General features: G+C 36.5%; 3 pseudogenes; all 3 read right to left on the bottom strand.

Moving 5' to 3' along the window:
* Nucleotides 1-43,241: 43,241 nt before the first annotated feature.
* Nucleotides 43,242-46,460, bottom strand: LOC149189571 (uracil phosphoribosyltransferase pseudogene; annotated as a pseudogene).
* Nucleotides 46,461-46,615: 155 nt separating this feature from the next.
* On the bottom strand, nucleotides 46,616-47,654 carry LOC149189570 (aspartyl protease family protein 1 pseudogene; annotated as a pseudogene).
* Nucleotides 47,655-47,745: 91 nt separating this feature from the next.
* LOC149189569 (uracil phosphoribosyltransferase pseudogene) lies at nucleotides 47,746-134,982 on the bottom strand (annotated as a pseudogene).
* Between the last annotated feature and the right edge of the window lie 9,197 nt (nucleotides 134,983-144,179).

Raw genomic sequence — 144,179 nt, 5'->3', positions numbered from 1 at the left:
GCGTAGTCGCATACATATGCGGGTTTCTGTGGACACAGACATGTATATGTTGGTTTAAAGAAAAGCAGTGGGCAAGACTTAGAAAAAAAGGCGGTTTGCTATGGTTCTATCAATTATCTACTCTGTTTGATTATGGTTTCAATCTATTGATATCATGTGGAAATATATTGGTCCTCATAAAGTTGTTGATAACTTGATGTATATGTGATTGATGATAATGCCTTGATAACTCTTCTGGTATATGAAATGATCAGATCTGGCAGTGAACATCTGAAACAGGTTCAGGGGGAGCATATGCTTATAATAATGCATTGTTGGCATTATCCTAGAAGATCTCGGTACAAATTCACATAGTTGTTTTTTATTCAGGTGAAATAGGTTTAGGGGGAGAACATGGTTGCTGGTCTGGATGCTGATTGACAGATGCTATTGGTGATAGTTGTTGATGACTATCATGGTCTTTTTTAAGATATTTGATCTCTGTTATATATGTCATGTATATCATTTAATGTAAAGGTCATGAAAAGACCTAATTGTAACCCCACTATGCATGGGACGGATGATGTAATGATTCTTGTATAAATAATTGGTATATCCCCACTTAGATGGGTGGATGAGTCAAATTTGGTATATCCCCATTTTGAGATGGATGTATGTATGAGTCTTTGGGGATAGGAAGGTCATTGGTGATGTATGTATAGAGTCATGTTATCTTTTTGCAGACCTTGCTTGTGCTCATGGGGAGCATGGACTCAATCATAGAAGCTCAATCGGCACACTTCAGCATATCAGAGCTTTTCAGCATGTACTCAGGGGGAGCATGACCCTTTTCCCTTGATGACAAAGGGGGAGAGTGACTTGGTGTTGCCATCAAGTCCAAAGGGGGAGCTTGTTGACATTGTGACACATGTGTTGTTCTTGATGGCAACTCACTTAGATGACAGACCACAGTACAGTAGGTTAACAACATAGAGTTACAGATCAGACTTCACAGAATGAAGAAAGAGATGTAGACACAAGTTCACCATTGGCCAAGACACGTATACACATGGATTAACTGTATACAAGTTGTGTATATGTACACATGCACTTTCACAAAAGGAAAAGCGCATATACCTTGGAAAACTAAGTTTTTGGTTCGAAGTATTTGGTCCATGGTATTTGATCCATGGTATTGGCCCAAGTTATCGGGTCCGAGGTATTGACCCTAGTTATTTGGTGCAAGGTATTGGTCCTAAGTGGTTTTGGTCCATGGTATTGAGAAAGGCATACAAACTATAAAAGGAGGAGAAGATCATTAGGCCAAGGTGTGCAAGTATCGAATATCTGATGAAGTGTGAGATCTAATATGCAGGTTATTGGCTTATGGTGTTTTGCTTGATCGGAACCAAGGATGAACCTTAACATCTGATGAAGGATAAGATCTAATGATGTATTAGGATCTTAAGTATTGAAGTGAATTATCTTTATGTGGTTTGATCATGTATCTAAATAACTGGCGCATGTTGTAGTCTGTAAATATGCTGATCTGGGTATGACTAAAGTTTGGAATAGTTGTAATGTTTAAATCATCATTTACAAATCTGTACGCAGGTTCACTTTAGAAAAGAAGCATATACATGCAGGTTCTGCATATCAAAGTAGCGTATACATCATAAATTTGATTTGCAGATCTATACGCTGGTTTGCTTTGAGGAAAGCGTGTATGCATGCAGGTTCAACACATGCAAGTAGCGTATACCTTATAAAATATATTTTATTTTCTTATGTTTGCTGTTACAGTGTTCTGGGTTCTGGCTTGGGTTCTGGTTACTATATTCTGGTGAAAACATTCTGAATGATTAGATTGATGGGTTGTCAAAGTGATTGATTGATTCGGTTATGGTTGGTTCAAAAGGAGATTAGTTGATGTAGATATATTTAATGATTGAATGATGTTGTTGATGGATCCAGTCTGAAAACTTATGAAACGTGGTCCTTGGTAGAAAAGAGAAGGTTATAGCCTTCTATATGCCAACACCTATGTACTAGTAAACATATCAGCTAGTACAAGAGCTAGGGGATTGTAGCTCCCTTCCAGTAGAAGCTGGAGAACAAGAGAAGGTTGTAGCCTTCTACAGGTAGAAGCTTGCGTATTGGTACAAAAATTGTAAACAGAATTTTCTTATTATTAAAAGAAGACAGAGACGACAATAGCAGCTGGTTTTTACCCACATTGGGTTTCTACCTTATATCTCGGTGTTCTTGTGTGTTGCTTATGTGTGATGCTTTATTCTACTTTTACTACACTATATAATGAATTCCTGATATACTGATTAAAGTTCAATACATGATAATTTGGGTAAATCTAAAGATCTCTGCGTAATATATGCAGGTTGCATTAAGTACAGTTGCGTATACATGCTAGTTCACTAAGCTGAAGTAGCATATACAAATCAGTTTTTGAAAATTAAATTATTGATCTGATAATACTGATTCACCACCCCTCTCAATATTATTTCCAACAATAACATATTTCCAACATCATCATCTCTAGTACACCTGCAATCTACATATTTTCTCCTGTGTGGAAGAGATAATCATCTATCCATGAAAATCGAGCACTTCATTGAATAATATGTTTCTTTTCTCGAGGCGAGAGGTGTGATGGTAGTTTTCCCGTTGAAAGGTAATTTTAAATATCAGTGTACCAAGGTGGCTTGACTGATACAACGGGAAAATTTTCATTTGGAAATCGGCCTTCTACAAGGGAAGGATTACGTGACAGTGGAATTCTAGACAAAAAGTCTGCAACAAGATTCTCCTTCCCAGGCCAATCTTTTATAATGATACTAAATTCCTACAACAATAATAAATAATGGGTTACTCTGCTATTTGTAACGAGTTTATTAGCTAAGTACTTCATAGAAAAATGATCAATATATAAAAAATATAGGGTAGCCTGTAATATAATGACGGAATTTATTAATAGCATAAATGACCATTATAAATTCTTTCCCCATCACATTATACTTTAGTTTTGCAGGTGTCAAAATTTTTCTAATATAACATATAGCATAAGTCTTCATATCCTCCTCCCATCCCAACACTTCTCATATAGTTGTATCAAATTCATTAGAGGATATTTGGAATGGAAATTTCCAATTTGGACCCCTCAATATTGTTGTTGTCAACAACAATTATTTCAACTCTACAAAAGTAATATCACATTTATCAGTCCAATCAAACTCTACATGTCTTGTTAATGCATATAAAGGTGTTGCAATTCTCAAAAAGTGAGATATAAAATGATGTTATAAATTGGCATAACCAAGAAAGTTGTGTACCTCTTTTGGTGTCCAAGGAATACGAATTTTAAGAATTAACTCAATTTTTGTTGGATCTACCTGAATACCTACAACAATTATATAATGTTGCATTACTATGCCTTCGGTCATCATCATATGCAATTTTTCATTACTTAAGCATAATCTGGTGGTTATACATCTAATAAGAACCTTTTTTAGATTAGTTAATGATTCATCAAATTCATCACCATAAGGCATATAATCATCCATATGAGGTTCAAGCCTTTCATTAATTAGATCAAAAAATATACTCAAAATTGAAAGGTTGTGGGTGAATTGCAAAGACCAAATTGGAGGACTATGTACGCAAATGTTCCCCAAGGACAAGTAAATGTAGTTGTGTCTTGATCTTCTAGAGCAATTTGAATCTGATTGTATCCACTAAATCCATCCATGAAGGAAAAATATGTCTTCCTAGCAAGGGTATCAAGGACTTGATCTATAAATAGAAGAGGAAAATAGTCTTTCTATGAAGTCTTATTTAATTCCCTATAATCTACACAAATTCTCCCTTTTCCATTATTTTTAGGAACTGCAACCAATGGTGAAACCCACTTGTTGTCCGATATATGATATATAAAGTTGACATCAAGCAATTTCTGGAGTTCTTGTTCGAATACATCCCTAAGGTGCGGGTTCAACCTTCTTTGGGGTTTATTAATAGGGAAGGCATATTTCTCAAGATAAATATGATGTGTGCATAATGTTGGATCAACGATGTTCATATCTATATAGTCCCGAGCAAAACTTGTTTTTGTTTGAAGAGGACTTGAATTAATCATTTACATTGAAAATCAGTAAGGCTAGAATTAATGTTTAATGTTTTTTGGACTTAATTTGAACAAGAATATTGTTATGGACCATCATTGTAGGGATGGAATCACTCATGGATCCATCCATAGGATCACCTTGGGCCTTGTTATCCAATACATCCCCCAACATTTGACAAGTTGGATGTTCAATAATAGATGGTTGACTAATGAAGCTATTAATATTATCATCTTTATTTTGTCATTTAAAACTAAGGGCTTTATCAGTAGTGAGTACAGGATGAAAATTATCTTTCTCATAATCGGGAGAAAAACATATTGAATTACCAACCTCCTTACTAGGTTTAGTCGGTGGGTAAAGAGTGAGACTTTTAGTGGCAGTTCCCTTGGTTATTGTCGTATTTCAAGTTTGAAATCCAATATATGCATCGACTATTACAAGCCATGGTATGCCTAATATAAGAGGATGTTCATCCAATTCATCTTTAGAATTAAGAACTTAAAAACCGTCTAGTTACTCGCAGGAGTCTACAGAAACAATAATGTCTTCAAGGGCTCCCTCTAGTTTAATTATGGATCCGTCATCTAGTTTTAACATAACCGGGGTTGGTTTTAATGTATCCAATCCAAAAAGGATGAAAGATTTAAGTTTTATGATATTGATGGTAGGTCCTAGATCTACCAGAGTGTTTGGAAAACTAACACCATGTGTTGGGTGTGGAGCTTGATTATCTTCTTTATTCAGAGGTATCACGCATTAGACCCTAGTTCGTAATGTGGCGGAAACGTCGCCCATAATATTTGCGCTGCAATGGGGGTCCAGGGGGGGAAGTGATGTTTAGGATCCCCCCCCCCCTAGCGGGGGATCGGGGCAGTGCCCCCGAAGCTAAAAATAGATGTAAAATTGCCTTGTAAAATGTTGTAATTTTGTAGTCAATCTGGGCCATTCATTAGGCAGAGATCTGACGGTAGAAGTTATGTTTAATTTATGGTTTTTTACCCTAGAAGGAAACCCCTCACTATATATGACGGAACTATTTTGTGTCTATGTAGATCTATATTCTAAGTGAGAAAGAGAGAGGAGATTGTGTGAGAGCGAAGAGGGAATTACAGTAGATCTTCTGTAGGCTGTATCTCTTCAGTTTGCTGGATAATATAAAAGGAAGGATTGGACTTTTCCTGTGGATGTAGCCCAAATTGGGTGAACCACGTATATTTGTGTCTCTCTTGTTTTATGTGTTTTCTATGTTTATATTTCTGCAATATATTTTATGTGTTCCATTGCTCTGTAATATATAATTTTCTAACACCATGCACCTGAGATGTAACTACAGGATCTCGCGTATCATTATATTTTACATAAATCTATTTTCCTAGGATTAGATCGGATAATTATACCTACACATGAACAATAGGATGATCCTTAGGTTTTCTCCCAGGTCTTTTAATGCATAGATCTATGATGCTCTTTGCGTAAATAGGTACATCCTTAATGGCTTAAAGAAGGGGGGTTTTAATAAAAAGGTTATGTAATTCTTCTATCAAACCAAATTTAGGATATATTGGTTTCTTCTTTATGATAAATCTTTCCGGAAAAAAAGAGTGATAGCTGTAACATTTATTATTCTTTGATCTTTGATGGGTTCATCAAGTGGTTTTGATCCACTGTAAGTTGCAGCGATTGAAGATTTTTCAAATTGGATCCAATCTTTATTATGTTTTGTACTTTCTAATTGTTCAAGGTTTGTTGGAGAATTTTTTGTGACAATTGTTTGTCCTGACCTTAATTGAATCTCATTACATTCCAAGGAAGGGGGACAACAATTAGAAGTATCAACAATTTCTAGAAGTTATAAAGGTCTATTATTCAGATTTGGATTTGGTTGTGTGGGAAATTGTGGTCGTAATGGTGGTGGAGTGTTTGAAGGTAGCTAGAGTGGTGGTTGTGGCAATGGTTGTGACCAAGGCAATGCTCTTAATGAGTAGTTAATAGGTCCAGATGAACATTGCCAATTCTAGGGCCACACTAGCCCTTGAGGAGATTGATTCACCCATTGAGGAGGATATGGAGTATTTTGTGGGTTTCACCAAAATGACTAAGGATTTCGTTGATTTTTCCATCAAGGTCCAAGAAATGGTTGATTTGGCCAGGATGGTGAAGGATACTATTGAGTTTTACAAGATGTGTCAGGATATTGTTGGCTTTGCCATGGTGGCCCAAAATATTGATGTTAATTGTATTGACTAGAAAAAAATATACAAGGTTCTTGAGTCATACTTGTGGGGTGAGACTATCATTGCCACTGTTGAGCTACCAGATATGTTGGTTCAGGTTCCTCTTCAGCTTCCTTACATACAACTTTTAACCTTAGTAGAGATGGGAAATGGTTGGTCGAATATTGTTTTGGGAAAATAGCACAATCTTCTATTGCATCCAATAGACATTCTTTATGGTTATGCTTTCATCGAAAATGAGAACAAAAAATTTCCAATGCCTATTTTGTTTCATCCTGCTTTGTTTTCTCCTACAAGACATCCAATTGTGTAGTCAGTGTGCTTAATATATCGATTTTAAAGTCTTCTAACAAAATACCAATTTCTGCACGATTAATTCTTCCTCCTACATCGTGGTTGGCTTTGCTTAGAGGATCAGGTACACCATGTTGTTGAAAAGTGTGCAAAAAGAAATGTAAAAATAGAAATTGCTAAAAATAGTGGTTTGGCCAATGAGCATTTTGGCCACCTTGGGTGAGAGGTGAAATTGCTAAAAATAACATCTTCTAAAAAGATCATTTCTGGGTCCCTTCCTATTTATAGTAGTCCCTAGTCTATCTATAGGAAGTAAATTCGAATTTGGTCTTACCAGCAGTTTGGAATATTAATTAATTAATTCTCCATGAGTTAATTAGTTAAGGAAAAGAAAACTTGAAGTCTTTGTGAGAACATGTAATTATTTCTCCACTAATTGGGGAACGTGTCCTTGATTTGCTCCACTGATTGAGGAATTAAGGATGAGTTCTATATTGAGAGGATCAATTGACTTAGTTTAACTTAGTCAAGTTCAGTTAGATTAATTTAACAAGTTGTTAAATTAATGAGATATAGTTTTTTGATGCTTGCATGCATGTGACAACTATTTTTTCAGATAACTAAGTATTTTCTCATGGATAATTGATGCATGGCAGTTTAGATAGAGACCCAGTTAAGATCAGATGGTGGGACAATGTTTTGTCAGTTGCTAGGATATTTCTAATAAGTATTCCTTGCATGCAGGAGGAACTTGAGTCCTCAAGTATTGCGTAGTTGGACCTGAGGTTGACAGCAGGTATGATCAGGTCAATTTACATGTGTTTTGTAATTGGACCCCAATCAAAACTGCGCAAGGAAATCAGAGCTTGGACCTGAGGTGCAGCCTTTATTTATAGGGCTAGGTAGTCCATGAACTTTATCATCAAAGTACAGAGAGATCAGGATAGCTTTTGAGCTAATTCTTTTTGTATGTTGTTGAGGATTTCCACTTGATTGATAATATAGAGATGGGGTTTTAGGCTGGTGCTTTTCTCGGATAAATTCTTCTGTGTTATGTGTGATTGATTCCTTCTTATCAGTTATATGTGTTCATGCTTGATGTTGCTCATGGTTGATTAAGCTTCCACAAAGTTTATGGTAGATGTAGACCTAGTATTATGCTTTAGTACATTGCATATATCAGTTTGATCTGTAGGTGAAATTTCTACATGATATCAGTGAGCTAGCTGATTTGTAGAGAAAATTCTACACATGTCTACCTCCTTTGCTTCCATGGGAACACCTGATACATAATTTTATAATATCATAGTATCCTTGAGAAATATCACCCTACTACATTAGATTAAGTGTTTCGAACCACTCATCATTCATTCCTATAATTAAGGTAGTTTTTAATAGGTCTTTTGGAAGATCAATATAAGGCGATCTTTGCAAATTATACTGAAACCCTTCTACATATTCTTCTAGAGTTTCATCTTCTTTATAAGTCATTTTGAATATGTATTCTTTTAGATCTCTAGATTGGCAATAACCTTGATCCTTAGTAAGTAAGACTTGTTTCATTCCATCCCATGAGTTAATTGTACCGCCTCCAAATCCCATAAACCATCGTAGAGTTCCCTTCAAAGCAGAAGGAAACAACTTTAATTTTTGAGGATTAGTGGTGTAATCGTATCCCCAAAAAAAAGCATCAAATTCAAACAAAAACACATCTAGATCTTCTGAGGCTAACCCATGAAAATTAGGAAGACCTTAAAGGGGAATAACTTTCATGGGTGCATTTGCTTGAGGATCAACAATAGGAAATTCTATTGTTAAATTTTGTGTGTTTGATACTTTCCCTTCCATTTGATTAAATATATGCCAATAACCCTCAAAAATCCTAAAATCAAATGGTACTAACTAAAGAAGGACAACGTGGGGGTGAGACTATAAACCCTGTCTAGGTCTTACAACACTACTTGAATAAAAAATTTCAATTCCTTTCTTCACAACAGGTGGCATAGGAGGTTCCTGCTTAGAAGGTTGAAGTTTTAAGTCACTCATTTCACCTCTTCCTTATTTTAAACTACAAGATTGGCTCTCACTCATTCTAATACAATCGATATGTTTGTTTGTCAGTACTTGGAAGCTCTTCTTAGATCCCATAGTTTTGTCATGAATTTTTTCTTCAACCGCAGTGGAAGATTCTACTACAGGAAGGTATTAATGGTAGAGCCCTTCTCAGATACCATTCAAGGGCCTACTGAGGCTTGAGATTCTTCTCTTCGGATGATTTGTCTGTAAAGGTTGCTCATCCAAGACTGACTTGACCCTGATTTTTAGTACTTTTTGAGGCATATTTTTGATCTATTTCTATCTAATTCTTACCTCTAGTTATATTCACATTGATGCATACTAAATGACCTGAATTTTTTAGTTGAGGGCATACACCGCCACAAGATTCTTTTTAACAAGGTGCATGCATAGGTTCTTACCTCCTGTCTTTAATATCCAACCCTGGGGAATTAGGTATGCAACTGTAACCATACATTTAGTACAATAACACTCTCTTTTGACAACCTCCCAGACTACAAGTATCAACATTAATACCATCCCAGGGACTCGTATTTTTATCTCTCAATAATTAGAAAAATCTATGCAAGAGACTACCATGAACTACTACTGGTCTTATAATTCTTTATCCACTAATCCAATGATGCAATTCAACACCTAAATTAAAGAATATGCTTATCAAATTAATTCTGCACTTACAAGAACTATAATCAAATCTTACGGGAATATAGGATTTGATTTGAAAATAAATTGCATTAATTCAATCTGAAAGTAAAACTACTCTAATAATTAAAGATCTAAACCCGTGTGTATCGAAATCAGTTATATTCTCAGAAATGACAATTGGAAATAACAATAGTAACTAAGGAAAAAACTTAAAATAAATATCATTCTCATTGGAAATAACAAGCATAATCAAACTCTTTTTAACAGTGTAACATAATCAAAGCTTAATAATAATACCATTTTCTTTACTTAAGATAAAATAGTAAGAAAATCTATGAAACTAATAATATAAAGAAGACAATGCCTCATCTAGGAAGCGGGCCCGAAAACCTAGGCACTAGATTGTCTAAGAAAAAACTCAGATCAAAAAAACAATTGGTAAACTGAAATAAACATAAATGAAAGCCTTCACATTAAAATTTCTGAATAAATACAATTCAAGCTCAATTGTTGTTTTTTTCTCAAAATTACAATACTTCTCTCTCTTCGTTTCTTCTTAGTTGTGCAAGGTTGATTTTTCTCACTTTTTATAATACAAAAAATAATAATTACAACATAAACTATCTGGAATAAGAATTTTTATGAGAATCAAAGATTCTCAAATTGATTTTCTCTAATTAAAATCATCCAATATCTTCTAGTGAAGAAGCCAAGAATCTTATCTTCAACTAACTTATTAATTTAAAATCACCCTTGCTTGAATCTATAATCTACACCTCTTCAAATACCATCAGCTTCCATCAAACTTTGATATGATTTTGTAATCCATGTTTATAACAAATCCTCCAACAAACACATTAACAACTCATTTTATAGATAAAATAGCTTTATTTAAAATGAGATTATGAAAACAATCTTAATCCATTTAAATCTTGAACTTTTCTAAGTGATGCAACATACATATAAAGAAAAAGCCAAGAAATTAACATCAAATCTCAAGATTATATTGAAAATGCATTACAATTGCAAGGCTCAATAGTGGTCATGAGGGGTTCGGGGGAGCATCGACGAAATATTTTTTGGTAATTTTTTGCATATGTTTTTTGTGGTTTTTGGCATGCAATTTTGCTAAAAGAAATTTTATGGTGCATGATGGTTTCCACATGATATTGTAGTTTCGGTTAAGGAACTATGGTTGTATTCTAATCTAGGGTGAATGGATTGGTGGTTCATGGATGCCTAGGATATATAGTGTATTTTATAATATTATAAAGAATAATAGATAGAAAAAATATTAGGTTTAGGTTTCCATGATCAAATATCTATGTTAATGTGTATGTTTTCTAATTCATCTTTCCCTTTTAATTAAGAATATGTTCACAACAATTAACTGTACAATATTGAAACCTACACTTCGGAATTTATGTTGACACAATGAGTCAAAGGTTTCTATCATAAATGTAGAAAGAGTTTGAATGTCCATGCTACGAGAATTTCCATTCTTCCACTACAGGGAAAAAGGTCATTAGTGAGGTTCATGCTTGTGACGAACCTTTAAGATCCATCACCAATGTCGCATATGGTGATGATCTTTAAAAAAGCGTTGTTGTAAGTGTATATAGTGATGGTCCTTTATGGTTTGTCACCAAATCCATTTTCAATGAAACTTTTGGTGAGGGTCGTTAAAGGCCCGTCACTAATTCTCTCTTTGGTGACACTTTTAGTGAGGGTCGTTAAAGGCCCATCACTAATTCTCTCTTTAGTGACACTTCTAGTGACGATCTTTTATTGACTGTCACCAATGATATTTTTGGTTACTTTTGGTGATGGTCAATAATGTTTGTCATCATTTATCATTCCAATGAGTTTTTTATGACACTTCATGCCTGTGACAGACCTTTCTGGTCCATCACCAATGTTGCATATGGTGATGGACTTTAAAAAATTGTTGTTGTAAGTGTATATAGTGATGGTCCTTTAAGGTTTTTCACCAAAGCCATTTTCAATGACACTTTTGGTGAGGGTTGTTAATTTCCCATCACTAATTCTCTCTTTGGTGACAGTTTTGGTGAGGGTCGTTAAAGGCCCATCACTAATTCTCTCTTTGGTGACACTTCGAGTGACGATCTTTTATTGACCCTTACCAATGCTCTTTTTGGTTACTTTTGGTGACGGTCAAAAATGTTCGTCATCATTGATCATTCCAATGAGTTTTTAATGATGCTATGTACCTGTTACTATATTTTCTGTCAAAATATAATGATTTAAGACCATTGTTGTGGAGTCTTTTTCATTATGTGTCCAAGGTCATAATGGTTATAATAGCCAGTCAATTTATTAAGAAGTAATTAATGTGTATCATTTCCCTCAAGTCATAAGAATATAGTCTTCCTATGATTCAACACATGATTCATCTCTATTAGGTTTATTATCTAGCAAATTTCCTTTAAATAAAGTTCCACTAGTGTGTGTAGGAACTATATTATTTAATACATAATCAAGCTCTATCAATTCTATTAATGAGAGAGACCTAACACTCCTCAACACTCATGGCACACCTTAACATGCTTTGGAACAATACACTAACATTCCTTGGCACCTTTCATGTATTGGAACATCTTTGTACCTAGAACATCTTGCCATGAGTAGGACGCCAAAGCACATGTTGGCATGCCATGGCATAGCATAGCACTCCCTTATCATGTGTTGGCATTCCCTGTAGTCCCTAGCATGCCTTGGAACTCCTTGGCATAATATTGCATTGACAAAAATTAGCACTTGGCACTTGGCATGTACTGGAACATATTATTAGTGTGCCTAGCATGCCCCTTTTGAAAAAGATAAATTCCCGACTTATTAACCCTCTTATGTGTTCATTTCCTTTCATTTTAGCTTGGTTTTTCATTTTCTTGCCTTGAAACCCCTTGATGCATATTGGCATACTCTGGCACCCTGCACATCCTAGCATGTCTTAGCACCTGGAATGCCTTGGCGCTATTTGGCATATATTACCACACCGTAGAACTACCTAGCACACTCTAGCACTTCTTGACATTCCCTGATATTCCCTGGCATGCCTTACCCATTCTTAGCATACCTCGTCACTCCCTCCTTGGCATGACAACTAGCACTGATTGACACTCCCCAACACACCCTCATATTCATTCACTTCCATGCATTTTGACCAGGCTAGTACTCCCTTGTGTTGTCCTAGTACTCCCTAACACCCCTTATCATGCATAGGCACTCTCTAGCACACCTTAGCACTCATAAGTGAAGAATGAAATTTGTAACCAATGTTACCAGACTTGGAATAGAAAATAAATAGTCGAGGAAAAAGAGCTGAGTTTTAATCAGATTGGGGAAAAATTGGGAAAAAAATGGGAAAAATCGGGAAAAAATCAGTGAATTCAATAAATAAAAATATACACATATATTGAATTAAAAAAAAAAAACATTTTTCATTGATATTCAATAAAGCCATGTCCAAACAATTCATAATATCAACAGATGTCCAAAATATCATGAATGAATAAGCTTGTCATATATGTTATGAGTCCAAACATGATCTAAAGTACTTAGTCCTGACTCCTAACCGGTGACTACATAGAAGTAGAAGCAACTGCTTCTAAAAGTTTACAAACAACTGCATACTAAATAGAAAAAATCAGTAACTAAGAGTCTAAAACTCTTAAGAGTGAGAACTAGAAGTGATTCCTCCCACTCCTCCGCTTGCTTGACTCTGAAATTTCTTCAAGTCATGTAGGCTTAAAAGAGGAGCCTCCTCTAATTGGACCTAATCTGCTGCATTTGTAGTATTCAAATCTATCTCTTCAAGTATATTGGTGAATGATCCAAACCTATGATTATAATGAGACATTGAAATGTGAATTTAAGTTTGACTTTGAACTTTAAAGTTTAAACTTTAAATTCCAAATCAGATTATGAAACCTTTGAATTCAAGCTCTCACCTAGTATTTTCTTGTTGTCAAGTTGTAGATTGTAATGGAAAAATACAAGGTCATTTAAGCACTTTTGTGTCAATCGGTCGCGCTTCTTAGAATGTATTTTCTCAAACATGCTCCAGTTGCACTCACAGTATGAAGCACTAGATGCTTGGTTTAATATTCGAATGGAAAATCTCTTCAAATCTGGCATATCACTACAAAATTTTTGCCACCAAAGACCTATAAAGTGGCAAGGGTTCGTGAGTAGACATACTAAATACTAAATAGTAAAAGCTTAAAAATACAACAATATTTAATAAAACATTTAAAATACAAAATAAAGTTTAAAAAAATTTAATGAACTGATAAAGCCTTCAAGCCTCAAAGGGTACCAAGCAACACCTTAGACCTTTCTCGTATAACACTAGTATAGGAAAATAATTTAGGTGGTGCTCTATAATCCTATAGTTTGGAAAATAATGACTTTGAAATTATAGATTATGGAAGCACCTTTCCATGCATGTCATAAGTCCTCTGTGAACCTCCCCATCCTCACTAAATTTGCTATTATCACAAAAATACTATGGGTTTAAGAAGTACCTAATAGCATGTAAGGGGGAATGCAATTTCCTATCCCAATGTGAATCAATAATGTCCCAAAGAGGCATATACTTTGCCTTCTCATCCCCATATTTTATTTTTTATGGCCTTGTTACGGGGGAAAAGTGTCTATATAGAACTTCTCTATCCCACTAAGGTGTGACAGCTGCCTTAGAAACAAACAAAGTAAAGCTACTTTTGTTTTTCCTTTATGAATTATAAATAGAGAGGAACAAGAAGACCAACCTCTATCTTGCGCTAATCTCCTAATTTGATTCCTCTCCTCTTTGATAGTCTTTCGCTACTTGCTCCCTTGCACGCCCAACTTCACAAAGTACCTGTAAGGTCACAGTAGCATAGCACTATACAAAGACATGGATCTATAATCATAAACAATCTAGGATCAGATGTAAATTGACCATACAAATGAAACAAATATCAGTGACACAAGAGTATGGAGGAAAACTAGAATAACTTTTATTGATAAACAAGAAAGAGCCAAGAGGAGTTACAACCAGTTGTTCTAACCCAGCATCAACCTCTCAACAAAGAAGCCCCTCTTCACCTCATACAAAGCTTAGATCACCCAACAATCTGATGTTTGTCTCAAGAAACCAACAACAATTCCTTACAATATGCAAAATTCCAGCCTCTGGATCTCTGGGATGAGGGATCCATATATAGATATCTGCAATGGAGATGAGTCAAATTATGATTTGATTAGTGTCTTCCCTCTGATAGTTCTTGCTTCCACTTGGAGATTGATGATCTCTTACTCATCCTTGGTCGAATTCAGAGAGGCAAGTGTCACAGGAGAAGTTTCTGGAAGCTTCCATTGCCTCTCCACCTCGCGGAATGACACTGCCATTTGTCATTTCTCGCCCATCGCACCCCATAGAAGGGATTTTTGAAATGCAACGCACCCACACAGTGTATTTAGGTGAGATGCAACACACCTGGCCAGTGGAGCAGCTGAAATGATCCTGTTTTGACCAATTCTGAGCAGTTTTTCATGGAGAACTTTTGGGAGAAGCTGTAATTTGTTGACCTTGTTCCTTTAGGGGTTAGAATAACACTTTTAGGGACTTAGGAGCCCTTGGTTTATGGAAATTTCATGCTTGGGGTTGTAGTGCCCAAAAATGTCTATAACAGTTGCCCCCTAAATCATGAGGTCGTTAATCTTTTGATGTCGGGTGAAATGCTTTATTATGAGGATCCGAAGTTCTTTCAATGCTGGGAGGAGACCTGTAATAAGATATAATACAATACATTATCTTCATAATGTTTTCATGATCTAGCTGAGGCGGGCATTCCCATGCTCAGCTTTATAAATTCATTTTCATGTACATAGGACAGACAATCGTCTGAGTGAAGACTGATGATTCCGATGGAGCCATCATCCCTTTGATTGGATGATTATCTATGCAGCCATGATGTACATTTGATGTTTTTATTTTCCTGAATGTATATCGTAGCCCAGATGGATGAAACTAGATCCGAGGTCTTCAATCTCGTTCGATCTTCACTCGAAGTACAAGCCTATCCATGTGAGAAATGTTCTAAAGTCAAACATGGAAAAACATCGCTTGATTACCAGCCAATGATGTAAGCAGTTAACAAGCGTGAGAGGAATCACCGATAATGATAATGACCCTCAAGGTACTGCAGTACAATTCACGTGGTGTGAATAAAGGACTTCGCATCGAACACCACGCAAAATCTTTCGGTCGAAGGTCACTGATGTAAACTTGTCGCCGGAAGTGAGAAACTTGCCATTGAGGCATGCAAGCTTCAAAGTACTGAATGGGGTGTTCCTAGATCAACTTCTTGGATAATGAGCTGATGTTGACAAGAAGTGATCCGTCATAGGAGGGCCTTAATGAATCCCACATCAATGACACGGAACGGAGCAAATGATTTTAATGGAGGTGAAAACGATCTGGTGATATAAGGTTCAGGGTGGCGGTCATGAAAAAATGGAGTATAAATGTATTGTAGTGGGTGAGAGACAGGTGAATTCTCTGAATGAATTCTCTTGAACATATCGACGACACTGATGTGATGGATTGGTAGCATTAACCCCAAATGTGGATGGTATGATGGGACCATGGTGATGTGACCGGTGAATGAAAAAACCCAACCCGACTTGGACGCGGAGTGGAAGTGTCATGTTCAAGAGCGACTTGCTACCAACAAAGTTTCTTCAAGTTTTCTTCCCAATGTTCCCCAGTCATTGCTGACCAGTACCTCTTTATTTTTATCAAGCTTGAGGAGGATAACATATGCTTGTTCTATAATTTTCCCTTCGGGAAAACCCATCGCTATGTTTTAACGAGCCTAGCGACAGTGAAACTCGTTCTCGTCTATAGACAAGTTTGTCGCTATTAAAATTTTAACGAGTTTAACGACAAAGATAACTCGATCCTTTTCAATTTTAGAGAGTCTAAAAAGGAACGTAAAGGAAACTCCAAAATTCCTTTTTCGTCATCTAATCCCTTAAGTCTAAAAAAGTATAAAACAATACAGAAGGGATGAATTTTCGATAGTTTTAACGAGCCGAACAAAACAAGCGCTCGATCTTTTTGTGTAATAATCCCTCAGGTCCAAAAAGATTAAAATTTAGAGGAGGGATAGCACTTCCGGTCCCTTTAACGAGCTGGAGAGGCCAATGGCTCGGCAACCTTTTCATATTTTACGAGTGAGTTGAAAAGAGCTTAAAGGAGACTTGTCTTTTGAGGAACGAGTGATAAAATGGGTAGCAACTGATTCAAGGTAAGGTTTGGAATTTTCCAATCACGGCAGTGTTACAAGGATGGCTAGTGAGATCACTCTTCGCAGATGTTCCTCAAAATGGGTAAACAATCAAATGGAGGTGAATGATCAGCCAATGCAAAAGTGGAGGTGACGGTGCAAACACGACCAAGGCTTTAAAGGCTGAAGTATTACATTCACGATGGTTATTTACTGGAAATTGGTTCATTTTTTAATGAGCTTAAACTCTAGGGGAACATGTGCTCTATTCTATCAAGACTTTAGTCAAACTCATGTGTTCATGCAGATGTTGGTCCTGTTCGGCCAGTAGTACGCCTGAGAGTGCCAGTTGCCGCCCCAACAGGAGAGGCTTTTGGAAGGGCTATCCTTCGTGACCTCGATGTGGCCGAGACTCTCACAGTGTTACAGGAGCAGGTTGAGGGCCTCACTCTTGGTATTCCAGATGTGAGGACTGACGAGCTGCCCTTGAGGTTGCAAGGGCATACTACTGGTGTGCCAAGATGATGGACTCGTCTCTTACGCATGATCTCACAGGCTGTGACTTGCTATCATGAGCATCATTAGACTAGGGTGCCCCCTAGCATTTTGAGTTTTTGGTCACTTGACAGATTTTGTCTTGGCTACAGAACATTATGTGTAAACCATAAACAGTTATATATATTTTTGATTTTCGGAGTTTTATTTTGGTTAAGTTACATGATCCAAATGCAAACATTGATGGTATGCTTCTTTTTATAAATGTTGCAAATGTCTATTTAACACATAATTTGCCAATGAGTCAGTTAATGTGTTTAAGTTTCTGGAAATATGTTGATATTGAATAAAATCAAATTGTCTTTCTAAAATCTTAACCCTTAGGAACATGCGATAAATAGTTGGATTTCGGACAGAATAGATACCAGTGAGTTGTAGTATGACGAGTTGTGAGTCTAGCCTGACAATCAGTCGGCGTATACCATGTGTGATGGCATCAGAGAGAAGTTCTATCAACGCACTATATTCAGCGATGTTATTTATTGATCGACCAATACATACCCCTCTGAAACTTACTAAATCGCCGCTTGGATCAAAAATGTCCTAGGCCGCGGAAGATAGGTTCCGCGAACTACGACTTGCTCCGTCGGCATATCCAACACATGACTCCAATAGGTTTGACATCTGCAATAAATGTAAAAAGTGGATTACTTGACCAAAATAAACACTTTAGCGAAAACAAAAACATAACAAAAGCATACAGGTTACCATTACGCATAGTAACGCTTGAGGTACAACCCATTACGAGGTTGCGCCAGTGGAATTCCATCATAATCCATTAACTCGTAGGCTCCTTTTGCTAACACTCGTTTAACAATAGGGGTCCATCCATAAAGACTTAAATTTACCTGCTCCCAATTTATCGGATTCTTGGTCATAAAGCAAGACCAAGTCACCTTCTGAGAAGACACGGGGTTTGACATTTTTGTCGAACTGCGCTTTGACTTGTTTCTTATGGGCTTCGTTAGCCAAAGCGGCATCACGATGGGTTTCATCCAATTGGATTAGTTCCAAGAAACGAGCTTCTTCTTCTGAAGTTCCGGGGAGGAGATCAATTGCGAGTTTGAGAGACGAGATTTCGCACTGGATTGGTAAGACTGCTTGCAGGCCATATACCAGTTGGAAAGGTGTAAACCTGGTTGCATTCCTTACCGATGTTCGGTAAGCCCACAAAGATGAGTACAGGATTAGGTGCCATATTCTTTTGTGAACTCCAATCATCCTTTGCAGCATGCGTTTCAGGACCTTGTTGATTGATTCAACTTGTCCGTTGGCTTGCGGGTAATATGGAGTAGAGCTGTCGTGAGACAACCCTAGTTTGGCAGCTAATTCAACCATCATGTGATTGTGAAAATGTGATCCATGATCTGTGACTATAGCTTGTGGTATGCTGAATCTGGCGACTACATGATTGAAAAAGAATAGGGCAGCTGTTTCACCAGTATTATCTAATGCAGGCATCGCCTCGGCCCATTTGGTAAAATAGTCAACTGCGACTATGATATACCCATGCCCCCTGGTCAAGGTGGGGTTACATGTCATGAAATCGATGCCCCATTTGGCGAATGGCCCGACAACAACTATTGGCTGCAGAGGTGCGGGTGGTCTTCTGGTTTTGCTATCGAAAATTTGACAAGCATGGCAACTTCTGACTGCGGTTATGCAATCTTTGAACATTGTTGGCCAGAAGTATCCTGCTCGTAAGATTTTTTGTGCTGTAGCATAACCGGATTGATGCCCCCCACACGCACCTGAATGGCAATCATTCAGGACTTTTTCGGCCTCCTCATGGGTGAGGCACCTTCTCAGAACTGTATCGATACCGCGACGGTAAAGTGTATCACCGACGATCATGTAGTCTTTTGCTTGGTATCGAATATGTTTTTGTTCGGAGCGAGAGGTATTTGGCCTATATTTTTGGGTTTGGAGATAAATTATTATATCCCCATACCACTGATTGCTTGAAGATATCAGAAACAAATTTTCGTCCACGATCGTTTCTTCGGATGTTTCATCGTTGGACGACGATGGGAGATCGCATAATAATTCTGCAAAAACCAGAGCTTTCTTTGACTTGGATTTTACAAATTCCAGATCAAACTCTTGTAGGATTGCTATCCATTTTGAATATTTTCCCCCCAGCAACTGTCGCGACAATATATAAGTCATGGGGTTGCAATCTGACAGAATGGTAGTTTTTCGAAAGAAGACATAGTGTCGAAACCTCTGTATCGCTTGAACAGCTGCGAGCGCTAGCTTTTCAACATAAGAATATTTTCTTTCTGTATAATTTAAGTTTTTACTTAAATAATATATAGGATGTTCGATTCCATCGTCTTCTTGAACTAAAACCATTGTGATGGTCGTATCCGTTGCAGCTAGATACAGGTTAAAGTCTTTTTGATAATCGGGGGCATACATTAATGATGCTTTCATTAGGGAATCTTTTAAAGCATCAAAGGAAGCTTGCGCAACCTGATCCCAGACAAAGGGTACTTCCTTTTTCAAAAGAAGCGTATATCCTTTAGCAAGTTTGGCGTAATTTGGAATGAACCTCCTTAGAAATTTTGCTTTCCCTTGGAGTTTCTGAATCTGAAGCAAATCTGAAGGTGGAGGCAAATTTATGATTGCCTAAACCTTACATGGGTCGAGACGAATCCCGTCCTTTGAGACTACAAAGCTAAGTAAACGACCAGAACTGACGCAAAATACACATTTGTGTGGATTGAGTCGTATCTTGTAGTGTCGGCAACGTAGAAATATCGCTCTTAAATGCTGCGGGTGATCAGTCCGCTTTCGCGAATGAGCCGGAAGGTCGTCGAGGTATGGTTGAATGATGTTTTTGATGTCATGGAAGGCATAATTCATTGCCCTCTGAAACGTTGCCCCTGCATTCTTTAAACCAAAGGGTAATTTTCGATATGCGAATGTGCCCCATGGACAAATAAATGCAGTCTTCGACTGGTCCTGTGGGCGGATATTTATTTGATTATACCCGAAGAATCCATCCATGAATGAAAAGATTTCGCATCCGGCGCATTCATCAATTATCTGGTCGATGAAGGGTGTAGGGTAGTTGTCTTTTGGACAAGCTTGATTTACATCCCTATAATCAACACACACTCTAATTGTTCCTTGTTTTTTCATAATAGGGACAATATTCGATACCCAATCGGTTAGAGGAACCGGGTAAATGAAACCAGCATGGAGAAGTTTCTCAACTTCTGCCTTAATGGCAGCGGCTTTCTTGGGGTGCACTTGCCGTAGCCGTTGTCGTACTGGTTTGACATCTGGATACATCTTAATTTCGTGTTCAACGATACTCGAGTCAATGCCTAGCATTTCACTATATGACCAAGCAAAGACATCTCTGAATTCGCGAAAAAGAGCGTTATATATTTCCAGTTCTGAAGGAGAACAACATTTGCCAACATAAATATTCTCTACAACATCTATTTTGGTCGAGATATTTATGGCGATAGTCTCTTCAATGTTGGACAAGTTTCACTCGGAATCCACCGTGTTTACAGTATTTGATAGAAAATCAAAAAACTGAAGGATGATAAAGGTCATCCGGGGTATCTTATCCACAATCCAGAAGAAGGGAATGATGGTGGGAATCATTCCATGGTGCTCCTTCAATTACCATCGGTTGAACAATTCCTTCGTCGGTGATATGCACTCGCGACCAAGGATCTGAAGGGGTACCATATTCCTCAGACCTGTCTATCCAAACGCTTGATGAGCGTTGATTTGGGTTTGCCTCCCATGCTAAGAACATTGATTGCTATAATATTTCCATTGGGCTTGGAGGCAAAACCATTACATGATCCATGTCGATATCGTTTTCTGAGATCTTTTTAGAAGATATCATATTGCAGGTTCCTACCGACGCTACTTCCGCCAGATTGATTGGAGGTGGAAGGGTGAAAGTTCCCATTAATATAGGATCTTTTAGTAGGCCTCCGATATTTTTAAGGGAATGGGGGCTTCCATGGATCATAGGAATGCTTCTCGTAACTTGAGAACCATTGGGGAGGAAGTTTTGTTGATCGACGATTGTAATCCCTCCTTGGAAGGGAAATGCAATCTTCCTAAAATAGGTCAACACAACAGCAGCCATAGCATATATCCATGGTCTTCCTAGTAGGATGTTGTAATCGAGATTTCCATCGATTACTTCAACATCTATTTCTATTGTTTTCCCTCCTAGTTCAACCTTCAAGTTACTTAAAATACCATATGGGGTATATGTCCTTCCGTCGAATGCTTTTAATGTCATCGAAGATCGCGACAAGGTTGGAGATCCTAAAGTTTTCCAGCAACTCATTGACATAATGCATGTAGATGCCCCCTCCTCAATAATTGTTCAATGAATAGTTTTGTTGAGGGCTTTCACTTGAACAAGGAAAGCTAGTTGAGCTGGTAATTGAGGATCGTATCCTTTATGATCGAAGGATACAAGATTGGAATCCTTTGGGTCTATCCCACCAATGGCTGATAATAAAGCCTGCTTTTGGGATGGGAAATTTTGTAGTACTTCAAGAGTCGACATAGCAGATGGTGATTGGGCCAAATCTTCCACTATATTATAATGTTGTGCTGCTCTAGCGCAAGGATTAAACGTCGACTTGTGTACTACTCCCTTTGGCAGTTTTATTGTCAATTCAAGAATGATGGGTGGCACAACTTCTGTCGAAGTTGTTGTCGAACTACTAGGTTGACCTTTATCCTTGTTGTTCAACAGCTGTGGATTCTCATAATCTTTGTTCCTTGTCGATCTCAAAGCATCATTTTGCTGTTTTGAAACCGACAACATTAGCACTTGAGACGGGGAAGCATTTCCACTTTCAACTAGATTTGTTCCTGGATTTGGAAACGGATCAGTTAACACTGCAGAGGTTTTTGAATTCTTGAAGAATGTTTTAAGCTCAGCTCTGTGTGGACAATCTGCGGTTCGATGATCCTCATCGCATATCATGCACGGAAATTTTAGTTTCCTATTTCCAGGAGGGTTTGCAGAAGATTTTTTAGGTGATGATTCTTCCTTTTTCTTCTTCTTCCCTTTGCCTTTCTTCTTGCCCCCTGGTTGATTGGTTTCTTTGCCTTTATCTATCGATATGACATTTACTTTCGGGGCAAGAAGTTCATCTTTTGCATTTTGACCTGAAATCTTACAGGCCTTTTTGGATGTATCCTTTGTCGATTTCGTGTCTGTTGTGCCAATCACGCCATCGCCGGCATGAGAGTCATTGTTTGATTTAGGAGGAGGAGGAACTGAGAATTCCGGTCTAGGGGCGTCAGGTATTTTATCGTAGAGTGTGCCAGACTGAGTGTAAATCAAGTCCAAATATTGTGCACGAGCGATAACTTGCTCTTTTGTTACGACTCCCCCTTTTGCCACATCTTCTGTGATGGAACGTAGTAATGACTTGATAAGCCATTCAGCTAAGAGCTGATCGGGATTTTACCATTCTACGACGATGTCGCCACTTATGTATATGATCAGATATGTGAGTGGCCGTTGTCTGTTTGAAGTTGGTAAGGAGTTCTGTTCCCGTTTCATACCTTATTGGTAATTGAAAATGGGTTAAAAAGGTTGTGGCTAAGGTACTGAAGTTTTCGAATGAAGCTCTAGGCAATTCGATGTACCATTTTGCTGCCAGACCAGTTAACGTCCTCTGAAAAAGGCGAAGCCTAATCGAATCATCATTTAGGGTGTTTGATGAACACCACAGATGAAAGGTCATCACATGAATCAACGGATCTTCACCCGTATTTCCATTAAATTTAGGAATATCTGATGGAAGTTTATGCGGAATCGCTGGCCACCAAGGGGCGTAAGCGATTGGATCGTTTGTTAACCAATTTAAATTAGGTAACTCTAAAGTTGCCACGAAGGGTAACTGTTGATTCAGGTTAGGTGAAGCATACCCAGGATAAGATGGGATTGCCTGAGCAATTGGTCTTTGCATACCGGCATAATGCATTTGATGCTGGTAACTTTGGTAAGGTTGGTGGGCATGACCATTGTAAAATGGTTGATTTTGACCGTTTTGAATATACGGTTGTCCACTATTTGCAAATATTTGTTGCTCAGAACCTTGGTATACTTGTTGGAATTGCGGTTGTTGGTATTTTACTAGCCATGGTTGTGAAGCCATGTGTTGTTGCCCGATACTAACAGTTTGACCAAGATGAGGGGTAATTGTACCCGTCTGAACCTGTGTCATTCCACCAGTCGGTGGTTGTGGTTGAGTTGCACGGTCAAGGGGTTGTTTCATTACAACCTGAGAAACCTGAGGTTGGCATACAACAGGCAGCGCTTGAACTTGCGACACCGTCACAATAGCTGGCGTAGTTGGTATATTTGACATAGGTAAGCATTGTTGCATCGAATATACAACTCTTGGTTGTTGAGGTAGTATCAGTACCCAACCGCTTGAGGTAATTCCAGTATAACCCGAATGTTGTTGTGAACTCCCGTACAGATATCCTCTTGGAGGGGATAATGAAAGGGTATACTGCCCCCCATACGGTGGTAATCCAGAACTCAAGGGAATGGTTTGTCCTTGAGGGCCGGACTGCCCAAATTGACCTCCAAATGGATCAATTTGTTGAGACTCAACATAAGAGTTTCCGGATATTATTCCGGATGAACAAACAAGAACATACCATACTGTCGAAATGGCCCCTGAGTGGGCTCCTTCTAGTGGTTGAGAGCTAGTTGGGACAAATGGTATACCGGTGAACATTGTTGGAGTGATAGCAGGGAGTTCTGTCGTCGCTGTGTCAGACGACACAGTCCTAGATGTTGACGGTTGTTCAGACATTTCTAGTCTATCCAAAATATTACCTAGCGATTCTACAGGAGCTTTCGTTGGCGGTAGACTAACTTCTGATGAAGAAGGATACAGAGTGATCCCGACTCCAAATTGCGATGGAGTACTAATTGAATGATCTTCCACAATCTCTTCTATGGCAATCAGACCAGGTGGAAGGGGTAGACCGTCGGGTCCGTAGAATATTTCTGGTGTCGAAGAAGGTATGGAATCGCCAACGACAGATGTTTGAGGAGCAAGACTCTCCGAACCGGTTGTAAATGGAACTGGTTCGGTAACACAAGTGCTTACCCTCAAACTAGGATCAGTACTATTGTCCTTCTCTGGCTGCTGAACTTCTTCTGTAGAGGCAGGGATTCCAGAAATGTTTGGAGTAACCGGAGTCTCTGATGTTGTTGGAACACTTGTTCTAACTTTAACAGGAGATTTGGAACCGGTTAAACGAGTTCCCTTTGTCCGTACTAGCTTCGATTTCGGATACAAAGACGGTTGACTCGTAAGCCTCCACGAACGATGGGTTTCAATTGACTTTCTTCCACGATTGTGGATTACTCGATCAACTAAAAATAAAGGGGAAGTATGTTTCCGAATTAAATGAATTTTAGACGCTTTGACACAACTTGTTTTTCAATTTTTAAGAGTCGAGAAAAAACAAAAGATGACTCTAGTCTCCTTCGATTTTTAATGAGCCTGAAGAGACAAGTGCTCAGATGGACCTTTTATGTTAAAGAATCTGAAAAAGAACGAAAGGGACTGCTCTGGAAATCCAGGTAGAGGGATTACCAAACCAATCGCAAAACTGCATAATACTTTTTACGGTACGACAGTCAATCTTCCCGAATGCTGTGTTCAGTGCATTGCGATCGATAGGGCGACAGACACGACTTCCTATGGATAAAGGATTAAGCCTATTGGGGTCTCCCAAAATATACTCAACGGTACATGGGAGCACAAGTCCGTACTGGCACTTATCGTCTCAAAGTGGAGGAATCACCCAACCATCAGTGAGAACAATAGTTACCAGGCTTTACGACACCGGAATACGTCTCTAGCCTAGACTTCTAAATGTTGTGCGTTAAGTTCCAAAGCGTTGTTAGATTCATTGAATTTATTTTATAGTTGATCTTGTTTATGAAGTTTGCCTTTCAGGTTCACTGCGAGATGTAGATGTAATTCCTAAAATGCAATCTAAGATGATAAACAATCTTTTTATCTTCTTTGTGCAATGAAAATCCTAGCTACTAAGGAAAGAAAGACAGAATCTTTTCACAAAGAGCACACTCTAAATGCACTTTCCTAAATCAAACCAATCAGACTGTCTATATGCAAATGCACATGCATGTATTTGTTTTCGACTTTCTTAGTATATGAATGATAAGAAGAAAGTTGATGCACAAATCTGAATTTCTTTTCAAGCGACAAATATCAACAAGTTTCCTTTCGAAATAAAAAAATGGAGACGATCACAACACTTTACGATTTTGAAATGAATACTCGTTTTCGACACTGAAAAATTACAAATTCAGACCAAAAACAATAGTAACAGGATAATCGACCATCAACAGCAATCAAACTCTTTCCTATGATTGAAATCGACACTTGCGACAGTTTCAAATCAAAGGACGACAGTACGATTATGCTACTTTTGCAAAGGAGAACTGAAAATGACTCAACAAACACACAAAAACATTTACAGTTCTTTTGTACAAAGGAGGCGGAATAACAGCAAGGAAAAGGGGTTTCAAACAAACATATACTGATCACTGGCAGCAAAATTCAGGAATAGAACTGGAAAGAATGAATCACAGAAACCAACACTGCACAAAGCCTAGTCTGATCAGCACACCTGCAACATGGAGAATTTGAAATGCAGCGCACCTTCTCCACTCGGGAAGTGCGCTGAAGTTCAGATTCTCTGAACAGTACCTGCACTGGGCCAGAAACGAGACTCTGTTCAGGTTCCGGGTCACAGTTTGTAGTTCAGCTCATGGGTTTTGGCCGAGCAAAAGGTAATCAGTAACTCAACAATCAGGGGTAGATCTAAGGAGGATCTAAGAGCTATCACAAGGGCAATCAGAGAGTTTGTGAATCAGTTGTTTAAATCATAAACAGATCCAGTAGATGGACTGAAGTAGCAGTTATCTACTTTGCATTTGCTATGGCAAATGCAGTTCGAATGCTACCTGTAAGTTTATGAAATAGACAACAAGGAATGATAAACAAACAAACTAATTTGTCCCCAGTGGAGTCGCCATTTTGTTACAGGGAAAAGTGTCTATATAGAACTTCTCTATCCCACTAAGGTGTGACAGCTGCCTTAGAAACAAACAAAGTAAAGCTACTTTTGTTTTTCCTTTATGAATTATAAATAGAGAGGAACAAGAAGACCAACCTCTATCTTGCGCTAATCTCCTAATTTGATTCCTCTCTTCTTTGATAGTCTTTCGCTACTTGCTCCCTTGCACACCCAACTTCACAAAGTACCTGTAAGATCACAGTAGCATAGCACTATACAAAGACATGGATCTATAATCATAAACAATCTAGGATCAGATGTAAATTGACCATACAAATGCAACAAATATCAGTGACACAAGAGTATGGAGGAAAACTAGAATAACTTTTATTGATAAACAAGAAAGAGCCAAGAGGAGTTACAACCAGTTGTTCTGACCCAGCATCAACCTCTCAGCAAAGAAGCCCCTCTTCACCTCATACAAAGCTTAGATCACCCAACAATCTGATGTTTGTCTCAAGAAACCAACAACAATTCCTTACAATATGCAAAATTCCAGCCTCTGGATCTCTGGGATGAGGGATCCATATATAGATATCTGTAATGGAGATGAGTCAGCTTATGATTTGATTAGTGTCTTCCCTCTGATAGTTCTTGCTTCCACTTGGAGATTGATGATCTCTTACTCATCCTTGGTCGAATTCAGAGAGGCAAGTGTCACAGGAGAAGTTTCTGGAAGCTTCCATTGCCTCTCCACCTCGCGGAATGACACCGCCATTTGTCATTTCTCGCCCATCGCACCCCATAGAAGGGATTTTTGAAATGCAACGCACCCACACAGTGTATTTAGGTGAGATGCAATGCACCTGGCCAGTGGAGCAGCTGAAATGATCCTGTTTTGACCAATTCTGAGCAGTTTTTCATGGAGAACTTCTGGGAGAAGCTGTAATTTGTTGACCTTGTTCCTTTAGGGGTTAGAACAACACTCTTAGGGACTTAGGAGCCCTTGGTTTATGGACATTTCATGCTTGGGGTTGTAGTGCCCAAAAATGTCTATAACAGGCCTCCTTTGTGAGATCCATCGCCTCATAAATGTAACCCATAGTGAGTTTGTCACCATCAACCATCCTGAAAGTTCAAGCTTTCAAATTTAAATTAATATGAAACATTGAAAATAAAAGAAGCTTGAAATGAAATTTAAAACATGAAAAAGTTAAAATACTTGAAGTACCTGAGAACTCTAACAAGGGATTCCATCGCAGCAATAATCTCTTCGACATATTTCCAGAAACCATCATTAAACACAAGTGCAACAACTTCAATGCCTTCAAGGGTATTGGAATGTTTAGATGCCATCCACTCAAGTCCCAAGGACATCCTCTTCAGATTTATCTTTTGCTCAACCGCAAATTGCAAAGATATGAAATTTGTTGCAAATCTAGTCACTGCAGGTCGAACAATTTCTTTACCTTCAGTGTATTTTCTCATGGTGTTTAGGACAATAATGTGGCCATAAATGTATTTGGTTATGGATTTTTCCTTCTCTACAACCTCATGTATCCAATGAAGCTTACTAATGTCCTCAAGCATTAAATCTATACACTGGGCAACATAATAGGTCCAAAAAATAGTGGGGTGCCTAATCTCAAAAAGTCTAGTAGCAGCCATATAATTAGCTGCATTGTCGGTGACAATTTGTAAAACATGTTCTTCTCCCACTTCTTGAACGAATTCCTCCATCATTTCACAAATAACTTGTGTAGTCTTAACCTTGTCTGAGGCATCCACTGATTTGAGAAACACTGTACCTATTGGACAAGATACAAGGATATTTATTAAAGTTCTATTCCTCTGATCTATCCATCCATCACTCATGATCGTGCACCCTGTTTCTACCCATGATGAGTGAAACTCAGATAGCACAAGCATGTCATCTTCAACATTTTCTAATAGCAAATTTGTCTTAATTCTCTCTAATGAAGGAGGTTTGAACCCTGGACCTGCAACAACAACTACATCAATCATAGCTTGCCAATAAGGATTTATGGCACAGTGGAAAGGTATGTCATAATAGTACCAAAATTTAGCAATGGCCTTCTTTTCCTGACTATGGATATATTTTTTCCAACCAGTGGTATCCAAGGTATGTTGGGAATCAGGTTTTGTGCGGGGAGAAAAAAAGGTGTTTATGTTTCCACCTCCAATGTTGAATGTAGGACGATTCATTTGGCCTTGAGTTTGACTTGGACTTGGAGGCATGTGTGGGAAACTTGAGAACTACATTAAGGATTCAACAGAGGGAGATGACAATGGGTTAGTGGAAGAAAAATTTTCAACTCCAGGAATTCCTAATTATTTTTTTTGCTTTTCTTTCTTTGCATTATGCTGACTCAACATATCAATGGCCAAGGTTGCTTGGTGTTTGACATTTTCATCAATGTTTTTGCAAAGACCTATATCATGGCCGGGTATTTGTGCAAGGTGGTACTTGAATCTATAAATTCCTCCACTACATTTCACTTTTCAAAATTTACAAAGGAAATTAGGGTCTCCAAGAATCTTGTCACAATAAGCCCAAGCAAAGTCCTTCTCCCTCGGCATTGTTGTTGTTTTGGACTTGTGTTTAAATTGCGGCCTCTATTTAGATTTGGATTTGTGCCTTCTATTTAATTTGGCTCCTGCAAAATGCCATAAAAAATTAAAATTAAAAATGCCATATATAACTTCGCAAAAAAGAGGGTTGGTTTTAAAGGATATGGGGTTTTGTTAAGGATTAGAGAGGAGTTTGTCCAGCAATGCAAGCACATTTCGACCTAATATATCATTATGACCTTGAAACACAATTAGGTATATATGAGAAAATGCTACCTAAATGAAATATTATCAACATATATTGCATTGTAATCTTGAATTTGCAAGTTCGTTTAGCATAAGACAACTAAACCAATACATCAATAATAGATTCTGGAAGAACAAAAATACCCAAAGTTGTGAATGCATGGTTAAAGACTTTGAAGTCAACAAGACACTAACCAAGGAAGGAATGCTTGATGACTTGGTCGATGGTTGGTATGAAACTATTTCTTAGTGCATTTTAAAAATCTATTTAAGCCCCATTTATACAGTTGAAAAGGCATAACCAAAGGAATACACCGAACATTCAATTGATGAACAGTGAAACTTGAAACTTGCCATTTAAAATCACATTGAAACTTCAATATAGTAATATACCTATTATTTAAGCCAAGTGCCAATGTACCTCGATTTTTGAATAGTGAAGCAGATAAGCCTAAAGGTAACACAGGATGAAGGTGATGTGTGATTGCCCGAGGGTCGATATGGAGTATGGATAGAGCACACATTGGCAACTGCTCGATATGGAGTCTGGACTTAGGCTCACCTTGGCGGTTCCCTGATATTGAGTCTGGACTGTGTAATAGTGAGCAGTGATTGATTGCTGAAGGTCTCGACGTATGAGTTTTTGCCCTGAGAAGTGAGAAATAAATTTTGGAATGACAGACATTTAGTTTTTAGCAATGCTGCATACCTAAACTTGAAAAACTCGTGCTCATCAAGTCAAGGCTGAAAATCGAATAAATTGAAATCAATTGCAGGAATATGCTTTAATTGGAAAGTCTCAAGTCAAACTTACATTGACCATGAGTTAAACTTAGTCAACGTGAGTTTGACTCGCAAATATTTAGATCGGATCATTTGGAGAGTGAGCAGATTCTGACTTGTGATTAATCATGATTGATCGGCAAGTCCTCATCACTGCTTGTAACTAAAATCTGAACTGGAAATAGGAGATCTTACAATTGAAACTAATTGTGAATTTTCTAAATAGAAATTGACCCATAAGCATTGTTTCTATTTACAGCTGGGTGTGTCAACGGAAGAGATTCATTTTAAATCAGGTTCACGGAGAAAATATTTTATGGAAGATGTTTCTTTTATGTCGAGGAAGACATAGTAATATTTTTTATTAAATTTGAATAACAATAGTATCTACTATGTATCTCCCATATCTCATTATGTTTATCTCCTATAACTCATACAGAAAGTGAGGTAATAGTGGACATGTAGCATCAAGGTCCACTCCTTTTAATCCAAATTTCTGCATGCAAACCTTTGTGTCACTTGCGCTGCAAAGCCTTTGCTATAGAGTGTGGAGTTAACACCTACCTCTGCATAACAAAAGCTACACATACCTTTCGACTTGGTTTTTTCACCTTTTGTCCATTCTTTGTTTGGAGTCTGGGACAACAAGATCCACATACGTTTTTTCCATACCTCTATGTGAGTGTAACTTTGCACATTTTCTTTTCTTCAACGAATATCAAAAGCATTTGTGAGCTTCTTTCAAGGCATGAACACATTCTTCAATCATGGAAATTAGCAAAGTTTCTAAAGCAAAAAATAACCATGGAGTTATCCTTTTCCATTTCAAATATGTTAGGATTCTATTGAGAGTTTTTTAGAGATAATTATTAACTAACCCTCTACATTTCCCTTTTCCTTAATATAAATTGCATCTCTTATTACATTTCTAATCAAGAGATTTACATCAAATACTAGATCAAAGGGCAAAGGAATTTTCATAAATGCTTCCTTGTCCAGTAGAAGAATTAATGGTCAACATGTTAGCTTCGCTCCAATTTCTTGGGAATTAGTAATTGTTTTGATAAATGAATACTCTTGTTTGAATCTAGAACTATGTTTAAGCTTTGAAAATGGATTTTCCTCCAAATTGGTCTTGGAAAGGTCCTTATTAAAGGCTTCTGTATATCTCCTCCACTAGAATGAATGGCTTGTATGTTGAAAAATATAGCAGAACTCCCTTCGGAAAAGACTAATCATCCCATTGTCACCAAGAGGTCCTCATTTTCCCTAAATTGGACCCAAAACAACATTGAGTACTTAATTATGATCCATCCTGAGAAATTTTGATTGACACTGCAACTCAAGAGCTATTAAATTTAAAGTGCACGAATATGATTCATCATTCTTTCATTGAATAAGTATATTGTTTTTGAATTTTTTATTTGTGATTGTAGTATGTGGTACTGACCTTGTTTCACCTGAAAGGGTTTTTATTCTTGGACTATGACAATGCTAGTAAGATTTAGACCTTTTGTAGTATTTGTATCCCATGATCATTTTTGCAAGATGTATGTCCTATGTGGAAAGAAATAAGGATTTAGTTATTACCTCCTAAACTAAAGCATTGTTTCTTTTATTAGGTGCCATGTAACGTCCTCTAAAAATTGAGGACGAATGGGACGTAATATCCTATCCATCCTCGTAGACTATAGTCCTCCATAAAGAGTAAAAAACCCCAAAATACCCATTGTTGGGCAATTTTTGGGGAAACTAGGCTTAAAAAACCCAAACTTGGGGTTTGGGGTAAGGTCTACTCAATCACTTAAGAATATGAAACCCCTTTGGAAAATATATAAATAAAGAAGGGCTGAATTCATTTTGGATCACCAAGTGTGGATTAATTCATTTGTTCTTGAGCATTAGGTCTAATAGTTTTTGACCCCCTCTATCTCTTGTCAATTTCGGTTGTGAAATATTCCACCCTAGTTGACATTCCCTTATTATCTTGTTGTTTGAGTACAAGGGTCATTGGCTGGTCTGCGAATTTTGTTGGATATTGGTCTCTTATCTTTTTCTGGGCACAAGATTTTTGTTAAAGGTGAATGAATTTTGAAGATAGTGCATGATAGCTTAGTTCTGTTTAGCATACAACTCTCTTAAAGGAAGCAACAAAGTTTTTGAGTCCTTAATACCTTGTTCTGGGAAAAGCACTTACCTTAGGCAGTGGATTCGTTTCTGGCACCTGAAGGAGTGAAACTCTATGCCTTATTTACTTTTTGCATGCATAGTTAAAAGGAGCACTTCCCTAGTTATTAATTCTCAGCCTTAGCTAAGGAAGCATGTTTGCATATATCATATCATATTCACTAGCGATAGACTTTAATTGTCTTGTCTATCCATGCAAGGAAGGTGCATTAGGATTAGGAGTTAAAAAAGTTGAGACATTGTTGTACATGTTTCCAGATTCATTGTACCTTCCAGACTAAAGGAAAAGTGAATAGTAGTGTTTGAAATTTTTAGTTATTTCTTGTTTCAAAGAGTAATAAATAGTGATGTGATTTGAGTTTCAAATTTGTGTACTTGATGCTACTTTCTTCAGTGGCATGTGCTTCCCTGTTCAGAACAAGGGGTTTTTCTGCAATATCTAGCCTCCAAAGCTTCTTCAATGCAAACTAAATATAAGATCATGCCCTTGTACTCCAAATCATCTAAGGCATCACCCTAGAGAAGTTCCAAAGTAGACCAATGAGCTTTGACAGGCCAACTCCAACCCCATGTCACTATACAAGTGTTGACATCACTACTACAAAAATTATTCAGAAGTGTTGCATCCTACACCAATTCCTAAGATGGATGCTCAAAGAGGTTCTAGAACGAGGCTCAACATTCGTTACCACATTTAAGACTTTTCAAAGGGATCAGTTCCTTTAAACCATACCAATTTTTACACTTTCACAATTTGGCCATGTTCTTATCAATTTATATTTTGTATTGAAAATTCAGTCCTATTTTACATGTTTATTAAATTTAGGAACAATTATAGGTCAGCTCCAACAAAATGTCAACAAATTTGTGGGTTAGGTTGGAATTTCTCCAAATACTATCACACATGAATATATAATCACACATTTTCCTTTTTAGATCTTGATTGGTTGAACAAAAAGGTTCGTTTCCTATGTAATTTTGTCCCATAACTCCACATCAACACTCATAGATAACAATATTCTTAATTCTTCATCTATGTGCATAGTGAGGTGCCTTTTGGTTGCTATTTTTGATGGAGCAACCTCTAAAAGTACACCTTTTACCACAAAGATGTTGTTGTTGGATAGAAATCTCCAGAGGAGTCTTACACTAGACATATAAATGGCTATTGTATATCACAATAATAAGCATTAACATATGAAGATGTGAAGACCCTAAACTATGTGCATTCAATCCATTACATTTTATTTCATGGAAGATTTTGTTTTGCATAGTAGATGTGTTGTGGCACTTGAGTGTGTTCGCATAAAAAATTCTAAGGCTAAACCTGGATTCTCATGTGTCATGGAAATTCAACATATGCCTTGTTCACCTAAGAACTACTTGTAACGCATCTTAGCATACTCATGTACAATATCACTCATCCCACTTAACAAGTTACCAAGACAAGGCTCATCAATCTACTATGTGGCATGTGTTAACATCCCATACATTCCTTGGCATGTTTTGACACTCCCTAGTACACTGTGGCACTCCTTGACATGCCTTGGTAGTTTAGCATACCTTGGCATTGCCTAGCATATAACCTTGTCACTCTTTCCTTAACACACCTAGAACTCATTGAAACTCCCTCTCACACACTCTTATTCGTTAATTTCCATGCATTTTGAACTAGTGCTTCCTTATGTTTCCTTGACACCCCCTAACACTCCCTAGCTCACCCTAGCACCTGACACATCTTGGCCTATCACCTTAATACTCTAGCATTCCTTGGCACTGCATAGTATACCTTGTCACTCTCTCCTTAGCACACCTAGACATCGCTGACACTCTTGGTCACAAACTCTTATTCATTCATTTCCATGCATTTTTAGGTAGTTCTCCCTTGTGTTTCCCTGGAAATCCTTATCACTCTTTGACACATGTTGTTACACCTAGCACCTATGACATCTTGGCATGTCACCCTAGCCTCTAGCATGCCCTAACACTACCTAGCATACCTTGTCAATTTGTCCTTAGCACACCTAGAACTCACTGAAACTTGTAATCACAAACTCTTATTTTTTCATTTCCATTCATTTTGACATAGTTCTCCCTTGTGTTTCCCTGGTACTCCCAGCTAACACTTTTGTACATGCGTTGGCACATCTTGGCCGCACGTTGCCCTAGAACTCTAGCATTCCTTAGCATTGCCAAGCATGTCTTGTAACTCCTCCTTAACACACTTGGAACTCACTAACACTCCATGCCACACACTCTTATTCCTTCATTCCAAGCATTATGACCTAGTTCTCCCTTGTGTTTCCCTAACACTCCCTAACACTCTTTGGCACACATTGGCACACCATGGAACTTGTCACATCTTAGAAGGATTTCCTAGCACTCTATCGTCTATTGGCACTGCTTATCATATGTTGTCACTCCCTCCTTAGCACACATATAACTTGTTAACACTCCCTATCACACATGCACATTCATTCAGTAACATGTAATTGAAACAAGCCCTCCCTTGTGTTTCCTTGGCAATCCCTAGCATGTGTTGGCGCCACATCCTAGAACCTAGCACACATTGGCATGCCTTAGCACTTGGCATGTCTTGACATGCCTAGCATTCCTTGGAACTTTATAACATGTGTTAGCACTTCCTGAAATTCCCTCCAGACCTTGGCACTCCCTAGTTTTCATGCCCTCATAGATAACCTTACTTTTTTGTGACTTGGGAACCCAACCAAGCCATTGAAAACATAGTGTTGTGCCTAGACCAAAGTCTCCCTTTGTCTCAAAATTATTTTTCCATCCTCTTTTCACAATCGTAGGCTTTCCTCCTACAAGTCCTAATATGAAATTCTCCTAACACACTTCATCCATGAGAGACCTAGAATTCACTAACACTCCCTTGCATAATCTCTTATTCATTCATTCCATGCACTTTGACCTAGTTCTCCCTTATGATTCCCTGACACTCCCAAACACTCCTTGACATGAATTGACACTATCTGGCATATGTCAGCATGCCTTTTCATTCCTTGGCATGCCATGGCACTCCTTAATTATCATTCCCTCATAACTACCCTTATTTTATTTTAGACTTAGGAACCTAACCAAGTCCTGCCTTGACTACAACAACTTTACCAAGTTACATTTACTACAACTAGACTATGCCTTGTTCCCCTAATGGACTACAAATCATCTTAGGCTTCTCATGTCCAATATTAACTCATCCCACTTAACAAGTTACTGAGTCAAGGCTCACATCAAACAGTGCCCATAAAACAACTAAGAAACATGGTTTACATCTTCACATGCCATAACATCTGGCACGTATAACAATCCATTGGCACTACATGGCACACATTATCATTCTCTGCATTCCTTGGAATGATTTTCCACTCCCTAACAGACCCTACCACTCCCTAACATGCCCTAACACTTTAGCATGCCTTGGCATTACCTAGCATTTACGCTTGTCACTCCCTCATTAACACAATTGGAACTTGCTGACACTCCCTATCACACACTCTTATCTATTCATTTCCATGCAATTTGAACTAGTTCTCCCTTGTGTTCTCATGGCACTCCCTGACACACATTTCCACACCCTAGGACTTGGCACATCTTGGCATGTTTCCCTGGCACTCTAGCATTCCTTGGAACTACCTAGCATACCTTGTCACTTCCTCCTTAGCACACCTAGAATTCACTGACAATCCCTGTCACACACTCTTATTCATTCATTTCCATGCATATGAAACTAGTGCTCCCTTGTTTCTCCCCGACACTCGATAACTCTCCCTAGCATGCATTGGCACACCTTAGCACCTAGCACATCTTATGATGTTTCCCTAGCCTCTAGAATTCCTTAGCACTACCTATCATACCTTGTCACTCCCTCCTTAGCACACCCTAAAATCACTGACACTTCCTATCACAAACTCTTAATCATTCATTTGCATGCATTATTTTCACCTAGTGCTCCCTTGTGTTCCCTAATGCCCCCTAACACTTCCTAGCACTATTTGGCACACCTTGGCACCTAGCACACATTGGCTGCATGTCGCTCTAGCATGCCAGAATGACTTAGCGCTACTTAACATACCATGTCACTGCCCTCTTACCACACCTCAAACTCATTGACACTCCCTGTCACACACTCTTATTCATTCATTTCCATGCATTTTGACCTAGTGCTCCCTTTTGTTTCCCTAGCACTCACTAACACTCACGACACATTGGCACACCTAACTGCAATGAGTTTCACTAACAGTCAATCCAAAAACCTTTCCAGAGTCTAGCTAGTTACTTTTTCTTCACTAAGATATTAGGATAAAGTTTATTGTATAGTGTTTAGTGTGAAAATATTACTAGGTGTTTTTATCGCATAGAGCAATTATGATCTTCCCCATGTACACAATGGTAACTGAGAAGTGTTTCCCATAATCATGCAAGTGGAACTTCAACATTACATCAGGGTAACCACAAAATATTTATCATCTTTACACAATGCAAGGTGATAGGAAAATATTTACATTATATACGTGAATGTACTAAGATCAGGACCATTAGCATCATATGTACATATTTACCACAAGCCAAGGTTCATTACAACCCGTTAAAAATAGCCATAAGCCCTTCCTCTTTTGCAACTCCTTGACCACAAGGGTTTAATTGAAAAACACATAGTTCCTTTAAAGATTTGTAGGTTGAGGCAACCACTTCAAGCCCTTGAACTTAAAGATAATCAAATATTTGCAATTTTTTACAATAATAATTCCATTATTCACACTCCTCATCTTAGAGTTGGGTAGAGAGGGATAATACTTGATTGATGCCAACCTTGTAAATGAAAAACTTTCCTACTCATTGGTTGGACACTCCACCACTATTTGACACTACTAACACACACCAAAAGTCCAAGATACCCATAATATGTGCCCTACACCCAAGGGCTTATATTACACCTCCATAAAATGTACCTTCAACTTTAGATGTCCCAAAACAGTAATATCCTAACCCTAGCCTATTTGTTAGATTTTTGTAACTTTCTCCTTAACTAACATTTGTTTTTAACTATTTAATCCACTTACCATATACTCTCTCTTGTTTGCACCCACCTAGTATACAAGAACACTTATGTTTTTAATACAACCAAGTCAAGAGGGCATGTTTCTTTCTTACACTTAAATGTTTTCAATACAACCAAGTTAAGAGCACATGTTTCCTTTTCAAATTCCAAAAGTATAACATGTATATCTCTATAAACTAACAACAAAATCATTGCATAAAAAAGGTAAGCTTAAAATTAAATTAAAATTAGATTATTATTATTATGATAAATACACCAAATATGGAAAAATTGTTTTCAAACACAACCATTAAAGAAGTGTTATTTTATCAAATACAACTACAAACGTATTAAGCCAGCCTAGATCCATCTTAACCCGGATCTATCAAGTTCCGAGAGGGATCCAAACTCTCAATGTGAAAACCTCTTTTTTGGCGCTTGATAGACCCAGGTTAAGATGGATCTAGGTTGGTTATATAATACTATATAATATATATATTTGTATCTATGTGTCTCTTTCTTATTCCCTCTCTCTATCTCACCCCCCAAACATACACACTCTCTCATCTCTTTCTCCCTCCCTCTTCCTCTCCACCTCTCTCTCTTCCCTCTATCTCTCCTCTCTCCATTGCTCCCTTTTCATTCCCTCTCTCTCTCTCTACCTTTATCCCTCTATGTCTCTCTTCTTCCTTCCCTCTTTCTCCCCCTCTAACTTCATCTCCCTCTCCTCTCTCCTAGTACTCTCTCTCCCTTTCTCTCTCACCTCCCTCTATCCCCCCATCACTCTCTCTCTCTCTCTCCCCCTTCCATCTTTGTGACTCCCTCTCTCTTTCTTTCCCTTCTCTCCCTATCTTTATCCCCGCCTATTCTCTCTCTCCCCTCCTCTATTCTCTCCCTCCCTCTATCCATCTATCCCTTGTCACTCCCTCTCTCTCTCCACCTCTATCTCCCTATGCCTTAGTTATTTCCTCCCTCTCTCTCCACCTCTATCTCCCTATGCCTTAGTTCTTTCCTCCCTCTCTCTCCCCCTCCAACTCCATATCTCTCTCCCCCACTCTCTTCTTCTCTCTCTCCCCTCTCTCTCTTCCTACCTCCTCTCTCTCTCTCTCTCTCTCTCTCTCTCTCTCTCTCTCTCTCCACCCTCCATCTTTGTAACTATCTCCCTCCCCTCTATTCCCTTCACTTTGCTTGCTATCATCACTTGGATCCTTAGTTAAGATAGCTCTATGTTGGTTCTTACTAATATTTGTATTATATAAATTTCACATCTTTAAATACAAAATTATTCTCATTTTTTATTTTATTAAAACCTTATTTTAATTTATATGGGAATAATTTTAGTACTCCGATAGAGGGTTTATATATATCTCAAAACTAATTACCACCCTTTTCCTATTAGCTAAAAATAAAAAATGTTATAAAATTAAATTAAATTAAAATATTTTTATTGTGAAATAAGTTATGTTTTTTTGGCATGTGGTATTGATAAGGCATGATATTGGCCCATGGTATTGTAGCAAAGCCTATTTACAAGTTAATAATATCCATGGTAAAGTGGGGGTGAATATCGATGGTTAAGAATCTTGTCATATTGTTATAAAATATTTAGATTGTGTAATAAGATATGATTTTTTGGCATGTGGTATTAATAAGCCATGGTATTAGCCCATTCTATTGTAACAAAGCCTATTCACAAGTTAATAATATCAATGACAAAGTGGGGGTGAATATCCATAATTAAGAATCCTGTCATATTCTTATAACATATTTTGATTTTGAAATAAGTTATTTTTTTTGGGAATGTGATATTGATAAGCCATGGTATTGTAACAAAGTCTATTTCCAAGTTAATAATATCTCTGGTAAAGTGAGAATGAATATCCATGGTTAATAATATTTTCATATTGTTATAAAATATTTTGATTGTGAAATAAGTTATGTTTTTAGAGCATGTGGTATTGATAGGCCATAGTATTGGCACATGGTATTATAACAAAACCATTTTTTTACAAGTTAATAATATCCACTATAAAGTGGGGGGTGAATATCCATGGTTAAGAATCTTGTCATATTGTTATAAAATATTTTGGTTGTGAAATAAGTTATGGTTTTTGGGCTTGAGGTATTGATAAGCCATTGTATTGGCTCATGGTATTGTAAATAAATCTATCCACAAGTTAATAACAAAATCAAAATATAACAATTTGAATTTTATTATTTTTATTATTAATTGAGCCAACATTTAGATTTTTGCACTCATCCCCATACTTTTGACTTTTATTATTATTATTACTATTATTCTTTAATTAAGCTCATATTTAGAATTGTTTACATACTTACATTACACCTACACATCTACTCTGTACTCTATAAATATTGTATTTATTGTTTTTTAGGGAGGGAAATTTTAACATTTTTGAGAAAATTCAGCCTTAATTTTGATGTAACAAAGCCCTCCTAATTCCAACCTTACTTTCTAAAACAAGTAGTATATTTTCAATTTTCATAGGGCGGAGGGAAAACTAGTAGATATTTTCACTTTTCACAGGGAGGGAGGGAAAACTAGTAACATATTTTCACTTTTCACAGGGAGGAAAAACGAGATTGAAGAGAGTTGTGAATTAAGGTTTCACCACTAGCATATTGATATCAAGCCCCACCATTAGATCTTCAATCCATTAATGACGCCCAAGTATGTTTCATTTCTAACCTCCCTGCATTTACACCCCACTTTTAGTCTTCTTCCACACAGGGAGGAGTACACACACCTCAGATCTCTGGTTCAAAATTCACTATTTTCACTTTTCACAAGGCGAGAGGGAAAACGAGATTGAAGAGAGTTGTGAATTAAGTTTTTACCAATAGCAAACTAATATTGAACCCCACCATTGGATCTTCAATCCATTAATGGCACCCAGGTATGTTTCATTTCTAACCTGGCTGCATTTCTACCCCACTTTTAGTCTTCTTCCACACAAGGAGGACTGGTTCAAAATTCACTATTTTTTACATCCTATCCTTTAAGTTTAAGAGTAGCATATTTTCACTTTTCACAGGGCGAGGGAAGAAGAGTGTTGTGAATTAAGGTTTTACTAGTAGCAGATATCGAACCTCACCATTGGATCTTCAATCCATTAATGGCCCCAGGTATGTTTCATTTCTAACCTCGCTACATTTCCACCCCACTTTTAGTATTCTTCCACACAGGGAGGAGTACACACACCTCAGATCCCCCACCATTAGATCTTCAATCTATTAATGGTGCCTAGGTATGCTTCATTTCTAACTTAGCTACATTTACACCCCACTTTTAATCTTCTTCCACACAGGGAGGAGTACACACACCTTAGATCTCTGGTTCAAAATTCACTATTTTTTTCATCCTTGCTTTTAAGTTTACTAGTAGCATACTTTCACTTTTCATAGGGCAGAAGGGAAAACGAGATGGAAGAGAGTTGTGAGTTAAGGTTTTACCTCTTCAATCTGTTAGCGCTTGAAATTTCACCTCAGGCTGAGAAAGGTAAACCTCAAGGCAACATCAAACCACTTAGCCTCGTAGCTAGCCCTATGGGGCAGGAGAGGGCTCTCTCTGGTTTATCTCGGTCAAAATCTTCAATGGGCGAGATAACCAATAGGGTAACACTGATTTTAGGCTAGTAAACTGATAAAAAGGGGTTTTTAATAAAATAACGGGGTTTTTCTGGGCTGCATGGGCAAAGTAACATCTTGAGCAGAGAAATGTAATCAAGAACACAAATTATCCCCTGAGGCAAGGTAGGCAAGAAATTTAACATCAAATTGAGATTAAATGGAATGGCAAGACTGGTGAGGAGCTGACAAGGGCATAGAAGATGAATCCTTGTCAAACAGAAGAAAACATTAAATATTGAACAAACTTAAAGGCAGAGCATACAAATGATGAATTCTACCTTAACACTTCATTTGTTCATGAAGTGAAATGAAACATAACAGTTTACATATGAAACAGAAGAAAAACTTATGCTAACTTTCATACCACAGGAATCTCAGAAGTCAGAGCTGTGTAATTTCATTAAAAATCTCTGTCAAGAACTGTACAATGAAGCTCTGTTACACACACCTCTCAGCACTCAGAATTCTCTCTCCCACTAACTTTTACAAATGATTTTTTAATACATTAAATAATCTTTTCTAGGGGAAAACAAATCGACCCCAAAACAGGGGCGTTGTTTCACCTGAAGCTACAAAAATAGAAAAGAATCTCTAAAGATAGAAAAGCCTTCCATTATTCCAGTTTCAATGACCCATGAAAACTAATCCCGGAGCGTATACTAACTAAAGACAGAAATAGGCAATCGGCCTTTGAATGCCACTTTGCAACTGCAGTCAAAAAATAGATCATCGGTCCCTGTTTCTCTGCTATGACAGGTGTCTTTGTTTTGCTTTAGGCGTATTTTGACTTGGCATTCTCATTGATAAGAGAAAACATCACGAAAATCAGGCACTAAACAGAGCAGCCACTATTTAATTAGAGGCTATCAGGTAACGCCCATGTCGAGGGTCAATTGCGCACATCACGTTCCTGGCGTTCCATTCGCTGTGCAAGTCGATTCGCAAAACCAATGCATAAAGCTTTCCTCAAGTTTTTACTAATGCCCCCATTTTCTCGTGAATTTTCTTTTGGCCGCACATCTAGAGATTCATTTGTTATTTTATGCATTATGGCCGAGAGTTGCTGCCTCACATCTTTGGAAAACATCATAGATCTCACCTGTTTGTCGAGGAGAATACATTTTCACATGATAACATTGCTGCGACCGTCAAAGTTTGAGATAAGCAGCCCATCTCATTTGCTGCTATCAGAGCCCTTGCAAGTGAAGGTTCCAATGGAAGCTCTGCCATTTGCCTTCCAATTTTAGTTATCAATCCACCCTCATCAATCGCATCAATTAGGTACAGTTGCTTTAAAGCATCCTCCAAGGACTCACATGGAAAGTCGCATGATCCTTACATGATGGCTGGTCAAGAAAATCAAAGTTAAGAACATCTACATCTGTAAGGTCCAATGACTTTAAATGAAGCACGGCAGTAGCAAGCGATGAACGTTGAATTTCAGGAATCGTTGCCTCAAGCAATTCATGCTCATACACAGATAATGGATAGAGCCTATAACATTTTCCAGGACGTGTCCTTCCAGCTCTGCCTGCTCGTTGATTAGCCAACTGTGTAAATGAGGTGCCAGTGTCAAAAAGGGCCTGAAAGTCTATTTTGACATTGGAATTTCCCACGTAAAAGTAATGTATTATAAAAAGGAGTTTTGCTTTGGTCTGAACTCCCTTTATCTCCAAAGGCAAACCTTCCAACAATTGAATCGCGTGGGAAACACATAGAGAAAGAATTTGATACAAGGCCTGAATTGTACAAAATGCTCGGGACAGAGATATTATCAATGCCAAGCCCAAGTAGACCATCAGGAGCCGCACCTTCTAGAAATGTGCCTGTTTGTACACTTCCACACCCAAACATGATAGGTGCCTTCACCGTTCCTTCTTGTGACCCATCTCCAAGATTCAGATAAAGAATATCCTCCACTAAAGTTCCTACAGTGGATGTATTTGCAGAAAGATATTGAACGATGTATGGGCATTGATCACTAGTTTTGGAGCATTCATTTTTTAATTGACAGAGAGTATTACTACAAGCAACTGACTTGCTTGTCTGCGAGGCTGATGGACTGTAAGTCTCAAAAATGATACCATTTAATCCATAGCTAGCTGCAGAAACAGGAGCGCACACTTGGCAATCACAAGGCACCCAGAACACATCACTGCCCGTGTCAAGTGCTACAAGTAATGTTACGTTGGGAGCACCCACTTGAACCATGGTGTAGAATAAATATCCCAACTGTGAAAGCTTCAATGTTTCATTCCCTTCCAGTTTAGGATTGTTTGCATAGACAAGGCCACCAAATAACTGTAAACCGAGGGAGCAATAGAGACACATTACGCAAAAGATGATGGCAAGATATGGTGTTAAACTGGGAATAAGGTTTTGTCCTTCACGCCAATAAGCATCAAAACCAAATGAAAGTATCTTAAGTGCCATAACTGCGGTCTCCTGCGTCCCCAAGACCTGGAACAATAAAACCGTTTTCACCCAGACCAAGATCAATAGTTCCAGTATAGACATGAAGCCCAGGAAATTTATCACTTAATTTTTTAAGTGCAGGGGAAGCAGCCACAGCCGAAACCACCCGTATATCTTTGGGATCAATTCCCCTGTCCTTCAGTAGATTAATTTTGGCAACAATTGTCCCACCAGTTGCAAGCATTGGATCAGCTACAAGCACACGAGAACCCTCTGGAAATCTTTCTGGCAGTTTTTTCAAATATAAGGTTGTTTGAAGTGTATTCTCATCTCTATAATAGCCAAAATGATATGTTTTTGTTGCAGGCAAAATAGATGCAGCATGCTCCACCAATACAAGACCAGCTCTCAAAACTGGCACTATCATCACGGGCTCTCTTGGATCAATAAACTCAACATATGCAACTCCTAGTGGTGTTTGGATCTCACCGCTAACAATGGGCAACCAATCCCCTTGATGCCTCATAGATAAGAAGCCTCCCCAGTTCTGCCATCGCGCTTTCTTATTTATCTTATGCAACAAGGCCGCAGGCATATGCTTGTCAAGAGATTAAAGTATGCTTTTCATTCCAGCGATTCCTTGGCTAAGTAACCAGATCTGAGCAACCAAATGTATGGAGAGTTGTATAACCAAATGACAACTGAAGACAGCTTCTAGACCAGATCAGACAAATGGACATGATTGCTGATGATGTTTTGTTTTCTTTTGTTTGTGCTTTTGCAGAGATAGGAGCTGAGGAAACTGCTGCCATTTGAAGAGCGGGAGAATAAATTACATATTCTAAAACAACACATTTAATGATTTCTTCTTCAAAACAGGGTTTTGAAGAAGAATCAATCTCACACCGACATAAGACGGAGTCTAACATCGGCTCCACTTGGGATGGCAGCTGCCGCCTCGTGGAGGTTCCAAGAACCGCAGAACTTTGGGAGAGCAGACAGTGCTTCCACCCATTGGGCAATGGAGTCATCATCGACACAACTGAAACTGAACTCAAACTGATTTGATCTCAAGACTGAAATGACTGAAAAACGACTTAACAATCTTCAAGCAAACTAAAACAAGATGCTGCCCTTATGGCTGCTTATTTATTTACAAAATCTACTCTAATCTGTTGTACAAACAATAGATCAGGTAATACTGAAATGCCAGATTAGCCATTCAAGTAAACCTGAGAATGATGCCGCTCGAGCATGCTTCCGCCAGGACACAAATGTAATTGTTGGTAGCCCTTCGTGCAAGTAATGACCCTGGTCATGGAAAAGACAGCCTGATCTATCAATCAAACTGAAAAACACGTCCATATATGCCGCAATAGGATCACGGAAGCCAGACTCTGTTGGCTGCCCCAACTCTGCAACACATACTTCTAGCTGCACACTGTCAATGTAAACATCTGTAGGCGATTCTATGATATCTTGTTTCGAATGAGGAAGGATTTCCAAGAACTTTTTAGGGTCTTGGAAATCATATGACTGAATTTTCTCATCTAATTCTTGAATCTCCTTTTTGATTCTTTCAACAATTAACTCACAAAATTTAGTTTTGAAGACCTTTGAAGATTTCAAGCATTGAAGCAAGGCACTGAAAACATCTTCATCAAATTCAGTATCTGCTAACTCCTTTCTTATTTTTTCTACAGCTTCACACAGGGTAAGGTTTGCCACATACCCTACCATTGCATGAATGGATCAGTGAGCGTTGGAATGTCTGGGTCGAATTGGAGTCGCCAGGTGAATGGTTCAGCCTGCATAAGTGTCTGACTGTTGTCCACCATCAGCATCAGATCTGCACCTCGATTGCATGTACTGGGACAAGACAATCAACAAGTCGAATGTTCTCCCCAGTATGGTCGCCAATATGTTAGTTCTTGAAATTTCACCTCAGGCTGAGAAAGGTAAACCTCAAGGCAACATCAAACCACTTAGCCTCGTAGCTAGCCCTACGGGGCAGGAGAGGGCTCTCTCCGGTTTATCTTGGTCAAAATCTTCAATGGGCGAGATAACCAATAGGGTAACACTGATTTTAGGCTAGTAAACTGATAAAAAGGGGTTTTTAATAAAATAACGGGGTTTTTCTGGGCTGCATGGGCAAAGTAACAGCTTGAGCAGAGAAACGTAATCAAGAACACAGATTATCCCCTGAGGCAAGGTAGGCAAGAAATTTAACATCAAATTGAGATTAAATGGAATGGCAAGGCTGGTGAGGAGCTGACAAGGGCATAGAAGATGAATCCTTGTCAAACAGAAGAAAACATTAAATATTGAACAAACTTAAAGGCAGAGCATACAAATGATGAATTCTACCTTAACACTTCATTTGTTCATGAAGTGAAATGAAACATAACAGTTTACATATGAAACAGAAGAAAAACTTATGCTAACTTTCATACCACAGGAATCTCAGAAGTTAGAGCTGTGTAATTTCATTAAAAATCTCTGTCAAGAACTGTACAATGAAGCTCTGTTACACACACCTCTCAGCACTCAGAATTCTCTCTCCCACTAACTTTTACAAATGATTTTTTAATACATTAAATAATCTTTTCTAGGGGAAAACAAATCGACCCCAAAACAGGGGCGTTGTTTCACCTGAAGCTACAAAAATAGAAAAGAATCTCTAAAGATAGAAAAGCCTTCCATTATTCCAGTTTCAATGACCCATGAAAACTAATCCTGGAGCGTAGACTAACTAAAGACAGAAATAGGCAATCGACCTTTGAATGCCACTTTGCAACTGCAGTCAAAAAATAGATCATCGGTCCCTATTTCTCTGCTATGACAGGTGTCTTTGTTTTGTTTTAGGCGTATTTTGACTTGGCATTCTCATTGATAAGAGAAAACATCACGAAAATCAGGCACTAAACAGAGCAGCCACTATTTAATTAGAGGCTATCAGGTAACGCCCATGTTGAGGGTCAATTGCGCACATCACATTCCTGGCGTTCCATTCGCTGTGCAAGTCGATTCGCAAAACCAATGCATAAAGATTTCCTCAAGTTTTTACTAATGCCCCCATTTTCTCGTGAATTTTCTTTTGGCCGCACATCTAGATATTCATTTGTTATTTTATGCATTATGGCCGAGAGTTGCTGCCTCACATCTTTGGAAAACATCATAGATCTCACCTGTTTGTCGAGGAGAATACATTTTCACATGATAACATTGCTGCGACCGTCAAAGTTTAAGATAAGTAGCCCATCTCATTTGCTGCTATCAGAGCCCTTGCAAGTGAAGGTTCCAATGGAAGCTCTGCCATTTGCCTTCCAATTTTAGTTATCAATCCACCCTCATCAATCGCATCAATTAGGTACAGTTGCTTTAAAGCATCCTCCAAGGACTCACATGGAAAGTCGCATGATCCTTACGTGATGGCTGGTCAAGAAAATCAAAGTTAAGAACATCTACATCTGTAAGGTCCAATGACTTTAAATGAAGCACGACAGTAGCAAGCGATGAACGTTGAATTTCAGGAATCGTTGCCTCAAGCAATTCATGCTCATACACAGATAATGGATAGAGCCTATAACATTTTCTAGGACGTGTCCTTCCAGCTCTGCCTGCTCGTTGATTAGCCAACTGTGTAAATGAGGTGCCAGTGTCAAAAAGGGCCTGAAAGTCTATTTTGACATTGGCATTTCCCACGTAAAAGTAATGTATTATAAAAAGGAGTTTTGCTTTGGTCTGAACTCCCTTTATCTCCAAAGGCAAACCTTCCAACAATTGAATCGCGTGGGAAACACATAGAGAAAGAATTTGATACAAGGCCTGAATTGTACAAAATGCTTGGGACAGAGATATTATCAATGCCAAGCCCAAGTAGACCATCAGGAGCCGCACCTTCTAGAAATGTGCCTGTTTGTACACTTCCACACCCAAACGTGATAGGTGCCTTCACCGTTCCTTCTTGTGACCCATCTCCAAGAGTCAGATAAAGAATATCCTCCACTAAAGTTCCTACAGTGGATGTATTTGCAGAAAGATATTGAACGCTGTATGGGCATTGATCACTAGTTTTGGAGCATTCATTTTTTAATTGACAGAGAGTATTACTACAAGCAACTGACTTGCTTGTCTGCGAGGCTGATGGATTGTAAGTCTCAAAAATGATACCATTTAATCCATAGCTAGCTGCAGAAACAGGAGTGCACGCTTGGCAATCACAAGGCACCCAGAACACATCACTGCCCGTGTCAAGTGCTACAAGTAATGTTACGTTGGGAGCGCCCACTTGAACCACGGTGTAGAATAAATATCCCAACTGCGAAAGCTTCAATGTTTCGTTCCCTTCCAGTTTAGGATTGTTTGCATAGACAAGGCCACCAAATAACTGTAAACCGAGGGAGCAATAGAGACACATTACGCAAAAGATGATGGCAAGATATGGTGTTAAACTGGGAATAAGGTTTTGTCCTTCACGCCAATAAGCATCAAAACCAAATGAAAGTATCTTAAGTGCCATAACTACGGTCTCCTGCGTCCCCAAGACCTGGAACAATAAAACCGTTTTCACCCATACCAAGATCAATAGTTCCAGTATAGACATGAAGCCCAGGAAATTTATCACTTAATTTTTTAAGTGCAGGGGAAGTAGCCATAGCCGAAACCACCCGTATATCTTTGGGATCAATTCCCCTGTCCTTCAGTAGATTAATTGTGGCAACAATTGTCCCACCAGTTGCAAGCATTGGATCAGCTACAAGCACACGAGAACCCTCTGGAAATCTTTCTGGCAGTTTGTTCAAATATAAGGTTGTTTGAAGTGTATTCTCATCTCTATAATAGCCAACATGATATGTTTTTGTTGCAGGCAAAATAGATGCAGCATGCTCCACCAATACAAGACCAGCTCTGAAAACTAGCACTATCATCACGGGCTCTCTTGGATCAATGAACTCAACAAATGCAACTCCTAGTGGTGTTTGGATCTCACCGCTAACAATGGGCAACCAATCCCCTTGATGCCTCATAGATAAGAAGCCTCCCCAGTTCTGCCATCGCGCTTTCTTATTTATCTTATGCAACAAGGCCGCAGGCATATGCTTGTCAAGAGATTAAAGTATGCTTTTCATTCTAGCGATTCCTTGGCTAAGTAACCAGATCTGAGCAACCAAATGTATGGAGAGCTGTATAACCAAATGACAACTGAAGACAGCTTCTAGACCAGATCAGATAAATGGACATGATTGCTGATGATGTTTTGTTTTCTTTTGTTTGTGCTTTTGCAGAGATAGGAGCTGAGGAAACTTCTGCCATTTGAAGAGCGGGAGAATAAATTACATATTCTAAAACAACACATTTAATGATTTCTTCTTCAAAACAGGGTTTTGAAGAAGAATCAATCTCACACCGACATAAGACGGAGTCTAACACAATCCATTAATGGTGCCCAGGTATGTTTCATTTCTAACCTCGCTACATTTCCACCCCACTTTTAGTATTCTTCCACACAAGGAGGAAAAATTCAAAATTCACTAGTTTTTTCATCCTTTCTTTTAAGTTTAAGAGTAGCATATTTTCACTTTTCACAGGGCAAGAGGGAAAACAAGGGAACATAGGTAAATGCATATGTATTTTTCCTTATTTTATGGTTTGTCTCTATAGAGTTGATTTTATTGGGTGTACACTGTATGCATCTCAAAATTTCCCTTTAGGAAATCCTATTTTTATTATTTCCAAGAAAAACTCTCTGGGGAATCCCAATGGATGTTTCCCCACATTCATGGATGGCATCCCTGGTAAACCCATTGGCATTGACTAGTGCACCTTACCCTATGGATTTCAAACAGGGCACCTGCCAGAAAAAAACTAGCCAAATACCCAGTAACATTAATGAAATTAGGTTGGGCTAACCCCTTGGGCTCAATAAATCATAATCAACTACACTATTTTCCATATTAACATATTGATCCTATTTAACATTTTGTTAGAGTAACCATAACAATCCAAGCCTATTCCTATTTTTATTTTGGTTTTTAATTCCTTCTTTGGTGTGGTGACAACTTTATATGACTATATAGATGCTTATTTTTGTCGAGTAAATGTTGAAAAGTAGATGCTCTCTTACATTCTACCTTGTTTGTTATGTATTGATGGAGTTCAGTTTCATTATTTGTGACCAAAGAACTGTGTCAGGCATCTATACAAGGATTCTTTTATCACTATTTATAAACTGAACATTTTCCTTAAACAAGCAAAGTAGATCCTTAATGCTACATGTTTGTATCTCAGAGAACTTTCAATCCTAGTAAATGAGGTGAAATTTAAGTGTTTCTAGAATCCAAATCTCATGTTTTGTGAATTCACTCATATATGGTCCTGGAAAAGCAAAGTGAAATTTAATTATTTCTAAATCTTAAGTTCTGTGAATTCACACATATTTGGTGCTAGAATCTTTTGAGCAAACCAGAAGAATTTCTTTTAGTTGCATTCAAATTTTCCAAAAATAATACTAAATTTATCCCTGACTAAAATTCTCCCTAAAATGGCTTTGGAATTGAAAATTGTGTAAATATTTGTAGGGAAACAACCCAAAATACTTTTTCCAGATTAGAGTTTTATAACACTAGGTACTAAAACAGTCTTCTATTTTCTGCTTCAAATGTCTAATAGATTCTTCCCAGAAACTGATAAGAAAATTAGGTAGATGCATTGGACAGACTAAATAATTTTTAATGAATAATCACTTAACATAAATAATATATTAGGTTGCATAAATACATAACTTAGAAGCATGGAATGAAGAAGAAATCTCAACGAGATTGACATATTCTTAATTGAGTTGAATGAGGCCAGGAATAACTTTGATTAGAGGGTGTTGAAAATGGCATAATTTTGTTCTAGTTGGATAGATTTAGAACTAAAAATCAGCAGTTTTCTTGCTTGCATAACTTGGGAATATTTTTTTATCTCAAGTCTCAACCTTATTTAATAGTATTATTTATGCCTTGCAATGTTGAGATACGCTGTGATATGACTTGCTAGTAACCTAAACAATTTGGATGAAAATTTAGTTGTGAATTTTACTTGCAAAATATATAAGTGAAAATATAGATTAATTGTCCCTTGTGTAGAATTTCCTTGAAATTCTACTACTACTTGAATGAATAAATCTAAAACTAATTGTTGCATGAAGACAAAAAATATCTCTACCAATTTGTAGTGAAATAGAATAGAAATAAAACACAGTCACACTATAGCAAAAACAACAAAATTTTCTAGGGAACCCAATGAGGAAAACCCTCTGCTAGCTGTAGAAATTTAAAATACTATCCATATTAGACTTTCAAACACCTTCTTCAAGACTAGGTTCATCGATGGTTATTGCTTTCCATATTCATTTTCATAAGCATTAGGGTTGTTATCTGTCAAATTAGAGTAGCTAGAAAGTGTCTCTTTGATTTCAGAAAGGAGATCAGGATCAACTTCATCCAAGAACCCCCTAGAAGGCTCATGAGCAATAAGAAGAAAGGTCATTTTTTATTTTATTTAATCACATGCATCCATCATAATCATTGATTTGTCTTCATTTATTTCACTGTGATTTTAAATGTTAGATGCAAAAGGAAATTTAGTATGATATAATCCTTAGGTAACCAACCTCAGACATATTGTTGGTTAATTTATGTTGTTTGAGGTTTATTGAGTTTGAGTTTAACCATGAAACTACTAGAAGCATACTAGAATGGGTGAGTTGATTATATTGATAACAATGTTATGGTTTGATCTAGTCCTTGAAAGGAACTTATAGTTGATGGTCAAAATTTCACATTCCTTTCATTTTTTTATCTTCACATATAACAAATATCTTTATGTTATAGCCTCTAGCTAGATATATATAGTAACTGCAACTCAAAAGTTGGATGCCACCATTTTGGAGCTTGAGCTTACTCAACTTACCTTTGTTTGAGTTTAAAATGTCATTAGATCTCATTATATCATCTATTACAGAGCATGAATCCAATTTACCTTTGTTTCAGTTAAAAATGTATTTAGATCTTGCTATATCATCTTTTGTAGAGAATGAATCCAATTTCTCATAGTCCATTTGCTTGAGGTATAACAAAGCTACTTTAATTCATTAAACTTACTTTTCATATTCTATTTGCTGATTGTGATTTTGTAGGCCACATCTGCATTGGAAAAGGGGATTATTTAATGAAGTGTGGAAGGAGAGGAAGCTTCAGTTATGTCCTTTCAAACTTTCTAAGGTATGTAATAAAATTTAAAAAAAAAATCTCCATAGAATTTTGTGCTATAACTTTTTCTTTTGACAATGGATTATTTATGTGATCTCCCCTCTCTTACACACAACTAAAGTCTAGACATACATGGTTTTTTGGGATATGTGGACAATGGATAGATTTACGCTAACCATTTATCTAGAAATTTACATTGTAGAAGATCAAGCATTTACAGTTGAATATTTCCTTGCCACTAAATTAGATTTGAAGAGTCAGACTCCTATTTTTTAGGCATATACCTCACTTTTAAATCAATTTGTTGCTGACCCTATATAGAAATTCCATGGGAGGGAAAAGAGTGATCACTACCATTGCTTAATCTTTCTGCAAACCAAGTAAAGATTCCAAATGTGTATAAATTAGTGGCTCCTTGGAGAATCCCAAGAGTGGCGCTATTGTAGCAACAAGAAATTCGTTTATTTTGAGTTCTTCATTAGTGCATTGATAATATATTGTTCAAGGATAATTTTAGGGGCGAATGTTCGCCCTTTGGCGAAATTAAGGGGTTTTAAATTATTTTGTATCATAGTACATTTTTACAAATCACCTCAAATAGCCCACCTTATTTTAAGGGAGAGGGTAAAAAAGGTAAATTTAGCCCTTGAAATTAGGACTTACAACCTTCCATTCGCCCATTTTTAAGAATAGGTTTTATTTAAGTGAATCCATTCGCCCATTTTCAAGAATAGGTTTTATTTAAGTGAATCCTAAGGGCCAAATACCATATTTCTAAAAGAGGTATGGTAAATTAATAAAAATATAAATAAATGAGAGGTATGGTAAATAAATAAAACATTTTTTATATTTACTCCATAAGTCACCTTATATACATGTAAGGGTGTAAACAAATAAAAATATAAGTAAAGTGGAGGTATGGTAAATAAATAAAACGTCTTTTTATACTTACTCAAAAGGTATGGTAAATAAATAAAAATATAAATAAACTAGACGTATCGTAAATAAATAAAACCTCTTTTTATATTTAGTCCATAACCCTCGTTCTATTTATGAAGGCTCAAGAAAGAGGTTTTATTTAAGTGAATCCTATGGGCCAAATACCATATTTGTAAAAGAGGTATGGTAAATTAATAAAAATATAAATAAACGAGAGGTATGGTAAACAAATAAAACATTTTTTTATATTTACTCCATAAGTCACCTTATATTTATGAACACTCAAAAAATGGGTTATATTTAGGTGAAACCTATGGCCAAAATACTATGGGACAAATACCATGGACTAGATTGTTATTAATACCATGCAAAAAACCATTATTAACCCTAATATTAGAATTAATAAAAATAAAAATGGCACATGGTATTGACCCATGGTATTCACCAAAATGGCACATGGTATTGACCCATGGTATTCACCTGGAATGTAGCCTATTTAAATGGGGGAATTAAACCAGCATGTAGCCTATGCTAAGATTCACTAGGACTTTACAAAGTTTTATTATTTAGTGAAAGACTCGCCAAGATCTTACAAGATTTTATAATTGAGTAAAATATTCGCCATGCCTCGTGAGAGATTCGCCAAAAAATTATATATACATATTATATTATTGATAAAATCACCTTTCATTTTTCCTATATACCATGGAGATTCGCCCATTTATTATATTTATAAATTTAGGGGGGGTTCTTAAAATTTTCCCTGATATTGTTATTCCATACAATACCTCAACAGTGTATGATCAAATTACAGTTAAGCCTGTCATAATATTTTGACTTACCCTCTTTTAGAGGGAAACTAGAGTGCGTGTCAAGCTTCCACATCACAATTGTATCATGCAAAGTTTAACTAGGACAAGTTTTGTGGATCTAAGCAGCAGGATACCTGTTGATATTCAAGAGGCAACAAAACTACAAAGTGGGAAAGAGGTTTCACAGTTAACCTGGATTTCACATCATGGTTGGAGTCGGTTTTTTGGCAAGATGCTAGATACCCCAACTTCCTTTTTATGACTGAGTGCAAGATTAAATCCTTCGACATATTCCTCACTCATTTGTCATCAAGTGATGGGTTTTCTTAGAAGTGTTGCACACCTATAAACTTTACTAGAGTTGTTCTTGAGTCTTCGGAGGTGGTTAGCTTTTCAAAGCACACACGTACAAGAAGAGGAGAAATAATATGCTTGGCTAATTTGAAGTTATCTACCTGTGAATAGGGTGTTCCCATTCATAAACCTGACGACTCGCTCTACCTATTTCTAGTGAACAACTTTGGGGCTTGCCATGAATCGTGAGACAATTCCAACCCCATAACTATAAATTTTTTATTTAAATCTATACCCAATAGATTAGAATATTCTGTATTTATTTGCATCCTTTCTCTGTGACATAAATATGCAACATGCTACCTTGAATTTTCTATACTAATGCTCCTAAAAAATAATAAAGTATGCCCAAATCTATCATTTCAAATGATCTATGTAGCTCACCTTTTGTTTTTTCAATTATCGAAGTTGTTACCTATATTGATGAGAACTTCTACAACCGATACCACAGTGACAATATATGTTATAGTTTTATCCATGTTTCTTTGAAGGTGTTTCTCCTTCAGTAGATTAGCAATACACTGTAGTTTCCATTTAGGGGAGAAGGGTACCCAGTAGCAACCTTGGCCTGTGTGCAGATGGGTTGAATGCACATTAGACTCTATATGTTGTTTTGAAGGTGTTTCGCCTTCAACAATACTTCATCTTAGTAGATACTTTCAGTCTACACCTTTAGTAGATGCATGCAGCCTTGGGATACATGTTATAGATTATAGTTTTCCTATGAGGTTGTAGTATCGATGAGAGAAGTCCATCAATTTTAGGCATATTTAGTATGCTTTTATAGTTTGACTTAGATGCTCACTTTTCTTAATTTAGGTGTTTTTCTTAGTTCTATTTTATGCATAGATTTATCTTTAAGAAAAGTGCATAGTAGAGAAGGGTTCTATATTTTGAGCAGGGGACACACTTCTAGGTAGGAGGTACTCTATTCTAGGAAGCTTTTTCTATGTAGGTTAGGTGCTTTATCCGAGAATTCCAAGAGGCACTATTATAGCAATAAGAAATTTGTTTATTTTGAGTTCTTCATTAGTGAATTGATAGTATATTTCTTATTCCATACAATACCTCAATATTGTATACAACCATATTTAGTATGCTTTTATAGTTTGACATAGATGCTCACTTTTCTTAATTTAGGTGTTTTTCTTAGTTCTGTTTTATGCACAGATTTATCTTTAAGAAAAGTGCACAGTAGAGAAGGGTTCTATATTTTGAGCAGGGGACACACTTCTAGGTAGGAGGTACTCTATTCTAGGAAGCTTTTGCCATGCAAGTTAGGTTCTTTATCTGAGAATCCCAAGAGCCGCTATTGTAGCAATAAGAAATTTGTTTATTTTGAGTTCTTCATTAGTGCATTGATAGTATATTGTTTGTTCCATGCAATACCTCAATATTGTATGATCAAATTACAGTTAAGATTGTCATAATATTTTGACTTACCCTCTTTTAGAGGGAAACTAGAGTCTGTGTCAAGCTTTCACGTCACAATTGTATCATGTAGAGTTTACCTAGCACATGTTTTGTGGATCTAAGCAGCCAGATACCTATTGGAATTCAAGAGGGAAAAATACTATAAAGTGGGAAAGAGGTTTCGTAGTTAACCTGCCTTTCACGTTATGGTTGGAGTCGATTTGCTGGCAAGATGTTGGATACCCCAACTTCCTTTTTATGACTGAGTGCAAGATTGAATCCTTCAACATATTCCTCGCTCAATTGTCATTAAGCGATGGGTTTTCTCAAAAGTGCTTCACATATATATACTTTACCAAAGTTGCTATTGAGTCTTTGGATGTGGTTATGTTTTCAAAGCACACACTTACAAGAAGACGAGAAATAATATGCCCAACTAATTTTAGGTTATCTTCCTACGAATAGGGTGTTTCCTTCCATAAACCTGATGACTTGCTCTACTTCTTTCTAGTGAACAAATTTGGGACTTTTCATGAATTGTGAGACAATTTAAACCGCATAACTATCAGTTTCTTATTTAAAGTTATACCCACTAGATTAGAATCTGCACAAGGAGAATTTCATTCCCGTTTCAAAAATAACCTGCAATCAACTTATACCATGCTATTTAATATTTTATGTATTTCTTCGCATCCTTTGCCTATGACATAAAGACGCAACAAGTTACCTTGAATTTTCTATGCTAACACTCCTAAACAATAATAAAGTATGCCCAAATCTGTCATTTCAAATGATCTATTCATCTCACCTTTTGGTTTTTCAATTATCGAAGTTGTTACCTATATTGATGAGATCATCGAAAACTAAGGCCATAGTGACAATATCTATTAGAGTTTTATCCGTGTTGCACTAAAGGTGTTTTTCCTTCAACAACACTACAATAAATTGTAGTTTCCATTCAGCAGAGGTGTACCCAGTAGCAGCATTGGTCTGTGTGCAAATGGGTTGAATTCACAATAGACTTTATCTATTGTTTTGAAGGTGTTTCTCCTTCAATAGTACTTCATCTCAGCGGATCCTTTCAATCTACACCTTCAACAAATTCATAAAACCTTGGGGTACATGCTATAGATTCCAGTTTTTCTGAGGGTATAGAAACGATGAAAGAATCACATCGATTTTAGGCATCTTATTGTTGTTGTATGAAAGCATGCTTGTCTAGTGTTTCCCAAACTTATACAGAGCCATATTTATTATACTTTTATGGTTTGACTTAGATGCTCACTTTTCTTAAATTAAATGTTTTTCTTAGTACTATTTTATGCACAGATTTATCTCTAAGAAAAGTGCACAGTGGAGATATTTTGAGCAGGGGACACTCTTCTAGGTAGAAGGTACTCTATTCTAGGGAGATTTTTTCATGCATGTTAGGTGATTTATCCTTGACAGAGTTCCAAGTCCTTGCCTCCTTTATAAAGTCCCTGCTAGAAAAGACAACGGTGGATAGAGTTCCAAGTTCCTAAATTTTCCAAAAATCCACCTGACCCTAGCTATCTAGCATAAAATCCTTTACATTCTAGTCATCTCTTGGCTGTGATTTGATAGAGAGAGCCCTCTCTAGTTTGGTAGAGCTCGCTACTAAACTAAAAGCTTGGTCTGTGGTTACCTCCATTGATCTCTTCATTAGCCTGGAACATTATGGAGGATAACAGAGGGAATGAAAATTAGGGAGTGCCAAGGTGTTCTAGTGAATGTAAGGTTCCTAAGTCATGGAAAAATGCAATGCTAGTTGTGAGGTCATGACTGCCAAGTTGTGTTAGGGAATGCTAGGGCATGCTAAGATGTGCCAGATAGTACGAAGACATGTCAAACAAGCTAAGATGTGCCAAGTGCTAAGGTATGCCAAGATGTAAAAGGGTTCCAAGTCCCTGCCTCCTCTTCTTCCATATGATATCCACTTATGGCATTTCCTTTGCAATATTTGGTGCATTTGATAGTTATAGGTCATTTATAGGTTATAAATGTCTTCATATTTTCACTTCTAATTGAGTATTCAACTAAACATATTGATTCTCTTATACATAACTATTTTTCCCTCCACCTAATTTTCATAACTTCAATAACCATTAGGTAGGGACCTACATCTTCGATGTTTCTTTGCTTGTTTAGTAAAATATTGTTGAGACTTTAATTTATTGAAAGTTGTAGAATTTAGAATTTTTGAAGTTTCAATGTCTAATTTTAAAAAATATAATTCTTTAAAGGGTGCTAGCTTAATGGAAGAGAACTTGCTTTACAAGCAAGAGGTTGGTGGTTTGATTCCATCGTGCCCTAACATCCATATGGAATGGCGATGACCAATTTTTGGTGACAGAGGCTCTTTTTACCATCACCAATGAGCTTTGGTGACATTTTTAGACCCTCACCAAAAATATGAAATGGTGATGGTCATTGTCCTTCATTATATTCATTATTCGTGATGGACATTGAATGTCACCACAACACCTATACTTCTATCAATGTGGCTTTTCGTGACAGTCAATGAATGTCACCATATATATGCACCAATAGTGATGACCATTAAATATCCATCACAATAAATCATTATTGTTCATATGAAATGGTGTCAATCGCTATCCGTCATTATAATCAATATTTGTGATGGAACTTGAATGTAACCATAACACCTATACTTTTGGCAACGCCACCTTTGGTGACGTTTAGTTTTTGGGGACCGACGCTATCGTCCATCACAATTTCTCATATGCAATGGTGATGGTCACTATCCATCATTATAAACCATTATTGGTGACGAACTTTGAATGTCACTACAACACCTATACTTTTGGCGATGCCACTTTTGGTGACAAAATTTGTATGTCACTATAGCACCTATACTTTTGGCGATGCCACCTTTGGTGACGAATTCTCTTTTGACCGTCACCAATGAGCTTATGGTGACATTTTTCACCCCTCACCAATGTCCTTTTTTCTTGTAGTGTTCATAATATTGCATTTTGTTCAATTATGTAAAGATATATCCATATCTTTAACCAAATATGAAATAAGGATATGTTGGAGAAGTTTGGAATGGAAAATTGTACATCTATTAGCACTACCATGGTCACAAGGTGAAAATTAAGAAAAGATGATAACTCTCCAAATGTAAGTAAGACTTTGTGTATTTCTATGATTGATAAATTATTATGATTGATAACATCAAGACCTAGTATCATGTAAGTTATAGGATTGATTGCAAGGTTTCAATCATCACCAAAGGAGACAAATGTGCAAGCAAGGAAAATATTTTTTAAATATTTGAAGGGGATTATAGGCTTTTGATCATTGTACTCAAGAATAAAATATTTCATCTTAATAGCATATGTAGATATTGATTCACTAGGAAGTGTTAATGGGAAGAGAAACACTAATAATAGAGCATTCTTTTTGGAAATTTGTCTAGTATCGTGGTTGAGCAAGAAATAAAATTCAATCTCTCCATCCACACTGAAGTAGAATATATTGCAGAAATAACATGTTGCATTCAACTTCCCTAGATGAAGTAGATTCTAAAGGACATCAATGTCAATTATGATCAACCTATATTAATTATCTATGATAATACTAGTCTAATCAATATCTCAAAGAACATTGCTATGAATTCAACAAAAAAATATATTCCTGTCAAATCTCATTCCCTTAGAAAAAAATTCATTGATTGTAATGTTAATTTGGAATACATCGCTACTAGAAAGGATATTTCAAATATCATTACCAAACACCTTCCTAAATATACATTTGAATATCTAAGACAGAAGTTGGGAGTGATAATGTTCTTTTAAAGAACAATATAAGAAAAAATGAGAGACTGTAGTAATCGATATCACATCAAGGAGATGGAAGTTTTGAGAGTGAAGTGTAGGAGAATAATGATTAGAAACAATTGAAACTAATTTAACTACATGGGAAACAAAATAGGGACTTACTCATTATCAATTGATATTACTAGAAAATATGCAGAGAAAAGGATTTGGATCTACAAAGTCATAATTTATAACCTTAGGGGGAGTAGATTGAAAATGGGGGAGAATTGTAGTTGAGAAGATGCATCAATTTAGGGGGAGAAATTGTTTTTCATTTATTTCAAAGGGGGATAAATTGCATTAAAAAAAATGTAGATAGGGGGGGTTTCAAACAAGAAGTTGTAGACAGAAGGAGTTTACAATTAGTGGGAGATGCTATACACTTTTCTAAATTCATCTAAGAGTGTCCATCAATATGAAAGGGGGGTATTTTTTAATAATGTTCTCAGTGACATCAAATTTAGGGGAGGCCCAAAGTTTTGATATAAGTAAAGAGTGTGATCAAAGGCTACAACAAAAGGAATATTAAAGAAACCTTAAAATTTTGAAGAAACCTCAATTTTGAATAAACCTTGAAATTTTGATGAAACCTAAAAAAAAATTATAACATGAAAGGTCCACAAAACCCAAAGTTTTCGAATCTCTTTTGTTAGTTAAGGGAACATGAAATTCACAAGTAGTGAATGACCCATCTACTAGACCCTTGACATATCAATACTTTTATGAAGGCGAAGCTTCACAAATTCACTAATAGCTTGGTAAGGAGAGGCTCATGGTCACAGGGTTCTTAAGGTTTAACATCTAAGTGATAAGTATCCTAGGAATATCACCATATTAGCATTATACTAAAAAGTGTTAGCTTGAAGATTTTTTGATATCCTAGTATAGAGAAGCTCCTTTTCACAACCCCCAATCATAAGAAGATCAGATGTAGATCCTCAAGGTTAACCAAGCTTAGCATACTACTAGATTGGTGTTATTTCAAGATATTTAAGATGGAATATTTTAAATTATTCCCAACTCATGTAGCTCTTATTCATAACCACTAATAACAAGGGTGTTAATGTGTAGCTTCTTAGGGATACATGCCCTTGACATTTCAACATATTTTCATTATATCAAAAAAGTGAAGGCATGGGGATTTTCTTGATATTTCAATATAGATTCTCTTGGTAATGGAAGAGACTATCTCCAACTCTAAGGCCTTATAGCCATCAAGATATCAATAGCAAGAGTTTTTTATGGTCCACATTGTCGAAATCAATTGATATTCCAGTATCCTAATGCCTAGAATTCATCATCTAATAGGAAATTTGACAAAAAATGATGAATATATTTCCCATCATCGGTACTCCAAAGTTAGGTGTTTTTCAAGGATTTCCCATGTTAATTTTTTTTTCGATTTCTAATATTTCGGTATACAAGGTAAAATTTTGAGGTTCAACATTCTCCTCCTTGTTTTAGCACTTAGTCATAGAGGTATGTGATTATAAAACCTAGTGTTACACAACATTTTGTCACTGTCCCTCTACTCACCATTCCTTGATCCTGGAGGACCTCTATAGTGAACCCTACATGCTTTGCCTTCATGAAGAAACCCCCATTATGTCCTTCTTCATGAGCAGATCATTCCCTTTTGCACCATTTCCCCTAAAACTTTTGTTTTTCCCAATTTACTAGATCGGCGCTAATGACCTTTGCCTTCCTCGTGTTAATGTGCAGAGATTAGCACTATTCCTCGCTCCAATCAGTATGACTGAGCTGTTTTCCAGTAACGATGATCCTATTATGGAAAGTTTTTTAAATTAGAGATGAAGCTTCCATCTCTAGAAGCTCCATAACAGAAGTCTAGTAAATGTTTTGGCCAGATGGGGTCGAGGATGACAATTTGGACTCCTTTCCCCTATAATGATGGAACTATCTCAAGGAATAAGTCCTTCTCCCATGAGAAGAGGATTCATCTCCCATCCATATTTCCTATATAAATATCCCTTCTTCCCAAGCACAGACTAGTGTGAGTGTGAAAATCAGAGTTCGAGTTTTGGCTGAGTGTGAATATACTATTCTAGATAAGAAAGGTATTACTAGTTGTAGTTGTCACACGGAATGAGTCGATCTTGCGAAAAAGATTGACCTCCCTAGTATCTAATGATATCTAGTGACAAGCAAGCCAATCAAAAACTATCTTTCTCTAAATATGCAATTTATAAACAAAGGCAAACAAGTGTTTTAGGCCTACCTTGGGTCCAATGCAAGTTTGTGGAAGCCTCGCTCCTCTGATCCAAATGAGCTCCCTTGTTGCGAATCTGCAAACACAAATAAGCAAACAAATTAAATAGCACCTGAAAAGCCAATGTAATAAAGTATACTTAACATGATGATCAAGGAATTCATGAAACAAATGACATAAGACAATTTGTTGAGAAAAATGAATCTGATTGTATTAATTCAAATCAGAGAAGAACTTTACAACCTGTGCCTTGATGCTGTACAAGCTCCTCCCAGGGTCCAACAAGAAGTCTCCTCTACTTTGACAAGTTTCACTCTCTTCCCAATGAAGCCAAAAGGTATGTGATCTCTCCTCTCAAGCTTAACTAGGAAGTCTCAATTCCACCAGCATTTACCCTAAAAAATGTTCTGCTTCTAACTTCTCTAGCAACCAGCCTAATGCCTTAATTTATAGTGCAATGGAGGGAAGTTACTAGGCCCTCCTTCAAAGGGATAAAGCCCTCCTTCAAAGGGATAGCTCCTCTCATCAAGGGATTAGCTCCTTCTCTTTTGGGATGCATGAACCACCTAAGAGCGAACCATCCACGTCAAAATTCCTTCTGGAATCATATAGAATTAACCCAAAGTGTGTTTTTTAGAATAAACTTGCACCTTTTTTACTTTCACAGGAGTCCATACCCACTCCTTTAGAGACAGAGTGGGCAGGCCCGCAGGTAATATGAACAGGGGGTGCGGGTCCACAGGAAACAGTGAGAGAAAGTGCGGAACCAGAACTTTATTGATTTTCAAACGTCTTTCTCTCATTTTCAAAGCTTGACATGAAGAGCTAAGGTCTGAGACTTGCTTAGGAGGATAGTATAAGTGATGATAGACCCATACTGACTACAAATAGTCATGGTGACAATATTTTGTGTAACAGATTGCCCCCTAAAGTACAAAGTCTATAGTAGATGAGGATTTCATTTATTATCTAGGAAGAGTGAAGTACTTTATCATTTCGAGGATCATCTTGTGGAGAGCCCGGTTGGAACCTGTAAAAACATTCAATGCAAAATATATATATGAGATCATATCATCGCTAAGGTAGGCATTCCCATACTCAGATCAAAACTGACTAGAAAACTAATTACTCCTCTGATATAGGAATGATCTTGTAATACATCACAAGTATAGACACATGTAGACATAGTATGGACGCAGCCATCTGTTTATGAATAGTCCACAGTATAATGAATATAAAATTCCTTGCAGCCTGGATGGCGGAAACTAGATCCAGGGTCTTCATTTCTACTTCCTGAAATAGTATGATTCTATCCATGCGAATGAATGTGTTGAAGTCGAACATGGTAGAAACCACTTGATTACCAGTTAATGATGTAAACTATTAACAAGTGTGAGAGAAACCACCAGTAATGTCAATGGCTCTCAAAGTACTCAGTACAATCCATGAGATGTGAATAGATGTGTTGATGTCGAACATGTCACGAAATCCTTTGATCGAAGGTCAATGATGCAACCTATCGTCGAAGGTGAGAAACCTGCCATTGAGGCATGCAGATCCCAAGGTACTGACGATTTCTAGATCATCTTTCTAGATAATGAGCTGAAGTCAATAGAAAGCGATCCGTCGTAGGCAAGCCCACAACACAAAATCATAGATCAAGTTTGAAGAAATTTAGTTGCAAGGACGGACTCAGGGATGGTCAAGATGGATGACAGATATTTTGCAGATGAATGGCTTATTTGCACTGACCTCTTGAACACATAACGACATAGCAGATGGTTTGGTGACAATTGACCCAAAGTTAATACCCAGAAACCGGCTGAAGACTTTCAATGTGGTTTGATCAACTGTTAGGCAAAGTATTTCCCAACCCAGGTGAATAAAAGTGTCGTGTTCAAGAGTGGTTACAAAGTATGACAAATAGGCTCATTTTTCTCTCTTTTCCCCCCACCATTTCTGGCAAGTACCTCTTTATTTTTGACAAGCTTGAGGAGGATAATATTTGCTTGATTATAAGCTCATCCTTCGGATGAGTATAACTTAGTTTAAATTCGAACCCTAAGAAGGAGTGGTTTGTTCCTGTTTGTAATTGAATAGGTCCTTTACTGTTAAATTTTAATGAGTCCAGTATTATAATAGGAGAAACTCGGTGTTTTTCAATTTTAGAGAGTCTGAAAAAACTTAAGAAGACTCCATGGTTGACCTTTTTCGTAAATTTGTGTCTCCCAAGCTCGAAAAAGTATAAAATAATACTTGAGAGAACCGCTTGATCTTTACGACCCAGGAGTACTTTTCGTAATTAGTGCCTCTGATCCGAAAAAGTAAAAAAGTGATCAATGACATGTCATTTTATAACCAATATCAAATTTGAAATGACAAAAATCCGACAATCTTTTCATGTTTTTACAGTCAGAAAAAGAGCTGTAAGTGGACCGTCTTTTTAGTTCCGTTTTAACGAGTTTAAAAAGAAAAACTCGGCGATCTTTTCATGTTTTAGGAGTCAGAAAAGAGCTTAAAGGTGACTCTAATGTTTTTTTCGTCGAAAATGACCGATTTCGCCTGAAAAATCCATTATCCTGAACAAAAACTCAAATATTACTCATACCTGTTTAAAATGGATAAAAACGCTGCAAAACTTACCTTTCTAAAGTGAAACATAAACAAATTAACAATTCATTTATTAAAAAAACTTATAAAAAGGGCTTTCGTCAATTCATTTTTACCGTTTGAGTTTTGGGTGAGAAAATAGAGCTTTTGGTCAGAAACTTCCCGTGAAGATTGCGGAAAATCCGTCTGTTGGAGTCGAGCGCCGTCTCCTCCAGGTAATCTACATCATCCTACTCTTTTAATTTCATCCATTTCAAATTGATTTTTAGGGTTTCATTTCATTTTTTGGGAGCTTTTAGGTCAAAAAACCTGCGCGTAGAGGTCCGCAGGTATAACACAGGGGACCCGCAGACCCCGACTTTTTCGCACAAGGAAAAATGTCGGGGGTCCACACCTGCCCTTAAGGCAATGTGCGGACCCACGCACTGTCTCTAATAGAGAAGGTGCATACCCCACGCAAAGGTTTTCTAAACCTAACAAACTCAAATTTCACCCAAAAAAATTGCTTTTAGATATTCTAACTTGCCTTTTTGCTGAATGTAGGGTAAACATCATGCTTGATTGGCGAGAACGGAAGCATGAGGATGTAGATCTCGCAATGATAAATCATCAACCTTCGATCGATGCATTGAAGGCATGCGGCTTATACAAATTTTGGGCCATACCTGGCATGAGGGCCCAGGTGGACTTCTTACAGTGGTTGGTAGACAGGTGGAGCATACAGGACCAGTGTTTCTTCATTGGTGTCCACCAGCTCGAAATGGAGCCGGCAGACATATACTTTTTGACTGGTTTGCCTAAGAGAGGTGAACACTTGACTCTATTCGGGACTAGTCCAGGTGGCCAATCTGTCGATAGCCTTCGGCTAGAGTTCTGCAACAACCAGACTAGAGACAAAGGGATAGACATCAAAACCATATCCCTTCCTGAACTCATGGTAATCGCGTTTACTGTTACCAGGCTCTGTGGGAGCACCGCACTACATGTAGCCACTGGATCCCAGATGCGGATGGCAGTTGACTGCTTTCGAGGCACCATCTTCAACTGATGCGATGTTGTGTTGGCTAATGTAAAAGGCCAACTGACTAGAGCCAAGAACGGACAACTGAAGACCTTTGGATATGGTGCTTTAGTCGTGAGCTTTGGTTTGGAGAGGGTCCCAACGTTGGTCCCACAGCACCTCACTATTGGAGCTGGACTTCCTCGAGAGCCCAAACTAATGCAATGGGTTGTAGTTATGGCCCGTCATCCTGATGAGGGGATGGAGGTCGTTCGATTCAAACCTGAGTATTTCCATTGGTTGGAAAACTAGGTTTTTGCTATTCAGGACTTTCCTTATGCTGGGGTAGATTTTCACGGTGACCCAGACATGGCTCTTCCACCAGGAGAGCAATGGGATGACTCATGTAAAATCATTTTCAACATTTTCCTAATTTAATTAATTTTTTTGTTTTTATCTCATCCCAAAATTGATAGTAAAAGTTTCAAATGCATATGTAGGTCCACGGCGACCAACCGCTCTCTGGTCCTATGAGAGGAAACAACCAGCTGCAGTGGCACCAGCCCCACTGGACGAATCAGCAGAGATCTTGGCCGAATGGGAGAGCCATCTAGAGCATTTGACAGGAGACATTCCGGAGACCAGCATAGATGACATTCCTCTTCGACTACAGCGCTATGTGATTGGGGTCCCAGGACCTTTCAGTAGGTTCCTTTATAAGGTGGCCCGTACAGTGGTTTCTTATCGAGATCATCACCAGTGATAGGATGATCGCCTATTGTAGACACATATGACATTTTTGCTTTTGTACTATCATTTTTGCCGATCATAAGGTGTTTTTCAACCTATGATCGAGGATAATGTATATTTTGACACACTCCTATATTATACTATATCACTATTACCGGCTTATCTTGTAAAACATGTTATGGAATGTTTTTAAATTTACCTGTATGATTATTGCAAATGTCTACTTAACATTCGAGAAGCAATTGCATCTGCTAATGTATTTAAATATCTCGGAATATGCTGATATTAAATATAATCAAATTCACGTTCCAAGAGACGCACTTTCAAAAATAATCTCAATAACACTAGATTTCTAATGGCATATACTCTATTAAGCTGTAATACAACGAGTTCAAAATCTAACCTCACTATCAAACTCCGAATCCCAAATGAAATAGATTCAGATAATAACTCAATCACTGCACTATACTCGGCAATGTTGTTCGTTGTTTGACCGAGGCTTACCCCATGCATAGATACCAACTCGTCAGAGGGCGAATAGATAACCCAAGCTGCAGAAGAGATGTTCTGTGTATTATGACAAGCACCATCAGCAAAACCAATGTATGTTTGGAGAGGCGTCGACATCTACAATATCAAGAGTAAAACCAAGATAAGCAGGAATAATGACGAAAAACACTCTCTAAGCTAAGCACACTTTTTAAACTAAAACACACCAGCTAGAAAGAAAACTAACCTAACTAAAAATCTCCACACCCATTTTTAAGCATAAGACCTCTTCAGGTAAAGACCATTTATGGGTTTACCTAAAGAGACCCCGTCAAAGTCTACCAATTCATAGGCCCCTTTTGCTAGCTTTCACTTAACAACATAAGGACCATGCCACATAGACACGAATTTTCCAGCGCCTAATTTATCATTTGCTTGATCATACAATAAGACTAGGTCTCCTTCCAAAAAATTTCGAGGGGTCACAATTCGATCATACTGAGCTTTAATACGTTTTGCATGAGTTTCGATCATTAATGCAGCATCGCGTCAATTCTCATCTAGCTGAGCCAAGTATAACAAACGTCTTTCCTCTTCGGAAGTGGCTGGAAGTAACTCGATGGCCATTTGCAATGATGGGATTTCGCATTCAATGGGTAACATAGCTTCCAGACCATAAACTAGTTGGAAAGGAGTGAACCCTGTTGACGTTTGTACTGAGGTTCGATACGCCCAAAGCACTGAAAATAACATGTTATGCCAATTTGACCTATGAATCCCAATGATTCGTCGGATCATGATGACTAGAACTTTGTTGATGGCTTCAACCAGACCATTAGCCTGTGGATAATACGGAGTTGCACTATCGTGATGCAAGCCAAGCTACTCTGTAAGTTCAGTCATCATAACGTTTCGAAAATGACGCCCATGATCAGTGATAATCACTTGTGGAACACGAAACCTAGCAATTATATGATTGAACACGAAAATCGCAGTTGTTTTTCCGTCTGCCTCAAATGTAGGCATCGCCTCGGCCCACTTGGTAAAATAATCTACCGCAAGGATGATATACGCATGCCCCTTGGCCGAGTGAGGGTTACATGTAATAAAGTCGATACCCCATTTGGCAAAAGGACCAACGACAATTATGGGGTGGAGAGGAGCAGGTGGAGCGCGCATCTTTTGATCAAATATTTGGCAGTTGTGGCATTTTTGGATCGTGTTAATACAATCTTTAAACATAGACGGCAAGAAGTAGCCAGCACGCAATATCTTTTGGGCTGTGGCATACCCAGACATATGACCACCACATACTCCAGAGTGACAGTCATTCAGAACCCTTTCAGCTTCCTCATGAGTTAAACAACGTTGAAAAACAGAGTCTGCCCCACAACGATAAAGAGTATCTCCAATAATTCTGAATTGTTGGGACTGGAATCGTATTTTTTGATGTTCTGACCTTGAAATTTCTGGCCGAAAGGATTGGGTCTGGAGATAAACGATGATATCCCCATACCACGGATCTAAAGTGCTAATTAGAAACAAGGATTCGTCTGCAATGGGCTCCTCTGCCACAGTTTCCGTGTCAGCACGTGGGAAATCACACATTAACTCCACAAAAACTAAATATTTCTTCGACTTAGACTTTTCAAATTCCAAGTCGAACTCCTGCAGGATCACAATCCATTTGGAGTACTTGCCCCCTAGCAATTTCTTGGTCAACATATAGATCATGGGGTTGCAATCAGAAATTACTGTAGTTTTACGTAGTAAATTGTAATGACGAAAACGTTGGACAGCTTGAACAGCTGCCAATGCCAATTTCTCCACATGTGAGTATTTTAGCTCAATTGGATTTAAAGTTCGACTAAGGTAATATATCACATGTTCAGTACCGAATTCATCTTCCTGAACTAACACCATTCCGATGGTGGAATGGGAGGCGGCGAGATACAAGAAGTAGTCCTGGTTGTAGTTGGGATGATGCAATAACGGTGCATGGGTCAACATGTGTTTTAGTGCATCAAAAGATTTATCAGCTATCTCATCCCAAAATAATGGAGTATTCTGTTTCAACAATCGGGTAAAACCGTTTTTGATCTTGACGTAGTTAGGAATGAATCGACGTAAAAAGTTTGCTTTCCCTTACAAACTTTGGAGTTGGCGAAGACTCGAAGGAGGAGGCAATTTGACAATAGCTTCAACCATTGAGGGATCGACGCAAATGCCGACTTTCGAAACAACAAACCCCAGTAACTGACCCGTTTCTATACAGAAAACGCACTTGTGTGGATTCAACCTAATCCGATAATGCCTACACCTCATAAATATTGCTCGTAAATGGATGAGATGATCAGCTCGATGTAATGAATGAGCAGGCAAATCATCGAGATAGGGTTGCACACTGTGCTTGATGTCATGAAACACGTAAGACATGGCCCGTTGAAAAGTTGCCCCGGCGTTCTTGAGCCCAAAAGGTAATTTGCAATAAGCAAATGTCCCCGATGGACAAATGAAAGCTGTTTTTGGTTGATCAGCAGGTAGAATATTGATTTGATTGTATCCGGAAAAACCATCCATGAAGGAAAATATTTCACTGCTGGCACAATCATCAATGATTTGATCGATATAGGGAGTTGGGTAATTGTCTTTTGGACAGGCTCGATTAATGTCCCTATAATCAATACATATTATTATTGTCCCTTGCTTTTTGTTAACAGGAACAATATTCGATACCCAATCTGTTAACGGAATCAGATAAATGAAACTTGCTTTGAGTAATTTTTCAACTTCTGCTTTAATAGCAGCAACTTTTCCTGGGTGGATCTGATGCAAATGTTTCCAGATGGGTTTAACATCAGTGTAAGTTTTGATTTCATGAACAACAATTGCGGGGTCAATTCCTGGCATTTCCTCATATGACCAGGCAAACACGTCATGGAATTCTTGAAATAGGGCCTTATATGTTTGAAATTCATCTTCCGTACAAGAGGCACCTATATGAATGTTTTCAAAAATTCCGGACTTAACCGAAATATCAATAGGAATAGTTTGAGAAATGTTTCCCAAATTTAACTCTGTATCAGGATTGTTCATTGGATTCTGAGGTTCCTTGACATATCAGTCATAAAAATTGATGAAAAATCATTTTCAAAACGATCACTCTCGGGTAAAAACGAAGATCTATGATGAAGATCTTCCCATGGTAAATCATCGACACATAGGATTTCACGAATTTGCTCATCAGCGTGAAAAAGTTCAGAAAACGTTGTTGAATCTGAGTTTGATGTTGAAAGTGATTCCTCATGGACCACATTCATTAAGTCAATTTTGGTTGAAGATGGGTCGAAAAGTGACTGCACGGCCTGATACGCAATTTCATATGGACTCAAATGCATAACATCACCAAATGAGTCTATCTCAGATTCAGAAGGTACAATACAAGGATCATCAAAAACAATGGTGTCTGACGAAATCATATGAATGGTTGCAGTAGAAGACGATGTGTTGATAGGAGGAAAAGGAAAAGTTTCCAGTAAACCAGCATCTTTAACTAGTCCTACTCCAACATCCTTATACGGGATAGTCGTTTTGCCGACATGCTGAATACTTTCAGAAGAGGCTGGGTCGAATGAAAAGTAAGTCAGCTGGTCTATAGTTACGATCTTTCCATTATGAGGGAACTTTATAAGCCGAAAGACCAATGAAACGACAGCTGTCATAGCGTAATACCAACTACGACCCAAGAGAAGGTTGTAATCTAGAGGGGCATCAACCACCTCCACATCTAGATTAACAGTTTTTCCTTCTACCCCTATAGGTAAATCCTGTAGAATGCCAAAAGGATGAAACCCACGGCCATAAAAGGCCTTTAGAATCGTCAGGGATTGATTTAGCGAAGGAGAACCAAGCGATCTCCAACACTGTATCAACATAATACACGTTGAGGCTCCCTCATCAATTACAGTCCTATGAACAGGTCTGTTTTTGACTAACACTAGGATCTAGAAAGCCATTTGATGAGGTAAGCGCGGTGTACTATTTTCTAGATTGAAAATTATAAGGTTCGAGTCCTGAATGTCAACAACTCCTATAGCCAACAAGATTAATTTACGCTGTGCTGGGCATGATTGCAGCACTTCCAAAGCCGACATTGCTGAAGGTGAAACAGCTAAATCTTCAACAATGTTATAGTTATGAGCTGCTCTCGCATGTGGATTGAAAGCTGACTTTCGAAGTATACCCTTGGCGGGTGGTTTGATTACTAAGTCTAGGTTAGGTTTCTCGACCTATAGTGGATCGGAACCGGGAGCTAAAGTTGATGGGTTCGAATGAGAAGATTCTGCTTCTTTACCATCAATAGGACTTTTACTACCATAATCATGCGATCGAGTCGCAATCCTAACATGGGACATCATCATTATGGGTTCTTCGGAGGCATTTGAGGAAGAACCTATCATCTTATTGTCTTGACTTGGAAAAGGATCCTTCAAAACAGCAGGCGTTTGGGAACCTTCGACAATTTTCGCAACCTCTGCATGATGAGGGCAGTCTCTTGTAAAATGCTCTTCATCACAAATGAGACAAGGATAACGAGGTTTGCGTTTCTCATCAGTTGATCCCGCTTTTTCTGGTTTCTCTTTCGAATTTTTGTCTGTTTTATTTTTCTTCATCCCTTTCTTCTTACCGTCGGATTTTGATTTAGCTGTAGATGACTCTACAACATGAATATCGGCGGAAATTTCCGCGGAAGAATCTCCTGTTGGGGAATCTGGCAAGGTTATGATAGGAGAAGAATTCTTGGAAGATTTCTTCGTACTTTGGTATTAACCGTACCAATCATACCATCAGCGGCATGACACCCTGAAGGAGCTGCAATGATTTGATTTTGTTTAGGAAGATCGGGGATTTTCTCATGTAACGTACTTGACTGCGTATAAACTAAGTCAAGGTACTGTGCTTGAGCAATTACTTGCTCCTCAGTAATGACTCCGGCCTTAGCTACATCCTCAGTGATCTTTGGCAATAAAGATTTTACAAACCATTCAACTAAGATTTGATCCGGAATAAAAACCTTCAATAAATGTCGTCGACGTCTCCATTCATGAATGTGATCTGAAATGTAAGTGGATGTTGATTGATTTAATGACGTTAATAATTCCGTGCCATTGTCATATCTGACTGGCAACTGAAAATGAGTTAAAAATGAAGTAGCTAACTGATTAAAGTTATAAAAAGTGGCTCACGGTAACTCAATGTACCACTTGGTTGCAAGACCAATTAGAGTGCGTTGGAAAAGCCTTAAACGGATCAAATCATCTGAAATGGAATTAGACGCACACTAGAGGTGATAAGTCATCACATGGTTCGACGGGTCCTCTCCTGATTTTCCTTCAAACTTAGGAATATCACTAGGAAACTTATTCGGCATTGGCGACCAAAATAAAAGATAGTTAATGGGATCGTTCATAAGGCGCGACAAGTCAGGCAAGTCCAAAGTTGCGATAAATGGTAATTGATGATTAGGGTCCCTAAAACTCTGGGTCATGAGACCAGCCCTAGGAGGAGGATATCCAGGATAACTAGGAATTGGAATTGCATTTGGGATATTATATCCTCCCGGAAAAACAGGATTAACCGGACCGTACTGGGGTTGTTGAGGTTGTTGATATGTATACCTAGGGTACGGTTGATACTGATAGACTGGCTGCTGCACATCAGGACCGAATTGATACTGTCCCTGGTACAGTTGATAAGTAAATTGAGGTTGACTTGTGACAACTGTACTTGAACTAGGTTGTCCTACAGGCATTTGAACCGAAGTTTGGATTGTGGATCCAGACTGAGGCAAAGATGTCTGAGGAGTTGTTACAGGAACAGTAGAAACCGGAGCTGTCGATACTCCAAAAGTAGGTGGGGTAGATTGAACAGATGTTGCAGCAGTTGTAGTAGCCGTTTGAGGCGGAGTACGAGGCATACTAGGCCCAGGCTGAGAAACTACAGAAGGTGCAGAAGTTTGAATAGTAGACTGGACAGGTTGCTGGGGTGAACCAGAAACCAAGGGTTGTCCAGTTTTAGATGAAAACTGTACATTTGGTTGCAAGACCTATTGATTTTGTGATGAATCCCACACTAAGTTCATTCCGGGTTACGGACCCATAACAGGTTGAGAATATTGAGGACCATAACCGGGTTGAGGGTAGGGTTGATAATTCAGAGGTACATTTCCAGTTCCTTGAACATATGATTGACCATAAGGTGGTTGGAAACCTTGGGTTGGGTACTGACCTTGAGGTTGATAACCTTGAGGCATGTACTGATATTGGGGTTGACCTTGAGGTACATATTAATACTGGGGTTGACCCTGAGGTACATATTGAGTCTGGGGTTGACCTTGAGGAAGGTATTGTCCTGTAGGTATGTACTGTCCTTGAGGTTGCCCCCCAGGCACAAATTGGGTACCTTGAGGTTGCCCCCCATGCGATAATTGAGGACTTTGAGGTTTCCCCCCAGGCGGTAACTGGCCACCTTGAGGTTGAGGATTAGGAATAGTACTTGACATCATGAGAATATCTTCTACACTCAACGTCTTAGTTCCATTATTTCCAGTTAATAACCCTTGTTCAATAGGTTGAGGAGATGCTCCCGAAAAAGTACCAGAAAGTGACTGATACCCAGAGGGAACAGAAGGACCGCCATACAAAAAGGTTTTTGGAGATTGAGAAAACATGGACGACTGTCTTGACATATTTAACGGAGGATAGTAACCCCTAGGTGTTGGGTGAAAAGGAATACCAGGTGGTGAAAAACTTAGTCCCGGGTTTTCCAAAAAATTGATCAATGAAAGATACCAAGCACTGCTCCTAGGCGGACTGTAAAAGATTGATTCATGCTCCCTAAGTTCTATAACAGGTTGATTTTCAGGGATAGGGATGCCTTCTTCTTCTTCCGGAGTAGCAAGTTCTTCAATAGCTATTAGTCCAGAAGGAAGATTTTGGGTAATTATTCTTTCTACCCTGGGTGAACTAGGACCACTAGAAGTTGGAGAGGTAAATCCCGATGTTGGAGTAGCAGCAAATTCAGTTTCAGGTTCCTCACCTAAATCACTTGTAGATGAAAAGCTACCAGTAACTTCGGAAACAGACACAGACTGTGGATTATAATCTGCTACTAAAGCTTGATAATCAGGATGTACCACTAAAGAGGACTCTCCTTCTTTAGGTGACCCAACTCTACTGTCTCTAGGAGTTACAAGGGCTCTTAACCCTTCAGGCTGGCTCGGTGAAAACTCAAGAGGTTGGCCCCGAAGTCTACGGGACTTCCTCAGTAATTCAGCCACGATTAAATATTTTAACTACTTCACACGCAAACAAAGTAAAATCTCAACGAAAACCACCTAAAGCCTCTAAAGAACCAAACAAATTTGAATCACACGCCTAAAGAATCTAGGAGATCAAACCACACACAAACAGTAACTTTCCGTACTGAAAACACTAGTTGGTGATGAAATCCAACGTCACAGAGTTCAATACAGAAATGGCGGTTGGAACAGTTACCCTGGCAACCTGCTTAATGAATAGACTGGCACAAGTTTCTCCACTAAACCGTCTCGAGTGAAGAGAACCCCCCAGAAAATCCAAGTGAGTCTAGCCGATGTCTGCTCCAGGTACAGTGGGATCTTCCCTCCACCTTCACCTTAGGAAGAATCCTATAGAATATGGTCACTATGCTTACCAACGGAAACAAATATACCTGGGGGAACAGTCTACGATCTGATACGCATGCAAGGGCAGTGTAACAAGCTCAATCCCCTTGAAGGCTCCTTGACATAATCCAAGGTTTACCAACAAGTGACCCCAGGCTCCTCGACAATGGTTAATCCGAGGTTTACCGTTTTTAATACGTGAATATCTGGCGTTGTTCCCAATGAGGAAGGATTGATTCCCACACTGGTTCGGACACGATCTCGTGCTTCTCCTTTAAGAGGAGCTTTCCCAAAGCATAGATGCAACAATTGGATTTTTCTCCTACCGCAAGATACAACTACTTGTTTGTTTTACTGTCTTGGAGAGTTAATTACTCCCTACTCGAAGACACTAGCCTAAGCTATGTTGGTGTAATAGAGCCCTAGAAATAAAAAGATTACTAGATAGATTTTACTTTAAGCGTTATTTTTATTGGTTTTTGTTTAATTCAAGAGGTGTGGAAACAAAACTTATGGTGTGAAGACTCGACTTGAAATCACTAAAAAATTCACTTAAGATGATAAGCAATCTTTTCCCTTTAATGAATTTCTAGCTAGGAAAGAGTTTGAGAATGCAAATACTTGTAAACACAAATCTTTTCCTTAACAAACAAATCAAAAGAAGATCTTTTTGTCTTTTCCAATGCACTCAAAACGAGACAACTAGTTATATTCACAAAAATTTCCCTTTTCTTTCAAACACTCAAATACTACAAAAACAAACTTTTTCCAAAAGAGATTTTTTTATTTTTATAAAACACTCAAAACTATGGAAATAACTAATCTTGAGATCTATAAACTATAAAAAACTATTTGAAGTAAAAGCTTACAAGATGTCTTTTCAAGGATGTTTTACTTAGCTATAAGCAAACTAAGGACTAATTTGTCCAGAATCACAAATCAGTCAAAAAACAACCAATTTTTGTTTTCTTTTCTAAAAATGAAATCCAAACTTTTAACACAAGTCTTTTCGAAGTTTCGTAAAGAGAAAACACAAGATGAATTCCTCAACAAAGGTAGATTTTGCAAATGGTCAGACTCATAAGAAGGCCAGTAAAAACCAAGGTGATCTAAGGCTTCTACAGCTTCTAAGCTCTGAGCTACTACAAGACCAAAATGAAAATCAAGCCCGATAACCAAAACTTCTAGGAGTTTCACCTAAAACCTTAACACCAATAGAATTAACCTAAGGAAAGTTCCTAACAAGTCATATGCAGGTCTAGGCAGGGGATACCAACATCTAAACAAAAACTAAGCTGACTAAAAGAGAAAATCTTAAGTTTTTCAAAATTTTAGCAGGGTCCGCAGGCCCACAGTTCACACAGGTGCGGTACCGCTTTGTGAGAAAAGAAAAAGTGCGGATAGGTCCGCACTGTGTTGCAAGCCGAGGGTGCGGTCCTCTCCCAAAGTTATGAAAAACAAAAAATAATCCTAGATCTACTAAATCCACCCAATTCCACACAAAACAAGCCAAAAACAAAAACAAAAACACAGTTTCTCAGGTTAAAGTAAAAACAAGGAAAAAATCAAGTCCCCAACAGAGTCGCCATTTTGTCACACGGAATGAGTCGATCTTGCGGATAATATTGACCTCCCTAGTATCTAACGATATCTAGTGACAAGCAAGCCAATCAAAAACTATCTTTCTCTAAATATGAAATTTATAAACAAAGGCAAACAAGTGTTTTAGGCCTACCTTGGGTCCAATGCAATTTTTTGGAAGCCTCGCTCCTTTGATCCAAATGAGCTCCCTTGTTGCGAATCTACAAACACAAACAAGAAAACAAATTAAATAGCACCTAAAAAGCCAATGTAATAAAGCATACTTAACATGATGATTAAGGAATTCATGAAACAAATGACATAAGACAATTTGTTGAGAAAAATGAATCTGATTGTATTAATTCAAATCAAAGAAGAACTTTACAACCTGTGCCTTGATGCTGTACAAGGTCCTCCCAGGGTCCAACAAGAAGTCTCCTCTGCTTTGACAAGTTTCACTCTCCTCCCAATGAAGCCAAAAGGTATGAGATCTCTCCTCTCAAGCTTAACTAGGATGTCTCAATTCCACCAGCATTTACCCTCAAATGTTCAGCTTCTAACTTCTCTAGCAACCAGCCCAATGCCTTAATTTATAGTGCAATGGAGGGAAGTTACTAGGTCCTCCTTCAAAGGGATAAAGCCCTCCTTCAAAGGGATAGCTCCTCTCATCAAGGGATTAGCTCCTTCTCTTTTGGGATGCACGAACCACCTAAGAGCGAACCATCCACGTCAAAATTCCTTCTAGAATCATCTAGAATTAACCCAAAGTGAGTTTTTTAGAATAAACTTGTGCCTTTTTTACTTTCACAGGGGTCCGCACCCACTCCTTTAGAGACAGAGCAGGTAGGTCCGCAGGTAATATGAACAGGGGGTGCGAGTCCACAGGAAACAGTGAGAGAAAGTGCAGAACCAGAACTTTATTGATTTTCAAAGGTCTTTCTGTCATTTTCAAAGCTTGACATGAAGAGCTGAGGTCTGAGACTTGCTTAGGAGGACAGTATAAGTGATGATAGACCCATACTAACTGCAAATAGTCATGGTGACAATATTTTGTGTAACAGTAGCCATCTAGTTGTGTGAAGGAGAAGTGTGTTTGGTTTGGAGTGAAGTCTAAAGGGAAGAGACTTTAAACTATTGTTGTTTGAAGCCATCATGGAATGCTAGCAGAAGTGTGTGGGAACCTGGTCTTGTCAGAGGAAGACTGCGACATCAAGACGAATGGTTGTAATCTCTCTTTGATATTAATATATGAAACTATCAATTGATTTCCTACATGTTTTGTAATATTACATATTCATGTCTTGATGCTTCTTGACTCATTAAGTAGGTTGAATTGCAATTTTTCTATTATTATGTTTGTGTGTTGTTGTTGTTCACTTGTTTTAGGAGCTTGAAGAAGGAAGCGAGAGATTGCTGGAGCGAGCAAGCGAGGACATCATCAAGCAGGATAAGCAATCAAGAGGTAGGCCATCTTGATTGATTCTAACCTAAGGAAATCTTCCATAGAATGTATTTGTTCTTGCTATACCCATTATCGGGCTAGAGGAATTCATTCATGTCCGCACTTATAATTTTACTTCACCATAAATTGGCGACTCTGCTGGGGATCCCAATCCTTTTGTTTGTTTTGGATTTGATGATTTCGTGAGAACTTTTCTAGTTTCATGTTTTCCCTTTGGTTCTCTTTATTTTATCCTGCTTACTGTTCTAAGTCTAAAATTCATAGTAGTAGATCTGGTCCCTATTTTGAATTTTTTTTAATTTTTCCTTAGTTACCTCGGCTAGTGCACTTAATCCACTGACAGTCACGCTGACTAGTGCAAATTGCTGAGGAACAGTTGCGTTGACTAGCCTCTGGCACTTGTGATCAGTTAGGCAGTCGTGCCAATGCCCGTAAGTGAAGATTAGAGCCTTATCCTAATCTTGGCCAGTGTGTTTTTCTCTTGTGACTTTGACCCCGTAAGCCTTTTAGACCGTTTTCTCCCTGACTAGAAAGCTTCATTTATCTTGCTTTGTATGCTTGATTGTTTTAGCCCACCCTCTGATGTGTTAAGTCTGGCCCTATTAAAGCCTAGATTTACCTTAGGCTGAAAAGGTAAGATTCTAGGTCCACATCAAACCACGCTCAGCCTCGTAGATAGCCCTATGAGGACAGGAGAGGGCTCTCTTTGGGTCAATCTCAGCAGAGGATAATCAAATGGGGCTTGAGATGACCAATTTCATCTTAGGCTAGGTATGAAGTGCAAGGATTTAATTTGAGTTTTTTTTGGGGGTTTTGTTGGAAAAAGGGAAAGGCAAATTTTGGGTCTAGGGATGAGGCCAGATTTTTACAGAGTTCTGATTGGGGCAAGGAAGGCAATCATTTTGATGCTTTAGACTGAATTTATGGATGGATCAGACCGGTGAGGAGCTAAGGAGGGCAAGATGGTCTCAATATTCCTCCTCAAACAGATGAAAACATGTAGAATTAAACAAAATATCAAGGCAGAGCATAGCAGTCCAATGAATTCTACCTTAATCACTCATTTGTTGAATTGCAGAAGACAAGAGAAAGGAAAATCATACACATAAACATCAGTGAACTTAAAAATACATAGAGAAAAACACCATCAAAACATAGAGCCACATGGATCCCAACAAGTGCTGCAAAACCCTGGTCTTTCCTTAGCCAAAAATGCAGAGATAGAATGTACAATGATGTGCCAAACAATCCCAAGTGTCCAACCCTGAAAAATGACTCAGAAAATACATGATATAGACTAGACCAACCCATTCCCTTGATTTTATGGGTCGAGCTCATCATTCTAGGAGCTATTTCAACCAATTCTAAACAAAGCACTAAATCTAGGCAATCAAACAACTTGCCTCTATATGATAGGAAACTGATTCATTCATTAAATTTTCACTTTTTAGTGAATGAATCTTATAAAACAAGTAAATATGTGCCAAAATTACATCATATTCATCAAGTTACATCGAGATAGATCAATAATTACATCAAAAAGTAAAACTAGTCAAAACTGGGTGAATTTCTGAGCTGCTGAGTGAAAAATAGGCAAAAATCCTCTATGCGCTGCGCCTGAAACCTGTATTCGTAGCACAACTTTGGAGATGAATTTGGGGCACTTCTTGAAGTCCAAATTGAGCCCAATATAGCTCGTTGGAAAACCTTGCCTGTCCACTTTCCAACCCAAGTGGAATTTCTGAATTTGGATGTCATTTTCCCCTCCAAAACTTCAATCTCCCAAGACTGCTTCCTGTGGGTGCAAAAGGTGGCAGAAAGGTCATTTTTAGGGTGTTTTTGACCCTTTAGGCAACCCAGAACTTGATGAAATCCTTAGTTAATCCATGAGCATACATAAATTTTGATGAAAAATCCAAAAATGTAAAGTTTTCCTCCTAGAGATCTCCCAATTATAAGCGCGTGCCAAGTGGCGCTATGCGTTGGGCAGGAAAACCTGTTTTGAACCAAAATTTTCTCCAAATTTCTTGAAATTTGGATTGAAGGTTTATCATTGAGTGTCATATTTAGCCAAAGAGGCTTCGGCCAAGATTTAGAGGCTATCATCCTTTTTGCGTTGTCTTAGTGCCTTCTTCATCCATGTTGTCTGAGGTAAATATGAAGAGTTTGGTGTCTTGTTTTGATTTCCAAATGTGTGCGAAATAGAAAAGGACTGTGAACAGTGGGTACCATGGAATTTTTTCAAGTGAAAATTGGAGTGTGGGGACAGTCACTTTTAGGGATGTAGGGATTTGGGGAATGATATGGGAATGATATAGTGATAAATGATATAGGAGAGGGAGAATGATGATAGGGACTGATATGATTGTAGAATAGGGCAAATGGGAAGTTGGGATATGAGTGGTTTGGGTGGTTAGGGCATGGGAAAAGGTCACAGGTGGGAAACAAGAGTTGGCACCACCATCATAATTTCAAAACACCAAATTTAAAACCCCAAAGGAGCAGCTTTTGATATACACATAGGGTTTATATTTTCAAACTTTCAAACCTTTGAATTCTCCCTCCAAACAACACCCAACACAAGTTAAATTCAATAGAAGCATGCTTGAACTTACTTGGAGCAAAAAAAATGGTGTTTTTGTGAGTTTTGATGATAGAAACGACATAAAACTGGCCTGTAGGCTCTATGCGCTGCACACAAACCCAGTGTGTCGCACCTCCTGGATGCATCGCGACAATGGAATTTTACACTGAGAATTTGTGCCCAATGCGTTGCGCGGCCTGTGTGCGCCGCGACCTCCTCCAATGCGCCGCGTGGCTTGTGTGCGCCGCAACCTCTTCCAATGCGCCACGCAGCCAATAAACACAGTCTTGGCTTTGAAAATCGCCTTCTCACCACTAACTTCGACTTCTTGGATGCAAATGACATTACACACACAGAAATATCTTTATAAAGACATGGTTTTGATTTTTGGTTCTAAAAAACCCATCTTTGTAATGTTTTAGCTTTCGACACTTTTTCACTTTAATACAAACCCTGTTCTTCTGTTTCTTCTTTGATTATCTGACTTGAATAATGAATCTTTTGGCTATTTTTGCAGGGATAGTGGCATGTCTTGACAAAGGAAGACTAGGGCTGCGCCTGGAGATTTCAACAACTGAATTTTTTTTGAAAATTACATGGCAATTTATTACAAAACGAAATGACGAATTTTCTTCAAAACAGAGTTTTGAAGAAAAGTCATAATCCATCCATATGACAATAAAATTTTGTGAAATAAAACCTCCCTCTGGCCTGCTGGCATTATTGGACACTTTGAAGACACAATTTGTGAAACCCTAGACCTAGTGATTGAAATGACTCTGTTGATCAAAAGACTAAAACAAGACTGTAAGTGACTTTAAAAGCTTGATTAAAAGACCTGAGCCAGGAGGTATAAGGCATGAGGGGTAATGAATAACAAGACCCTCCTGTTAGATTATGGCATGCCCCTAGCGGAATGTAACTGAGTGAATCGAGCGAGACACCTAAAAATGAAATGCAATAAGAGAAATCATCTTTGACGGAGGGATGTAAAGACTGACTCTAACATTGGCTCCAATGGGGATGGTAGCTCCTTGGAGATGCCAAGAACTACAAATCTTTGGAAAGCAGATAGTGCCTTCATCATTGGGCAATGGAGTCAAAACTCAAGCTGAAATGCATGATTGAAAACTGACGACTTGACGACACAAATTGACTCTCACTCAACTAAAAACTGACTCGATACTTAAACACAACTGACAAACTAGAAAATATGCTCAATATGAAGCTTATTCAATACAACCTACTCTAGTCGTTCCATTCATCACCCGATCAAGTGAAATGGAACAACCAATGCAACCATGTAAGCATCCTGGCTGCTATTTGAATTCTTTGCAAGTGCTCGCTTAGGAACAACAAGAGAAAACTACTGAAAAGCAACTCCCATGGAAATTCAGAATCAAGTTGACTGCTGATAAACTTGCAAAGCATGCATTGACTAGATGACTTTAATAATACTGTGAAAGGATATTCATAAGCATCGCTATTGATTTCCATTAACACATTACTGCTCTGGTCCAAGTAATCTTCATAGCTGGATATTAAGATATTCCTCACATCGGTGCTGTCTTTCTTTGGTGACAACAGCAGGCTGTCAAAAGGGTCTTGAATTTCATGAATAACCAAACTCTATTGCTGATTCTAAACAGAACAGAAGTCTCCTTTATCAATCTCCTCATATGACTGCAAACTTTGATCTGAGCTTTGTAATGAAAAATTTGCTAAACAAGACAATGAAGGTGACCTTTGAATCAGATTATTATCAACATTCTCTTCTGTCACATGGTTAGCTAATGGGGAAGAACTTTTACAGCAAACATCATCCAACACACGAGCAATAGGATCATCAAAAATTTGAGAAGACTGCTACGATGTATCCATTAACACTGTATGACATCCTACTGGCTGTTCATCCTTTTCTTTAGAGATATTATGAAAATTCTGCCTTATAAACTGAAATGCTTCGAAACAAAAGGGCACAGAATCCTATTGCATCATTAAATCATGTATTTTAGCTTCCACACCTTCATCTATAATCTAATCTTCATCTTCAACATTAAAACCTAGAGATTTTTTATTTCCTACAGGCCGCCCATTCGAAGATTTACTGTGCAATTTACCCTTCAAAAACTGAAATGATTCAAAGCAGAAAGGTAGGGAGTCATCTTGTATCGTTTGATCATATGTGCTAGCTTCCATGTATTCATGTAAAACTTGACAATCAATGGCATTTGGGGGTTGTAAATCTAAATATGAGAAGTCTTTAACAAGGTTTGTATTGCCCTCAAGATGATCCAGATCAAAACTTGTCGACAATTGATTTCTGAGTGCATGAATGTTGTCTCTGATGAACTGAAACAAAGAAAAAAAAAAGGCAAAGATCCTTCACTTACTTTGAAATTTTCTGCACTTTCCTCATCATTTCCATAGTTGATATGCATCAGTTGATTACTATATTCGAACTGCTGAAAATGAACTTCTTCCTCCCACAAACTAGCTGTTGATTTGTCTGCAAGATTAGCTTCTGTTTGGAGAACATAATCATCATCATCATCATACTGATCAAACTGAGGAAAATCATCAGTATAAAACACATCATCAAGCATACATGTCATATCAACATATCTCTCTTCTCCAATATGATCTATAAAATAATCATTCTCAGATCTATGACAACTGGGGTAAGAAAGAAGATGTTTTGGAGCAGCAACTTGTTCTTCTTCAATCAACGAGCCATGGGCTTGAACATTATAGTCATTCCTTGTAGTGATCTTCTGCATCATCTCTTCTACTGCACTTACCAAAATGTCAAGCTTTACTTCTAGAGATGTTGATTCCTCCGGATCTATATTTTTCGTCTCTTCTTCCTTCAGCTTTGCCCTCCGGATCAGTAGATGAGCCTCTACATTTACTGCACTGTTCTGTATCTCTTCAAGTGTTGCAAGATTCCTTTCTCTCACCTGAAACACCATTTCCAGATCAAAGGCACCTGGGTAGTGCAAGAGAGCGGATCCAAGAGGAGGTCTTATATTAACTGGTATCGAATAATAAACTTGGTTAAATCTGGCTGAAAATTGTTGTACTGTCTCCCCTGGCAATCTTTTCAGCTGGTTATACTCTTCTATAATCAAGAAAAGGTTATGTCCGACCACCTACCTGTCGAGGAAAACTTTGAAAAACTGCTGGAAATCTGAGATGCTCGCATCAGGCAGGGCTTTGAAGCAACTCTTCACTTTGCCTTGCAAAGAAAGAGCAAAAGTCCTTATACTGACATCTTCTTCATCAACTTCAAAAAGGTCTATAAAAGTCTCAACATTCTGCACATGTTTCTCAGCATTGACATTCTTACATTCACCGTCAAATCTCGACAAATATAGATCATAGTTTTTTGGGAAAGCATGGAGAACAGAAGGTAAAACAAGAGGCTTATACCTATCTGGGACTATAAAAGGTGTAGGAGTATATACAAGAGCTATGGGATCAGTTTTTTTTTCTTTAGGCTCATCACGCTGAAGAGAGTCATCATAAGATGTGGGAAAAGTAAGGAGGCCAGGATCAAAGGGAAACTCAGTATTTACTCTTTTTGAATAGGTCGATTGAAGATTTTGATCACTTTTATCATACAACAAATTCTGAAAAACTTTCAGGACAGCTTCAAGAACAACAAAGAAGTAATTGACAAGAAAGCAAAGCAAATCATGAATACCATTCCACTTTGGATACCTAAACTTTGTGTAAGATCCTTCCATTTTCTCAGAGAAAGAGTTATTCCTCCAGTGGAGTCTTTACAGGAGTCACTAGGTGAATGATTTCAGCCTTTTGGTGTCTGATCGTTGTCCACCATCAACCATCAGATCTGAACTTGATATATGTACTGGGGTGTTCATTTAGATTAGATGTTCAACTTATAAGACTAGACTGGAGATTGACTGACGCAACTTTTATCTACTTGCGCTAATGCAAAGCAAAAGCATTTCGAAGGCTACCTGGCTAATCTTCAGGCTCCATCTGTAGTCTACAAAGCCAAACAATGAAAATAAACTTTCTTCCCCAGTATGGTCACCACTATGTTAGAGACTAGATTTACCTCAGGCTGAAAAGGTAAAATTCTAGGTCCACATCAAACCACGCTCAGCCTCGTAGCTAGCCCTACGAGGATAGGAGAGGGCTCTCTCTGGGTCAATCTCAACAGAGGATAATCAGATGGGGCTTGAGATGACCAATTTAACAACTAATCTTAGGCTAAGTATGAAGTGCAAGGATTTAATTTGAGTTTTTCTTGGGGGGTTTTGTTGGAAAAAGGGAAAGGAAAATTTTGGGTCCAGGGATGAGGCCAAATTTTTGCAGAGTTCTGATTGGGGCAAGGAAGGCAATCGTTTTGATGCTTTAGATTGAATGTATGGATGGATCAGACTGGTGAGGAGCTAAGGAGGGCAAGAGGGTCTCAAGAGTCCTCCTCAAATAGATGAAAACATGTAGAATTAAACAAAATATCAGGGCAGAGCATAGCAGTCCAATGAATTCTACCTTAATCACTCATTTGTTTAATTGCAGAAGACAAGAGAAGGGAAAATGATACACATAAACATTAGCGAAATTACAAATACATAGAGAAAAACACCATCAAAACATAGAGCCACATGGATCCCAACAAGTGCTGCAAAACCCTGGTCTTTCCTTAGCCAAAAATGCAGAGATAGAATGTACAATGATGTGCCAAACAATCCCAAGTGTCCAACCCTGAAAAATGACTCAGAAAATACATGATATAGACTATCCCAACCCATTCCCTTGCCTTTAGGGGTCAAGCTCATCATTCTAGGAGCTGTTTCAACCAATTCTAAACAAAGCACTGAAATCTAGGCAATCAAACAACTTGCCTCTATATGATAGGAAACTGATTCATTCATTAAATTTTCACTTTTTAGTGAATGAATCTTCTAGAACAAGTAAATATGTGCCAAAATTACATCATAGTCATCAAGTAACATCAAGATAGATCAATAATTAAGTCAAAAAGTAAAACTAGTCAAAACTGAGCGAATTTCTGAGCTGCTGAGTGAAAAATAGGCAAAAATCCTCTATGTGCTGCGCTTGAAACCTGTATGCGTAGCACAAATTTCGAGCTGAGTTTGAGGCACTTCCCAAAGTCAAAATTCAGCCCAAGATAACTTGTTGGAAAGCCCTGCTTGTCCACTTGCCAACCCAGGTGGAATTTCTGAATTTGGATGTCATTTGCCCCTCCAAAACTTCAATCTCCCAAGACTGCTTCCTGTGGGTGCAAAAGGTGGCAAAAAGGTCATTTCAGGGTGTTTTTGACCCTTTAGGCAATCCAGAACTTGATGAAATCCTTAGGTAATCCATGAGCATACATAAATTTTGATGAAAAATCCAAAAATTTAAAGTTTTCCTCCTAGAGATCTCCCAATTATAAGCGCGTTCCAAGTGGCGCTATGCGTTGGGCAGGAAAACCTGTTTTGAACCAAAATTTTCAAAATTTTCTCCAAATTTTTTGAAATTTGGACTAAAGGTTTATCATTGAGTGTCATGCTCAGCCAAAGAGGCTTTGGCCAATATTTAGAGCCTATCATCCTTTTTGCGTCGTCTCAGTGCCTTCTTCATCCATGTTGTCTGAGGTAAATATGAAGAGTTTGGTGTCTTGTTTTGATTTCCAAATGTGTGCCAAATAGAAAAGGACTATGAACAGTGGGTACCATGGACTTTTGTCAAGTGAAAATTGGAGTGTGGGGACAGTCACTTTTAGGGATGTAGGGATTTTGGGAATGATATGGGAATGATATAGTGATAAATGATATAGGAGAGGGAGAATGATGATAGGGACTGATATGATTGTAGAATAGGGAAAATGGGAAGCTGGGATATGAGTGGTTTGGGCGGTTAGGGCATGGGAAAAGATCACAGGTGGGAAAGGAGAGTTGGCACCACCATCATAATTTCAAAACACCAAATTTAAAACCCCAAAGGAGCATATTTTGATATATACATAGGGTTTATATTTTCAAACTTTCAAACCTTTGAATTCTCCCTCCAAACAACACCCAACTCAAGTTAAATTCAATAGAAGCACGGTTGAACTTACTTGGAGCAGAAAAAATGGCGTTTTTGTGAGTTTTGATGACAAAAGCAGCATAAAACTAGCCTGTAGGCTTTGTGCGCCGCGCACAAACCCAGTGTGCCGTGCCTCCTGGATGCGCCGTGACAGTGGAATTTTACACTGAGAATTTGCACCCAATGTGCCGCGCGGCCTATGTGCGCCGCGACCTCCTCTAATGCGTTGCGTAGCCAATAAACACAGTCTTGGCTTTGAAAATCACCTTCTCACCACTAACTTCGACTTTCCTTGATCTTTTTGGATACAAATGACATTACACACACAAAAATATCTTTGTAAAGACATGGCTTTGATTTTTGGTTCTCAAAAACCCATCTTTGTAATGTTTTAGCTTTTGGAACTTTTTCACTTTAATACAAACCCTGTTCTTCTATTTATTCTTTGATTATCTGACTTGAATAATGAATCTTTTGGCTATTTTTGCAGGGATAGTGGCATGTCTTGACAAAGGAAGACCAGGGCTGTGTCTGGAGATTTCAAAAACTGAATTTTTTTTGAAAATTACATGGCAATTTATTACAAAATGAAATGACGAATTTTCTTCAAAACAAAGTTTTGAAGAAAAGTCATAATCCATCTATATGAAAATAACATTTTGTGAAATAAAACCTTCCTCTGGCCTGATGGAATTATTGGACACTTTGAAGACACAATTTGTGAAACCCTAGACCTAGTGATTGAAATGACTCTGCTGATCAAAAGACTAAAACAGGACTGTAAGTGACTTTAAAAGCTTGATTAAAAGACCTGAGCCAGTAGGTATAAGGCATGAGGGCTAATGAATAACAAGGCCCTCCTATCAGATTATGGAATGCCCCTAGTGGAATGCAACTGAGTGAATCGAGCGAGACACCTTAAAATGAAATGCAATAAGAGAAATGATCTTTCACAGAGGGATGTAAAGACTGACTCTAATAGGCCCTATGTGAAGTTCCTTTTTATTTTTGTTTGAATCCCTCGATCGATAATATTTTTGGCCAAAAAGTGGCATCGATCAACCATCAGCGCTAGTGGTAGTACTGGTCAGTCATGCCGATCGGCACTACGTTTGGCCCAAAATTCACTCCGGTCTCAGGGGTAAGAAAAAATTAGAATTTCTCCCATTCCAGTGCTAGTGTGTCTTGACCCTCAGACTCTCTTCTTCCTCCTAGAAGTCACTAGGATGCTTTGTTTTCAATTGAATGAGTGAAAGAGTCTCATTTTCTCCCTTATTTCGAGTGTCTCTTTTCTCTTTCCAAGCATAGATTACATTTCTTGGTTTCTCGATTGAAGCATTTATGTGTTTGGTTTGTTCGATTCAGCGAAGAAGTTGCTTTTAGTTTCATTATCATGCTTTGGTTTTGATTGATGCTTATTTTTTTGGAATTGTGAAAATTTTCATTTAAAGTGCTTTATGTGAAAGATTCATTTTGCATTTTATGAAAAGGAGAACATCATTCTAGTTTACTTAAGCGAAAATATTGCATTAGTAGCATTATTGAGAAGCTAGAATTGCATCATCATAAACATTGGAAATGAAATGAAACTTCTTATGTTGTTATAGGAAGATTAAGTGCATTAAGGAGATTTATTAGTGAAAGATTTCATTCTTCGATTGTTGCATTAATTTTGTGTTCTCTGTCTCTCAATTAGTGATAACTTTCATCAAAGACAAAGATCTCTTTTCTCATATAGCTGCATATATGAGTTTTCAGATGAAAATGGTAGGGCCTTGTAATTGAAACCTAATTCAAGATCAACTGTTAAAATTGATCGAATTAACCTAAGGAAGCATTGAAACTTAACGCTCAAATTTAGTGGTCTAGGCTAGAGACATGTTCCGGCATCTTTAAACCTAGCAGTTGTCATTCGCTTCGACATTAGACAATGCTAGTACGAACTTGTGCTCCTCGTACTGTCGTGTATATAAAGGGAGACCCCAATAGGTCTGCAATCCTTTATCCATAGGAAGTCGATTCTGCCACCTTGTAAACATGATACACTGAACACAGCATTCAGGGAGATTTCCTGCCCGTACTTCTTGGTTCGCCAGGAGGTATTCTGTAGTTCACCGTTGCCTGGTAATCCTTTTTACCTACACCATCTAGAGCAATCATTTGATCTTTTTGACTCATTAAACTTAAAAGATCATTTTAGAACTTGTCCTTTCGATCTTGTTTCCAATCGGAAGTGATAGAGTCACCTTTCATCCTTTTCTCGACTCTTAAAACATGAAAATGCAAAGTTTTGTTTTAGTGTTCTAAAATTAACTTCCTACGAAATATTCCTGGTAAAAGTTATCTTCCTCAATAATTATTTAGAGTCAATTCCAATGGCAACATTTCCAAAATTCAATAGTCAAGGTTTCCCCTCAAAAGGGAATCCTGGTAATTTTCCTTCTTTTGGAAATGCTAGTGCTCCTTATATGAAAACGTTATCCCTCCCTGGGTTAACCATTGGTTTACCTGTCTGGTTATTTTCGACCTTGATGATCCTGAGTGTCCCAAGTCCTGCCCCACCATCTCCTTCATTTGAATCATGTCATGATGATTCCAAGGTTGACCCCTTGCCTTCTTCCCCTATTTCTTCACCTTCCTCTATACTTCACCTTGTGAAAGTTTCAAATCTACTAACCACGAGGCTAATAAGAAGAAGACGACGAAGAAGAAGAAGTCAGATAAGCAAGAGGCCAACCGTGTGGCTGTTACTCAAAATGCACCTCCTGTAGACAAATCTTCTAACCCTCCACGGAAGGTTAGATTCCCTTGCAAGTTGTGTAAGAGTGGCCATCTCCTTCGAGACTATCCTGGCGTTCCCAGAGTCTTAGAGGTATGGTCTCAAAATCTGGATCGACCATCCACATCAACCTTTGGAGATCATGTCGATGTTGCACCCTTGGTTAGCGATGGTAAGAAGAAAGGGAAGATTAGATTCCCCTGTAATTTATGTGAAGGAGAGCATCTTCTTCGCCTTTGTCCTCTTATGGATAAGGCTTCCAAAGTTTTGGAAAACCTTGCAGCTCCTAAACCCCAACTTCCTCTTGGTTATCAGAGGCTTGTTTCTGACCCTCTCCCGGTTGGTAAAGAGATTGACTTGGATTCATCTCTTGCCAGTCCTTCTCTTCCTGAGCGAGACTCTTTTGTGTCTGTTCTTGAACAACCATTGGTTGAAAAGAGTGTTGACTTGGCTCTGCCACCAGTTTCTCACTCTATTCCAGAAGAGGGTAGTGATCATACTGTTCATGTTATTCTTGTCTCCTCAGATTCTCATGAATCAAAGAGTGACCCTCCCATCCCAGTTGTTCAGGAGAGTCCTTCTTCTATTCCTGCAAAACATGGGGGCAATCATATGATACCCCCACCAAGTAGTTTTGTCGTCTCTTTCAATTGGGGTCCATTGACTGCTTTTTGCCTCCCATCTTATGTGCCTTTCCAGATCACAGTACAAGCATATAATATGGTAGTTTCTAGCACTATATTAGATGAAGGTGCATCTATTAGCATCATGTCTTCTACTACTTGGCAAGCTTTGGGCTCCCCACAGCTTGTGCCTATCACCCAGAATCTGTTGGCTTTGAACGGAGGAACCAATCATCCCTTAGGGATCCCTCTAAAGTTCCCTATTACTTTGGGAGGAAAGATCGTCTATATAGACGTGATGGTAGTCCAAGTTCCATTAGATTTCAATCTTCTCCTTGGATGTGACTAATTTTATGTCATGGGAGCTCTTGTTTCTTCACTTTTCCATGTGGTTTGTTCTCTGCATGAAGGTAGAATTGTGATTATTAATAAACTGTCATTCATTAGTCACGAGGCACCCCCTTTGCAACCATCGTCCCCTATAGGCTCTTGTTTTCAATCAGTACCTTCCCTACCATAGATAAATTATGTGGCTAGCCGTTCCATCTCCACATTTGATGATGATCACACATATGGTATAGTACATTATGTAGCGGGGGAATTGCAACCCAATCTATCTATGGTATTGTTGATGCTTCTAAAATCATTGCACCAACATTGGGGATAACCACCTGGTCCAACCCTTAATGCAGTTCCTTTTCTGTTTGGGATGGTGGCTTCGACTGGATAATATGGGACCAGTTTCCCAATAAAATGTGTTTTGATGAATGGGTGTTTAATATATATGACAAGATGATAGATGGTTTGAGTTGTAAACTTACGAAAATATACAAATATATCTATATATATATATATATATATATATATATATATGTAACCCAGGTAATCCAATATCAATGTGATTTATAATGATTTCTAATAATCAAATGCTAATAAAGATCAATCACTTGACTACAGAAAGTTAAACATGAACGATGATCACTTTGAACAAAGTGATATAAAACATATCGCGTATCATAATAACATCAATTGTCAGTGCATGTGCTCAAAAATATCAATTTCAAATTACTCAAAAGTGATATAATGTAGACTTGTATGAAAAATTCACATATAACGACAATATCGAATCAAAAAGACTATTTATTTACATAACATGAAACAAAAGGACATTGATAAAAGTACCATATGTATTTGAATCCTCTTACGAAAATAACAGTCTGGTTCACTCTTCTTATTTCTAAAAACTCCAAAAAGATACAGAAATGCAAGTCCTCTTGAAATCCCCTTTATAACAAGTTTGAACCTTGATCCTTGTCTTCTACAAAAATAAATTTAGAAGTGCAGAAATGCTATCTTCTTAAATCTAATTTAATACAATTTCATGACCCTTTCTCAAATGACATGAAAGGGTATTTATAGTAAAAATAAAAACAAATTGTTCATAAAAAGTGCTTAAAGTGGTTGGAATAGCCTTTCCCAAAAGATGGGATTTCATGTTAAAAATAGAATTGTGATAGCTCTTGAAAAGATGCATTGCATCTATCATTCCTCCTGCGGCTTCAAGTTACAAATCTCAAGCATAGTTTGGATCTCTGGTGGATGACTCATCCTGGCATGCAATTGACCTGTGTATACCGCATCCGAGAGTTCTGGCATCATGTGATCTGCTGCATCAGCAAGACATTTGATTGTCATTTGTTGGCTATGTGGTTTGACTAAATAGAACCAATATGTATCCCAATTGAGGCTTTCTAATTTTTTGAGTTGCTCCTCTCTGGTATTCAAATCTTGCTTCCATTGTTTTTCCAATACTTTTGCTTTTGGAAGGTTTTCTGGGGAACACTCAAAAATTAAATTGGCGTTGTGTAAGTTATCATTTATCAGCTCAATGATATTATTCCTCACTTCCCTAGCCCTTGAAGTTGCTCTTTATGCTTTGATCAGCTATGTCTCCCATTCTGAAAATAGTATCTCTTTATGAGATTCTTCAATTACTGGCAATTTAGTAGCCCTTCCCTTTTCTGTGCTCTGCCAAGAGATATAACCTGTGATTTTGTCATCTGCATCCTCGAATTCCAACCTGGAATTGACCGCTTGATCTATTAGTGTGTTGGTTTTGATACATAGTGGATGAATGAGAGATATCATTTGGCAGAGTTGGGTTAACTGTTGAGAAAGGAAATTATTTATTTCTAAGGCTTCCTTTATAAACTCTTAAACTTTGGGATTGTCTTTGAATTTCTCTATTGAGAGTTGTAGCTACTTTATTTGCCTGTCCTTAGATTTAATCTCTTCATGATGTGCCAGTTTTAACTGTTCGAATTCTTTAGATAACCATTGTTTTCTTTCAATAGCCTGCTTATCAATCCTCTATTTTTCTACCCTTACCTATTCTTCAAGTTGTTTAATATTTTGATCTTGTTCCTTGATCAATTGATTAACTTCGGTTGCTTTATCTATCGTGGCAGTTGTGTATGCCCCTGCAAACTGAGATAATTTGGTTAGGTCCTCAGAGGGATTAACTTCTAAGTCTCTCCAGATGACATTCATGGATTCTCCTTGAGGCACTGTTGCTGATGCTTGGTCTATCTTCCTCTTTTTCCATTGCCTTTTGACTATAGCTCTATGTTTTTGGGGTATGAAACACATCCAACAGTGGAATTTCATCTATGCTCAGTGTAATCTCTGATGAAGGATACTTAGGGATTGCCTCAATTTCTTTTGGACCTGAGTGCTTGTCAGATGGTGTTTCAATCACAGGACCATGAATTATGGGCTGTTGTCTTAAAAGGGATCCAATTGCGATAACATTTTGGGTATCACTTTGACCTTTAATCTGTTGATCAAACTATTCCCATTCTTTGATCAATATCGGATCAATGTGAACATCTGTGTCCATCTGTTCACTTGCCTTCTCGCTTGTCTCAGCTGCACCAGAAGTTCTCTTTATGTCCTGCTCTGTGATTTGATCTATTTGCTAGATGACTTGTGCAATATTCAATAATTCCAGTGGCACTGTCTGAAGCCTTTGTGTCCTGTATTGGATGAATTGATCCATTTTCTCTGGTTCTAGCTTGATCTTTTCTAGGTGACTCACTTGTGAGAATGTCTCTGCTGATCTAAAGAAGTCATTGAATTCATCTTTCTTCATGGACGAATTGTTTGACCTTTACCTGAGTAGTAAAATTATAAGCAACTTTATGTATTTTGGGAATAACTGCTAGGTTAAAACACTTTATTTTCTCAGCTTCAATTTGGGCGTGCTTGTAATCATGCAAGGAATAGATGCCACAATGAACCAGAAAGGCAGGCCATAACTGTTTCTTGGCATATTTGAGATTTTTTATAAGCCCTTTTTCAATCGTCTGATAAGCTATTTCTCTAGCCAATAATTTATCTGGGACATATAGAGGAAGGACATGCGAGTCGGTAATGCTACCAAAAACCCTAATGTATGTGAACAACTCTTCCCCAAACCAACTGCCAATTAATGTTAAATCGATACTAGCTTCCTCGAACAGCAGAGGAGCAGGTCTATTAAATATGGCCTGATGAATGGGTAGGATGAAGCAATGAAAAATTTTGTAGAAATTCTTCGTATATTGTTTCTACCATAGGCATTTATGGTAAATATGGATAAGGGTTGGGTCCTGGACAGTCCATTTCCATCCCATGATGGGAAAATCAGAATTGAAACAAATGGCATCGACTCTATAGGCGCTCATATAGAATGGGGGAAAAACTCTGGTGGTCACAAACCTATTTTTCCTATAATCAAGTATTTGGATGGCCATTTTGTCTGATAGGATAGTAGCCCAATCCATCACAAAAGAATTCAATGTTGCTTCTATTAATGGAACCATTTCAATGGAAAACTTAGTAGAATTGGGGCTTCCAAATAGTCTACACATCATTGCGGCAGCATAACAATATGGAGACACTATAGAGTCCATAGAATACATACCGGATGACTCATGCTTGTGTTTGTTAGGGAAGTACCTCCATGGTTTGATGGGGTCCAACTCTATTTCATTTTCCTTCGAGAAAGCTTCAAGGAATGATTTATTGCAGTACTTTTGAGGTTCTAGCAAATGATACATTTTCTTCAAGTCTTCAAGCTTTAAGGATCCAAACATTGTTCTGTCAGCTATGAAGAGCGTCCTTTCCATTATATTTATGCCTTCATCTACCCATTTTACCATGTCATTATATGGAAAAATCTTTGGGCAGGCCACTATTCGATGAAGAAAAGAGTCGGCTAAATCACCAAGTGTGTTCTCTGACTCTGCAGGTCCATCAGTTGTTGCATGTCCTTCAATTACCTTTGGCTTTTCCTTTTCCAACATATCATATATGCCTTCCCATGCAATTTTCCCACAATCTTGACATGTGGTATCCAGAGATCAATACAATTTTTTCCTGTCCTTCCACCACTGCAGGGGGGGCTTTCGTCTTTTGAGCTTTCTTTGACATTTTGGTTGGCTGCATACTTCCAGATTCAAGCTGTAAAAATGAAATAGAGGACAGTAATAGGCTAAAAACTTTTAGAGTAGCTAAATGCTTGTAAAGATAGTATTGAAAGAAGTACAGACGAAAATAGGAACAAGAGCATTTGATGCGAGAGATTTCATATTATAACTTAATATTAACACGAAGGATGAAATCTTCAAAGGACCGTGGTCATAACTATTTTTAATGCTTTGTCGTAACCTGGTGACGTGAAACTTTAATGCTCAATGAATAGATTGCATCGCAGATTTCCAAAGGTCTTATTAGAATGTGTGCCATGAACTTTCTAGTTTTGTGAGGACTGATTTCAATATATTATTTTAATATGTAAAAACGATCGCACATCACAAGTCGAGAGTTATAGGTGTCATGTTCCAAGAGTATTTTGAATTTCCGCGATTGCGATAAGTAATGACCTCGCATATAGAGTTGAGTAATTCCTCATTTAACTCGCCCGAATGGTGTTTTCCCTTTATTATTATTAAACCACTTTATTATATTTTCTCATCGCATCGTGCATCCCTGAGGTAAGTATTACTTGTTTCTGCTAGGTTTGTGATATGCGATCAATGTATATCGCATCGCAAGTTTTCGGGGCTAGCTTATTTTGGTTATCGGCGATATGCAAAAAGTGAGAATAGAATTGCATCGCAAAGCTTCAATGGAACGTTTAATTAAACCTATCATTTGGAATCGGCGATATGCGAAATGTGAGAATCATATCGCATCGCAAAGTTTCAAAGGAACGTTAAACCTATAATTTGAAATCTGCGATTGGTGATATGCGATCGCTTTTTCGCATTGCAAGTTTGTCAATGGTTTGCTTAAGAGGCTCTATGATTGAGACTTTTGCATCACAACACAATTATTCAGATTGAATGTCCCTTAACCTTAAGCGATTGCGATTTGTGATGTGTGTTGTTTTTAGAGGGTTTTTTGAAGCACTTTTATTTAAAAAGCAAGAAACAAAGAAATTTATTTCTATGTAAAGGTTTTATTTTTTTTTTACAAACTAAAGGGACCCTATTTCCTATTTAGCATCTAAGAATAAGATTAAGAAAAATTTGAAATGGGGGGGTTGTTGTATAGCACAACAGGTACCAATTGACATGTATTCCTCCTAGAGCGTGGTTCTTCCATCTAGTGAAGACCTCTTTGGAGCCATGTTCTCATATGGCTCATGAACATATGTATGAGGAGAGTTCTTGGTCTTGTGTCAACCTCATTAAAAAATGAATCAAGGGTCTCGAGCATAGTTCCTTGTCTTGTCTCAAGCCCATTAAAAAATGAAACAAGGGATGTGAGGATAGTTCTGGTCTTGTGTAAACCTCGTTAAAAAATGAAACAAGGAGTCATGAGGATGGTTCCTTTTCTTGTGAGAACCTCATTAAAAAATGAATCAAGGTGTCCGGGGATAGTTTTTCCTATATCTACCTCGTTAAAAAATGAAACAGATGTATGAGGATAATCCTTTTACTGTGTCAACCTCAATAAAAAATGAAACAAATGCTGATTCCAAATCGAGTCTTTGATTAAGATCTCGTAAAATTCCAGTCGAGTCTTTCCTGGATCTTTAAAGTGAACCTTCATTCCATTCACCTAGTTGAATGACATGAAACTTGGGGGGCATGTACCTTGTTTGAGTCATTATGCTAGGGGCATGCGAACTTATAGAAAGCATAGTTTTTCATTTCAAGCTTGTGTAAACATGAAACTAAATCCAAGCAGAGTTCTCCATGTTTTAAGCTTGTGTAAAAATGAACCCATGCCCGATTTACATCTCATGATTGCCATTTTTATCAACTGATTTCTACTAGATGAGCCTTGGTTGTTTCATTCCATCACCACCATCTCTTTGGCCGATCATATGCTTTCACTTGGTTGTTTTTATTTTCCTGAGGAACCGTAGCGATGAGTGGTTTTATTAGCCAACCTCTTGACCATTACATGTTTTGAGAAGTTCTACCATTACTGGAACGAGATGCTACCCTTTATACCACTCGTTCCTCCAGGACGAGTCACCTTTAAGCTCTTTTCTGACTCGTACAAAATGAAAATATTGCCGAGTATTTTTCCCTTTTGACTCATAAAAGAGAATAAAATGGGGGGGGTCCACTTTCAAGCTCTTTTCTGACCCTTTAAAAGTGAAAAAATGTCTAAGCCCTTATCGTTTCAAACTCGTTAATGGATGCGAAACATCGTGCACCCAGTATAAGTTTACCCCTTTTTCGAGCTGGGACGCACTATTTATGAAAAAGGCACTCCTTGACTGAAATGATCAAGTGGTTCTCTCAAGTATTGTTTTCTATCTTTTCGGGCTCGAGAGACACAAATGTACGAAAAGGGACCATGTGGAGTTTTCTTTTACGTGTCTTTTTCAAACTCTCTAAACATGAAAAAGATACCGAGTTACACCTTTGTCGGACTCGTTAAACTATTAAACGACATCAGATTCATCACCATGACGAACACAAGCTTCTCCTTCCTAGGGCTCATTAAACTTACTAGGTTGGATTCATCCGAAGGATGAACTTATAGTGCAAGCATATGGTATCCCCTTCAAGCTTACGATTAAAAAGCATTTGGGGTACTCGCCAGAAATGGTGGGGGAAATTTTGGAAATCTATCGAGTCATGTCAGCAACTCACTCTTGAACATGACACTCTTTTCTTCGTGTCGGGTTGAGACATTCTCCTTTACATCATTGTCCTTCCTAGGTTTGGGACATTAATTTTTTCCTTCCATCTGATCTTTGCTATGTCATCATGACCACTGATCCCATGGATCCAAAAGCTGCCAAACTTCCAGTTGTGTCGCTGATATGTTCAAGAGTTTTCCTTCTACAGTTACACTTACCTTTATTTCTCTGTATCATCCAAAATCATTTTTCATCCTCTCGTCTTGCATCGATGATGTGGGATTCATTATGGACCTCCTTCAACATGGTCACTTTCTGTCGACATCAACTCATTATCCAGAAAGTTGATCGAGAGACTCCCTTCTAGTACCTTAGAGCTTGCATGCCCTAATGGCAAGTTCTTCGCACTCGATGACAAGTTCACATCATTGGCTTTTGATCAAGTGATTTCACGGGTGTTCGACTTCAGTTCTTGTATTCACATTCCGTGAATTGTGCTAATAGTACCTTGAGGGCCATTGTCATTATTGGTGGTTTCTGTCGCGCTTGTTAACAGTTTACATCATTGACTGGTAATCAAGTGACTTTTTAGCATGTTCAACGTCAACACATCTATTTGCATGTTAGAATTTGTACTTTGACTGGGTCATGTTGGAGCACAAGACCCTGGACTCAAATCACACCCATTCAGGTTGCGAAGTGGTGTGACATGGTTTATGGTGATATGCATGTCTCTTTCATATGGCTGGCTGCGACCAGACCATGATCTATCATATGTGATCCTTCTCATTATTGGATGGTTGCGACCATACCTTGGTTTTGTTATTATCCTCTTTGATGGATGGTTGCACCAATACCTGGATCCATTTACATGATCATTCTCTAGATGGCTACATCCATGCCATGATTCATGTATCATTTGATAGAGATCTCAGTCTATGTATATGTATGTGTACTTGCTTGCAGGTTTTCCTATGGCAGACTACAGTTCCCCACACTGATTTATAAATCATTTCATCCCTCACTCCAGCTTGGCCTTCACGCTTTGGGGGCATCTGTTACACAAAATTTTGTCATTGTCCCTGTACTCCCCGTTCCTTGATCCTGGAGGACCTCTATAGTGAACCCTGCATTCTTTTACTTCATGAAGAAACCCCCATTATGTCCCTCTTCATGAGCAGATCATTTCCCTTTTCCACCATTTCCCCTAAAACTTCTGTTTTGCCTAATTTACAAGACCAGTGCTAATGATCTTTGTCTTCTCCACGTTGATTTGTAGAGATTAGCACTATTCTCTGTGCTGATCGATGCGACTGAGCTTTGTTCCAGTTGTGTCGGTCATGTTATGGAAATTTTTTTAAATTAGAGTTGAAGCTTCCATCTCTAGAAGCTCCGTAACGCAATTCTGGTAAATGGTTTGGCCAGATGGGGTCGAGGATGACAGTTTGGGCTCATTTCCCCTATAATGATGGAACTACCTCAAGGGATAAGTCCTTCTCCCATGAGAAAAGGATCCATCTCCCATCCATATTTCCTATATAAACCTCGCTTCTTCCCAAGCACAAACTAGTGTGAGTGTGAAAATCAGAGTTAGAGTTTTGGCTAAGTGTGAATATACTATTCTAGACAAGCAAGGTATTACTAGTTGTAGCCATCTAGTTGTGTGAGGGAGAAGTGTGTTTGGTTTGGAGTGAAGACTAAAGGGAAGAGACTTTAAACTACTGTTGTTTGAAGCCATCATGGAATGCTAGCAGAAGTGTGTGGGAACCTAGTCTTGTCAGAGGAAGACTGCGACATCAAGACGAATGGTTGTAATCTCTCTTTGATATTAATATAGAAACTATCGATCGATTTCCTACATGTTTTGTAATATTACATATTCATGTCTTGATGCTTCTTGACTCATTAAGTAGGTTGAATTGCAATTCGTCTATTATTATGTTTGTGTGTTGTTGTTGTTTACTTGTCTCAGGAGCTTGAAGAAGGAAGCGAGAGATTGTTAGAGCGAGCAAGCAAGGACATCATCAAGCAGGATAAGTGACCAAGAGGTAGGCCCTCTTGATTGATTCTAACATAAGGAAATCTTCCATAGAATCTATTTGTTGTGGCTAGACCCATTATTGGGCTAGAGGAATTTGTTCGTGTCCACACTTATAATTTTACTTCACCACACCTAGCACATAAGGTTCTAAAGTCCTTGCCATATCAATATTTTGAAGAAAAGTCTTGGTTTTATCCCTTTATTGTAGGGTTCTTAAGTTGTTGCACCCAAAGCTAAAGTCCCTTGAAAAAATTTGTCCTTGTAAGTGATTTTTCAAGTGTTAAAATGTTCAGGGATTTCTCTGATATCCCAATATAAAAGAACCTAGATATGGTATATGGGTATGTGATGATGTGCCAAGGAGCATAAACACTAAGCCTTGAAAAGGTTGGATTCAAAGGATAACCTATATATTAAATCTTATAAAGGAACCTTGTTGCTAGTATAAGCACGAAAATTAAAGATGTCACAGATTTGTAAAGCATAGATATGAAAAACACTTGAAGGAAATGCCAAATTATAAGGTGTTATTTTGGTTTAGTGTATTTTTTAAAAGGTGAAGCAACAAAAAAGTTAGTTAATGAATTATGCAATTTCAAAAGGACAGATAATTGAAGTATGTGGTTGCAGAAGTTTGTATTGAACGAAGTGCATTGTTTAAAAAAATATTGATGAAGGAGGGGAAAGAGATGAATACAAAAATTGGAGAAGAGATAAGTGGACTAGAGAAGAAAATATTTACATATTAGAGTTCAAAGGGGATTGGTGTCTCCTATAGTTTAGTGCCTACAAATATTGTAACAATAGGTTGGTTCCTACAAACATCAATCAACCAAAATAATTTTTGTGGTTTTCTCCTTAGAGAGTTCACACATATATTATGTGTTTCATGTTCATCTTATGATATTGATATTTTATGGTGCATTTTTTCTTTGAGTAAGTAAAATTTTATTATACTTATTCACCCCCCATATTAGTATAATTTTGAATCCAACATACTTGTCAATTTTATTCTAGTTTGTACTCCTATAGTTTTATTACGAAATATTTGGTTTCTTGGATGATTCTTTTGAACATATCTAGATAGAGTCTTTGGATTTTGATGTTATATTTCTTATTCCTCCTCTTCTTGTTCTTTTTTTACTTCATTTTCCTCTTCTTCTTCCTTCTCTTGCTCTCTATTCATTGTCTCCTCTCGATCTCCACTTGTTTTTTATTTTCCCCTTTGAGGTATTACTTCATCAACTCTTACATCAATGCTTTCTACCACCTTGCATGGTATTTTTTTTGTAAATGTTTTAGGCCTTGCTTTAATATTCATACCCAAGAAATATACCTTCAACTATTTTGGAATCAAATATTCCTAATTTTTCTTCATTTATCTTTATATAATGCTTGCTTCTAAATACTTTGAAGTATTTGAATAAAACTAGTATGTCTTTCATAATTCATAAGGAGCCTTACTATTGTTCACTCTGAACTATGCTCTATTCACAATGTAGACTGCATTTTTGACTGCTTCAACATTGTTCTAGGCATTTATTATATTGTTATGTTCTTCCTTTATACAACTCCTTTTGTTGTGGAGTCGTTTCCTTTGAAAAATGTCTCTTAATCCCACGACTTTCACTAAATTCATTAAATTCATTAGAGTTAAACTCAACTTCTATGTTTGAGCTTAAGCACTTTATTTTAGATCAATTTCTTTTTCAACCAAGGATTTAAAAGCTTTAAACTTCTCAATTACTTCATATTTTTTATTAAAATATAACCCATCTCATCCTTGTATAATCATCATTAAGCAACATAAAATCAATCTCACCTTTTAATGTTTGTTTCCTACTAGCTTGTAGAGATATATATGGACAAACCTCTAATTGATTTTATGATGAGTATGCCTTTGTATTGAAGCTAAATTTGGTTTGCTTCCCATGTCGACTTGTATTGCAAATAGTTTTTGTAGGTGTTGAGTTATGTTGGCATATCTCTTACTGCTTGTGTCTTGTTGATTTTTACTAAATTGTTAAACTTATATGACCCATCCTTTTATACCATAACAAGCATTCATCTAATTGTACCATACAACATTTTCCTCCTTTAAATTTATATGGGACATATATATTACTTGATGTCTTGTTTGCGTTTTCCACTATTCCTGATCTTGCTTTCCTTATCTCACATCCTTTAGAATGAAATATGAGATCATATCCTTGATCACTTATTTGATTGACACTTAAAATATTGTGTTTTAAACCTTCAATGAACAAGAAATTCTGTGTTTTCTTATTTCCATTATGAAGACTAATTGTTCCTTTTCCACTTGTCCTTGTTGATGCATTATCCCAAATAATAACATAGCCTCCTTTTTCTTATTTTAAAGTGAGATATTTCCTCTAATCTCTTGTCATGTGTTATGAACATCCACTTTCAATATACCGTTGGATTCCAATACTTCAAGAATATAGTGCAAGTCCACATGCTTCATTATCTTACTTTTCTTGCATTTTCCATACCTTTGTGTATTTTTGTCAACGCCTTGCAAAAAAAAATTCTTCCTTGTTTTGTTTAGGAAAATTTGTTGTGTTGCTTCCAAAGTCACCTTATTTGTGCCCATTTTTATTGTACTTATAACATTTAGCATGATCAAGAAATGGAGAAAATAAATTGTAATTTCTATCAAACTCCTGAAGGCTTCTAAATTTGTTTGCCACATAACCATTCTTATAAGATCCTCTATTCATATCTCTAATATAATCACTTCTTCCATAATGTCTGCAATTTATTTGTTCATGGACATAATTATTATAAGAAAAACAATAGTCAAGAAATATATCTTGGCATTGAGTGGTGAAATGCCTTCTTGGAGGAAAAACTCTTCTTAACTCATTCTTGTCGTTATTTAAGAAAACATAGGTCTCTATTGATATCAAGTCCTTTCCTAGTGTTGATTTCATTTACTTTAGAGCCTTTTACAGCATTTCCATAAATTTCGGTCTTTATTCATTATCCTTTTTTTATGGATTTATGCATGCCTCTCCCTAGGATATCTTATGATTGTCAATCTAGCCAAGACATGTCTTGATGAAAAGTGATCCTTGGAAACTGAGAATATCATATTAACATTTTAGTACTCTTTCCAAACTTCAATCTTTGATTCAACTAAATATTTTCTTTATTTAGTTCATTTCTTAAGTAAATAACATTGTTTCAAGCTTCCCACAAGTTTCTTCCTTTTCTTTAAACTAACTTCTCACCACTTCTTTTATATTCTTTTCTTCCTCTAGTCGTGTCTTCATGATGGTAACTACTATTTCATCAAGATTACAATCCTTCTCACATTTTTTTAATAACTCCCTCTACTTTTTATTACTTCCCCTAATTATATTTATTTCTTCTAGGGAACTAACAAGTTTTTGTTCAAGATTTACTTTCCCATCAAAACCTTATTTTCCTTAATATATTTTATCTTATTTGTTTTCTTCATTTTCTTCATCAATAGTATTTTTATCCATTGCTAGGAAGAGGAATAATCATAAGATCTATTTTCTTTGATCATTTTTTATTATTTTAAGGTTTCTTCCTTAAATATTGGATTTTCCTTTTCTATCCACATTTCATATGAAGTGAGGATTCCATACAACTCATCCATCTTCAAATTTTCTAAGTCCTTCATTTTTTCAATAATTGAGACCTTTGCATTAAATCCTGAAGGAGGTTATCTTAGAACATTTTGCACAACCGTTGGTTCTTTAACGTCCTCACAAAGTCTTATAATTGTGTTGGAAATTTTATCCACATGAAGGATTTAGTGGGTTGCAATATTTCTTCATCTTTCATCTTTAAACTTTCAAAATTCATTTTGAGTTGGAAGCGTTTCCTTCTTCTCCTTCTGATGTACTTCACAAATATTTTGAAGTTTTGCCCAAATGTCTTTTGTAGACTCATAATGCATTACTTCAACAAACTATGGTTCTAATAGGCCACAAAACATGAGATTCATGGATTTTATACTATTTACACAAGCCTTCTTGCTATTTTCAAATCAGATGGAGGAGTTGGTGGAGTTTTATAATCATCCACTAAATATTTCCAAATATCAAAGACAAGTGACATTAGATAAGTCCTCATCCTTATCCTCTAGAGGGAATAGCTTTTTACATTGAATAATGGATCCTTTATTATTAAATATCCTTCAAGGCTACCCACATGTGCTTTTGGGATCTTCCTTTTAGTAGTTAAACTTGCTTTGAAGGATCTTGCTCTAATACCAATTGTTGAATTCATGCTTATAACTGGGGGAATGAATCAATATAAGATAATTTTTACTTATTTGAACATTCATGAGTCATAAGAAAATAATATCATATGCAGAACATGGAACAAAAGACATGAGTGAAAAATTCTTTATAGGAACCAACCTATTGTTACAAAATTTTGCAGGCACCAACCTATTGGATACACCAACACCCTCAGCTTTAAGAATTTGTAGGGACCAACCTACTGTAGACACCTACCCACTAATGAAAATATTTGTAGGCACCAACTTACTTCACTAAGTCTACTTGCTAGTACTTCTTCCTTCACCAAGTTCGCTAACTGCTTATACCTTCACCTAGTCTACTTCTCCCAAAATTTCTTGTTTTAGGCCTCTTCCTAGGAAAAAACTTGTATAACATTCCATGTATCCAATTTTGTAAATATGATTATGAAAAATTACCTAAGGCACTTGTGTATGTCTCCTAGGATCTCTAAAAATTCATAGTCTAAAATGTCCTAGAAAATAGGTTACAACAAAAATTCCAAGTTGATTTGTTTGAAACTATTTCAATCATCATTCAAAAACCCAATTTCCACAATGTATATCTTCGAAAGTATAGAGAACCAACTATAAATTTTTTACCTAATTAGTATTAATGTCTCCACCAGCCTCTAAAAGTTTCGTAGCCCAAAATTGTTGGAAGAAATTTGTCATTGATGTCAAAGGGTGAATGGGCCATTGATGAGTTAGAATAAACCCTTGTATTTTTTCGTTATACGTGAAAGAGGCCATGAATTTTGATGTGATACAATCGTAATTTGGTTTCCCTCATCATGTTATTTCATTTGATAGGTTTCATTATTTGTGGGTCCTCTTAGTTGTAGAGATATTCAAGTTTGAAATTTGTTCAATAAACCCACCACAAATTGAATGTGTTTGACCCCATGTAAAATGCATGACAAAAATAGGTCAATATGGTCCAAAACATAATCATGGTAGTCTCTTAAATAACTGAGAAGTCATATTATATTACAAATAAAATCTTCATGATTAAAGTCAAAATGATAATTAATACCAGAACAACTTCAAGTCGACTCCAACAACAAACACTTCTTGTTTTTATGCTTTTAGGTTCAAGTAAACATTGAAATATGCCTCACTCAAAAGTGTATGCATAACCTAGTAGTGGGAGTTCAAAAGGACAATTTCGTGGAATATGTTCAAGGAAGTAACAAACTTAGAATTCGTTGGAGTAGACCGAGACTAATAGAAGGTGAATTAAATGGTATGAAGAGTAGATACCAATGGTGAAGAGGTTGATTATTTTTTCTAAGTATTATCAACAGACCGAGATTTTGGTTGTGCAAATTTTCTAGGGCTATTGAATATTTTTATGTTAAAGGAAACCATGTGAGCAAAGGACTACAATGATAATCATATTACTCTAATATTTGGTTGAATATGGAGAGAGGATCAATGAAATAAAGGATCCTAATTTGAAGAAGGTTAAGATAAGAACTTGAGGTCTAATTTGGAGCATACTTGAAGGTTGACTTGAGCAGGTTTGAAAGCAGCCCTGAAGTATACCACATACAAGTTGAAGCTTGTGTTTCATGCAGTTGTAGCGTCATTCCTTTTGGAGAAATAAAATACAAAGGAGTTGGTTCTCCCCGTTAGTTGCAACTAACAAATTCCCATGGGGTTGTATCCTCCTTTGAGTTGGTGCTCATAAATTTGGAGATTTTTATATCCTCATGTATTTATAATTATTTATGGTTTTATCAATATATTCTCATTATTCATTTTCCATGTATATTTGATGTACTCTTGTTGATGATATCTTGCATACTAGTTTATTGACTACTAATGAAGTAAAATGTTTTAAAGGTGTGTGATATTGATTCACCACCCCTCTCCCTTCTCAGTATTGTTGATATTTCTAACAAAAACATCTCAAAAGAAAAGTTATAGTGAAAATTCAAAATTAACTTCTTTGAAGTTATTTTAGGACTATTAAGAAACCCTAACTTCTACAGGGCATATATGTGAAATTATAGTGAACAAAAGTATGAAATTTTAGCGTAGTTATCTAGATATATTGCCTATATTTTCTCCATACTTCACATTCTATAATATCTCAATAGAAAATTTATGGCAAAAAAATCTAATTTGTTCTATTTGAAGCAAATTTCAAGAGCATTTAGGAATCATTACTTCCTTAGAGCATATCTCAAAAATTATAGTGAACCAATTCCTGATATTTTTAACACATGTACATAATGATATCACCTCTATTTCAACTTTTCGTGATCTAAAATATCCCAAAAGAAAATTTATAGAGAAAATTCCAAGATGACCCCTTTGAAGTAGATTTTAGGAGTATTTAGGAACCCTGACTTCCTTGAGAATATCTTCAAAAGTATAGAGAAGAAATTCTTGAAATTTAACCATTGTACACAAAGTTGTTGCCTCTAGCTCCTCAAACTTTCATGGTTCGAAACATCCTAGAATAAAATTTATAGCAAAAATTCTAATATGACTTGTACATTTCTGTTGTCACTACGAAAACGACCCTCCAAAATTACTGCCTAATTTAATTTTGGATCCGACATGAATTGTCATTTCAACCTATCTTACACCGTCTTATTATTTTCTAATGTTTTCTAAGTGTCGACTACCTTTCACTATTCCTAAGTGTCACTTTTCCTCCTAAGTCAAATTTTTCTAAGTGTCATCACCTTGTCTTTTGGACTTCTTGTGTCATCTTTTTGAAGATATGAAAAGGCATGTCTTTTCTTGACTTCGTAACTAGCTTTCACTCGACATGCTTCACACAAAAAAACAATAAAGCACCCATTTCTCTGAGAAAAGCACACTTTCCTAACATAGTAGTCACAAAAGGCCATTGTTGGTTGGAATTGTCCCTTTCTTAAGCAAAAGTGCACTCCTAACTCACAGTAATCACACTCACAACTTTCAGTAAGGAGCACACTCCTTTTTACCTATAATTGCACCTTAGTGGTCCCATCTTGAGCACATTCCTCCAGCTTAGTGACAATGCCCTCTAGCCTAGTGCACTCCTCATTGTCAAGAGATGCAGTCTCTTACCTTCTTACATGTGCTTTCCATTGTTGCATGGTGAGTGCACTCCTAGAAAATGGGAGGCCACTCCACTCTAATTAGATAACTCACTCATTGATTAACAAGTGGTGGGCATGCATGGACTTGCCTTGCATATAAAATTTCTTATCACAATCATTCTTGCTAATCATTCATTATCACAATCATTCTAACTCTAGGTTGAGTGTACTTCTTTGCATCAAGGAGCTTCTCTTAGATCTTGATCACAAGTAATATTTTTATGTTTCTTTTCTTGGTTGATTTTGTTATTTTTTCTATTGCTTTTGTTTTCCATGCTAGCATTTCGATCTATTTTAGTTTCTTTAGTGGTGTCTTCATCCATTCTTCCTATTACAAGTGTCATCTTGATCTCACAAGTGGATTTTATTGTGACTCTTCACCTTTCATGACCTTTCACCATCTGGTCATAATTGTAAAAGAGCCTATAAGTACTTGCAGATTCTTCCTCTCAATATTATTATGATTCTATCTTATTCCTCAAATTTACTTAACATATTTTAAGCCATCTCTAGCAAGAGCACACTTCTGGAGGTTAAGGCCTTAGTATCTCAGAAAATTTCACCCTGAAGACCAAGACTCTCCTCAAATTATACTCTGAAGTAATAAAAACCCCTTCCTCTTGGAAACTGTGCCTAGCAAGAATCCCTCTCCCTCTTGAGTGCATAGTGCATAGACAAGCATCACTCAACCCTCCTTGTTCATTGTTTTTTAGCCTTGCATCCTCACTAGCTTCCCTTGAGTGCATAATGGACTCACAAACATTATTGAGCCCCCCTTGTTCCTTGAGCATGTTCCCTGTACCCTTCTATTCTCTCTATTTGAGTGTAGAGTGCATCCTAAAGCCTCAACCAAGCCTTGTCTCACTATTTTTGTCCCTACATGTTCCCTCTTCTCGTCTTGATGCATTTTTTACTTCTAGTGATTGATTAAGTCATCTTGTCTCATCATTGATAGGCGTATTCTCTCAACTGGATTAAGCTCCCTTTTGTCACTTTCTATTGAAGTCTATGAATAATTTTCTTGTATTAAATAGAGAATTTCAAATTTCTTGAAGCTAATATTTGTCTCCATGAGTGCACTTCCATTTGCAAGTGTTCCAGATACAAGTCTAATTACACTCTCATCATCTCTTGGAACAATGCCTCCCACTACTCAGTGGGTTACCTCAAAAGAAGTCTCATAATAAAGTACTAAGGAGGTAGTAAAAGTTGCTAAAGCTATAGTTCCCATCCTTGTAGATACACAGTGCTTTATAGACAAATCAGTTGGAGCCTCATGGAAAGAAATTAAGGATACTTTCATGCAGATGCAGTTCCCTGAGGATTTGGAGGACAAAGAAGTCTATATCAACATTAAGCAGTCTCGAATACACAGGATTGCATACAGACTCCTGGTGACGCCTTGTGCAGAGGCCATTCAATGGATCCTATCGCATATGGATGACACAAATTTAATCCTACGTAGTGAAAGTGGTGTTGATATTTCCACATATTATGTGCATGAAATGCACTCCCATTATAAGATGTTAAATTTGAGGGAGTATGAAATCACTCATTTCTATGTAACATGGGAAAGTCTCAACACTAAGAAGTTCAAGTCCTGATGCCAAGAGTTAGCCAGGTTATGTCATAGACCAAGTTTAGTATTCTTGAAAGGAACTTTGAGAAAGGTCTATCTGTATCTCATAGCTATGCGTTGTAGGTTGCATGGTTGGAAAAATGCAGAAGTCTTTGAGAAAAATGGATCTTCTTGCTCCACTTGGTTTTCATAAGAGGCAGGATTTTCAGCTAGATATATATCCTTTTTTATGAACTTCATCATCATGTACAACAAGCCAAAATAGCTTTCTAAGAAAAATAGGCACTGGAATTTTATATGGCAGCTTATCCTCTAGATGGGATATGTGATCAATATTCATTCCTAGGAATGAAATGGAATTGGACCCCACAAGACAATCTTCCTATCTATTTCCATTACAGATTATTATTAGAAATTAGTTTCAGAGGAGTTTATGACTGACTAATAGAGCATTTATATTCAGTGTTTTATAAGATGATCTATGAAATTGACCACCCTTACATGATTGATCAGATGAAGGACATGTACATTAGATGCTTTAGATGCCATACAACCCCACATGTTATGCCACAATATGTGACCAATAAGGTTATCTTGCAAGAAGTTTCCTACCATCTAAAAAATGGACTATCTACACAACTTCATAGAAGGAAGAAGGCTCCTTGGCCCACTCTCCCTTTGAGGATTTTACTTTATGACCTGGAGAGCCTTAACGCAAAAAAAGTTGAAATTGAAGAACTCAACAGCCTTCATTTTGGAACTAAGGGTTTTCTTACATAAGATCCTAGAAAAGTGTGCAAACAACATTGTGACGTGATGTAGTACACCTCGGCATATGTACCAATAAATATCCCAGAGGACAAAAAGGTTGAGAATTGGTACAATGGATTAAGGAAGAATCACCTAGGATATGAGGCAGGTCCATCCTGATATCCACTGGTTCCAGTTGTACAAATGTGGGAGGTACAACAAGACGGAACTGATCAATAAAGAATGAGAGTTCCTAGAAATAGGATCAAGCATGATCCAACAACAGAAGGCAGCAGAGAGTTTCAAGCTGATCCCTTGAGAGAAGGTGCTATTGACGTTGAGCTAGTAAAAGTAACAAAGAGAATAAGAGGGAGGAAAGAGAAATCATGATGACTTTCTTAAATAGAAACATGAAGCAGAGGAAGAAATAAGGAAAGTAGGAGAGGAAAGGAAGAGGATAAAAAAATAAGAGAAGCAAGAGTAGTCACATGAGGAGGAAGCCACATAGAAGTTGGAGTATGAAGAGATGGCCCAAGAGATAGAATTAGGATTGGAGGAAGAAGATGTTATTCATCCCATCGAAAATGAATCAAGCACTCCATCAACACATCCTTTTATAGGTGGTCGTCTCCCATTCAGTGAAATGAGAATTTCACCTCCACCAAAAGATAGGGTCATCGATGTATGTAATGTTACCTTTGATCAATTGAAGAAGAGTGTCATGAAAGAAAGATGAAGGTACTTCTCTAATGATCCTAAACATTCAGTCTTTGTATCCACTGAGAAGGTAATAGATGCTAACACCTAGAGAAACCCTCGAGCAATCATGGAAGTGAATGTTTCTTTTGCAACAACAAAGCAAGACAAATTAGAGTATCTTATGAGCAAGAATGCATGATTGAGGAAGGAGTTGGCTACAACAAAGTGACAAATAGATCACCTCACTATAGAGAATCAACAACTGCCTTCTAACATTATCAACACAAGGGAATTCCAATCATCTATACTTGAAGAACTAGGGATAATGGAGAACAATATGGAGCAGTTATACAATGAAATGATTATCCTCCATGAGATGGTGGCATCCCTGGTAGGAATACAAAAGAAATCTCAAGAAATATTGAAGCTCCTAAAGTTTACAAATAGAGCTATTGATTTGATACAATAGGGGGGTTTCAAATACCCAGATGTTCCAGAGTTATTGCTCAAGAAGGAAATAATTGTTGTTGAGATGGATAGGGTACAATTGAGGCTCCATATTCAAAACCACACCTATCTCGGTGAACAAGAGACCAACACTATACATGCTTATGGTCGACTGCATAGCGGTTTGGAGTCCCTGATACAAAAACATGGAATGCCTTTTGTTGGTGCATTAGGAGAAATCAAAATCAATGATGTCATTATGCGGGAGATAAAGTAGTACATTGACAAAATTGGGCAACAAATAGGGCCGGAAGTCTTGGATATCACCACGGACATAATCCTACATCATGTGATTGCATCGGCTAAAGTTCACATGAATTTATCTTGGTTATGGAATAGTGTACAATTAGGCTCCAAATCCATACTGACAAAAGCATTGGGGTGCAGATGTGATACATTGTATATTTTCCTTTCTGAGTCAAAGTCATTGTCGCAGAGTTCAGATCATGGCAATCATATATCACAAATGAACTCCAAGTTGAATTTATTGAATTGTCTCTTTCTCCTATGTGAACATATTTTGTCTTATTAGATTTTTTTCTTATGCAACCACTATCTTATATGTAATTCATCTTTTGTAAACAAAAGTCTAATGTAATGAAGTCCAAGAGACACGTGTGGAATATGAAGAGACACATGGAATGTAAAGAGTCATGAGTAGAATATGAAATGTCATATGGAAGCCCATAGGTCATAGAAGTTAAAGAGTCATGAGGAAACTCAAGAGTCATTGTCATTTGTTATAAATGGATCCTCGTAACTCATGGAAAGGGCTTTGACTTTTAGAGTTTCTCACCTTGGCTTCTCTAGTGTTGCATAGGAGGGAAAATATTTCTTTGGAGAAGCAATTTATAGCATTATGTTCTATTACTAAGTCTAGTATTTCAACAATGCAACAATGTACTTCGAATCTTTTATTAATTATCAGAAGCTCTATAATCCAACACTCCTTCATGCATGTATCACTAATGTAGTAAGACTATTCTTTATATGTTTTTGATATATGTTGATGTATTACATGCTAAAGATAATGAACTATTTTTTTGCTTTATATATGGATCTTGTTGAATGGGTGTTGTTTATGATTTTATGATTGTTGTTTATCTTTTGAACTAATTTGAAGGTTAATCAACAAGTATTTCTCCTTTTTTCTCATGTGTCTTTCCTAGCGTAATACTATTACTTCCCTATTAAAGGCTCATCTATTTTATGATCGTGGAAGCTTCCTTTACACTCTACATTTGGTGTCACAAAAAGCTTACATACTTATTTCCCCAAAGTCGTGTTATGATCTCTTGTGTATATGTTGCGGACAAGGCACACCCTTTAAAACATTCGTAATTGTGGTTGGACCATATAACCAGATGGGAATCCTATACCAAATAGTGTAAGGTCTAATTGGTACTTCACATCGGGGAGATCCCCTGTATGTTGGCGGCATCCAACACCGTCAACAACTTCACAATCACATTTTTAATCTACCTTTAAAACCTCAAGAGTATTCCCTAGCTTCTTTTTCTCACCTCAGATCTCTTCTTGCTCATATGATATTCAGAGGCATGCATTTATTCTTTGTTTATAGTTTTTCTTTATTCATTTATGGGGCCAACATGTTAAACTGGTTGGGCCAACCTGTACTTTTTAGCTAGACTGACTTGACAGAATCTTTCATATCTCCTCATTCATATGGAGTTAAAGGGAGTTCCATATACAATTGGAAAGGTGTCAAAATAATGTATTCAACCATATCTTCTTCTCCCATTTAAGCTAGGAATTTAGAGTAAAAACTACTTCAAATATAAGGTGCTTGAACTGGGAAAAAAAATCCAAAAACCAATATTTCCAACAATCTCCATCTTGGATATTTGTAGACTCCCCGTGTCTTTGAAATAAATGACACTAGTATTTCCAACAACTGGTCATGTATTCACCTTTACTTCTATAATTAAAGAGGCTAAGGAAAATAATCACAAATTATAATATTTCATTGGAGGAAGTTGCAAGGCATTTGACACAATTTCATAGCATAATTTGTTAATTCATAGGCCTAAGTATATGGGGCTTCCAACCTTAGTGGTATTGCTTATGAATATATTTTATGAATTTCCATTATTCGTAGGGTGTGTACTTGAGTACCAATGTGAGAGAGGTGATTCAAATCATTGTAGGAATTAAACATGGTTTCATATTCTCTCTGAATTGTTTTTAAGATATGCATTGATGAGTTAGAGGAGGTCATATTAGGTATCAGGTACCATGGGAATCATTGATCACTACTTTCTCTTCAGAGTTTCTATTGTTATTATTTATTTTTGGATGGCATTATATGTATATCTCACTCAATTCTAGGTGTCTCTAAAGAAAACTAGAGTTTTATTAATCCTTTGTCATTCTAATAGGATTTGGGTAAATTAAAAATAAAATAAAAATAAACATGGATTCAAAATTTCCTACCAAGTGAATTTTACCTATAGAGGCAAGGTGATTGAGATGATCACATCATATGTATGTCTATGTTTTTTATTTTCTAGACCATGCTTCAATTTGACATCCAAAAGATAATCCAGACAAAATAAGGGATTTTGTGTCCACCCTTGAAAGAAGTGCTTTGAATCTTAGTTTTAGGACATCCAAAGGAAGATCCACTTTTTTTATTCATTGATCACATGCACTGTCTTAGACGGGTATAAGATTTAAAGTATATAACTTCTATGTGCAAATCATAACCAAATAGAGAGGGTACTTAGTCTTTATGTTGTGCAACCAAATTCATGCTAAGAGACTAGGGTCTCAAGATATCATTGCTATGGATTCTTTTTTTATGTATAAACTATTGAATTCCACTAGAACCATATGTTACAATAGATTTGATGAAATATTAAAATATTTACTATTAATGTTAATTCCATTTATGACTCAAATTCCTTATTCAATGTTTTAATGCTTAAATAAATAAATTAGTTGAAATGTGAGAAATACATAATATAAAAACACACACATCATACATAATAAACACAAATTTTTGGCCTAGGAAACCCTTACAGGAGAAAACCTAGCTATAAGGTAAGGTTTCTTTGCATTAGGGGAATTTTGAGGTCTAAAATGGGCCTCCTAAGAAAAATGTACAACCAAAATAAAATTTATAATAACCAATAGGATTGAAGATGATAATGTCAACCATGGGGGATGATTCACCATTTTTGGAGTAAAATTTGTAAAAGGATTAAAAAATAATAAAATAATACAACTACATTTTCAACTCGTATTTTCAATTTACCTCCCTAAGGTTTTACTCAAATTTTGAGTGGGAGTACTCATTGGATGCAAAATTTAATTCATTATCCAAGGAGTACACATGTTGCATACATTCTATGGACTCTAGTACATGAAAAATGAGAAATACATGAAAACACATGATGGCAATCACATTTTTCATGTATTTCTCATTTTTCGTGTAGTAGGGTCCATCAAGAGTATAGAACATGGGTACGCCTTGGATGAAGAATCAAATTCTACATCCAATGAGTGTTTCCGCTCAAAATTTGAGTAAACCCATAAGGAGATAAGGTGAGAATACAAGTTGAAAAAATAGTTTTTTTTTTCCCTCTAAAAATTGATGATGTAATCTAATCTTATTTTTTTATTTCCACTATTATTTTATAATTTCCTTAGGAGGCCCATTTTAGACCTCAAAATTCCCCTATGGGTATCTTTTTCTATGGTATGGAAATACACAAGTACAAAGAAAGATGTACTTAAATGGAGTTACTTGAAACATGTGGCCTATAAAGCTAATGAAAAATTTAACCCTCTCTAACTTCCCACTCTCAATTAATTCACTCAACTATGGGACAAAATAAATAGCATGGAATGGAACCCCTACTCCTCCTAGTGGATCAATATTTAACATATTTGAATAGCTAACTAGGAGTAATATTTGACTCTTTCAACCCTCAACTAGAGTTATGATTTTAGACATTTTAGAGTCATCTTGAAAGTCCACATGTTTCTAGCCCTGTATGCATGAGTAATAGGAGTTGATGTGGCATCCTATCATACCATCATGGTTAACATGGTAGGTCAACTTTTGGGAGGCATAACTTTCGCATAGGAACTCCTTTTACATGACTCTTACGCCACTGGAAATGACTTTGGGTATAGAACAATGCGGGAGGGTTCACCACAACTAAGAGTTTTTTTACTCAAAAAAGCATCCTTTAATAGCTTAAAAGGACTCTAGAAGATTTCAGACCCCAATTCTCCAAACTAAGACCCAATGTTAAAATGACCTTGCTAGTCATTTTTATGCAACAGACTCTGGCTAGTCATTTTTATGATTGTAGAAGCTCAAAATATCGTAGCTAACACTGTAGAATGATTCTACACCCTCTTCGCCTATGAAAACATGCCATAAGCAAGTATTTCTTCTATATCTATGGCCAAATGTTTTCCGAGCATTTTCCAAAAATCTCAAGAATGCCATAGATTCTGAAAAGCCACTGATCCCCCACTGGGGGATTCTCTAGAAATATGGAAAAGGCTGGAGGAACTTCCTTGTTTTTTATTTATGGAATTTGAGGACGTGTGCTGCTGAAAACGTGACGAGCACCGAACAATGCCATTAGCTACACTTGTTGTATGGAGATGCGTTGTGGTTGGAACTAGGGATTAGGGTTTGGGGTCAGTTTATAATTTGCACATCTTTTAAAAATGATCAGAATGCATGAAGTGCACTCACAGTAGTGGAGGTTACTGTAAAGCCCACTTTTCAATGTCTGTAAAGCCCACTTTTCAATGTCTGGTGTCTCGGTAGCATTATTGTTGGTGGAATCATCCCACCTTTGTAGAATCTATAATTTTTATCTTGGGATTTTAGTTATCTGTTTGAAAAGTTTACTGATGTTGGCTTTTGTGTAATTGCAAACCTCTAGTATCAGGCTTTTGTGTAATTGCAAACCTCCAGAGCCTATACTCATGTTCCATTCACTGAGCTACTTTTGAGGAGAGTGTTGGTAGAATTCTTTTACTTTTATAAAATCTATAATTTCTATTTTAGGGATCTTAGTGAAGTGTTTGAAAACTTTATTAATATTTATTAATTTTGGTGTAACTGCAAACTTCTTTCATTATTAATATATACATTGCATATATATTAATTTTAGTGTAATTGCAAACCTCTTTCATTATTAATATATGCATTGCATATATGTAAATAAGTTAGCTATGTAAATAAGTTACTTGATAACATCAAAATAAATTCAAAGTAAAAGATTAAAGAATTAAAAGTTAACCAGGGCATCACTGAGTTGTATATTCAATTTAGTTTCGTGACATTGAGACAGATATGTGTTCACATGATGGAGCCATAATTAACAAAGATTTTAATTTTACAAAAAGGCCAATGCATTCACATGATAGAGATAATTATATTCTGTCTCTCATACAGATAAAATATAAAAAAAAATAAAAATATTTTGATAGAATGATAATTATCAAAACTGGATTTTTATAAAATTGATTTTACTTTTCATTAAAAGCATGTTCAATTTAATATTAGGTTTACAAACAGATATGATCTTTAGATGTGAATCTCTTTCCCCATTGATAAAAAAATCTCAACCACAAAAACCTAAAAATTTGAATGATAATTATCAAAACTAGATTTTTATAAAATTGATTTTTGAATGATAATTATCAAAACTAGATTTTTATAAAATTGATTTTACTTTCCTCGCATATTTAATTGGCATATTCAAATTAACATACGTCGTTACGATAATATTTGAATTTTATTAAAAGTCCAACACACTGTTTTGAATTCACGTGATAAAACGATAATTATCCACAATTTATTGTTTATATTAAATTAATTTTATTTTTAAATACAAAGAATTATAAAATTATTATATTCACAAATTATATATTTTAACTTTAATATACTATTTTTGTTTAAAATATAATATATTATAACATAATAATTATAGGAAAAAGACATTAATTTTATTTTATATATTTTATGGTGTTATCTTGGTGTATATTCAACTATGCATACTCTAAATTACATAGAATTGAATACATGAGGTGGTATGCATATTTTTTTGAAATTAAGGATAGTGAAATTGACTCTAAATTACATAGAATTGAATACATGAGGTGGTATGCATATTTTTTTGAAATTAAGGATAGTGAAATTGACTCTGATGATTTTCTTGTGAGCTTTAGCGTTATTTTTCTCTCTATTTAATATTCTCATTAATAAGGCTATGGAGGTTATAAATGGCATCACCGATCCTCATATTGCTAAGTTCGTCGGTCTCTATGTTACCTCTACTTTCTTTAATTTCCAAGGTGAATTCTATGAGCAAACGTATAGAGTAGTTACGGGTTCTCCACTCTCTCTCCTGTTGTCACTAACTTGTTCATGGAAGACTTTGAAACTAAAGCGCTTGCCTCTGCTCCCATTTACCCTAAGGTTTGGAAGAGATTTGTTAATGATAACTTCATTGATTGGCTGCATGGATGTGACTTGATTGATCTTTTTCTTTCTCATCTTAATAGTCAATATGAGTCAATTAAGTTTACTATGGAGACTAGGTCAACAGTAGTCTTCCTTTCTCGATGTACTTATCTCTAAAAAAGGGGATGGTACATTTTCTCACCAAGTTTATATTAAAAAAACTCATACTGAGTAGTACCTTCATGTAAGCTCCCATCACTATCCTCCTTAGAAATTTGGTGTTCTCAACACTTTAGCCACTAAAGCTCTAAGGATTTCTAATGAGTCACTTTGAAAGTGAAAAATCCCATCTGCAAGTTTTTGAAGATAATGGCCATAATAGGCACCTAGGTCTCAAAGCTAGCCTCAAACCTAAGCCAAAAAAGGATCCCTTAATTTTGCAAACTGCATGCATATTCCTTTCATTCTCAGAACCACTAACAAGATCACACACATTCTTAGTAAGAATAAGGTGCATGCTTCCTTTAAGCCCCTCAACACTATCAAAAGCTCCCTTAAGTGAGTCAAAGATCATGTTGACCCCAAAGATATGAAAGGTGTTTACTTAGTCCCTTGCCTTCGTTCCATCAAGCAAGGGATCCAAGAGCATGTGGCAGATATTAAGCATAATAGATCCCACTCGTCTACCTTCGCTGAGCATGCGTCTAATACTAAACACCACATATGTATTGAAGCTTGCTGGGTTTTAGCCAAAATTGATCACTTCCATCATAGGAAGTTCGGGGATGTTTAGAAATTGAGAAGCATGGTAATAATTTGAATAGGGATGAAAGTTGGAAAATTAGCAGCAACTGGTTGTGTGCTCTCTATTCCTAGATTTTGATCTATGTTATGATCTTCTATTTTTATTTGTATTATGATTTTATGTTTTTATATTAGGATTCCTTGAAATAATTATTATAATTAATTTCCTTTAATTTTCTATTACTTTTTTATTATTATTGAAGTTCCTTTGTTTGGTTTATATATATATATAGAGAGAGAGAGAGTAGCGGTAGATAATGTTGGAAATTGTAAATTTCTTAATTCTTTACTTAGACTTTTTTTTTTAGAGTTGTTAGATATTGTTAAATTTGTATTACTCATTAATTTTGTTTTTGATTTCCTTTATTTACTCCATAATTTTAGCGTTTTATTTTTATATTTTTATATATTCCTTACTTTCCAATTTTATTTTTTATTTTTTGACTTTTTAACGGATCAATTTTTTTAAGCATCTCCACCTATATATATCTATATCTATATCTATATATATATATATATATATATATATTGTTAATGTTAGATCATGTACTCCACCTTTGCCCTCATGATGAACCACATTGGAAGGTTCAAAAACTTGGCTCTCCACCTATATATATATATATATATTGTCAATGTTAGATCAAGTAGACCTTTGTCGTGATGATGAACCAAAGTAGAAGGTTGGAAGAGTTGGCTCCAAGAAAATATTCGATGTGATCTCTCCAAAAAAGTTTTTTTTTCTAAATATTTATAATATTTATAAATACAAATATATAGAGTTTGATAATTACATATAAGAGATTTAATTTAAAACATTATCTGAAATAGGTAAAATTGTTTTTTCTAGATGTTTAACAATTCGAGCTGTTTCATTTTAATAATTTTTTAACCAAATTTGAAGTAAAATTTATTTGAAAATATATTATTAAAAAATATTAAAATTATATTTTGTATTAATTTATAGAGTTTGATAATTACATATAAGAGATTTAATTTAAAACATTATCTGAAATAGGTAAAATTGTTTTTTTCTAGATGTTTAACAATTCAAGCTGTTTCATTTTAATAATTTTTTAACCAAATTTGAAGTAAAATTTATTTGAAAATATATTATTAAAAAATATTAAAATTATATTTTGTATTAATTTATATAGTTCACGAACTGCATAATGATATGATATAAAATATAATTCCCATGAGCTAGCTGAGCTATATATATATATATATATATATATATATATATATATATATATTCCATCCTGAATAATTTAATTAACAATCACCATGATATGTTTAGTAGGATTACATTTTTATCATAACATGTCATGAGAAATATAGGTACAAACATTCATTAAAGACTGCTTTAATAAAGCACCCAATCACCAGCTATCCAAAACCCCATAGACACCATGTTATAAAATATTATATAAACCATAAAATTTAATATTTAAATCTCTATAAATAAAACCAAAAAAATTAAATACAAAAGTACAATAAATAAATAAATAAAATAAAATTATAAATTTTTTAACATTAAATTTTTTTCAATTCCCATAAAAACCTAACCCAAACATCATACAGTAACAGTTTAATAACAGTTGGTCAAGCAAATTCCCCCAAAAAAATATATATATATAGATATATATATTCCAAATCACCCTTGTTCATCTGCCTTACTGTTGAGAATCTTAAGAGTGAAGATTTCCAATAAGAAACATGGGCTAATCATGGGTGTTTCAGGATGGATGATACCATCGATGTTACGTCGACGTTGGATCCCAAACAGGTCACACTCTGGCTATACAGTTTGACAAAGAAGCAGAACAATGTATCTGTATATAAACAACTATTTACATTATATATCATTACTTCATTGAATCCGTGCAGCCTCTGCAGAAAATAATTGATATTTTTTCTTGTTTATAAGAGTGGTTTTCTGGGGGCCATTGGCATGCTTCCATGCCATGGGTTGCTGGTACTCTCAAGCGGTACGTTCTTTAACTTCACATCCTACTTTCCGTCGGTTATAGAGTGTGAGCTCAATAATACTTCAGAAAAAACAAATTATGTGGGGACAATCTTCATATCGATATTATGGAGAAAACTTGTAGGGACAACTTCAGTGTGGAATTATGAATAGATAATAAGAAAATAATTGATATTTTTTCTTGTTTATAAGAGTGGTTTTCTGAGGGGCATTGGTATTACTTGAACATCCATCAGTTCTGTTTGTTTTTCTTTATTGCAAAAAGAATCGAAAGAATACCTACTGGTCTGCAAAAAGAAAGTTTGATTGGCTGCTGGTACTCTCAAGCGGTACGTTCTTTAACTTCACATCCTACTTTATGAATCAGGTATATAACTCGTCTTTTGTTCCGTCGGTTATAAAGTGTAAGCTCAATAATACTTCAGAAAAAACAAATTATGTGGGGACAATCTTCACATCGATATTATGGAAAAAACTTGTAGGGACAACTTCAGTGTGGAATTATGAATAGAGATATGATTTCTTGTTCTTATGCAAACATGATTGAACCAGGACACATTGCTTTTTAGAATAAGGTGAAATAAGTTCAAAAGGAAAATGTTAATTAAAGATACAAGGTACACACAAAAGTAAAAGTAAATAAGTTCAAAATACTTCATATTTATTACTGTGTGAAAAGTTATCAGGAAGTGGTTCTCAGATGCTTTCCATTATTATCAGTATGTGATGTTAATTGTATTTATGAGATTATTTTTATCAAGTTAAAAAATAAAAGGATAATTAAGAGAACATATAGATGAATATAAAATATATTTTTAAGAAGGTGAATCAAACTCCATTAAAAAAAAAACATAATAAATGACATGAAAAAAAATTAAAAATATTTCATATTATTAAGTGTGATTAGTTATAACTAAGTGACTAAAAAATATTTAATAATATGATTGATATATGTCAGTAAGCCTATATACTAAGCACATTTACAACATATTAATTACATTAATAATTATTAAGTGTAACCTGTTAAGGATATCTTATTATGAATAACTATACAAATAATAACAATCATATTATTATTGATTTTTATATTATTATATAGTATTTATTTTTATAGTAATATTAGATTGTATATTAGCATAATATTATATTAATATAATTATATTTCAAACTATAATATAATTAACATATAACATGATAATAGAATTTACTTATTATTATATATATATATATATATAGATATATTTCAATTGTTTTCAAAATATGTGAATATTTTTTAGTATTTTTTTTTGTTATAACTTTCAATAATTTTAAAAGATTCTATAAAGTTATTCATTTTATTTCTTAATAAAATTAAATAGATTGGTTATCAATTTTATTCTGTTTTGGAATAAGTTGTTTAATGTTATGTTAATAATTGTCTATATCTTCTACATATACATAGATAGAGTATATTAATGATATTATCTATATATAGACTATATTATAAACCCAAGGGATTAACGTTGTAAACCCAAAGGATTAATAAACGTAAGAGATTATTAATATTATAAACCCAAGGAATTAATAAACCCAAGGGATTAATAATATTATAAACCCAAGCAATTAGTGATACTATAAGCCCACGGGATTAATATTATAAACCCAAGGTGTTAATAAACTCAATGGATTAATATTATAAACCTAAAGGATCAATAAACCAAAGAGATTATTAAACCCAAGGGATTCATCTTATAAATCCAAGGAATTAATATTTTAAACCCTTAGAATTAATGTTATAAACCCCAATATTATAAACCCTAAAATTAATATATTAAACCCTAGGTTTAATATATTAAACCCTAGGATTATAAACCTTAAGATTAGTACTATAAAACCTTGAGATTAACATTCTAAACCTAAGGGAGTAATATTATAAACCAAAGGGATTTATAATCCCAAAGGATTAATATTATAAATCCTTGGGATTAATAAACCCAAGGGATTAATATTATAAACTAAAGGTAATAAGGGTTTATAATATTATGTTTTAACATTAATGTTTATAATATTAAGCTTATTATTAGACATTAATAGGGTTATAATATAGGCTTTAATATATATGGTTTATAAGTAGGGTTTAATATTTTAGTTTATAATATTAGGGTTTATATCTATTTGATAGAAAAAATGCATCTTCGTGACAATTTTAAAATGTTTATTAAAAACAATATGATATTAATAAATTTGAAAAATAATAACATTGTGACATCTAAATGGTATTATAAACCCTTGGGATTATATTATAAATTCAATGGATTACTAAACCTAAGGGATTATTAATATTATGTTAGAAAGTGTAGCAAGAAAGGCTCAATGTGAATTTAACCTTGGTCAAATTGAGTAAATCGAATTTCCACATCAAGAGGACAACTTGGAGGTAGTTAACTAGTGTGACATGGCTCTTGTCACTCAGTCAACTCAGTAACTTCGAGTTAATGAGCTTGGAGTTTAGTCATGCATGTGCTGATTGCTAAATTTTAGCAATCTAGTTTAGTTATTTTCAGTTGTACTCAGTAAATTGACCTCTAACAATTAATAGAGTCAATTGAAGGTCAGTTGTGCAATGAGACAACAATCTAACTCAAAGATCTCTTATCTAACTGATTAATCAACCCAAAATAGCTCATGCATGCATGGAATTCAAATTCCTCAGTTGGAGTGAAGGAATTAAGGATAATGTAAAATTATTTGTATACTAGTGGAGTGTAGAGAATTGTGCATGTAGTAATTTGACCAATCCTTGGGAATTGCACAAGGAAACATGGAATTCCCTATTATTTTGGAGCTCGAAATTTCTCAGGATTGCGTAAGGAAATAAGAGGTTGGCAGAGTAGGAAATTGGCTAAGTGTCGGCTAGAGGCTCTCATTCAACATAGAGAACAATTATTCTTTTGTAGGTTATGCTCAAAACTGGAGCAAGAAATTGTAATATTTTCTTTATTCAACTAATTAATGCAAAGATGTTTGAGGGGTTTTTCCCATTTGGGTTCCCCTAGAAATCATTATGTACTTGTTCTAAATCATGATTTCCATTATGTAGAATTATAGAGTAGAATTGTGTCTCTTGTTTTTTCGTTTGAAATCTTGAGCAGCTGCAATTTCTATGAAATTTATACATGGTATCAGAGCCCTGAAATCACATTAGAGACGAGTGTTTCAAATTTTTTTCTTTGCGAATTTTGAATTGCAGCTTGAGTGTAGTAATTTTTTCTTCGGATTTGGGAGAATGGCTTTCAATGGAATGAGATTGGAGTATGCCCTAGAGGGTAGCTCGAATTTCATAGCCATGAAGGAACAGGTGGAAGCAATGCTTGATGATAATGGAGTGCTTGAATACACTCATACTAACATTCAAAAGCCAGCAACATCAGATGCACAACAGTTAGCCCAGTGGAAGAAGGACATTGCAAGGGCTAGGAGGATCATCCTCGAAGGTGTGAGAGACCATGTAGTCTCAAATATACATGCAAAATATGTTGAAGGCACTAACTGAGCTATTCGAAAATAATAGTGACCATAGAAAATTGGTCGTGAAAGACAACATTTGAAACATTAGGATCCATAGAAATGACATTATTCCACAGTATCTCTCCAGGTTTACTCAAGTTCGAGATAAGCTTGGAGGGGTTGGGGTGAATGTAGCAGAAGATGATCTAGTAAGCCTAGCTCTTTTAGGCCTTCGAAAATCTTGGCACAACTACCAGGACTTTGTGAACAGAAGGGAAAATTTACCAAATTTGTTGTGGTCTGATTTGGTTCAAGAAGAGATCATGAGAAATGCCAGACATAAAGTAGCATAAAAAGAAGAGGAAGAGGAATTTGCTCTAGTTGGAAAGGGAATGAAGGCTAAGGGAAAGAAGGCTCGAGGTGAAGCTAAGTCCAGCAAGAACATTGGCAAGAAAAAGGACCTAAGTAAGATAAAATGATTTCACTGCCATGAATACAGGCACTATGCTACAAAGTGTCTGCATAGGAAATCCAACAAGGAGCCTATAGTAGGAGTAGGAGGAGATGTCTTGGCATCTCAATTCGAGGTATATTTCACCCTCCTTGCTTGCATGGCAAGCATAGTAAGAAGGAGTGATTGGTATCTAGATTCTGGTGTCTCTTACCATATGATAGGAAAGAAGGAAATTTTCAATACCGTGGAAGGAGAAGGATCTCCATATGCATATAGAACTTGGGGATGATAGGAGGTACAGTGTTAGTACTGTAACCTTTAAGAGGGATTTTGGCTCCCATCTTCGCCTCAAAGATGTTATGTTTGTACCTAGGATGAAGAATAACTTTATCTTTGTAGCAGTATTGGAGGATAGAGACTATGATGTTATTTTCAGTAAGGGGAAATCCTTTCTGAAACATGTAGTTACTGGGAAGGTGAAGCAGACTGGATTTAGAGTAAAAAATATCTACAAGCTAGATGTAGATTTTTCCATGCATGCATCTATACCTCTAGGAGTGATGTGGGGTGATGTCGAACCTTAACCCCAGAGTTTGTAGAAATTATATGTTGATTCAAAACTGCTCATGTAATTTACTAAAACATAAAAGTTGAATCTACTCTACTCATCTGCGAAAATAAATTCACGATTGACAAAGGAAATCATAAACATGCGACATGAATTAATACAAAAACACAAAGAATTGTCTAGGGGAAAGAAACTGCTCAAAACCCCTTCCTGTATGTATTGTGTTAATCATAAAATAGAGAATAAATACAATGCTTGCTCAAGCCTCAGCAACCTCTGCACTAGTATAGTATATCTCACTGCTTCATAGATTGACCCTGTCCAACACTTAACCAATTTTCCTGCCTGCCAAGCTCCTATTTCCTTGCGTTGTTCCTTGAGGAATTATCCCCTATTAATTAGGGAAATTTCTCCATGAGAATTGTGCAATTCTTGTAGGCCCTTCTCTGACTCCATGCACCACATGTACACTTAGGAATAGTCTACAAGTGATTGTACACTTCCCTTGAACTCCAATCTCAACTAGTTAACTCGATTTATCTACTTGAATCAATTATTTTGGGTTTATTGATGAGTTAATTGGTTGATCACTGAGGTACACACTCCACTACTAGACCCTCCACTAGATCTCTAATAGTTACAACTAGTTTAACTCACAATAATTTAAATTAACTTAAATAGATTGCTAGAAATTAATAATTAATCATACTAAATTGAACTCAAGTGTCTCCTACTTGAATTAACTAAGTTAAATGAGTGACAATATCCATGTCACCTCAGTTAGCTACCTCCAAGTATTTTACTGAAATTGAAATTCGAATTTTAATCTAGTTTGACCAAGTTAAAGTCAAAACTAGATTTTCTTGCTACATTTTCAACACTCCCTCTCAGTAAGAAAGGGATTATTTGATACCCCTATCCTACCTCTATGCAACTAAAATTTGCCCTTTTTCAAAATATTTTCATCTTGATCCTCTATAGGAATGTATTCCAACAACATGATCCACCTCTGCACACAATATCGTAGATGGTGATAATGAATGTTGATATGGTTGGATTGATCATGAAATACCTAATTCTCAGAGAGTTTGATAAAACTTTGATTGTCACAGTAAATCATAGTAGGATCCATCATTTGACCAGATAACCCAACAATAATATTTCTCATCTAGATCGGCTCACATGTTGCTTGACTTGCAGCCATGTACTCTATTTCTGCTTAGCTGAGTACAATAGATCTCTGCTTCTTGTTGTACCAAGTGTTGGTGTTCATATTTGAATCATACAATTCACCCAATTCCACATTAATTGTCAACCTGGGGCTCGACTGGTTATTTCAAGGCTATCATGCAAGGTATATGCAGGCCACAGTTTCCCTACCCAGCATTGAACATTCAATTATAAACTTAACAATGTGTAACAACAAACAATAACTGTAACAACAATAAGAGTAACAACAAGTTAAGACTCACAGCAACACACTGATAAATCATTCACAACAATAAATAACTCAACATAAATAAACTTATGCACACATCTAATCCAACAACACCTGGTCAGGAGAGTGGGCCCAACTCCTTGATCAGGGTTGTGGCAAGATCAAGAAGTCACGAAATGCTTAGAAGATCAGAATTTCATTAATCAAAAGGACATTACAAAAGTATGTTGTTACAGACTCAGAGTTAACGTATTTCTCTTGCGATCTTAACAACTGGCTTTCACAGCCCCATAACTCTACTTATACAATTGATCAAACATTAACAACCCTATTTTCCTACAATTAAATAGAAATTTCCAAGGTTAAATATAATATAAAGATATCATGCACTAGCTGAGAGATTGATCAACCGTTGCAGCTAATTTCCAATTATAGAGCTTCCAGCTCGATGGTCACCATTCGTTGAACCATGGCTTTTGTCATCATTCCTCCAAATCTGCAAGAATAATCGAGTTAGCAAGCCCCTTAGGCAATAATGCCCTATGATTATGCTTCATTGATTAATAATTCATAAAGACATGACAAGAGGCATTCCTTTGTTGTTTAGAATATAAATCGACCAACAATGGTATGAAATGGGTACAAGAAAGGGGTAAAAACATGGGTAAAAAGTATGCAAATTTAGCAACCAACATCTCCCCACAACTAGCCTTTCAGTATGTCCTCATGTAGCTCGTTGTCTGTGTAGATCTAGGTTGGAGTTGTTGTGATCAGTATGAAGTTGTGCGAGATCATACTTTGCGACCACTTCTTTTTCCTGAAGCTTATACCCATATGTTATGAGGACTTCCTTCCACCAATCCTCATTTACCACGTAAGATGGGGTACACTGATCGGCTAGTAGCCAAATAATGGGGAACTGGAATCTCAAACCCATCCATCGGGTCCCACGATGTTGTAAACATGTAATATACCAAGGTATTTTTTCTAAAGACCGAGAAAAATTGTGGGCCCTAAAAGGTTCACGTGTTCTAATAGCTCTTGATGATAACATCCACCATTTCTTGAAGTTGTCCTGGGCCTCCTCTTGACAAATAAAAATTTTCTTTGTACACATTTCAGCATACCACTTATGGGTTGCCAGCATCTATCCCTTCTACTCTTCGATCTCCAAGAAGGTATGGTGCCTGTTATAAATGTTCACAAACTGACAATACTGCCTCTGAAGGACAAGAGGCCTATTTTCTTGGTTCTCTTCGAATGTGTCAAAGGCTTTCTTCCACTTAACCTGATTAGTCTGTAAGAGGTGAAGACTCTCAACTAAATATTCCCCATGTATGGCACCGTGTTAAATGACTAATCATCACCTAGAATGTAATCATGCATGTAGAGTTCCCACATTAGGTGGGTATTGTGACCCCTCAAGATATGCAAAAATTGTATCGGATCTTTTATCACATGGCTTATTTCCTGATGAATGCTTTCCAAACAAAAGAATAAATATTTTTCATGGAGGAACAGAGCATAACTATGAGCAGGAGGTTGGCAAGCCATTACCTACTGCATCAGAGTGAACATTTCATCCTTGTCAACCTTCAGTAGCTGCACCTGCTCTTCTAGTTCCTCAATCTTCTTCTGTTGCTTCTCCTGCTTCTATTTTTCTTTCTCTATCTGGTCCATGTAATCAGTAACTACTTTTGCAGCTTACTCACAAATCCCCCTAACTCCTTCCAGTGGGCTTCCAAAGAAATCGACCCTCATTGACGGTGAGATGCAGTAGCCTACCACTTCTAAATCTCTACAATCAACAAAAATTCTCGTGACTCAAATAAATGCAAAGATGACTCAGTTTGTGCGGCCGCTGAAGTTGTGGGCCTATCTTCGGTCTGCACTATTGCTGAAGTGGTTTCAGCCCTAGGTTTTGCAACATTTTTCTTTTGCTTCCTCACTCACCTCCATAAGCGAAACGTCTGCTTTCTTAGCCTAATGATTTCCATTTTTAGCTACATGTTTTCTCTAAAATATGATTGGTACCTTTCCTTAAGGAGAGGCCTCCTTTTTGCACATTTCTCAAGAAATTCTTGTTTGACAACGACCTCCTCCACTGGTCTCGTGGTCGGTGTGGGGATTGGCGGGTTGACGTCAATAAATTATTCAACTAGCTCTTTCTTTACCCTAATCTCCTCTATTTGTTCTTCAACTTGAGGAACAACCCCAACATATTCTCCTTCAGGTCTCGGGACCTCCATATCTTCCCTCGGTGGCTCTGGAGTCACTACAGGACCTTGTGTGGTAGTGTCTTGAACACCCTTTTCTTGTGGTTTCTCTGCTGCCCGATCATCCCTTTCCTTATGCTTGGAAATTAGTTCCAGCCTTGCGGGTTAGTTCCAACGGCAACATTCTCCTATAAAGACCCTGTGGATGTAGTATCGGCCACAATTTCTTCAATTTGTCCTTCAGTCGGCATTGGTTATTGTGTGACAGTGTTGACCATCAATTCTTCAATTTTTCCAATTTGTTCGCTTGTCGACATTGGTTCTTGTGTAACAGCGTCGATAATGGTGCCTGTAGCTATCCCGACAAATTTTAATAATGGTGGAGAGACCTTCTCTTTCACCAGGCATCTAAGGGGAATGAAATTTCCTTGCCCCTCTCGATAAAGAAGCAAAAAGGAGAGAAAGAGGAATATTTTCTTCAATTTCCATTCTTCCAATGCCTATTTCTTCAAGCCCGTCAATTGCTTCTCCTTCCCCTTTTTCCATTGGCTAGCTTGTGCTCCCTTTTTCTTTTTCTGCATGTGATTCTTCCAAATTATCCTTCTGCTCAACATTTGACACTAGATCTTGTGGATCTACATCGATTGCAGCCAATGTTCCTTCCAAGGGTTCCTCATTCGATTGAGCAGGCGTTGTTGGTTCTTATGTATACACACCACCTACAATTTTTTCCAAGGGTTCCTCATTTGTTTGGGTAGGTGATGCTGGTTCTTGTGTATCAGCGCCACCTACAATTTCATCAAAGGGTGATAATTCTTCCATCAAATTGGCATTTGACACTGGTTCTTGTGTAACGACATCACCTGCATCTTCTTCTGTCTCCATTGGTTCCACTTCTAGGTCAGCAATCAACGTCGGTTCTTGTGTGATAGTGTCATCTGTTGTCCCTTTCTCTATTGATGACCCTGCATTTTCTTTTTCCATTGGGCTAATATTCGACGGTAGTTCTTATGTAGCAACACCATCTGCGGCCTCTTCTTCTCCCACTAATTCTTGTTCCTCCTCCCTTGCAGGAATCATAGCCACAAGTTCTTCCTCTGCTAGCTCAGTGAATTGTGGCCAAGCAACAAAATTCTGTGACAGTGTTAGGCCCCTATACTACTAGTGTAACCCCTTATTGTTATTAGTATAACCCACTTATTATATTGATGTACCCATTTAGTGCCCATATTGTTATTTCAGTGCCCCATAGAATCCCTCTATTGTTATTTTTGTGGCTTTATATTATTATTGTTAGGTTGGCTGGATTATATTGTGACTCCTTAGACTCCTATATATAGAAAGGAGGTTTTATCATTTGTATCATCCAAGAATTGTTCATTTATGTAATGTAAAGGAGGTTGCCCCCTCGAAGAGGCTGAATTCTAAGGCGTGGATCTCTCTTTTCTATCTTTTTGTGAGCTGGTTTCATAACATTTGGTATCAGAGCTTTGGATTCTAGGGTTTCGCTGCTCCAAACAGAGATTTTCGTGCGATATGTTCGGAGATATGATCTGAGGAAGTTGGTCTTTTTACAGACTCCTGAATTACACTCAAAACATGTGACCTGGGGAAAATCGTCATAACTTTCTTTCTGAGCATCGGATTGAAATTTCGTAAGAAGGTCACTGCGGGAGATTGTGCATAACTATTTCTTGGAGAATCCAATTTGGATCAGACTGGTGGCATTGGAAAGAGGACACAGAGGGCTACTATAATTCAGAATTTCAGAACTTAAAGATCTGAAAGTACAGAGTTACAGTCGTTTCAAGGTCGAGCTCCTAAAATCAAGAAAAAACAAGATGAGGAAGTTTGATGGCAAGGATCCGGTGAAATGGATATTTATTAATTTTGGTGTAACTGCAAACTTCTTTCATTATTAATATATACATTGCATATATATTAATTTTAGTGTAATTGCAAACCTCTTTCATTATTAATATATGCATTGCATATATGTAAATAAGTTAGCTATGTAAATAAGTTACTTGATAACATCAAAATAAATTCAAAGTAAAAGATTAAAGAATTAAAAGTTAACCAGGGCATCACTGAGTTGTATATTCAATTTAGTTTCGTGACATTGAGACAGATATGTGTTCACATGATGGAGCCATAATTAACAAAGATTTTAATTTTACAAAAAGGCCAATGCATTCACATGATAGAGATAATTATATTCTGTCTCTCATACAGATAAAATATAAAAATAAATAAAAATATTTTGATAGAATGATAATTATCAAAACTGGATTTTTATAAAATTGATTTTACTTTTCATTAAAAGCATGTTCAATTTAATATTAGGTTTACAAACAGATATGATCTTTAGATGTGAATCTCTTTCCCCATTGATAAAAAAATCTCAACCACAAAAACCTAAAAATTTGAATGATAATTATCAAAACTAGATTTTTATAAAATTGATTTTTGAATGATAATTATCAAAACTAGATTTTTATAAAATTGATTTTACTTTCCTCGCATATTTAATTGGCATATTCAAATTAACATACGTCGTTACGAAAATATTTGAATTTTATTAAAAGTCCAACACACTGTTTTGAATTCACGTGATAAAACGATAATTATCCACAATTTATTGTTTATATTAAATTAATTTTATTTTTAAATACAAAGAATTATAAAATTATTATATTCACAAATTATATATTTTAACTTTAATATACTATTTTTGTTTAAAATATAATATATTATAACATAATAATTATAGGAAAAAGACATTAATTTTATTTTATATATTTTATGGTGTTATCTTGGTGTATATTCAACTATGCATACTCTAAATTACATAGAATTGAATACATGAGGTGGTATGCATATTTTTTTGAAATTAAGGATAGTGAAATTGACTCTGATGATTTTCTTGTGAGCTTTAGCGTTATTTTTCTCTCTATTTAATATTCTCATTAATAAGGCTATGGAGGTTATAAATGGCATCACCGATCCTCATATTGCTAAGTTCGTCGGTCTCTATGTTACCTCTACTTTCTTTAATTTCCAAGGTGAATTCTATGAGCAAACGTATAGAGTAGTTACGGGTTCTCCACTCTCTCTCCTGTTGTCACTAACTTGTTCATGGAAGACTTTGAAACTAAAGCGCTTGCCTCTGCTCCCATTTACCCTAAGGTTTGGAAGAGATTTGTTAATGATAACTTCATTGATTGGCTGCATGGATGTGACTTGATTAATCTTTTTCTTTCTCATCTTAATAGTCAATATGAGTCAATTAAGTTTACTATGGAGACTAGGTCAACAGTAGTCTTCCTTTCTCGATGTACTTATCTCTAAAAAAGGGGATGGTACATTTTCTCACCAAGTTTATATTAAAAAAACTCATACTGAGTAGTACCTTCATGTAAGCTCCCATCACTATCCTCCTTAGAAATTTGGTGTTCTCAACACTTTAGCCACTAAAGCTCTAAGGATTTCTAATGAGTCACTTTGAAAGTGAAAAATCCCATCTGCAAGTTTTTGAAGATAATGGCCATAATAGGCACCTAGGTCTCAAAGCTAGCCTCAAACCTAAGCCAAAAAAGGATCCCTTAATTTTGCAAACTGCATGCATATTCCTTTCATTCTCAGAACCACTAACAAGATCACACACATTCTTAGTAAGAATAAGGTGCATGCTTCCTTTAAGCCCCTCAACACTATCAAAAGCTCCCTTAAGTGAGTCAAGGATCATGTTGACCCCAAAGATATGAAAGGTGTTTACTTAGTCCCTTGCCTTCGTTCCATCAAGCAAGGGATCCAAGAGCATGTGGCAGATATTAAGCATAATAGATCCCACTCGTCTACCTTCGTTGAGCATGCGTCTAATACTAAACACCACATATGTATTGAAGCTTGCTGGGTTTTAGCCAAAATTGATCACTTCCATCATAGGAAGTTCGGGGATGTTTAGAAATTGAGAAGCATGGTAATAATTTGAATAGGGATGAAAGTTGGAAAATTAGCAGCAACTGGTTGTGTGCTCTCTATTCCTAGATTTTGATCTATGTTATGATCTTCTATTTTTATTTGTATTATGATTTTATGTTTTTATATTAGGATTCCTTGAAATAATTATTATAATTAATTTCCTTTAATTTTCTATTACTTTTTTATTATTATTGAAGTTCCTTTGTTTGGTTTATATATATATAGAGAGAGAGAGAGTAGCGGTAGATAATGTTGGAAATTGTAAATTTCTTAATTCTTTACTTAGACTTTTTTTTTTAGAGTTGTTAGATATTGTTAAATTTGTATTACTCATTAATTTTGTTTTTGATTTCCTTTATTTACTCCATAATTTTAGCGTTTTATTTTTATATTTTTATATATTCCTTACTTTCCAATTTTATTTATTTAATTTTTTTTTTTTACTTTCTAAAGGATCAATTTGTTTAAGCATCTCCACATATATATATATATATATATATATATATATATATATATATATATATATTGATTGTTAATGTTAGATCAAGTAGCCTTTGACGTGATGATGAACCAAAGTGGAAAGTTGGAAGGGTTGGCTCCAAGAAAATATTCGATGTGATCTCTCCAAAAAAGTTTTTTTCTAAATATTTATAATATTTATAAATACAAATATATAGAATTTGATAATTACATATAAGAGATTTAATTTAAAACATTATCTGAAATAGGTAAAATCGTTTTTTTCTAGATGTTTAACAATTCAAGCTGTTTCATTTTAATAATTTTTTAACCAAATTTGAAGTAAAATTTATTTGAAAATATATTATTAAAAAATTATTAAGAATTTTTAGATTATATTGAAATTATATTTTGTATTAATTTATATAGTTCATGGACTGCATAACGATATGATATAAAATATAATTCCCATGAGCTAGCTGAGCTATATATATATATATATATTCCATCCTGAATAATTTAATTAACAATCACCATGATATGTTTAGTAGGATTACATTTTTATCATAACATGTCATGAGAAATATAGGTACAAACATTCATTAAAGACTGCTTTAATAAAGCACCCAATCACTAGCTATCCAAAACCCCATAGACACCATGTTATAAAGTATTATATAAACCATTAAATTTAATATTTAAATCTCTATAAATGAAACCAAAAAAATTAAATACAAAAGTACAATAAATAAATAAATAAAATAAAATTATAAATTTTTTAACATTGAAAAATTTTCAATTCCCATAAAAACCTAACCCAAACATCATACAGTAACAGTTTAATAACAGTTGGTCAAGCAAATTCCCCCCAAAAAATATATATATATATAGATATATATATTCCAAATCACCAGCTATCCAAAACCCCATAGACACCATGTTATAAAGTATTATATAAACCATAAAATTTAATATTTAAATCTCTATAAATGAAACCAAAAAAATTAAATACAAAAATACAAAATATATATATATATATATATATAAATTTTTTAACATTGAAAAATTTTCAATTCCCATAAAAACCTAACCCAAACATCATACAGTAACAGTTTAATAACAGTTGGTCAAGCAAATTCCCCCAAAAAAATATATATATATAGATATATATATTCCAAATCACCCTTGTTCATCTGCCTTACTGTTGAGAATCTTAAGAGTGAAGATTTCCAATAAGAAACATGGGCTAATCATGGGTGTTTCAGGATGGATGATACCATCGATGTTACGTCGACGTTGGATCCCAAACAGGTCACACTCTGGCTATACAGTTTGACAAAGAAGCAGAACAATGTATCTGTATATAAACAACTATTTACATTATATATCATTACTTCATTGAATCCGTGCAGCCTCTGCAGAAAATAATTGATATTTTTTCTTGTTTATAAGAGTGGTTTTCTGGGGGCCATTGGCATGCTTCCATGCCATGGGTTGCTGGTACTCTCAAGCGGTACGTTCTTTAACTTCACATCCTACTTTCCGTCGGTTATAGAGTGTGAGCTCAATAATACTTCAGAAAAAACAAATTATGTGGGGACAACCTTCATATCGATATTATGGAGAAAACTTGTAGGGACAACTTCAGTGTGGAATTATGAATAGAGATATGATTTCTTGTTCTTATGCAAACATGATTGAACACACTGCTAATAAGGTCAAATAAGTTCAAAAAGAAAATGTTAATCAAAGATACGAGGTACACACAAAAGTAAAAGTAAATAAGTTCAAAATACTTCATATTTATTATTGTGTGAAAAGTTATCAGGAAGTGGTTCTCAGATGCTTTCCATTATTATCGGTATGTGATATTAATTGTATTTATGAGATTATTTTTATCAAGTTAAAAAAATAAAAGGATAATTAAGAGAACCTATAGATGAATATAAAATATATTTTTAAGAAGGTGAATCAAACTCGATTAAAAAAAAAACATAATAAAACACATGAAAAAAATTAAAAATATTTCATATTATTAAGTGTGATTAGTTATACCTAAGTGACTCAAAAATATTTAATAATATGATTGATATATGTCAGTAAGCCTATATACTAAGCACATCTACAACATATTAATTACATTAATAATTATTAAGTGTAACCTGTTAAGGGTACCTTATTATTAATAACTATACAAATAATAACAATCATATTATTATTGATTTTTATATGAACATATAGTATCTATATATTAGCGTAATATTATATTATTATATTAATATAGTTATATTTCAAACTATAATATAATTAACATATAACATGATAATAGAATTTACTTATTATTATCAATACTTATTTATATCTCATATATATATATATATATATATATATATATATATATATATATATATATATAAATTTCAACCGTTTTCAAAATATGTGAATATTTTTTAGTATTTTTTTTTGTTATAGCTTTCAATCATTTTAACAGATTCCACAAACATATACATAGATAAAGTATATTATTCATCCCCCTATTCATACAATGAATTCATAGATTCCTTTGTCCCCTGTGATGACTATGCTCAGTGGAACCCCTCCACCAAGAATCAGTCCTGATATTAAGAGAGTCCTTTGTATAAACATCAATCATCGGGTGGGAGATTGGTACTTGTACCAAAACCACACTGAAATCAGGATTTAAGGGTGCCAGCTAGCCCCATACAAACTACCTAAATACCTCCCAATGAGGTTATTTTCCCTGGAGTACTACAGGTAGATAATAAATTCAGATGAGGTAAACTTTGTTAAAGCCAAGAAGAAAGCCTAGCTCAAGATCAAAGAGCAATTGGGTCCTTTTATTTGTAATAGCAAAGAAGCCGGAAAGGAGGCAAACCTGATCCTTCAGAGATCAAAATTAAAACAGAGCTTCATATGGAGATATGATCCCTTGGATTTCATTTGCAAAAGAAGGCAGAAAAACAAGATGTCTCCCTATATCCATCACCGCATCCCTGAGATAGAAAAGTATGCCAACCAATTGCAATGTGTGGAAAACAATTTAGAGGACAGGGATAATACTGAAGTTGTTGTGGAAAACACATTATTATATCTGGAGAATAAACTTGATGAAAATTTATTTTGCAGGTACCAACTCAGGAAGGGGCAATGAGAACCCCCCCTATCATGCAGATTCCTCTGAATGAGGAGAAAAATCCTAAAAGGGGTAGGGAGTTAGGATCAAGTTCAGGGACACAAGCCTTCAATGTTCAAAATGAAAGAGGCCAAGCAAAAGGCCTAGACTCAACTTGTGTCAAAACAAGAAGACACCGATGGCTCAGTTGAAATAACTAATTCTGAGCCAGAAAGGAGTGAAGGTATTGCTCCTTCAGAGGAAACACAACACCCATCATCCTCAGGAACTCAGATGATACAGAGACAGATGAGTGTAGAGGCCTCGTCCTTCAGCAGGCCAGCAGACCAAGATAAAAGTATCAAAGAAAAATTAAAAGAGATAAAAATAGGAATGAAAGGTTGAAAGCTAAGACATATGCTCAACTTTCAAACTTTCTACTCCATGTCATAATAGATTGATGTCAGCCTTTAACATCAAATAGGGGAAGATGCAGGTGTCCTTCATTCAACCAACTGTGCAGCAACCAATGACACCCACTGACTACAAGGAAGTTGATTTTGAGGTGTTGGCCAGGGATATTCACCCTGTGGACCAAATAGAGTTTCACAAGCAAGCTAGAGAAATGATCTACTCCACCCTGACAGGGAAGTCCATAATTGTTCATCAACTCCAAAATTCCCTAAGCAACATCTTAGCTCAATATCAGCTTGAATAGGCTTCATCACAAGCCAAGGACAACAGAATCAAGTCTTTGGAAGACTTGATCGTAGATATGGGACATGATCCAAAGATATCAAAGCAACAGAGGAGTTAATAAAACAAAAGAACAAGACATTGCTTCACTGAAGGAGCAACTAAAGATACCCTCCTTGCATCATCCACAAACATAGGAGGTGTTACAGTCTCAAACTTAGCATGAGGACTTAATGGATTTAGTCCTCAAGATGAATGATCCGTTGAGGAGCACACAGAAGGGATTGGATGCCTTAATCCAATTGAAGCAAAGTGAAATAGGGACCACACCAGCAACTGTAATCCCTACAGTGACTACTGCAGTACCATCTACATTGGCAGCTACATTGGCTCCAAAAACTCCTTTAGGCACTTCCTTGCCCATCACCGTTGCAGCATCTACATTAACAGCTTCCACAACAATAGCAGGTACAACAACAAATGAAGCAGCCAAGCTTGCTCATGCCATGAAATAAATGTCTATTCAGAAAAATGAGATAAACAAGCTAAAGCAACAGGTGGCAAGCTTAGAAACAGACTGTAATCTTGCCAAGATTATGGAGAAAGAGGAGGAACAGAAGGCTGCCAGGATAAAGGAAAAGCTCAAGTCAATGGAAAGAGGCTTGACACTAAAGGAGCCTCTTGGAGAAGCCAAGGAAAAACTGTGGGCCAATATCATTGACTCTGTCAATGATATTTGGCCATCCATATAGGTCATATTCGAGCAGATTGATCTCATAGCATTAATAACTAAGGCTATTGGGAAAGTGAAGATAGAATTAGGAAACAGGCCTAGAGAGGCTACCAGTCTTATCCAGTTCTTAAATTCAAAGAATAAGTACCAATTACAGGAACTGGAAATTGAAGACAAGACTACTACTATTCTGGAGGTAAAGAAAGTCCTCACCAAGAGGGACCTTATGCAAAAGTTAGAGGAAAAGAGCAAGGAAATGCAAGTAGCCATTGACAGGTTCTTGGCTAAGTTTGATAAGCTAAAAGAGAAGGGATTACCTAATCCCTTAGTCATTCATGATAAACTTATGGAACAAGGAGATTACAATGACAAACACAGGGATGTAGCAAGATAGCAAGTGGCTACTTCACAGGTTTCAGGAATTCCAACAGGAAAGGTACTGTACAGTGCTTTTGAAAATCTATTTTACCTCTAACATGAGGTAAAACATCTGTTTGTAAATAAGCCTTCATTTTCCAAATACACTGAGGCAGATGAAACTTACCGGATAATGCTGAGTATCCGGTTACCAACAGATCAAGAATGGGAAAAGTTGATTGACTTACTATAGCAGAACACAGTGAAAAGTCAAACACAAAGTCAACGAGGTAAAAGAGCATCAGAATCAAGTGGTTACAGGGTCAAAGAGTATTTGTGTCAAAGAATATCAGTATAAAAGATAGCAGCCTTTGGCCAACACAGAGCATAGCAACCATAAACTTACAGCTAAACCAAAATAAGAGGGACAACAATAAAACAGTTCAATAGTTGTCATTATCTTCCTGCGAGAAGATATTTTGAATTTCCTCGATTAATTCCCAAGTTAGTTTGGGATATTTTGTAAAAACATTTTGTATAAATACTTCACATATCGAAGTATGTAGGATGGATTCTTATACTTTCAATAGAATTTTGTTCAAAGACTGTAAAAGCTTTTGTATCACTAGCTAGGCCAGCATGCTGGATTAATGAATAAATATCAGATATTTCAAGGGATTCATGTGTAAAGCGGAGTACAAATGAGTAATTTTCTTGTGTTGTTTTATCTCCCTTAAAGTTGTTTCATAATCTTAAATGTTTCAGAAGTCTGAATGTTTAACTTGAATATTATTTCAGAATTTGCTTAACTACACTCTGTCTTACTGTTATACATTCTTATTGTTTTCTCTTAAACTATCTTAGCTAGGGAATTCTTAACTGCTCCTTAGCTTCCATAGTTTCTCCTCTGGTCTATAGTAAAGGATTCTTAATTTCCCTTTACTCATGATTCACTGTTTTTCCCCCATCCTAGCCTCGATCTAAGGATTCTTGATTGCCCTCTCACCCCCGTTAAGACTCATTTCACCATTTAGTCCAAGGATTTGTACTTCACTGTGCTATCTTGCCCCTTGAACATTCCCTTTATTGATTTAATTCCAGATTTGCTGCCCCTTCTTTGAATCCATTGCCCAATGGCCTAAAGCCATCAACCTATCAACCTGTTTAAAGGATTCCACCACCAAATATTCATACAAATAAAAAACCCCCCTGAACTCCAAAACTAGCCTAATATCTAAGCAAACATAGCTAAATTATATAGAGAGAGCCCTATCTGAGCCATAGGTTGGCTAGAGCCTAAGCTTAAAAGTTGGTTTGTGGTTACCTCAAAGCCTTCCCTTCTTCCAAAACTTCTAAGGAAAAGTTTTGAGTGATAACATAGTGGTGACCATACTAGGGAGCGCAAACCTCAGTCTCCTAAAACTTTAAGGAAATCTTAATCATCATCTTGAGCCCCTTAAAGTCAATTTTTATAGAAGTTTTAAAATTTACACTAAAAAACATTTAAAAAGTTATAATTCTGGCTACCAGGAAAACTCATTATACCAGGGCCAACCCGAATCCAAACCCTGTAGTTATTGTGGATGATCTAGATAGAATTAAAATAAAATCCAAAAAAGAAGAGAGTTCAGCTAATAAAACACCATCAGTTAAGGCTAATTCTTGTCCCGATGAGTGGTTGTTTTTAGAAGATTTACCTTTTGATGTGCAATTTGATATCTCATTGTTTAGAACAAATTCCGAAAGTGTGCTTAATGAAACTGTTTTATATCCTGATTTTATTGCAGACCTTGAAGTTCAAAGAGCTAATAGATCAATTGATGAATATATTTTGAATACTCCACTATCATCCATTAATACTGCTCTAACTGCTGAACTTTCTCCTCAATCCTCCAACTTTATTAATACCCCTTCCATCACTACCACACCATACATTATTTCTACTACAATTCATTCCACTGCCCCTTTCATTCCATAGCTCCCTATACAACCTAGAATCCTGTTTCCACCTATAGGCACTCCCACTTCACCCATTAGCCCTTCGAGTTCACTTATATATTCTTCCATCTCCCCTATACCCACAATTGTCCCTTTTATCCCAACTTCCATTATAGAAACCCCTTCATCCATTTTTAATGTTTTAGTTTCATTTATAGATATTCCAACTTCAACTGTTAATATTCCAAATTCCACTGTTAATACTCCAGTTTCAATTGGCAATCTTTCATTTTCAATTGTAAGCACTGCTAGCTCATCCATCTCCACCTCAACCCAAACCAATCTCCCCTTATCTCTGAGCCAAGCCAAGGCTTTAGCCATGGCCAATGGATATGCCCCTTTGGTGTTGCCTGGTCAGTTACACGACCTACCTTAGGACTATCAAAGCAAAATTCAATTATTTGATGCTACAGGCCTATACACTACTCAGCAACATGTTAACAGAATGAACAATTATTTTGAGTTACATGAGATAGATGATGCAGATGTAAGAATGATGCTTTTTTCCCAAACATTAGTTGGGGAAGTTAGAACCTAGTTTATAAACATAGTTGGTGGTAGTATTGCAGATATGACAAACTTTCATAGGATGTTCATCGACAGATGGGAGAGGAAGAAAAACCCATTGCAGATACTTTATGAGTATGAGAACATTAGGAGGGGTCCTAAATAATCAGTTCAAGACTACTGCACAAGGTTTAACAACACTTATAATGCCATCCCTGCCAACCTTAAGCCTCCTCCTAATCTCACAATGATGAAGTTCCCTGATGGTTTTGATCTAAATATGGCCTACCAACTTAGGGAAAGAGAGCCCACAACTGTAGAGAAAATCCAAACCAATGCAGTAAAAGTAGAGGCTAATCTTTTAGCCAAAAAATCCTGAGAAAAGATAGAAAGGAGAGTAGGATTTGTTGATGAAGCTTCAACCTTTGATGGTAAAGTAGATCTTTTGGCCAAAACTATAGAAAGAATCATGGATATACTTGACAACCTAGATATAAAAACATGGGATAATCAACAAGTACCCCTAGTCAGGAATGCTAATTTCAGAAATAACCAAAATCAAAACCAAAACACAAGAAGGAACGGACCTGATCAAAACATTAGACCTCCTTTTCAAGAAAACTATGCAGAATCATCTAATCCTGATAATCCAGAACAAGATACCCAAATCAATCTAATGGGATTAGATGATCAAAACCCTGTATTCCTCTCCCAGGACGAGGAAGAATTGCATATGTTACAATAGCTTCAAACTGAGTCTGGAGAGTAATTTGACTATAAAAAGGGATGTGACTCTACCATATTTGAAGTGCACAAACAATATAATTTGAGAAGTAAAAAGAATGCTAGTCCTCCTAACCAAACTAAGAAAGAAATGGAAAATCAACCCAAAATAACAAATAAAGTTCATGTTTTGGAAGTACTTCAAATCCTCCCTAAACTAAAGAAAAATCCCCCTAGTCCCATCATTGAAGAAATAACTTCCAATCAACCCTTTGTTGAGCAGCCATCCACATCAGTTCCACTTAAAGAACTAGAGAAAAACACCTATAATGCCAGATCTGAAAGTCCCCATAAGGAAATCCCAAGTAAAAAAAAGGAAGATAATTCCACTCAAAACCCTGTTCCAAAGGTCTACAACCCTTCCTCATCATTCAATTTGGGAGCAGAGATATCCAAGCTGAAAATTTCAGTCCCTTTGACTGAACTAGTTAAAAACGAAACTTACAAATCACAGGTAAATCAGACCCTGAACATTACTGAAAACCAAGACTCAGTTAATTTGTTTGATGATAAACCAGAATTAATATTTGGGCCAGATGTTAATGGAAAACTGCAAGAAGGAGGAGTTCAACCTTTTTACATTAGCCTTAATATTCATGATAAAATACTACAAAATGCCATGTTAGATTTTGGGGCTTCTCACAACCTAATGCCAAAATCAGTGATGGAAAAATTGAAACTAGACATTACTAGACCTTACAAAGACTTATTCTCCTTTGATTCAAGTCAAGTAGAATGTCTAGGGTTAATCAAAGATTTGTGTATTACTTTAGTCCAATATCCTGCCAAGAGCATCCTCATGGACATTGTAGTGGCTGATATCCCACCAAAATATGGCATGTTGTTATCTAGATCTTGGGGAGCCAAGCTTCAAGGATCCCTCCAACTGGATATGTCATATGCCACAATTTTTGTGTTTGGACAACCCAAGAAACTGTACAGAGAAACTTTCATGAAATACATGGTAAGCAGCCAAGATTGACCTCAAAACTATCCTATCTACTCCATGCATTCAGATGTAGACTCTTTTATCATGTTCAACACTGATCAAACACCAAACGAAACTCCTAACAGTGTTGTTGCAGAACCAAAAGAAATTGTAGTTTCCACTGCTAATGAATCTAAAGAAACTTCATAATTGTGCAATAAAGAAAGTAATCAGGTTGCTAGAAATAAAAATAAATTGGATACTGATGATGAGAACTATGTACTTGAAATATTATGGCATTTAGAATTTGATGGCTTTGTAAATAAGTTAGGAGCAGGAGCAGGAGTATGGATTTATAATTTAGAAAACAATCACTCAGAGGGCCATGCCTATAGGTTAAATTTCAGATGTACAAATAATATCGCTAAGTATGAGGCTTTGATTCTAGGTCTCAAGGTAGTTAGGAATTTAGGTGCTCAAAGAGTTTTAGTCATGGGAGATTCAGAGCTAGTTGGAAATTAGATTAAGGGTGTATATATGACTAAAGAAACTAGATTAGGTTATTATAGAGGAACCATTGTAGAAATACTCAAGACTTTCCTAGAAACATAGCTTGCAGTAGTTCCTAGGAAGCATAATATGCAAGCCCATAGTTTAGCAACATTTTCCAGTACTTGCAGGTTACCCTTCGAACCTAACCATCAGTACACTGCTGAGGTAAGGCACAGACCTTGAATCCTAGATAATGTGCAGAATTGGAAAGTATTTTCAAATGATAGATAGATAAACAACTTCTTAACTTTAGAAGAAGAATTTTCACATAGTAACATAAACATTGATACATCCATAGATATTAACTCTAGGGATGAAGTAATAATAGATGAGCTAGAAGGTAATGAAGTAAATAGCTTTAATCCCACTAAATTCACAAGGTCAGATATAGAAAACCTAGAACAGTTTGAGATTGATGAAACAATTGATGACGAAAACAAAGTAATTAATCTCAAGGATAATTTCTTACCAAAAGGTTTAACCCCTCTGGAAGACTTATTCGATTCAAATGTTGTTCCTAGGAAGCCTAAAATGGAACCATTAAAATCTGATATTGAAGAATGTAACATAGGCACTGAAGACAATCCCAAGCTAATTAAAATGTCAAAGTCACTCCCTTTAACAGAAAAGGTGAAATACATTGAGTTATTGAAAGAATTTGAGGATGTCTTTGCTTGGAGCTATGAGGACCTTAAATCTTATGACACCAACATCATCCAACACACAATTCCTCTCAAAGAGAATCAAAAACCTTTCAAACTAAAGCTTAGGAGAATTAATCATGTCTTATTACCTTCAAAAGAAAAAGAAATTAAGAGAATGTATGATGCCAAGGTAATTGCACCAATAAGGTTTTTTGAATGGGTCTCAAACTTGAGCCCAACCAGGAAGAAAACTGGTGAGATCAGACTTTTTGTAAATCTTAGAAACCTGAATAAAGCTTCACTTCAAGACAATTACCCTCTTCCCAAAATGGACCACATCTTACAAAGGGTAGTTGGGTCAACCATAATCTCATTACTGGATGGTTTTTCTGGTTACAATCAAATTTTGGTTCACCCTAACGACCAACCGAAGACTGCTTTCACCACTTCTTAGGGCACCTTTATGTATGTCAAAATGCCTCTCGGGCTAATGAATGTAGGAGCCACTTTCCAGAGGGCTATGGATATAACCTTTTCCAAAGAAATCTATGATTTCCTTGTAATATATCTTGATGATATTACTGTTTTCTCAAAATCAAACAATCAACATCTAGATCATCTAAGGCAGGTCTTTATAAAATGCAGAAAGTATGGCATCTCTTTGAACCCCAAGAAATCTTTATTTGGTTTGGAAGAAGGAAAATTGTTAGGAAATATCATTTCCAAAGATAGCATAAGAATAGATCCTGCAAGAATCGAAGCCATATTGTTGATACAACACCCTAGGAATATCAAAGAACTACAAGCCTTTTTAGGAAAGATTAAATTCCTTAGAAGATTTATTTCTAACCTAGCAGAGTTAATTAATGCACTAAATAACATGTTGAAAAAATATTTTACCCTAAGTTGGACTGTCGAAGCTAAGAAATCATTTGAAGACATCAAGCTAACCTTGACAAAAACCCCGGTATTAGTTAGTCCCAAATTTGATAGGGATTTCATTTTGTTTTCCTTTGCTTCTGAGCATACAATAGTTGTAGTTTTACTACAGAAAAATGACCAAGGATGTGAGCAGCCCATTGCTTTCTTTAGCAAAGCCTTAGGAGATGCTCCCTTAAAATACAACAAAACAGAGAAACAAGCATTGGCTTTAGTCAAAGCTATCAAAGATTTTAGGGTATATATTTTGTATTCTCATATAGTAGCCTATGTTCCCAATTTTGTAGTCAAAGACATCCTGACTCGGGAAGAACCTGATGGGAAAAGGGGAAAATGGATTGCTACTATCTTAGAGTATGATATAGAGATCAAACCCACATAGTTAACCAAAGGCCAAGGCTTAGCTAAACTTATGGCTGAGTCGAACTATCAGGCCTTGGACATAAACTTTATTGTTGCACTAGATGAAGGAGAGGAGATGGTGACTCCACCGACCAGTCAAGCCTTTGTTGAATCACTATGGTATGCTGATATCATCTAAATTTTACAAAACTTAAAAGATCCTCCTGGATTATCTAGAACCAAAGGTAGGTTTATAAAAATGAAATCTTTGAAATTTTGTATACTCGATAATGCTTTGTTTTGGAAAGATCATGAAGGAATTATCCTTAACTATTTGATAAAAGATAAGGCGGACAAAGTTCTACAAGACTTTCATGTAGGTGACTATGGTGGACACCTCTATTTGAGAACCACTGCAAATAAAATCTTAAGGGTAGGTTTCTACTGGCCAACTTTACTATGTGATGTCAAGAAATTTGTGACCTCTTGTCACAAGTTTCAAATTTTTGAAGGAAAAAGAAAACTTCTACTATTACCCTTTAAACCAATTACTGCTGAAGTACCTTTTCAACAATGGGGTTTAGACTTCATTGGTGAAATTCACCCATCCTCCTCTGCCAAACATAAGTGGATCCTCACAGCCACAGACTATTTCAAAAAATGGATAGAGGCCACACCTTCAAGGCAAGCCATTGATACTGCTATTATTAATTTCCTTGAAACCAACATTCTGTCTAGATTTGGATGCCCAACCAAGCTCATTATTGATAATGTAGCAACTTTTAAATCCAAACGAATGATAAATTCTGCAATAAGTATCACATTACCTTAGGTCATTCTACAGCCTACTACCCTCAAGGAAATGGACTAGTAGAATCTTCAAATAAAAGGCCGGTGAACATTATTAAGAAGTTACTGGAAGATAATAAGAAAACATGGAACAAGAAGTTAGTCAAAGCCTTATGGGCTGACAGACTGACCTCCAAGAAGTCAATTGGTACATCCCCCTACCAGCTAGTGTATGGCATGGAAGTTATTTTTCCATCCTCTTTGGGAGTACCAGTGATGAAGATGCTCCAAGAACTACAATTTGAACCAAATGATATCTAGAGGAGAATAAACCAAACTATTCATCTCCAGCAAACTAGAGAAGAGGTCTACATCAAATCTCAACTTGTGCAAGAAAAGTTCAAAAAGATTTTTGATAGAAGGAGCAAGGCAGATGATTTCTACTTAGGTGATAAAGTACTCAAGTGGGACTCGAGAAGGGAAGATAAGGGTAAGCATGGGAAATTTGATTTCCTATGGAAGGGACCCTATATCATCTATGCTTAAAGAGGGAACAATGCTTTATTCCTTAAAGGACTAGATGGTACTGAAGAAGGAGGAGGACCAGTGAATGGTCGAATGCTCAAACATTACATAGAACCTAGTTACTGATTGTTATTTCCCATGTGTGTATATTTTATTTTGGAAAAGTATAGTTTGGATTGGATGGTAAACCTTTAGAGTTGAAGCCCGAAGAGAAGGCCCTAGGCTTTTAAGAATTTATTATCATAAGTATGAATAAAGCAGGTTGAAAGGTGACAAATCACAGGGTAACTAAAGTCAAAATTCCAAGGCTACTAGTCTCAAAGTTCTTGACATTTCACAAGGAAATTCCATCCCCAAGTGGAGCCACTGTTAGGTTCCTATACCAATAGGAGTCATAATTTTGAATGGCTAAGGTTAAGCCTTGTAATATGTACATACCTTTGCTTCCTGCAAAAGTTTTCCATATTGAAAAATAAAAAATGAAAAGAGGATATGTCCTAAAAGAAAATTAAAGGACAAAAAGA

This window comes from Pinus tabuliformis, chromosome 3_1 (genome assembly GCF_031772625.1).
Source record: "Pinus tabuliformis cultivar Carrire ecotype Pingquan chromosome 3_1, CPIR1, whole genome shotgun sequence".
NCBI lineage: Eukaryota > Viridiplantae > Streptophyta > Pinopsida > Pinales > Pinaceae > Pinus > Pinus tabuliformis.
This window is presented reverse-complemented; position numbering and strand designations above follow the sequence as displayed.